At 43.9% G+C, this 120,229-nt stretch overlaps 2 protein-coding genes across 3 annotated transcripts; one reads left to right on the top strand and one right to left on the bottom strand.

Moving 5' to 3' along the window:
* Positions 1-15,287: 15,287 nt before the first annotated feature.
* Positions 15,288-58,777, bottom strand: LOC132394449 (H-2 class II histocompatibility antigen, A-R alpha chain-like). The gene is made up of 5 exons (XM_059970621.1): positions 58,609-58,777; positions 44,775-45,023; positions 43,096-43,377; positions 34,688-34,835; positions 15,288-15,433 (listed from the first exon to the last, which is right to left on the bottom strand). The coding sequence occupies exons 1-4, from the start codon at positions 58,673-58,675 to the stop codon at positions 34,690-34,692; spliced, it is 744 nt and encodes a 247-aa protein (XP_059826604.1). The 5' UTR covers positions 58,676-58,777; the 3' UTR covers positions 15,288-15,433; positions 34,688-34,689.
* A 26,212-nt stretch (positions 58,778-84,989) lies between these two features.
* LOC132394448 (uncharacterized) lies at positions 84,990-112,237 on the top strand. Of its 2 annotated transcripts, XM_059970620.1 has the most exons (4): positions 84,991-85,107; positions 92,269-92,395; positions 99,940-100,067; positions 101,647-112,236. In XM_059970620.1, exon 4 carries the CDS (start codon positions 110,037-110,039, stop codon positions 110,994-110,996), a length of 960 nt encoding a protein of 319 aa, XP_059826603.1. In that variant the 5' UTR covers positions 84,991-85,107; positions 92,269-92,395; positions 99,940-100,067; positions 101,647-110,036; the 3' UTR covers positions 110,997-112,236. The 2 variants fall into 2 exon arrangements, with proteins under 2 accessions (XP_059826602.1, XP_059826603.1); XM_059970619.1 differs by lacking the exon at positions 99,940-100,067 and having other exon boundaries at positions 84,990-85,107; positions 106,643-112,237.
* The last annotated feature ends 7,992 nt before the right edge of the window (positions 112,238-120,229 follow it).

Here is a 120,229-nt window from a genome sequence, read left to right as displayed (position 1 = left end):
AATATTTTGATAACAACTTTACTTTGAACTTTTTAACTTTCAGTAAGAACATGATTGTAAAGAGACAATGCCAATTCTAACAGTAGTAAGATTAGTATGAGTAAACTGATGATCATACCCAAATGTAGTTCAGTGTTGTTAGTTGTCAAGCAGTTGCTCATAGAGTTGCAACCCTGTTCAAGTATTTCAAGGGGGGAAAAAATTCAAGAGGATCTTGATAAATGGATGATGTTACCAATAACATTAGTAGGTAGAGTCAATGCTGTAAAAATGAATATATTCCCTAGATTACAATATTTATTCCAAATGCTACCAATACAATTACCACAGAAGTTTTTTTCAAGAGTTAAATAAATGTGTGAGGAAATTCCTTTGGAAAGGCAAGATGTCAAGAATATCGTTGGAAAAGCTGACATGGAAATTTGACCTACGAGGGTTACAATTACCAAATTTTAAGAATTATTACAAAACAAATCAATTTACATTTATTGCATCTTTTTTTGATGAAGATAAACTGGCATGGATTACAATAGAATTAGATAAAATAGGAGAAAATATACCAGAAGATTTTATATATAAATGGGAATCTAAATGGATACGGGAAAAGAAAGAATCTCCTATATTAAAACATTTGATTGATTTATGGAATAAGATAAATGTTGATCATGAGATAAAGAAATCTTTATTAGCAAAGAGACCTTTAATTCAAAATAAACTTATTCCTTTTACAATTGATAATCAACTTTTATATAACTGGTTTCAAAAAGGGATTAGATATATAGGAGACTGTTTTGAAGGTATATTAATGTTATTTGATCAATTAAAGAATAAATACAAAACATCAAATAACACTCTTTTTTGTTATTTCCAAAATTATTTATTTTCAATTAAGGGCTTATTTAAGAGATAAACTGGGTCAAACAATGATATTGCCAAAACCTAATGAAATAGAAACTTTAATTCATTAAGGAAAAATTTAAGAAAATATTTCTTGTGTGTATAGTTTGATTCAAAAACAGGCAATTAAACAAGGAATTCATAAGTCAAGACAAAAATGGGAAACTGATTTGATGAAATTGATGAAACAAGTTGGTCAAAACTATGTCTTGACAGTATAACAAATAGAACAAATGTCCGACTAAGATTAGTACAATATAATTTTTTACATCAATTATATATTACACCACAAAAAATAAACAGATTAAACCCAAATTTATCTGATCAATTTTTTTGATGTAGTCAAGAAATTGGTGCTTTTTTACACTCTACTTGGTCTAGTTTTAAAATTCAACCTGTTTGGACAAATTTAAGAGTTTTACTGGAACAAATTATTGGAACACAACTTCCACACAACCCAATATTATTCTTACTAGGTGATATTGAAGGAATAAAACCAAAACCCAAATTGAACAAATTCAGAAAGAATTCATAAAAATTGCATTGACAGTAGCCAAAAAGGTTACTTGGAAGTAAGTATAGATCGTTGGAAGAATTAAATTTTCAGCTGCATTCCACTTGAAAAAATTACTTATAATTTAAGAAATAAATATGATATATTTCTGAAAATTTGGCGCCCTTATTTACAAAAGATAGGACTAAATATATAGGTGATCCGAAGATAAAATTATTGGTCACCTGGGGAAAGAAATAAATATATATATTAAAGCTATTTTGAACTGCATGGAGCATGTGGGGATCTTCTGATATCCAGGCACTCTTACTTTCTTTTTTTTCTTTTTTTCCCTCTTTTTCATATATATAGGGATATGTTAGGGGGGAGGGGTTAAGGGGAGGGGGGAGGGCTGATATTATATTATTTCTTTCTATTCTGTAACCTATTTGAAAATTCAATAAAAAATGTTTAAAAAAAGTATTTCAAGGGGCTACTCCTCAGCTTTTCAGAGTAATACCACATAGAAACAGGGCCTACGGCTCAGCTCATCCAAACTGACAAAGATACCTTCCTGAGCTAGTCTTGTTTGTGCGTATTTGGTCCACACCCCATTGAAAGGAGATCTTGCCTGACAAGTCTAGTACGCAGCCGTCGATCCCAGGAGATTGTGGGCTTGTGCCTCTGGTGGACCGTGTCCTCTCCAGGGTGCAATCCTGGGTAGGAAGTTTTTAAGAACCAGCTGTTGCCCATGCAGTGGGCTCCCCCTCTCCATGTCACTGATGTAGTCTAAGGGAGGGGCAAGTGCAAATACAGCTTGGCACCGTGTCATCGCAGAGGTTGCCAGAGTTAAGTTGTAAACAACATCAAACTGCCTTAGGGAGCCTGGCTCTGGATTTCTTCCTCGGGGCTTACTCCTGTAGCCTTTCCCATGGGTGGGTATGGCCACAAGGCAGAGGAGGTTTAAAATCAGAGTATTCCTTCTGACATGCTTTCAGGAAGGGCAATGAAGAGGTTCTGCTGGAAAACTGGAGCAACACACTGAAAATCTGGGGTGGCATGGTAGTGTAATGGTGAGCACAACACTTTACAGTACCAGCAACCCAGGTTCAGTTTCCACCACTACCTATACGGAATTAGTATGTTCTACCCATGACTGCATGCGTTTCCTCCAGATGCTCAAGTTTCTTCCTAAATTTCAAAGATGTACCAGTTGGTAGGTTAATTGGCTATTGTAAATCGGCCCATCATTAGACAAGGATTAACTCAGAAGATTTGCAGGACGGCATGGCTTGAAGGGCTGGAAGGGGCTATTCTATGCTGTATCTCAATAAATACATGGGGGAACAGCTTGATAGTTCAGGCAGAATCTGTGGAGGGAAATAAACAATTGACAATTCAGGCTGAGATCCTTAGTCAGGAAAAGCAAGGGAGTGCACAGAAGACAGAAATGAGAGGGAAGAGTACTAGCTGGCAGGTATTAGGCAAGTCCAGATGAGGGGCAAGATGGCAAGGTGGTGGGGTGGAGTCAGGGGAGAAAGGGGTAAGAAACTTGGAGCTGATAGGTGAAAGAGTAGTAGGTCTGAAGAAGAAAGAATCTGATAGGAGAGGACAGTGGAATAAAGGGAAGGGTGAGCGGAACCAGAGAGAGGTGATGGACAGGTCATGAGGGCAGGGGACTGGAAAGGAAAGGGTTGCCACAGACAAGTTAAAGGAGGAATAGAAAACTGAGGGGAGTGATTACTGTACATTAGAAAAACCAATATTAATGCTATAGGATTGAGACTTCCATAGAGTTTTAATCTATCTAGTCCATATCACACTAACCATAATACTATTTTCCCTAATCCCGTAAGCCTGCACCTGGACCATAGCTCTCCATACTCCTCCCATCCATGCACTTTTTGAAACTTCTCTTAAATGTTTCAATCAAACCTGCATTCACTACTTCCACTGGCGGCTCATTGCACATTCACACCACCCTCTGAGTGAAGAAGTTCCCCTTCAGAACCCCGTAACCTATAACCTCTAGTTATAGTTACACTAAACCTCAGTGAGGGGAAAGCTGCTTGTATTTGCCTTACAAATACCCTTCATTTTTGTATAACTTGGTATTCATCTATCAAATCTCTCATGCATCTACATTCCATGGAATAAAGTCCTAACTTATTCAACCATTCCTTGTAGCATAGCTCCATAAGTCACGGAAACATCTATCTAAATTTTCTCTGAGGTCTTTGAATATTACTGATATATTTCATGTAGGTGCGCAATACTCCAAATTTGGCCTCACCAATGTCTTATACAACTTCAACATGACATCCCATTTTCTGTACTCATATTCTGATGTATGAAGGCCAATATGCCAAAGGTACTCTTCACAAACTTATCCACCTATGATGCCACTTTCAAGGAATTATAAATCTGTGCTCCCAGATCCCTCTGACCTACCATACTCCTCAGTGTCCTACTATTAATTGTGTAAGTCTACTCTGATCTGTCCTCCCAAGGTGCAATACTTCACATTTGTCTGCACTAAATTCCATCTGTCATTTTCCGAGCTGGTCCTGATCCCACTGTACGCTTTGACAGCCTTCCTCACTTTCCACTATGCCCACAATCTTGGTGTCATCCTCAAACTTTTCTTCCAGTTTACCATATTATCATCCAGATCACTTTTGAAGGCCTTTCACTTACCAAGCATCCATTTGCCTGAAAGCAACCTCTCCCATTTCACACTTGCATGTACTTTCTGATGCCATCAGAACAGGGCTTTCTCCTATTTAGAATCCCAACCCCAGGACCAGACCTATCTTTCTCCATAATTATCTAGAAACTAATGGCATTAATATCACAGGATGTAAAGTATTTCTCTACACAAACTTCTGTTACCTGTCCTGTCTCTTTCCCTAATAGCAGATCCAGTATTGCACTCACTTTAACTGGGTGTATTGATTAAGCAAAGTTTCTCAAACACATCCAGCCCTTTTACCGTATGGGAGTCCCAGTCAATATATGGAAAGTTAAAATCACCTATTTCACAACCTTAGTTTTCATGCAACTGTCCGCTATCTCTCCACAAATTTGTTCCTCTAAATTGACTGTCAGATAAATCTATTAACATGGTCATCCATTTCTTATTCCTCAGTTCCAGCCATACAGCCTCAGTAGATGAGCCTACCTATCTGGCCTGATTGAGTTCAGCTGTGACATTTTCCTTGACTACTAATTGCTACCTCTCCCCTTTTAGTATCACACTCTCTGTTATATCTAACTCAACTAAATCCTCTCTCTCTTTCTTTTTGTACTCGCCTCGTTTATTGGTTTTTTTGTAACCAAGTCTCTGTAATAGCTAAGATGTCAAAATTCCATGTGCTGATCCATGCTTTAAACTCATCTGCCTCTCCTACAATACCCCTCCATTGAAATAGATGCCACTCAGAACATTATTTCTCACCCCCCCCACCCCGCCATGCTAAACCGTTCAATTCCTGTCTTTTACATAGGCTCAACAACATATTTTTCTGCAACCACTTCACTATCTGTGCTAGCACTCTGGTTCCCAACACTCCTGCAACTCTACTTCATTTTCATTACTGCTCACCTCTTTTTCCACCTCTCCATCTCTTCTGAATCACAGAGACCTGACTGCAGAGCCTTACCTCTGCTAGGTTGTACACCCTCCCCCAACAATATCCAGAGCAGTTTACTTGTTACTGAAAGAATAGCCATATATTGGAAGTTATCCCCTTTCCTTCTCCCAAGAGTCACCCAGTTACCCATGTCCTACACCTTAGGTGTAACTAAGCATCCATCAAAGGGACCCCCATTACCCAGGCCATATTTTCTTCTCACTGCTGCCAAAAGGAAGAGGGTACAGGAGCCCCAGAACTCACCCCATCACTGAACTTAATTCACTTTCATCTTCATCTTATGTTTGCAATGCTTGTTTATTTACATATTATTGTTTTTCTTTATCTCCGTCTCTTTCTTTTTGTATTTGCAGAGTTTATTGTTTTTTTTTAACATTGATTGCTGTCTGTCCTGTTGGGTGTGATCTTTCATTGATTCTATTGTGTTTCTTGTATTTACTGTGATTGCTGGCAAGAAAATTAATCTCAGAATTGTATATTGTATTTTGATTATAAACTTGAGCTTTGAGCTTCTCAGTTAACCCCACAGCTTCTTGAATGATCTGCAGTTCATCCTGCTCCAGTTCCAGTTCTCTTACACAGTCTTTGAGAAGCTGAATCTTGTAGGTTAAGTTGAATGAGAAACCGGAGGTACCAAGACAGAATATGCGGTGTTGCTCCTCCAACCTGCATCTGGCCTCAGCATGGCAGTGGACAGACAGACATACTTTATTGATCCCGAGGGGAAATTGGGTTTCGTTACAGCTGCACCAAACAAGAATAGTGAAGAAATATAGCAATATCAAACCATAGATAATTAAATAATAATATAAGTTAATCATTCCAAGTGGAAATAAGTCCAGGACCAGCCTATTGGCTCAGGGTGTCTGACACTCCGAGGGAGGAGTTGTAAAGTTTGATGGCCACAGGTAGGAATGACTTCCTATGACGCTCAGTGTTACTTCTCGGTGGAATGAGTCTCTGACTGAATGTACTCCTGTGCCTAACCAGTACATTATGGAGTGGATGGGAGTCATTGTCCAAGATGGCATACAACTTGGACAGCATCCTCTTTTCAGACACCACCGTCAGAGAGTCCAGTTCCACCCCCACAACATCACTGGCCTTACGAATGAGTTTGTTGATTCTGTTGGTGTCTGCTACCCTCAGCCTGCTGCCCCAGCACACAACAGCAAACATGATAGCACTGGCCACCACAGCCTCGTAGAACAGTAGACAAGGTGATGAATATATATGCCATTTTTCGAGTGGGAAGCAGAATTGAAAATAGTAGCTATCAGGAGATACTGCCTGTTGCTGCAGATGGAGCAAAGGTTTTTGATAAAGCAGTCCCTCAATCTATGTTGGGCTTTACTAATGTAGAGGAGGCTGCACTAGAGCACCAGATGCAGGAAATGATCCTGATAGCCTCACTGGCAAACTTTTGGCAGATGGAATACCAGGTGAGTGTTGCCTCACCTAGAAGGGTCTTGAATGGTGGTGAGGGAGGAGGAATAGTAGCAGGTGTAGTACATAGCACAGTTGCAGGGATAAATACCTGAAGGGAGATTGGTGGGAGGGCTGAGTGGAGAGGGAATCACAGAGAGGGTATGGGAGGTGAAGATGTGCCTGAAGGTTTCAACGGGATTAACACTGGTTTCTCCAACTTCCAGTAACCGCTTAGAAAAGCTTTCAATTCCCCCCTTTTCTTTCTCCACTTTCATGTGACACTGCTTCTCTTCCTCTCTCCTGCCCTCAAGATCTGCCCATCAGCTGCCTCCCCTTTCAGATTCCTTTTTCTTCAGCCCTTTGCCTCTTCCACCTATCACCTCCCATCATTCCCCTTTAACCCCTTTTAACCCCTTGTGCCTCCCCCCCCCCCATCTGGACTCACCTACTTCCTGCTAACTTATTCTGTTCTCCTTTCCCCAACATTTTATTCTGGCTTCTCCATCCTTCCTTTCCAGTATGAACTGTCAATGAGTTTATTTCTCCCCATAGGTGCTGACTGCCTGCTAAATTCATTCAGCTTCTTGTGGAGAGTTGTTGGATGTTACATATTTGCATTTTTAGAAGGTCTTTGACAAAGTGCTACGCTCAAGGCTGCTGAAGAAGAGCCCATGGTGTTAGAGACAAGGTGTTAGTGCATGGATAGAAGACTGGCTGATTAGCAAGGAGCAGAGAGAGGAAATAAAAGGGTTCCTTACAGAATGGTGTTCCACAAGGGTCAGTTTTGGGACTATCACTTTTATTCATTAATAATGTTTATAAAGGAACTGATGACATTGTGACCAAGTTTGCAGATAATACAAAGATAAGTGAAGAGGCAGATAGCATTACAGAGGCAGAAAATTGGACAGGTTGGGAGAGTTGGCAAACTCTTGGCAGATGGAATGCAGGGTAGGGAAGTGTGGGGTTGTACACATTGGTAGGAAAGCTAAAGGTGTATTTTTAATTGGGAGAGCATTCAGAAAACAGAGGTGCAGAGGGACTTGGGAGTCCTAGTTCAGGATTCCATCAAGGTTAATTTGCAGGTTGATTCAATAGTAAGGAAGGCAAATACAATGTTAGCATACATTTTGAGTGGACAAGAATATGAAAACAAGGATGTACTGCTAAGGTTTATAAAGCATCCATCGGGCCTCATTTGGAATACTGTGATATTTTGGGCCCCATATCTAAAGAAAGTTGTTCTGGCCCTGGAGAGGGTCCGGGGAAGTTTGCAAGAATGATCCCAGGAATGAAAAACTTTGCATGTGAGAAATGATGTCTCTGAGCTTGTGCTGAATGATGTTCAGAAGAATAGTGATGATGGGGGTGGGGGGAAGGAAACTCATTGAAATCTACCAGATACTGAAAGACCTGGAGGGATTGGCCATAGAGAGTTATTAGGACAGCCTAGGATTTGAGGGCACTGCCTCAGAATAAAGGAATGTACTCTCAGAACTGAGATGATGAAGAAATTATTCATCCAGACTGCTGTGAATCTGTGTAATTTCCTCCCATGGAGACTTGAGGTATCCATGGCAGAGATTGATAGTTACTTGTTGGTAAAGGGGTTCATATTTACAGAGAGAATGTAGGAGAATGGGTATGAAAGAAAAAAAAATCAGCTATGATAGAACAGGCTCAATGAGACAAATGGCCTAATCCTGCCCCTATGTCTTATGGTTTTATGTTACAAATCTGTCCTATCCTTGTACGTGTCCAAATGTTAAGTGGTCTTTATAATTTTGTTCTTTTTTCCTTTTAATGTAACGATAATGGGACAAATGAGTGGCTTGCCTCTCTTTATAACAGTCACCTATATGGAGATAGCATTTATGTATTAGATATCTTTCATGACAATCCAATAATTTTCACAGTCACCTTTACTAATTGTTGTTGCTTCCAAATTCCAGAACATTAAATGTATTTAGTAAATTCCACAGCTGTTGTGATTGGATTTGAACTCAAGTCTCTGGATTGCTGGCCAAGATTTCTTGATGATAATTTAACCATTGAGTCACTTTCTTCCATCCCACTGACATACTATGTAACTTCTGTCACACCATTATGTCTTGGTTGGCATTTGATTGGATAGAGTTCTGACTGATTGTTGTTTAGAAAGGATAGCTGGTTTCACCTGAGCAATGATTCTGATTTTCAAAGATTTGGATAAAAATGCAAGCTTAGTGGAATCTGTCATGTTGACTTGCATATCTTATTACCTAGCCTGACTACAGTTCAGTTGTTATGAAGAAATTCCCATCACTTTGATTACTTTAGATGCTGCCTTCTGAAATATTGACTAACCATAGTGTGTACATGCTGGAGATGTAGAACCAATGCAGCCTGTGCAAAATCATTCCAATCCAGGAAAAGCATCCAGGAAGGGCAAAAAACATCAGGACCACAGCTCTAATGGGCAGCCACATTGTTCCATTGCCTGACACCAGACTGCAGAAACAGATGCACCATTCCATGTTCAGTCATGTTAAGATATTAGTTGGTGGATGCAGGAAATAGTTCAAATACATTCTCATAGAATCCACCAACTTACAGAAATTTGACCCCAGTTGCTTCAAAGCAAAGAAAGAGCATTCAGATGAAATGGAGGTCCTTAATTCTCTTCACCAGGAGAGAAATGGTGTCCAGTATTAACAACAATAGAAATACACTGTCTCCCTGACTATTAGACACTTGTTCTGGGAAGTATCTTCTACCCCATCTGTGGCAAAATCTGTGGGTCCTCTATTCAACTCATCAGGCACCTGAGAGCTGATAGAGTTGGTACAGAACTAGGTCATCCTCAATCCCAAAGGACTGAGAAGAAAGAGAAGGCTTCAGCCATTCCCTTGATATATGTATACAGTATAGATTCAGAAGAACAATTGTGTCTGTTTCAGTTCTAGTTCAAACCCATCCACCCAATCTTCGGACACCCAATCGTGGGATGGTGCAGAAGGATGGGGGAGTGTGTGTTGGTTGGGGAATTTCCTGATTTGTTTGCACCTAGGCCTGGACAAAGGAGCCGTTCACAAGACCAGGAACTGGGTATCGACAGTTCTTCTAAACTGGCTTTGAAGCTTATCTGCTTTGAAATTTTAAATTTGCATAAATTCAAATTTCAATGAAAAAATAGGACATAACAGTGTTGAAGACACAGCACCATATGAAGGTTTTTCAGTTAAGATCAGCTTTTGTTGCCCAGGGGACTCTTATACTGTGCCTCAGAGTGCTTCATCAAGGTCAGTGAATCTTGAATAGTTGGGTATGCCCTTTGTCTAGCCAGTTGTACACCATCTGCACAGTGTTAACTAGTCTGGTCCTGCACGAGCTAAACATAGATATTAACTTCTATCCTCTGTCAGCTATAGGCTCTTTATGGTTTCAAATCCCCATGACCTGTGGAGGGTGTGTGAGTGCAAGGAGGTCATCTTGGCAGTGTCCTTTGCCGGGATCAATCGCCCAAAGTGTTTGACTCTTAGTTGGTGAGTAGCAGGTGAACTTTCTGCTGGAGGAGATGAGACCATTTACATGGAGTACCATACATCTCCTCTATCTGGGAGTCTCCCTGAGCCCTTCGGGGGAGAACTGACTGGTGAACTGGCAGGACCTGGAGGCAAAGGTCATGGCCCAATGGAGTCACTGGTCAGGCCTCCTTAGAGTGCTTTCCTGTTGAGGTAGGGTGCAGTTGTAAACCAAATGGTGGCCTTTATGTTGTGGTATTGGATGGTCACCTTAACTTCACTCCCTGTTTTTTCCAGTAAAATCCAGAGGAAGTGAATGGACTTCTGGGGTGACAGGAAACGACGATGGTCCTGCATCTCCAGAGTGGGAGAGGGTAGATAGTGAACTGTTGTGTGAACATACAGGATTAGTGGCTCTTGACCTCAGACCCCTCGAGATTCATGTTCACCGAGAATCCTCTAAAGTTGCATGTACTGGAGTCGTACTTTCTCCAGAGGTCTGGAGACTTAGCCACACGCAGAAGGTATCAACCATGGTGATCAGTAGAACTTCTAATGGTACCTACTAAAAGTCTGGAACATGGTTGCTTCCAACTACAACACCTACTCTAGCAAAGGGTGATGTCCTTGCTGAGGGAACTGTCCTATCTCACTGGGTGTTGGTGCAAATCAAGTCCTTGGAAGATTCTGGCTGGCCTCACTTCTGCTCAGGCAGAGTTGTTCATTGTACCTAGGCCCCAGAATCTTATCTGGAAGCTGGTACCATATAACTTGAGCTATATCTCATCGACACCTACAATATCATGCAAAAATTCAGGTAGGAGGTACCTGTATGAATTACTGCTCCACACCCTCTAATTCCTAGCCCTAGTTCACTGTCCCAACACGCCATGGTGGTTGATTTTTCGACTTGGTAGTGAGAGGTGTCCCAAGTGGAGCATAGGAGAATGAGGGGTGGTATACAAAATTTTGAGGGTTATAGATGGGGTAAATGTTAGCAGGCTTTTCCCACTGAGGTTCATTAAGATTAGAAATAGAGGTCATAGGTTAAGGTTTAAGGGGGACATGTCATAAATTTATTTAGCTCCATCTTGGGTACAACCTTCCGTAGTATCCAAGACATCTTCACATAGCAGTGCCTCAGAAAGGCAACATCCATTATTCAGGTCGCCATCACCCAGGGCATGCCCACTTCTCATTGTTACATCAGGTAGGAGGTACAGAAGCCTGAATGCACACACTCAGCAATTCAGGAACAGCTTCTACACCTCTTGCAGACGATTCATAAATTGATATTGAACCCATGAATACTACATCACTTTATACAATATAAGTTATTTGTTTTTACACTATTTTTATTCTATCCAATATACATACAGTAATTGATTTACTTAATTATTTTTTTATTTTTTATTTCTATATTATCATGTTTTGCATTGAACTGCTGCTGCTAAGTTAACAAATTTCATGACACATGCCGGTGATAATAAACCTGATTCTGATTCTGATTATTGTGGAACTTCATTCAGATGCTGGTGTGAGTGTGGAACAAGTTACAAATGGAAATGTTGGATGCCGGTTAGATTATACCATTTAAGAGAAGTCTGGATAAATACATGAATGGGTGGGGTATGATCCGGTTACAGGTTGATGGGACTAAGAAGAGTAGATGTTTGGCATAGATTAGGAGGGCTGAAGGGCCTGTTTCTGTGCCATAGTGTCCTATGACAGTATGACTGAGTGAGAGGACTTCTGAGCCAATAAAAAGATGCTGGTTCTTTGCATCAATGATCTGACAGATGGACAGTGGCTGGTGTGACTACATATACAGTTGACGGCTCTCAGAAGGCCTTTGATGTGGTGTGGCACATGAGGCTGCTTAACAAGATAAGAGCCTGTGGTATCACAGGAAAGAATCTAGCATGGGTAGAAGATTGGCTGACTATCAGGAGGCAAAGAGTAAGAATAAATGGGCTCTTTTCTAGTTTGTTGCTGGTAACTAGTGGTATTCCTCAAAGGTCAGTGTTGGGACCACTTCTTTTCACATTATATGATTTGGATGATGGTGTACTAACCAAGTTTGTAGATGTTACAAAGATAGGTGGAAGGGCAGGTAGTTTTGAAAAAGCTGGGAGTCTGCAGAAGGATTTAAACAGATTAGGTGAATGGGCAAGGAAGTGGCAGATGGAATATAATGTAGGGAAATGTACAGTAGAAGGAATAAAAATGTAGGCTATTTCATAAATGGGGAGAAAACTTTAAAATTCAGAGGTGCAAAGGGACGGGAGTCTTTGTGCAGGATTCTTTAAAGGTTAACTTTCAGGTTAAGTTGGTGGTGAGGAAGGCAAATGCAACGTTAGCATTTATTTCAAGAGGGCTAGAATATAAATGCAACAATGTACTGCTGATGCTACTTCAGGCAATGGTCAGACAGCACTTGGAGTGTTATGAGCTGTTTTAGACCCCTTATCTTAGAAAAGATGTGCAGCATCCAGAGGATGTTTATAGGAATTATTCTGGGAATGAAAGGGTTAATGTATTAGGAGCATTTGATAGGTCTGAGCCTGTACTCACTGGAGTTTAGAAGAATGGGGGCAGTGGGGAGGGAGTCTCATTGAAAACTATCAAATATTAAAAGGTTTACACAGATTGGACGTTGAGAGGTTGTTTCCTGTACTGGGGCACTCGAAGACCAGAGGACACAGCCTCACAGTACAAGGATATCCCTTTAAAATGGAGATGAGGAGGAATTTCTTTAGCCAGAGGATGATGAATCAGTGAAATTCATTGCCACAGAAGGCTATGGAAGCCAAGTTATTGGATATATTTACAGCAGAGGTTGATAGGTCTTGATTAGTCAGGACTTCAAAGATGGGCAGGAGAATGGCATTGAGAAGGATAAGTCAGTCATGAAGGAATGCCAGAACAAACTTGATGGGCTGAATGGTCTAATTCTGCTCCTGTGTCTTATGGTCTTATGGTATCTTTGCTTCAGAACCTTGTAGAAATTCCTGTATACGCCAAGCACCCTCCTAGGTGGGACATATTGATGATGTACTCTGGAGGGGCGGCTGCCTTCATGATCTGCAGGGGTTGCCTGGTGTCTATCTGTTGTTGAGTGCAGTTGAGACTCTGTCGGTCGACTCATGGCAAACCTATGGATAGTGCAGTTGTCCATAGGGTTTTTGTAGCATATTGGGGCCAGCTAAAAGCATGGGACATGGTTGCCTCAGCTGGGACCAGGCTGACAGAATGACCAACCTCATCGGGTATTGGTTTGGATTAGATGCGTGCAGCGATTCCACTCAGTCGGAATTACTTGTCAGACTCAGGCCCCAAAATCTTATTTGAGAGCTGGTACTACACAACTTGAGCCATATCTTGTCAACACCCACAATGCCATTCCAAGGTGCAGTTAGGAAATACCCATAGGGGTTACCACTTTTCTTTGCCCACTTCACCCCCCCCCCCCCTTCACTGTCCATACATACCATGGCTTTCAGTATTTTCACCTGGGAGTGAATGAGTTCCCAGAGGATATTCTGGTGTCCTTCCCTTGTACATTGGAGTCCTGAGATGGAGCTCTGTAATAATTTTATAAGCCTGTACTCAGAGTGGCAAGGCTGCAACCCTATTTGCCTAACTTCATGTGTGCTCCTCGCCTTCTCGTTGCATTCAGCCCCACCTTCTTTATATTTGTCATCCAGTCGGGAATGGGCAGAACGAGAGGAGGATGTCCTGGTAAACTTGTTCGTGCGGATGGCCAAATTAGCTATCTGTGGGTCCTGGAGGCATGTAGTGAAGGGGATGGCCCGAGCTGACTAGAAATTTTCCAGGAAGTACGCTCGCTCCCAGGTATAGCTGAAGAAAGAACACATCGTATCCACAGCTACCATGGAGGTGTTCCGGAACAGTTGGGCACTGAAAAGGTATAAATGGTACCATAGATGATGGGAATATTTTAATTTGGTGTTAGTTATTATTATTATAGTTTATAGTGTTTCTGTTGTAGTGTTGACACACTGGCAATACACTTTTTTTTAGTACGGAAACGTTGATAAGAGGATGGGGATTGTGACTGCCAGGAAAATGGAACGAGGTCAGTTTATGAGGACAGGAGTGTTGGGGATCTGAGCTGGTCAGATTAAACCCCGGGTGGTGATCAGTGTGAGGAACTGCCTGGCCATACACCCTGCACCCACTGTTCGGGGGCTACGCCAAGCTATCTACACCCCTGCCTCCACATTGCATTCCCAACGTTGTTTTGCCGAGAGGGGTTTACCTCCCCTGGTGTAATTGTTTCGGACAACAGGAAAACAGTTTACCTGGTATAAACTCTCTCATTGTGATTTCGGTGTGAGTTAGGACCTGCTCAGTCACAGCCCCTGGAACTGACGTGAATTGAAAGGTCGTGATATGCGAGTTAAAGCTTCAACTTCCGACTGCGAACATCGTGTCTGCGGTGAACTACATATACCTGTCTGGACACGCCCCCTGCTGACTGCTCCTGTGGCCCCTCCCACTGACCGTGGCTCCTCCCACAGACCCTGGTATAAAGGCAATTGAGGCCTGAGCCCAGCCCTCAGTCTCCAGGATGTAGTATGGTGGTCAAGTACTGCTTGTTCTTTCTTCCAGTCAATAAAAGCCGATATCTCGCCTCACGTCTCAGAGAGTTATTGATGGTGCATCAGTGTCCACTGGTGGGCGGGGAGTGACTGAACACACTTCCGTTTCTAGACAGGAGATGCATTAGACCATAAGTCCATAAGGTATAGGAGCAGAATTAGGCCATCTGGTCCATTGAGTCTGCTCTGTCATTTCAATACGATTTTTCTCAGCCCCAATCTCCTACCTTCTCCCCGTATTGCTTCATGCCCGAACTTGTGCCTTAAATATACATAATGACTTGGTCTCCACAGCTGCCTGTAGCAAAGAATTCCACAGATTCCAAACAAGGGAAAAACAGCAGGTGCTAGAAATCCAAGCAACACACACATTTCGAAGGAACTCAGCAAGCCAGGCAGCATCTATGGAAAAGGATCTTTTATGGGATCCCTCTATGGCTGAGACCCTTCATCAGGTTCCACAGACTCACCGCTCTCCAGCTAAAGATATTCCTCCTCACCTCCGTTCTAAAAGGATGCCCCTCTATTCTGAGGATTACCCACCACGCATATCCCCACATTCTCTGTCTGACTCTGGAGCACCCTGCAACACTGGAGCCATCAACCGGGACCCTGCTTGGGGATTGCTTACCCATCTCTGACCCGGGATTAACCAATCTGGTACAACAAACAGACAAACGGAGACCGGTTACTGAAGTCGAAGGTTTATTGCTGCAGGAATGGCTTCAGTTGGGCGTTATCCATCGGATTCGTGGATCGCATGCTAGTCTCATAAGTGGGCCGAGATGAACCGGTAGATGGAGGCAGTCTCTGGGCGGGCCCTGGACTGTTGATCTGGAGGAAGAAAGATAAGATTAATGAGGACATATCTCACAGGGGATGATTTACATCAGAAGCCTATATACATACTGATATCAAGAGGATGCTGTTCGTCCTCAAGATCATACAAGAACCTGGCAACTCATTGCAAGCCGCTCTCAGCAGATCTATTCATTATCATAATGTCAGAAAACATAGAGGGGGCTTGACACAAACACAGAACGGGGAGAACTGAGTATTGTATGCAATTCTGGTCACTGCATTACAGAAGGACGTGAAGGTGTAGTAGAGGGTGTAGAAGAGATTTACAAACAGGTTGGCTGGATTAGAGATTATTAATCATAACAAGAGATTGAATGATCCTGTCAACACACACAAAATGATAGAGGAACTCAGCAGGTTAGATAGCACCAATGGAAAAGAGTACAGTCGACAGTTTTGGGCTGAGACACTTCAGCAAGCCCAGAGAAAAAACAGATGAGGAATCAGAGTTAAAAGTTGGGGGGAGGGGAGGGTGAGACATAAGGTGATAGGTGAAACTAGGTGGGGGACGGGTAAATTAAAGAGCTGGGAAGTTGATTGCTGGAAGAGATAAAGGGCAGGAGATGGGAGAGGAGAGGAGAGAAGGCCATGGAAGAAAGAAAAGGGGGAGGAGCAATAGAGGGAGGCAATGGGCAGGCAAGGAGATAGGTGAGAGAGGGAAAAGGGAATGGGAAATTGTGAAGGAGAGGGGAGGGTCATTACCAGAAGTTTGAGAAATTGATGTTCATGCCATCAGGTTGGAGACTATCCAGACAAGGTGTTGTTCCTCGAACCTGAGACAGTTGGATCATCACGACAGTAGAGGAAACTATGGATTAACATACAAAAATACAACTGCGGATGCTGTGGGTCAAAGAACATGTACACAACACTGGAAGAACTCAGCAGGTCAGGCAGCATCCGTGAGAAAAGAGTAGCCAACATTTCGGGCCGAGACCCTTCATCAGGAATCTGATGAACGGTCCTGATGAAGGGTCTCAGCCTGAAACGTTGGCTACTCTTTTCTCACGGATGCTGCCTGACCTGCTGAGTTCTTCCAGCATTGTGTACGTATTCTATGGATTAACATGTTGGAATGGGAATGGGAAACAGAATTAACATGGGCAGTCACTGGAAGATCCTGCCTTTTCTGGCGAATGGAGCATAGGTGCTCGGCAAAGTGGTCTCAAAATCTATGTTGGGTCTCACCGATATACAGGAGGCCACACCAGGAGTACTGTACACAATATATGACCCCAACAGACTCACAGGTGAAGTGTTGCCTCACCTGGAAGGACTGTTTAGGGCCCTGTCTGGTAAACCAACCATCATATCTTTGGGATATGGGAGGAAAACGTTGCATCTGGGGAAACCCACTTGGTCACAGGGAGAATGTGCAAGCTTCACACAGAAAGCACTTAAGGTCAGTAACGAACTCAAAGCTCTTGATCTGTGAGGCAATGACTCTATAGTTGTACCACTGTGTTACCCTCAATTTTTTTCTCCATAATACTGTGGAGGCGAAGGGAGAGGTTGATAGGAAGCTACAAGCCATGACAGCAATCATTGTCAGCCCAGTGGAAGTTGGTTTTAGGGGATTCACAGCCCATTCCTTAGCCAGAGCCTTCAGCAATTTGGGCATCGAGGGAGAGAGGAAGAGGAGAGCCATCTGCAGGACCACAGATGGGGCAGAGAGGGCCTCAAGATGGCTGTGGCTCAAAAGAGGGGAGCCATGGAGTCATAAGTAGCTAGCCATCTGGACACAAGCTGGGGTCTGATCAGCCCTGGCTGGGTACCTAGAGGACGGTGTGTGATGTTGAAAGACCCGAAACACCCGATGATTCCAGGAACATCACTGAAGATGCATCCAGAAGCATCAGTAGATGTAGGTACACAGCAGTAATAATATACTTGAAAGTCTCAGGCTTGCCCCCTGTCCTCGCGACCTTTGACTGTGCAGTTGGAGAATGCAGTGAAGGGGAAGGTAAAAGCCTAGTGCAGGTCTCCATAAATAAAGAGTAGATACTGCATGCCTTAGTTAGCCAGATGATGTTTATCCTAGACCACTATGAAAAACAGGGCCATAGATTTCTGGGGATCTGACTGAGAATTTTACATCTGTGCCAGTCACAAGTAAGAAACCAGATGATGACAGGATGGCACATATGTTCCACCTTTTCAAGGTCATCAAGGAAGAGCATGGTAACTGTTGACCTCTGAGCCTAACATCACTACTGGAGTAGTTACTGTAAAAATTTCTAAGAGACAGGATTAATGATCACTTGGAAAGACTGTGACTGCTCAGAGATGGCCAAAGGCAAATCATTCTGATTGCATTCATTGAGGATATAACAAAACGTATTGATCAGGACAGTGCAGTGACCATGGTGGATGCAGTGTATGGTACTTGACAAGGTCCCACATGGGACACTGGTCCAAAAGGCTAGGGCCCATGGAATCCAGAGCAAAGGGGCAAATTGGATCCAAACTTGACTTGGCAATAGGAGACTGAGGGTGATGGTACTGGGTTTTTGTGAATTATTGCCTCTTAGTGGGCCGTGTGCAGAGCTCATACAAGACTGCACAGCCAAACCCCTGAGCAATCTCATTGTCAGGTTTATCAATGACATGACAGTGATGAGGCTTATCACCAACAATGTTGAAATGCCTGCAGAGAGGAGGTGGAAGCTCTAAACCTGGTTCTAGGCAAAATAACTTTTTCCTCAATGCCAACAAGACAAAGGAGATGGTTATGGACTTCAGTGAAATCTGCACCACTCACACCCCTCTTCATATCAGTGGCACAGCGGTGGAAACTGCGAGCGATTTCAAACTCCTGGGAGTGCACATCTTGAACAACCTCTCACGGTGCAAGAACACTTCCTGCACAGTCAAGAAAATTCACAAATGCCTGTACTTTCAAAGGTGCTGAAGAGAGCATAACTATGCACATCAACACTCAAGACCTTCTAAAGATGCAAAGTTGAGAGCATGCTAACATGTTCCATTACCGTGTGATATGGAAACTGTACTGCAGCAGACAGGAAGGCTCTATAATGGGTATTTAAAACTGCCCAATGCATCATCGGCACCAGCCTCCCCGCCATCAAGGACACAACAGAAAATAGTCCTGGGAAAAGTCCAGAAATATCATGAAGGATCCCACCCACCCTAGTTATGGACTGTTTGTTCCTCTCCCATCAGAGAAGAGGCTAGCATTCACACTAGGAACACTAGACTGAAAAACAGTTCCTTCTCCCAAGGCATCAGGCAGATCAATACCTCCACCTACTAACCCATGCCACCACCATTACTACATCCACATCACTCCACTTCTTAGCCCCTCAGCACCCTTCACCCCTCCATGCAATGCCTACACTCCACACCTCAGACCTACATAGACACAGTGACTGTCCTACTTGGTTTTCATATACCCTGCTGCTACCTAGGAGATTTCCTCTTGCTAAAATTATGGGGAATGGTGAAGGAGAGGGGGTTGGGGAGCATTTCCAGAAGTTTGAGAAATTGATGTTCATCCAATCAGTTTGGAAGTTATCCAAATTGGATAAACTTTCTCCAGAGATAGAGGCAGAGAGATTGAGAAAGGGGAGGGAGTTGTCAGAAATGGGCCAGTTAAATTTGAGGGTGGAAGCTGGAGGAAAGCAGATGAAGTCAATGAGCTTGGCATGGGTGCAGTAAGCAGCACCAATGCAGTTGTTGATGTAGCAAAGGAAAAGTGGGGGATAGACCAGTGAGGCTTGGAACTTAGACTGTCCCACATAGCTAACAAACACACAGGCATTTCTGGGACCTATGCGAGTGTCCATGGCTACCCCTTTTGTTTGAAGGAAGTGGGAAGAGCCAAATTAGAAATTATTGAGAGTAAGGACAAGTTCTGCTAGGTGGAGGAGAGTGGTAGTGGAGGAGAACTGGTTAGGCCCGGAGTCCAGAAAAAAATAGAGAGCTGTGAGGCCATCCTGGTGGAGGATGGAGGTGTACAGGGACTGGGACATCCATTGTAAAAATAAGATGATGGGGGCCAGGGAACAAAATGTTTGAAAAGATCAAGAGCGTGTGAAGTGTCATGAATGTAGGTAAAAAGGACTAAACTAGGGGGATAAAACAGAGTCAAGATATGCTGTTATCAGTTCAGTGGGGCAGGTACAAGCTGAAGCAATGGGTCTACCTGGACAAGTGGGGTTGTGGATCTTGAGTAGGAAGTAGAAACAGAAAGTGTAGGGGTGTGGGAACTATGAGATTAGTGGCAGTGGATGGGAGATCCCCAGAGCTAATAAGGTTGGTGACGGTGTGGGAGACAATTGCCTGGTGCTCATTAGTGAGATCCTATTCGAGGGGTAAGTAAGAGGAGGTGTCTGTGAGTTGACGCTGAGCCTCAGTGAGATAGAGGTCAGACGCCAGCACCTCCCTTGTCTGTGGGTGTGATGGTGTTGTTAGGATTGGAGCAGAAGAAGTGGGAGTACAGTGCTCAGAAGGAGTGAGGTTGGAAATGGAGAAAGGAGATGCAGGTCTAGATGGTTAATGTCCCATCAGCAGTTGGCAATGAAAAGGTCCAGAGCAGGCAGAAGACCAGGGTGAGGTGCCCAGGAAGAGGAGGATGGTTGAAGAGGGGAGAAGGGGGTCATATCGGTGCGGGGTGGAGAGTCCTTGCTTGAAGACGGAGGTGAGGGAGGAAAAGCTAAGCATCATGGTGGGCACAAAACTCACTGAAGTGTGGGAGCAGGGGAACAAAGGTGAGGCCCTTACTGAGGACAGAACATTCTGCCTCAGAGAGGGGAAGGTCAGAGGGAATGGTGAAACACAGCATGGATGAGAGCTAGGATCAGAGGGGGGAAGGGGTTTGTGGTAAACCATGTATATCTGTCTGAACACACCGCTCTGCTGACTGTTCCTGTGGCTTCTCCCACAGATCCCTGGATAAAAGTGATTGTGTCACTGCTCCTCCCACAGTCCAGGGTGGTCATCCGGCATGGACGTGGATCCATTTTACTGTTAATAAAAGCCTTTCAGTACTTACTCTACTTCCAGTCTTTTGGAGTTATTGATAGTGCATCAATTTTATTAGCAGTATTTTTAAAGCATGGAACTAGTTTTGAGTCCTGACAAATTGGACATCGACCCGCGAACACCTGAGGCTGGAAACACTTTCAAACTCTGGCTAGCCTGCTTCGAATCATACCTGGAGGAGATTGAAGTGACTAAATCTGCTGCGCAGTGTAGAGTTCTCCTCTCCAGGGTCAGTCCACGGTCTACTCGATGATTAGAGACTGGCTGAGTTACGACGGCGCGGTGAGCACCCTCAGAAGACAATACCTGCGGCTGGTAAACACCGTCTTTGCATGACATCACTTAGCGACGCGGCAGTAATGGCCCGGAAAGTCGAGCGCTGAGTTTGTCTGGGCCCTACAGACACTCGTGCGGGCCTGCGATTGCCAGGGGCTGATGGCCAAACAACATGTCGCAGCTCCTAGTAAGAGACGCCTTCGTCACAGGGATCAGGTCAGTGTACGTGCTGGAACATGCCGATCTTACCTTACATTCCGCAATTGAGCTGGCCGATATGCTGGAGGCCACTCTGCACAACTCTGATGCTCTCCAGGCGCGCAATCTCCCGCCGGCCTCGTGGACGCCCCAGACCCCGCAACCCGCCGGCAAATCGACCATGGCTGCTGCTAGTCACAAGTCCGCGAAATGTTACTTCTGTGGACTCGAGAAGCACCCCCGGAAATGCTGCCCGGCCCAAGAAGCTACCTGCTCCAGCTGCAGAAAGAAGGGCCACTTTGCCAAGGCCTGTAAGTCCAAACTGCGAGCGGGATCGAGCAGCGCCGCGTGCAAGACATGGGGTTTGCCATCTTTCCTGCTGCCGCCGCGTGCGAGGCATGGGGGTGGCCATCTTGGTCGGCGCCACCTCGCACCACCTATGACCCACGGGTACTTACCGGGCACTCCACCGCGCAGGACCAAGACAGCGATTCAACTCTGGCCTCCATGACCCTCGACCAAAGCGCTCCACACCAGCTCGCAAGGTCAATGATGGACATCCTGGTGAAGGGGCACAGGACAAGCTGCCTGTTTGGCACGGGCAGCACAGAGAGTTTTATCCACCTGGTCACGGTGCAACATTGCGGACTAGTGACACGGCCGGTAAGCCATACAACAGACATCTGGGGGGTGGGGGGTAGTGTAGCGACACTAGTGGTGCAGGGCACAGAATATCGAGACTTTACATTACTGGTCATGCCTCAACTGTGTGCCCCTGTGCTATTGGGGCTCGACTTCCAGAGCCACCTGAAAAGCGTGACAATGGAGTATGACGGGCTCCTCCCACCAATCACTGTCAGAAATCCTTAGTTCTGTTGGAATTCGTCACATACCCCGCTACTGACCACACACACACAACGACCCACACATCCCACCCAACAATATGCCAACAGCCGCACTACGGACACCACTTGCGGACTCTCCACCCTCAAGGGCCCTCCCCCACTGCTATTCGCCAACCTGACCCCCGACTGTAAACCCGTGGCAACTAAAAGCAGGAGGTACAGTGCGGGGGACAGGGCCTTCATTAAGTCGGAGGTGCAGCGGCTGCTCAGGGAAGGGATCATTGGGGCAAGCACAAGTCCTTGGAGGGCCCAGGTGGTCGTTGTTCGGAACGGGGAGAAAAATAGGATGGTCGTGGACTCTAGCCAGACCATCAATAGGTTCACGCAGCTTGACGCGTACCCCCTACCCCACATTGCGGATATGGTCAACCAGATTGCTCAGTACAAGGTGTACTCAACCATAGAACTGAAATCCGCTTATCATCAGCTCCCCATCCGCACGGAGGACCGCCCCTACACCACCTTCGAGGCGGGCGGCAGGCTCTATCACTTCTTGCGCGTCCCCTTCGGTGTCACGAATGTTGTCTCTGTCTTCCAGAGGGAAATGGACCGGATGGTGAACCAGTGCTAACTGAAGGCCATGTTCCCATATCTGGATAACATCACCATCTGCGGTCACGACCGGCAGGATCATGACAACAACCTCCAAAGTTTTTTCCAAGCAGCCAAAGCTTTTAACCTTACCTATAACAGAGAAAAGTGTGTGTTTGGAACCACCCGACTTGCTATCCTTGGGTGTGTTATAGAGAACGGAGTCATTGGCCCTGTCCCTGACCGTATGCACTCCCTGTTGGAACTCCCTCTTCCCACCACCCTCAGAGCCCTCAGACGGTGCCTGGGCTTCTTTTCCTATTACGCCCAATGGGTCCCTCACTACACAGACAAGGCCCGTCCCCGGTCAAGTTCACCACATTTCCCCTCTCAACCAAGGCCCGCGTGGCCTTCAGCCGCATTAAAGGGGACATTGCCAAAGCAGCAATGCAGGTGGTGGACAAGACCATTCCCTTCCAAGTAGAGAGTGACGCCTCCGATTTCACGCTGGCTGCTACCCTCAATCAGGCAGGAAGGCCGGTAGCATTCTTCTCTCGTACCCTTCAAGGCCCTGAAATTCGGCACTCCGCGGTGGAGAAAGAAGCCCAGGCCATAGTGAAGCTATTAGGCACTGGAGGCACTATCTCACCGGCAAAAGGTTCACCTTGCTGACCGACCAGCGCTCAGCCACGTTCATGTTTAGCAACCAACAGCGAGGCAAAATCAAAAATGATAAAATTTTGAGGTGGAGAATCGAACTCTCCACCTACAACTATGACATCATGTACAGGCCTGGGAAGCTCAAAGAGCCCTCCGATGCCCTATCCCGGGGAACGTGTGCCAGCGCGCAGATCGACCAGCTATACGCCCTCCATGCAGATCTTTGCCACCTGGGGGTCACCTGGCTTTTCCATTTCGTGTGGCCTGGAACCTGCCGTACTCCCTTGAGGAGATCAGGACGATGACCAGTAGCGCTGTGCTGAGTGCAAACCGCACTTCTACCGTCCTGAAAAGGCACAACTTATCAAGGCCACCCGCCCCTTTGAGCGACTGAGTGTCGACTTTAAGGTCCCCCTTCACTCCACCTACCGCAATGTGTACTTTCTTAACATCATCGACGAGTACTCGCGGTTCCCCTTCGCCATCCCCTGCCCCGATACCACTGCCACATCAATCATAAAGGCCCTGCGCCAGTTCTTCACTCTGTTCGGATACCCATGCTATATCCACAGTGATAGAGGGTCCTCGTTTATGAGTGACAAGCTGCGCCAAAACCTGCTGGCTAGGGGTATTGCCACTAGTAGGACCACGAGCTATAATTCCCGGGGGAATGGACAGGTGGAGAGGGAGAATACCACGGTGTGGAAGGCCACACTCTTAGCTCTTAGGTCAAAGGGATTGCCGGTCTCTCGTTGGCAGGAGGTCCTCCCTGAGGCACTCCAATCCATCCGCCCTTGTTATGCACGTCCACCAATGCCACCCCTCATGAGCGACTCTTTTCTTTTCCCAGGAAGTCAACCACTAGAACCACCCCACCGACTTGGCTGACGTCCCCAGGGCCAGTGCTGCTCCGGAAACATGCGAGGAGCAATAAATACTCCCCGATGGTCGAGAGGGTTCCCCTACTTCATGCGAACCCCCAGTATGCCTATGTGGTCTTACCTGATGGGCAGGAGGACACGGTCTCCATCCGTGACCTGTCGCCCGCAGGAGCACCAGACCCCTACTCTGAACACTCCACGGTGACACCTTTATCCAGGGAGGAGCCACAGAAGCAGTCAGCAGAGGGGCGTGTCCAGACAGATATACATGGTTTACCACAGGGTTGGTGGTGTCTGAGGAGAAGGGAGGTTTGGGGTGTTCAGGGATGGTGGGGTGAGAGGAAGGTGGAGGCTGTGTAGACCCAGGAACTGGCAGTTGGACCTGTGAGACATGGGATTGTGGAGCGGCGGTGGGGGAGGATGACCTATTCCTGTACCTATTGTCAGTTTATATGCATATAATTAGTATATGTATATAAACTAATCTTATGCATATACAACCACACTCAATTTACTTGTGAATTTTGCTTTATAGGCTTACCTTTATATTTATTATGATTTCTATGCTTTTTCTGTTTTTATAATGCTGCATTGGATTCAGAGTAACAACCATTTTTTACATTCATGTACTGGGGATGACATTAGACGGCCTGTAACTCATACAAGTGTAAAGAACTGGTGCTGGGACCTCTGTTATTTGTGATGTTACATCTATCATTTGGATGGAAATGTAGATGGGTAGATTAAGTGATACCAAGGTTGGTGGAGTTGTGGACAGTGTAAAGGGTTATCAACAAATACAGTGAGTTATAGATCAGTTACAGATACGGGCAAAGAATTGACAGAGTTTAATTCAGTTAAGTGTGAAATGTTTCATATTGGGGACTTGGTTTATTCCTCTTGCTATTTCCCAACCCCCTTCTCAAAGGCTCCAATATAGTAATGGAAACACTGCACCAGGCCCAGCAGCACTTTTTTGTATAAACAAAATAAACTTTAATCAAAACAAAAAAACTATTTACAGGAATAAACCATTCAATTCCTTTTCATTCTTTACATACATGATCATTGCTTCCCATACTGTTACATTAAATTCATACATATTAACAGCACTGGGAGGGGGGTATTCAAACTACTACAATAATTGAGGGGCTTCCTCCACCTACTCTGCTCTCGCTCTCCAGTAAGAGAAGAACCCACCTTCCCCACGTAGCCCCTGCTCATCATATATTAACCTTCTCATTTTTGAGGTAATTCTTGCAAGTCTCCTCTTGAGCCTCTCCAATGATAACATATCTCCTTTTTAGATCCTAAACTGCAGTCTGACCAAAGCCTCAGCATTATATACACAACTTCATATTCTAGTTCTTTTGAAATGAATGCTACCAGTTAATTTCCTTTCCTTATTAGCGAATCAACCTGCAAGTTAACCTCTAAGAAATTCCTTTGCACCTTTGATTTGTGAATTTGATCCCTGCTGGTGTCTCTTTTCAATTGACTTTGTCCAGCTCCTCCCTTGTGCCCCTTTACTCCAGTGTAATACTGATATATCTGATTAAGGCCTCTCTCTCTCAAACTTCAGATCACTGCCTCCAAAGTGTTCCTTTACTTCAAATTCCCTAATGAAATCGGAAGGTGCCATCTCTCTGGCACTACATAGAACGCCTCCTTAGAACACCTGGAGAATAAAGACGCATATGTAAGGCTCCTTTTCATCAACTACAGCTCTGCCTTTAATACCATCATTCCAAATAAACTGATTCCTAAGCTCTGGACCCTGGGTCTTAGCACTCAGATCTGCAGCTGGATCTTCAACTTCCTCACAGACAGGACCCAGGCTGTAAAAATAGGGGACAAGCTCTCCTCTACAATCACTCTGAGCACCGGTGCCCCATAAGGCTGTGTACTCAGCCCCCTGCTGTACTCACTGTACACCCATGATTGTGTAGCCAAGTTTCCATCGAACTCAATATATAAGTTTGCTGATGACACCACAATTGTAGGCTGTATCTTGGGTAATGATGAGTCTGAGTACAGAGAGGAAATTAAGAACCTGGTGGCATGGTGCGAAGACAATAACCTATTCCTCAACGTCAGCAAGATGAAGGAATTGGTTTTGACTTCAGAAAGAGTAGAGGACCACATGACCCCATCTACATCGGTGGTGCGCAGGTGGAACAGGTCAAAAGCTTTAAGTTCCTTGGGGTGAATATCACAAATTACCTGACTTGGTCTAACCAAGCAGAGTCCACTGCCAAGAAGGCCCACCACCACCTGTACTTTCTGAGAAAGCTGAAGAAATTTGGCCTGTCCCCTAAAATCCTCACTAATTTTTATAGGTGCACCATAGAAAGCATTCTTCTAGGGTGCATCACAACCTGGTATGGAAGCTGTCCTGTCCAAGACTGGAAGAAGCTGCAGAAGATCGTGAACATAGCCCAGCACATCACACAAACCAATCTTCCATCATTGGACTCACTTTACACCGCACGCTGTTGGAGCAGTGTTGCCAGAATAATCAAGGACACGACTCACCTTCCCTCCGGGAGAAGGTTCAGGAGCTTGAAGACACAACTGGCCAGATTTGGGAACAGCTTCTTTCCAACTGCTGAACGGATCTTGACCCGGATCTGGGCCGTACCTTCCAAATATCCGGACCTGTCTCTCGGTTTTTTTTGCACTACCTTACTTTCCAGTTTCTATTTTCTATTTATGACTTATAATTTAAATTTTTATTATATTTACTATCGATTTGTACTCCAGGGAGCACGAAGCGCAGAATCAAATATCACTGTGATGATTGTATGCTCTAGTATCAATTGTTTTGTGACAATAAAGTCATAATAATAATAATAATAATAATAATAAAATCTGGTTCATTATACAACATCTAATCCAGAACTGCCTTTTCCCTTGTAAGCTCAACCACAGGCTGCTCTAAAAAGCCATCTCATAGCCATTCTATAAATCTACTCTCTTGGGAACCAGCAATAATCTGATTTTCTCAGTCTATCTGCATATTGAAATCCCTCAAGCCTTTTGTAACATTGCCCTTTATTACATGCCTTTTCTACATCTTTGCATTGCCAGGGTCCCATCCCCTTGAACAGCTCTTCTTGCTGGTCCCCCCACTCAGCAGTCCTCTGGAGCACAGTCTCCATCCACCATTGAATGTGAGAAGCGGCAAAGCTTCACCTGACGAAGGGTCTCGGCCCTAAATGTTGACAGCACTTTTCCCTATAGGTGCTGCCTGGCCTGCTGCGTTCCACTGGCATTTTGTGTGTGTGTTGCTTGAATTTCCAACATCTACAGATTTCTTTGTGAAAGCTTCACCTTGTCCACACCTTTGCCTTGTAGCAGTTGATAGCCAGTGGGAGATGTAGTGATTACTTGAAAACATACCAAAACTGAGAGACTGAATGAGGGAATCAACACTGTATGACATACTTCCAAATAACTGAGTTCCAAGTGGAAAAAAGTACATTTGATCCCTTATTAGAAAACTAGCAAAAATGAACGATCTAATATTGAGATTAAAAAACTACCAAAATTAGCATAGCGATAGCAAAATAAGCAAAGTTAGCAATCAACAAAATAAATCCATATCCTTCCAATTCTCTCTCTAATTTAAACTAAATACACAAAGTGTGAATATGTGACTATACTTATTTGCTTCCACCATGCCCCAACTGCATGCCAAATCGCCATAACCCATAATAAAACCACGCAACACAAAATACAATACAGACAGACAGAAAATAGATACATGGCTCCTACATCCCAGCTCCTATTTACTACACTATGATAATTACAACTATATGCTACAAAAATAGGAGACAAATTCTTCAAGGATAACATCTTAACTTTATGCAAATATCCTCTTTCTTCTTCAAGCCTAGTCGTGTAACTATCATAAAGGCCAGAGGTTACCAGCAGTTAGCCCTGTAAGAGTGATCTTCACCACCACTTTCTGTCAAGTCAAAGTCATGAAGTCGAATAACTTGAAGGTAATTTTCTAGAGCTGTATTTCATCAAACCTCTGCCTCCTGTGGAAGACAGATCTTGGTTATAGACCTGTCCCGACAGCTGGTGCACATATCATCTTCTGTCTGGAAAGACTTGAATGACTCTTCCCAAGATCCATAAGTTGCAAGACACTGTGTCATCAACTATAAGCACAATGTCTCTTGGGAAGAAATTGTGCTTTATACCTGAACACTTTTGATGTTCCTGGAACTGTGTTAAGTACTCTTGACCCACTGTTTCCAAAACCAGTTTGACACCTATTGACATGCTTCCATCTACGATAAGTTCCTTTTGGAACTCTCCTGGTGGTAAGTCTGGTGAGGTCTTCAGAAGCAACACATGGTTGAGTGTTAATGCTTCCAAATCATTGGGATCAGAGGATTCCTTAGTAATCGGATGACCATTGATTATAGCCTCGGCTTCATAAAGAACTGTGCAGAAACCCTCTTTGAAAAGATTCCATACTTGCATGGTGGAATTGAGGACCTTTTGCATAGACCTGACCAACTTCTCCCATGTTCCTCCATGATGTAATTCAGCTGGAAGTTTAAAAATCCACTTAATTACTTTCTGTAAAAGGACAACACTGATATGTGAATGGTTCCACTTCTCAATGGCTTCTTTCAATTTACATTCAGCACCAACAAAGTTTGTTCCATTATCACAGCACAGTTCATAAGCCTGTCCTTGTCTTGCATTGAAGTGCATGAACAAAGTAGTCTGTGTCTAAAAAAGATGCCATTTCAATGTGAACGCCTCGTATAGCTAGACAGGTAAATATGACCCCATACCTCTTCCCTGTACTTCTGCTCTTCACCTCAAAATTTCCAAAGTAGTCCACACCTACACATGTAAATAGAGGACTGTCAGGAGAGAGTCCGTCCAGAGGTAGATCTGCCATCTGCTGGCATCCTGGAGCACATCCATCAACAGACAACAAACTTAAACAGGATTCTTTTTATAGCTGTACTAGTGCCAGGAACAATGTATCTTTGGTGCAACCTGGACAAAATGTGGTTATGACCAGCATGTCCCACCTCTTGATGTACATGCCTCAGAATGATGTCTGAGACGTAAAGATCCTTTGCCATTATAACAACATGTTCAGACTCTTCAGTCATGGCTATCCTACTAAGCTGTCAACCAAGGTGCCACCTTTAAGTACTGGATTAAGCTTGAAAATATGGCTGTTCATTTTTGCTCTTTCTCCTCTTTGCCGACTTGAGAATTCATCAGCAAATCTCTTCCTTTGGCAAATCCAAATGATCACTATTTCAGCTTTTCTGAGCTCCTCCATTAAGAGACAATCTCGGCCAATCTGACCATTGGCCTTCTCAATCTTTCTCTCCAAAGAATATCATTGTTATACTCATCCAAGTCAAACTGAGCAAAAGCAATGTTCAATTGCTTCCTCTTCCAACTAAAAACAAGAGCAAGTTCTTAAATTCAAAATTTAGGCCACTGTCTTCCTCAAATGGGCCCTAGATGAGAAGTGATATGTTATTGGGTCCACCTCCTCTCCAATCTGAACAGTGTTGATTGTAACAGTACTCTTGACTTCCGGATCATGTTGTAGGAGTTCTCCAGAACAATTGGGATTTCAAGCAGAAGATGATATTGAGGCCCTGACACCCATGTTTTATTCTTCAGAAATGCTTTCACCTTCAACCCACTAGAGACCACATCAACTGAGTTGCTTAGTTTTTACATACCTCCATTTACATGCCTGTGAAACCTTAAAAATTTCTGTTTTTAATGAAGATTCAATACTTGAAAGTTTCATTCTTGATATTCTTCAGTACACAAGTACTATCAGTCCAAAAACTGAGTCATGAAGCTGCATTTGCAACTCCCTCCTCCACAATGTGTCCATACAGCTTGCCATTGTAACAGCAGTGAGCTCCTTCTGGAGGATGAAAACTGACTTCAGTGGAGCCATCCTAGATTTTCCAATGAACAAGGCATTTTGCACCTAAGAGTGAACGTTGTGTAACAATAGGTAGGTCTCTACTCCATTGCCATCTTCACTTGTGTATGTAGAGTGAGGTAACTGCAGCAATAACTTCACTAAAATCTAGGGGCTTCATATATTTAACAACCTTGAAATCTTCCAACCATCAGAGTTCTTCCAGCCAGCTTGTCCACTTGTGAGCAACTGATCCCAGACAAGTTCTTTCTTTTGTAGATCTTACAGGATCTTCATAGCAGATAGCACCACCAGACTCAAGATTCCTAAAAGATCATAGATGGAACTAACTGTGGAGAGGATCTGCCTTCTAGTGAGTGGTCTATCTTGGATCATGATCTTAAACTTGAAAGTATCAGACTAAATTCATCATTGTACACCCAGTACTCTCTCCACTGAAGGTATATATTGATCCAAATCCAAATCCTTCATGTCTTTCACTCTTTTCTCTTCTGATATAACAGCTAGCACAGTATATCTGTTGCTTATCTACTTTGTGTGTTGGAAGCTACCTTTAGCACAAATGGATACCAGGTCATGATAGAGAAATCTCTTCCTAAAAGGACACTGACACAAGGCAGTCATCAACGTAGAAGCAATGCAAAACCTTACCCATTGTCTCACAGCTGAACTGTTCTGCATTGTCTTTTGTACATTTCCTAAGGGCAAAGTTGGCACAGCTCAGAGGTGAAGTCATTCCGAAGAGATGTACCAAAATTCTAAAGTACACCATATCTTGCCTGATGTCTCCATCCGGCCACCAAAGAAACCAGAGAAACCTCAGCAGAGCTGCATCTTCTGCTGGTGAAACACTGATCCAATATCTGTCATGATCACCACTGGTTACTTTCTGAATATGGCCATGACCTCAATCAGTGAGTTAGTAAGAATTTGTCCCTGTAAAATCTGAGCATTAAGTGGCATTCCCTGAAAAGTTATTCGACTGCTAAACACAACATGAAGTTTTCCTTTTCTGGGGTGGTAAACACCATGATGTAGAATATCCCAGACTTTAACATCACTGTATTCCAGATCCTCTGCTGAGACTCCTTTGGCATAATCTCTGGAGATTACATCCTTCATGAAATCTGTGTAGTCAGTGAGAAATGACAAATCCTTCCTAAACCTCTGAGATTTAGAGCACACTGTTCTGCAATCTTCTTCTTATTTGGCATGTTAATCTTTTTTCTGGTAGTGGCCATCCACCAGTTTTGCAACTTGCTCCATGAACTTGTGACCTTCTCTTGACAAACCAAGTTGTTCCTTCTAACTGCATTCAGTTAGAATGCCTTGAACTGCCATTGCCAAACCTCTTCCAAGTTCAAAACTGAGATCCTGTTAACTGTCAGCTTAGGCTGTCCACAGTCTTTCCCATCACCATCATCTCCATTCACAGTCCAACCCAACATTGTTCTAATTGCATTAGGTCCATTATTAACACTGTGAATCATTTGCAACAGCTCCAATGCTTTAGGCACATTTGTCCCTATCTGCAGCTCAATTTCTGAATCTCTCTCTGGCAAATGGAGATGTTTCAGGTGAGACTATCCCTGGAGATCCCTCCTACGTGGAGTTTCTCCTCTGTGGACATGTATAGTTTCCAGTTGTTCCAGATGTTAGGTAGCTCACAATAGTTTTCACCATCTAAGCCAGCCACTTCTAATCCTGAAACAATGTAGCTACTCATTACCTTCTCTTGACCCATGGTGTGTAAGAGAATGCATGTCCTTGTTCCTGTGTATGTTGAGCATGGTCATCAGGCCCACTGTAGAAAAAACTATTGTACTGCCTTGATCTAGGAAAGCATAAGTAACCATTGTCTCATTCCCCTTTTTAGACTTCACTTGTACTGGAATTATGGGAAGTTTACGATCATGATCGTCAGCCCCTGTAAAGCCATTAGATACCAGGGCACTACTCACTGTTGTGTCTGATTCTTTCACAGCTTGTTTGGGTTCTAAACCCTTTTCATCAGAGTGAATATGAAGTATTCTAGGATGCTTGCCACTGCATACCTTGTATGAACTATGCTTCCTGCAACCCTTGCTGATGTGTCCCGTACACAGGCAGACAAAGCACACTCCTGTTGAAGGGTCTCAGCCTGAAATGTTGACTGTACTCTTTTCCATAGATGCTACCTGGCCTGCTGAGTTCCTCCAGCACTCTATGTGTGTTGCAAATCAGACATCATTTTCCTTTATGAAGGCAATCTTCTCACAATGAACCTTTTTCTCCATGAGGGCAGAAATCCAATGCAGGTTCAACCTCACAAAACAGATGGCCTGCTTAGACTGATGAAACCATTTCCCTTCCATTAGTTCCAGGTTCAGTTTTAGATTTACTTCTCACAGTAGCCACAGTCATGGCAAAACTACTTCCTTTAGTCTTAAAACAAAATTGTGACTTTTTCTAGTTCACGCCTTTACTTACTGTAGGTGATGGAGCATCTGTATATTCTCACATACCAGGTCTGTTATTATCTTTACTTTCCTTTCAAAAAAATCAACAATGTCAGTGAAAGGAGCCTTATGGTTGTGCCTTTCTTGCAGTTTCCAGATCACTGTTCTCCATTTATCGCCAACATATAGGGCAATTTATTTATAACTGTCGACATTTTGGCAGGCATGTCCATCCAACTCATGCACTGCACTTCTTCCATAGCTTTGCAACAGCCTCTTAAGAAAAAGACTGTAGTCTTGAAGAGCCTTCATGTTTTCAGATTTGATAGGTACCAAAGAAAAAGCCTTTTGCATGTAGGCAGATGCAGTTTTGTTCATTACCAAATGTCCCTACAATAAAACCTTAGCCTTAACATATCCTTTCTTACGAGTGTCATGCTGGTAACTTCTGACAAGTTCTGTAGGGCAACCCCTAATATACTGGTCAAGGAAATAGAGGCAGTCACTTTGGCTGTCAGTCGTTCCTTCAACACTGGTTTCAAAAGACTTTATGAATGTTTGAACACAGTATGAATCAACAAAAGGTCACAGATAATCCTACCACAAGATGCTCCGGTTTCACCAACAGGTCTGAGGCAATCCTTCACTATCGAGTGGTGTTCATTTGGTATAACTATTATTTTTTGTTGACAAAATGAAGTAGTTACTTGAAAAACTAGCCAAAACCGCTGAGAGACTGAGTGAGGGATTCGACACTGTGTGATATGCTTCCAAATAATTGAGTTCCAAGTTGAAAAATGTATGTTTGATCCTTTATTACAAAACCAGCAAAGTATGATCTATATAGTGATAAAAAAAACTAACAAAACTAGCATAGTGATAGAGAAATAAGCAGAACAAACCAAATAAGTGAAGTTAGCTGTTGTTAACACTTCATTGTTATGTGCTTGCCTTGTTTGTACTGTTGCGATGTTCGCCTGGCTATCCTGTTTCGACCCCAGCTTGGAGTACCCACTGTTAAACATCTAGTTCTGTAAGTCCATTCTTGTAGTCACCCTGGACGAAGCTCCCTCCTGATCCTTGCTTCTGTCAGGTAAGCAGGCTGGACTGCCGTTGCCCGGTGGGGGGACTCTGACCCTTTCCTACCCCACTCTTCCGACGGGTGGTGCCCCGCAACCTGCCCAGGTGTTCCACTTCTTGCCCAGGCCCCCGTGTTCCTTCCTGGGAGGTGGCCCTGCCCAGGAGCTATGCGGCCTGCCTGGAGGACTCCGACACTTTCCTACCCCTTGCTCCCGACCAGTTGTGTCCCGCATCCTGCCCGGGTGCCCCGCGACCTGCCCAGGCCCCTGTGTTCCTGCCTGGGAGGCCGGGCCCTGCCCAGAAGTAATGCGGCCCACCCAGGGGGGCTATCCTCCCAGCATTCCTTGTCCCATAGACCCATCCTTTAGCCTAGCCAAGTTCCTGCCTTCGCCATGGACTTGCTGAACCCCAGGATCACCTTTGCATGCCACGGTCTCCCCATCTTGTTCTATCCTTTAGTTGTTCCTGTCCGACCCCTAGTACTTCAGTGCCTGCGTCCTGCATTTGGGTCCAGTCTCCACGTCACCTTGTGACATATTATTTTGGAGAAATCTGATTTTGGCTTTTATTTATCTTATGGCTAGGAGGGTGCTCTTGCTTAAATGGAAAGATGCGGTCCCGCCCACTCAGGTTCAATGGCTGCGTGATGTCATGTCATGTTTAAATTTAGAGAAGATTCGGTGTTCAATTCCCGAATCTAATCAAGACTTTCAAACATTGTGGGGACCTTTTATAAACTATTTTCAAAACCTCTGATTTGCCATTAAAGCACAGATGATGGCTAATAATATACTTTCTTTCTTTTTTCCTCTTTACTAATCAGCTTCGCTCTTGGAAGTGGGTTAGATTTTTTTCTATATAATATATTTACTATATTTCAATATTATGAATTAATCAATTCGTATGAATATAGAGTAAGGCGTTTCTATGTGTGATTCAGTATAGTGTATTTGATATATTTCTTTTTTCTTGAACTCTGTATTCTATGTAGAAAAATAATAAATTTATTTTAAAAAAGAAATTAGTCTACAAAAAATATCCATGTCACTGACTAATTCTCTCTCTAACTAAAACTAATGACACAAAGTGTAAATATGAGACTATATTCATATTCTTCCACAACGCCACAATCCACATAACAAATTTCCGTAACCCATAATAAAAATGCACAACACAAAATACAATGTAGACAGACAGAAAACAGATACATGACTTCTACAGGATGTTCTCTGACTGAGGATTTCTTCCAAGGGTAGGACCCCAGGCGGAGACTGGGAGCCCTCACTAGGCCCATCACTCACCCCTAGATGCCCTGCTGCTGAGCCTGCAGCCGCTGCCTCTCTTTGATCAATAGGATGATTCCAACCACAGCACTGATGATTCCCAGGGAGAGTCCCAGTGCGCAGATCACGGTTCCTGGGCCGGAAGCTTCCTCGGGTACCTCAGGTTCTAGGGAGAGACAAGAGAAGCATGAGAGCTCACAGTGAAACATACAGTGGACACACAGTGAGTGTTCATTCACCAAGCTTACCTTGCTGGAGGAAAGTCTGGCCCAACACTAACACCCCTCCCCAACACTGGCAAACCCCTGTCCACACACATCAGTGAGCCTGTGGTCTGCAGTCACAGTCTCTACCCAGGGCCCACAGACTGGGGTGACACAGGATATTGATAACCCAGGTTTGAGGCAGTGTGTATATGGTTGTAGAAAGGATGTTAAAGGGACAGAGGTCACACAGCTCCACTCCCTAGGATGTCAAAAGAGACAGAACTGGTTGTGCGAAAGACTCACAGATGCTAAATAGCAAACACTCAGCATTCCTTTTGTCTCAGCAATTGGAAAGTAGCTCTCTGCATGTCCCACACCCTTCCTCTTCAATCATCTGTATAGTTAGCTCAAAAATTTATTCAAACTGTTTCCAGCTTCAGATCCCATCCTGATACAGAACTCGTATAAGACCATAAGATATAGGAACAGAATGAATCCATTTGGCCCATCGAGTCAGCTCCACCATTTCATCATGGCTGATCCAATTTTTCTCTCAGCCCAACTCTCCAGCCTTCTCCCCGTATCCCTTCGTGCCCAGACCAATCAAGAAGTTATCAACTTCTGCTTTAAATATGCATAATGACTAGGCCTCCACAGCTGCCTGTGGCAAAGAATTCCACAGATTCACTATTCTCTGGCTAAAGAAATTCCTCCTCATCTCCATTCTAAATGGACACCCCTCTATTCTGAGGCTGTGTCTGCTTGTCTTAACTCTCCTACCAGAGGAAACATCCTCTTCACATCCTCTCTATCAAGGCATTTCACCATTTGATAGGTTTCAATGAGACCCCTTTTCATTGTTCTGAATTCTAGTGAATACAGGCCCAGAGCCATCAAACGCTCTTCATATGACAAGCCGTTCAATCCTTGAATCATTTTCGTGACCCTCCTTTGGACCTTCTCCAGTTTCAGCACATTGTTTCCAAGAGCTCAAAACTGTTCACAATACTCCATGTGAGACCTCACCAGTGCTTTATAAAGTCTCATCATTACATCCTTGGTTTTATATTCTAGTCCTCTTAAAATTGAATGCTAACATTGCATTTGCCTTCCTCACACAGACTCAACCTGCAAATTAACCTTCTGGGAATCTTGCACTAGGACTCCTAAATCCTTTAGCACCTCAGTTTTTTGTATTTTCTCTCCATTTAGAAAATAGTTAACCCTTCAACTTCTTCTATGAAAGTGCATGACCATACACTTCCCAACACTGTATTCCATCTGCCACTTCTTTGTCCATTCTCCTAATCTGTCTAAGTCCTTCTGTAGCCTCTCTACTTCCTGAAAACTACTTACCCTCTAACTATCTTCATATCACCTGCAAACTTTGCAACAAAGCCATCAGTTCCATCATCCAAATCATTGACATATCACATGAAAGGAATCGCTTCCAACACAGACCCCTGTGGAAAACCACTAGTCACCGGCAGCCAGCCAGAAAAAGCTCCCTTTATTCCCACTCTTTGCCTTCTGCCAATCAGCCATTGCTTTATCCATGCTCGAGTTTTTCCTGTAATACCATGAGTTCGTAGCTTATTAGTAGCCTCATTTGTGGCACCTTGTCAAAGGCCTTCTGCAAATCCAGATACAGAACATCAACCAATTCTCCTTTGTCTACCCCGCTTGTTATTTCTTCAAAGAATTCCAACAAATTCGTCAAGCAAGATTTTCCCTTGAAGAAACCATGTTGACTACAACATATTTTATCATGTGCCTCCAAGTACCAAGACCTCATCCTTAATAATTGACTCTAAGATCTTCCCAGCCACTGAGGTCAGATGAACTGGTCTATAGTTTCCTTTCTTCTGCCTCCTTTCCTTCTTGAAGAATAGGCTGACATTTGCAATTTTCCAGTTTTCCAGAACCATTCCAGAATCTAGTGATTCTAGAAAGATCATTACTAATGCCTCCACAATTTCTTCAGCTGCCTGTTTCGGAACTCTGGGGTATAGATCATCTGGTCCAGGTGACTTAACCACTTTCAGACCTTTCAGTTTCCTAAGAAACTTCTCTCTAGTTATGGCAACTTCACACACTTCATGCCCCCTGATGCCTGAAACTTCCAGCATAATGCTAGTGTCTTCCACAGTGAAGACTGATGCAAGATACTTTTATCCACCCTTTCATTGTTCCCCATTACTACCTCTCCAGCATCATTTTTCAGTGGTCTAATATCCATTCTTGCCTCTCTTTTATGCTTTATGTATCTGAAGAAACTTTTGGTATCCTCTTTAATATTATTGGCTAGCTTATTTTCCTATTCCATCTTTACCTTCTTAATGACTTTTAGTTGCCCTCCGATGATTGTTAAAAGCTTCCCAATCCTGTAACTTCCTTCCATTGCATGCCCTCTCATTGGCTTTTATGTTGGCTTCGACTTCTCTTGTTAGCTATGGTTGTGTCATATTTCTTTTAGACAACTATATATCCTGTGCCTTCTGAACTGCTTCCATGAATTCCAGATATTTCTACTTTGATGTCATCCCTGCCAGTGTCCTTTTCCAATTAATTCTGGCCAACTCCTCTCTCATGTCTTTGTACTTCCCTTTACTCTACTGTAATACTGCTACATCTGACTTTAGCTTCTCCTCAAATTTCAGAGTGAATTCGATCATATTATGATAATTTTTCCCAAGGGTTCTTTTACCTTAAGCTCTGTAATCAATTCTGGTTCGTTGCACAACACCCAAACCAGAATAACTGATCCTCTAGGGGGGCTCAACCACAAGATGCTCTAAAAATCCATCTCAGAGGCACTCTAGAAACTCCCACTCCTGAAATCCAGCACCAACCTGATTTTCCCAATTTACCTGCATATTGAAATCCACCATGGCTATTGTAACATTGCTCTTTTGGCATGCATTTTCTATCTGCCATTGTAATTCATAGGCCACATCCTTACTACTGTTTGGGGATCTGTATACAATTCCCCTTGCAGTTCATTAGGTCTATCCACAATGATTCAACACTTTCCAACCCTATGTCAGCTCTTTCTAATGATTTGGTTTCATTTTTTAGCAACAAAGCAACGCCGCCTCCTCTGCCTTCCAGCCTATCCTTTCGATACGTTAAGCTCCCAGCTATAATCTTTCAGCCATGATTCAGTGATGCCTACAACATAATACCTGCCAATCTGCAACTATGGTAAAACTTCATCTACCTTATTCTGTATATTGCCCACATTCAGATACAACATCTTCAGTCTTGTATTCACCTTTTCCAATTCTGTCTGCCTTTAATGTTGTAACTCATCCTGTTGACTGCAATTTTGCCCTATCAACAATCTCTCCTCAACACACATTGCCTCTGTTTGTAAACCTGCTACCTCATCTTCAGCACTATTATCCACCAACTTGATTATGGCACTTCTTGCATTGAAATATTAGGAGCTCAGGACACTTGTTGCACCATGCTCAACCTTTTTATCCCTGACTTTGTCTAAGGCCTTACTAACATCTGCCTTCACAAACTCTCCACTAACTTTTCCGGCACTCTGGTTCTCATTCCCCTGACCCATCATGCAACATTAACAAACCTTCCCACTAGGATATTAGTTCCCCTCCAGATCAGGAGCAAACTGTCCCTTTTGTACAGATTCTACCTTCCCTGGAAGAGAGCCCAATGATCCAAAAATCGTATGTCCTTCCTTCTACACTAACTGCTTAACCACGTATTAAACTGTATAATATTTCTAGTTCCAGACTCATTAGCACGTGGCATGGGAACACAACTTTGGAAGTCCTGCCCTTTAACTTACCACCTAACTCCCTGAAATCCCTATGCAGAATCTCTTCACTCATTCTATCCATGTCATTGGTACCTACATAGACGAGGATTTCTGGCTGTTCACCCTCCCACTTAAGAATGCTCAGGACTCAATCCAAAATATCCCGGACCCTAGAACCCCAGAGGTAACATACCATCCAGGAATCCCGTTCTCACCCACAGAACCTCCCATCTATTCCTGTAATGAATTCCCTATCACCACATCATGCCTCTTCTTTTCTGAGTCACTGAGACAGACTCAGTGCCAAAGACCTGAACACTGTGTCTTTCCTCTATTAGGTCATCTTCCCTGACAGTATTCAAAGTGATATTGCTGTTATTGAGGGGGATAGCCACAGGGATACTCTGCATTGGCGCCTTAACCCCTTTCCCCTTGCTGACTGTCTCTCAGTTTCCTGTGTCCTGCACCTTGGGTGTAACTACCTCTCTATATGTCCTATCTATCACCCCTTCAGTCCCCTGAATGATCAAGAGTTCATCCAGTTCCAGCTCCAACCCCTTAACACAGTTGTTAGAAGCTGCAGCTGGATGCAATTCTCACAGTTGTAGTTGTCAGGGACACAAGAGGTCTCCCTGCCTTCCCATATCCTGTATGAGGACAATCTCACTATCCTACCTGTCATCCCTACTGTCATAGCTGAGCAGATATAAAGAACAGAATGAAAACAAATTGAGCTTTTCTTTCCTTTGCTTTCTCTGAGTGAAACTCGAAGAGCTAAAGCCTTGAGATCACCACTCTGAGTATGCTCACTCAGACGACAGCCACTGTGCTTGTCCCTGCCTTCAATTTGCTCTTACTAATGAACCCCAAATGCTGATTAGCATCTGGTCAAAACTTTATTATGCTCTCATAAACCGCTCCTGCCTTTTATCCTCAGGCAGTGGACCCGATCAAAGTCCCCTCCTCTTCAAAGTACCTGTCCTCAGCCCTCTCTGCCCTCAGAAGGTACCTCTGACTTCACACTCTGTGTGGCTGAAGGCACTCAGTATCAGCACTGTGGTGTTAAACCATCTGCACCATCACCCAAGGCCACTGATACTATATTCCCAGACCAGGTGACTAAAATAAGGTTTTTATTTTATGTACAAGGGATTCTGCAGCTGCTGGAAATGCAGTCACATCTCCCCCTCCTTCCCTCCATTCAACCTCACTGTCCTTCCCACCCTTAGTCCACATTCCCCTCCCTCCCTGAGAGGGAATCTTGTTAAGAAGGTATATGGTGTCTTGACATTCATCAACCATGGGATTGCATTCAAGAACCGTGAGGTAATGTTTCAGCTATATAAGACCCCACTTGGAGTACTGTGTTCAGTTCTGGTCACCTCACTACTGGAAGGATGTGAATACTATAGAGACAGTGCAGAGGAGATTTACAAGGATGTTGCCTGGATTGGAGAGCATGATTTATGAGAATAGGTTGAGTGACCTTGGCCTTTTCTCCTCGGATCGAGAGAGGGTGAGAGGCATTGATCATGTGGATAGCCAGAGGCTTTTTTCCCAGGTCTGAAAAGGCTAACATGAGAAGGCATAGTTTTAAGGTGCCTGAAAGTACAAGGGAGATGTCAGAGGTAAGTTTTAAACACACAGAGTGGTGGGTGCGGAAAATAGAAGGCTATGCAGTAGGGTAATTGTAGGCAGTTTCTAGAGTAGGTTACATGGTCGGCACGACATTGTGGGCCGAAGGGCCTGTAATGTGCTGTAGATTTCTATGTTCTGTGTTCTCCCAAAGACGACGATAAATTGTCCTGTAAGCCCACCATCCCACTCTGCTCTGTGGGTCTTTCTCTGGTAGCAAGTTCCCATTTGCCCCACAGGCCGTGTGAAGACATCATTCTCTGACCTCCCTCTGATCTGATGCCTGTCCTAAATTGATGCCTCTGGACAGTTTGCAGATCCCAACCTCTGGTGCTGCAGGAGTGGCGTTTCCATATTCTCCCTGTGACTGTGTGGATTTCCCCATTGAGGCCCATTTTCTTCTCACATCCCTAAGACTGTTGTAGTATCTATGACTCTATGGCTGTGAGAGGGAATGAGATCAGAGTTACCAGATTTCCTCTGCTGGGAGCTGGCAGGGACCTGATAGACTGCTGGCCTCTTCCCATGTTGCAAAAGTTAGGTTCAGTAGGTCTTTACCTGCTCCTAAGGTTCCTAAGGTTGCCATAGCTGGGTGTGGTAGTGGGGATAAGCTCCCACTACCTATAAAGTGCTCCAAATGGTGTGCGTCCCTAACAGCCTCTGACAGCCAAATCCAACTCTAGGCCTTCATGTGTGGCATAGGTACTAGACCCAGCTGAACTGTTTTTACTGACAAGAAGCAAAGGCAGATCACTGGCGCCTCAAAACCAGTTGTTCCGGGCAGGTGGGGCTCATCAGCCTTGGACAACAGCCCACCTAGGAGAAGGAGAACTCTGATTTTAAACCTTTGCTGCCTTGCGGCCATACCCACTCACGGGATGGCTTCAGTAAACCTGGAGGAAGAAATCTGGAGCCAGCGTCCCTAATGTAGTTTGATGTTGTTGTTACGACTGTGCCCCAACTCTGAAGGGCTGAAGGGTACAAAGTAGCCCCCTCCTTTTTGAGAATCGCAAGATCGCTATTAATTCAGGTCAGGAGACCCAGGAAATGAGAGAGAGATGTTTGGAATGTGTCCTGGCCTCCGCGATACAAAGCTACAGATACCGGCCATTGTCTCTTGGAGACGGAATTGTGTATTGAGTACTGTACTATTCATTGAAGACCTCAGGGAATGATCAGAGGGGGCTGGTTGAGGGATTGCATCATCCCAACCTGATTGACATCTGAGACCCCGTGAGTAAGGATAAAAGAGGGTCTGGGGAACAACCCCTTTACACGCACCCGGAGAGATGCTGGAAGTCCCGTGACAGCGTTTAATAGTGACAGCTAGTGACAGCGTGTGTCCTTTCCCATTGCCTGGGATTGGCGGGACTGACCCGGAAGACAGCTTAGCTAAAAGGAAAAGGACACCAACGACATTTCGAAGGATCGACATCATAAAAAGGAAAAACTCTGGCAAGTTCCAAAATCCGTCTCTCTCTTGACTCCAACCAAAGGCTACAGCCTGAATGAACTAAAGTGACTTTTATATTTCCATCGGACAATACATTATCTCCTAGACAACGATAGAGCTTATTTCTTATTGATTATTATTATACCCGCACTTGGAGATTTAGTATTGACAACGTATCTTATCTGTATGTTTGTATTGATATTATTTTTGTGTATTTTTACTAATAAATACTGTTAAAAATAGGACCATTAGACTTCAACGGACCTCTCTATCTTTGCTGGTAAGTGACCCAGTTACGGGGTACGTAACATTGTTTACAACTTTACAGGTGCCAAGCTGTATCAGGGCTCGCCCTTCTCTTGGACTTCCTCGGTAACACGGAAAGGGAGAACCCGCTGCATGGGCAACAGCCGGTTCTTCAAATCTTCCCAACCAGGCTTGCATCCTAGAGAGGACACAGTCCACCAGAGGCACAAACCCACAATCTCCTGGGATCGATGGCTGCCTACTACTACCAGCTCCTAAACCTTATGATGTTACATTGGAGGAGCCAAACACAGTCTGGCTGACTATTATACCAAAAATTTCTTTCAGTCCATAAGGTGGCCCTAATCCTCCAATTACTTTAATTTTCCATCCCACTCCCACTCTGATTTCCTACACTGATCCACTGAAGCTTCAGCATAAATCTAAATCGCATTGCTGATATCATCACTCAGCAATTAATTCAGCTATTCCAGATAACCAGCGTTCCTCTTTATTCTGATGCAAGACCACTAACTGGCAAAGATAACTCAGTTCCTCTTCACAGGCCCTGCTTGAGTCTCAGATTTCAGTTCTCCATCTCACAGTTTGTACTTTGTTTCTTTCTTCTGCCCTCCTTCCTGCCCATCTATTCACACTTCATCAGATAGATTACCTATGATTCACCAGCATTCTTTCATTATAGGGTGTGATGAATATCGCCTGGATCAGGGGTGAATCAGGGGTGATCAGAGGCCTCCCCTGGTCACAGCACCCTGACCCATCTCCACAATTTAACATGTCTCTTTTCTCACTTCCCAAGTTCTGACAAAGGGTTTCTCTCCCACAGCTGCCACCTGACCTGCTGAATGTTTCCATTCCCTGATTTTTTTCAGATTTCCCACATCACAGAATTTATTTTCTTCTTCACTCAACACAGCACCCATCTGTACTCATCCCATGCCCCAAATAGCCCAGAGTACATGGTATTTACACATGATCACCTGCTTATGGCTGGAACAGAAAGCTAATAGATCAGGTGACCTTAGAACTACCCTGGAATCAGCTCCCACCTCCCGTTGGTAACCTGGTCCATACTAACCCCAGAAGACAACTCTTGGCTCCTTCATAGATTCGTGCTTCACGTGACAGGAGTACATGTCTCCAGGATTTGGCACAAAGCTCAGGTAGGAGAATCTCTGGAAAGAGGCGTCGCTCTTCAGGTAGTACTGTGTAACGTTGACTCCATCGGTCACAGGATTGTTGTTCCGATTCCACGTCATCTTGATGCTCGGAGGATAGAATCCGTCAGCCAGACAAATCAAAGTGTTGGGCTGACCCCACTCCACGGGTTCCTCGGGGTACATGGCAGTCTGAGGGGGAACTGTAGGCAGACAGGGTGAATACAGGTTAACCAAGGTGAAAGGGCACAGAAAATCATTATGTGTGGGGGTGGGAGTGTAGGATGGAGAGACGCGGACCAGACCACACCCAATGGGAAATCATTCGGGACGACAAAAATGTGTTTTCAGATTTCCAACCAACCATGGGGTGAAATAATGAAATGGCTTGTTTATATTGGCCACAGCATCCGGTCTCAGGTGTTCTCCAGCAGTAACTTCCATCAGTAGAATCTACACCATCATTCCCTCACACTTCCCCAGACCCTGTCACCCCCTCACACTCCCCCCAGCTCCTCACAGCCTATCACCCATTCACACTCCTCCAGCAACCTCGTCAACCTCAGGATTAATGGATCTCGATCTGAAATGTTGTTTGTCGATTTCCCCCCACAGATGCTGCCTGGCTCCATGTCCAAGGATTTACTTTCAGGGACTCTGCAGTTCAATTTCTGTGTGTTATTGTGCCAACACAAAGCCACCCTCAGGGTGGAGGGCAGCTACTTATATTCCATCTTGAGTAGCCTCCGACCTGATGACATGAATATCAATTTCTCCCTCCAGTAAACAGACTTCCTCCCTCCCCTCTTCCTCTGGTCCCCACTCTGACCTTTTCCCTCTTCTCACCTGCCTACTACTTCCCCTGGGTCCCCTCCTCCTTCCCTTTCTCCTGTGGTCCACTCTCCTCTCCTATCAGATTCCTTACTCTCCAGCCCTTGACCTTTCCCTCCCACCTGGCTTCACCTTTTAGCTTCCAGCTAGCATCCTTCCCCTCGCCCCATCTCTTTATTCTGGTATCTTCCCCCATTCTTCTCAGTCCTGATGAAGGGTCTTGGCCCATAACATTATCTATTAACTTTTTTCCATAGATGCTGCCTGAGCAGCTGAGTTCCTCCAGCATTTTGTGTTATTTGTTTATTTTTTATTGTTTGCACAATTTGTTCTTTTCTTGCACACTAGGTGTTGACATTCGCTGTAGTGTCGATTTTTTTAAATGGGCTCTATTGTGTTTCTTTATTTTGTGGCTGCTTGAAGGAGACGAATCTCAAGGATGTATATAGCCTATGTACTTTCATAATAAATGTACTTTGAACTTTGACCTGCTGAGTTCCTCCAGCAGATTATTTTTTTTCTCCAGAACCCAAGAGGTGTCAGCCCTGAGTGAGCAAACTCTTGAAGGGCTGAGACTAGCAGGGTGTTCCAGTGTTTTGCGGGATCGGAGAATGCGAGGGTTAAAGGAGAGGGGATGGATTGTGTGAAGGACCAGGCAGGAGTTGAAGTTGAGGAGGGATTGAAACAGCACTCAGCCCCAGGCTGGTCCCTGGACAGACCCGCATTACCCTGAGCTCAGTGGCACTCCCCCCAACCCCTACTCTCTCACCTTTAGGTTCTGGGCTCCCTTGCGACAGGTTCTTGCAAACATTTAAATTCTGTTTCACGATGGCCATAATAGCCGAGATCGTCTCCTCTCCTCCCTCCATCACATGGCCTGTGAAATAGGGGATCCGTGGCACCTCCTTCTTCAGGTTGAAGTCCATGTAGAAACGCTCATCACCATCATCCAAAACATCAAACTGTTGGTCAGGACTGCGGTCCTGGACAACAAAGACCAGGAGTTCCTTATGAAGGTCTGTGGAAGAAGAAACCGTGATCAGCTGAGAGCAACGAGAAGAGCTAAGTGGTGTTGGGGAATAGGGGGGGAGCCTGAGGACATGCCAGACAATGGGAGGGAGTGGAACCCAGGGGCCAGCAGGGAGGAGATGGAGAGAAGGGAGTCCAGGGTGAAGCTAGGATCAGTGTCAAAGCAGAATAAAGGCAGTGACCCAAAATTTATTGTGTGCTCAGGCACAGGTCAGCAAGGGAATGAACAGCACAAAGCCCAGACTGTAGAATCAAATACACCAAATGAGCAGGCATTAAATGGTAAATGATTTATTATTGTTGCTAAATGAACCAATATACTGAACCATAACCTTTGGAACTTGCCAAACCAGTGCAAAAGGGATAAACCCCAATTTAAACTCTGATCCCAACATCAGATCACCATGAACTGATCACTAGTTTGAACAGACCTGAAAAACTGTAACACTATCTCAGACAATATTTATTTTCCTCTCTCTCAACTTGCACTGGTGTAGTTATGCATGTTGCACAAGTTATGTATAATTTATGTTAATTTTAGTCTATGTTTGTCATGCCTATAACGTACTGTGCTGGAGCAAAATGCTAATTTTCATGGCATTTATCCCCTGGGTATGCCTGACAATAAATTTGATATTAAGCAGAATTAAACCTCTAACTCAAGATAAAATTGGCCAGCAATAAATAAGAGCGATAACAGCTAGGGGTGGCGGTAAGCACATGGATGTAAGAAAACTGGAGGGCTATAAGCTGTGCAGGATGGAAGGGTTAGATTGATCGTGGAGTAGGGTAAAAGGTCGGCACAATATAGTGGGCTGAAAGGCCTGTGCTAACTCCTGACATAACAAATCTCTTAACAGAAGTAACTCCAAATATTAAACCACAATGAATATGATTTAATACAAAAAATGAGATATTAAACAGACCCCAAAATTAAACAGAAAGCCAACTTATCAAACAATAACCCGATATGAAATGTCAAAAATCCACCAGCAGTAAATCACAGTATTATTTTGAGATAAACTCAAATATTAAACTATAGTCCAAAAAATAAACAACAGTAAAATCATTGCATTATTCAGCAATAAAGCTCAATATTAAACGGTGATAAAATCACACTGTCAAAAATTTTCACTGTTGACTGCTTTTCAAATGCTCATAGTGGGGTACTGGCAAGATCTTCAATGAGCATTAACTGGGCCTTGGGTAAACCTCAGTGGCTATGTCCTGACACCTTCTGTGCCCCAGTCAGGAATTTACTCAGATCCTGATGAGTTTAACTCAATCACTAATGAGTTAGTTCTTTAAAATCTGACAAGTGAAAACTTTGCCGCTGTACTAACCTGTATTCACAGGTTACAGTAATCTGGTTCATGTGATTAGTTACTTTAGATTGTGCACTTTCACAGGATTGTTTCACAATATAGGCAACAGTAAAGGAATCACAATTATTTTAATGTTTATTTGTGATGTTTCTGTTTTTTAATTTACTGTGTGAGAGTAATGGACTCTTCACTCAGAATGTTCATTGATAACTGAGGAGTTAAACGGTTCCAGAGTGCAGCGACTCTTTGAGGGTTGTCCCCTGCAGATTCCCTCATAATAGTCATTCTATTCTTTTAAATCTCAATTCCTAAGACTGTAAGATGTTTGTAAAATGTTCTCTTAAATCTCCTGAACCCAAATGGATCCAATCAGTGAGGCCGAAAATGGTCCCCAGTTACAGGAAATGCAGTCTCCAATGCTTGGATGGATGAGTGACCTACCAGACTTTTGAAGGTCTGACCCAGACATGAACGTTGATCAGTGTGCGTGGCCTACCTCACAATCCCATCCCGGACACAACTGAACGAAAGGCCTGATAATGTGGAACACCAGCACCGTGACCTGATATTAAAGACCAAATGTCCAGAGCACCCAACACTGTGAACTGATTCCTGGACTTCACCTGGTGTCTTTGACTATCTTCTGGAACAGTGATTCCACACTCCAGTTCCTGGGCTGACCAAAAGCAGTCATTCTCCCAGGAAATGTGGGAGAAGCGCTGGGCTGCAGTGAGCCTGAAACAACAGAGTTTCAAATGCCCCCACCCCAGTATAAACCTGGCACATGTCCTGGCAATAGTAAACAAACTAGATGAATTTAAAGCTACACTCATTTATTAAAAGGAACTCAGGGTCTGCTGTGTACTCTGTCTCACTGAAATGAGACTCACGCTGGCTTCACCTGACTGTGCCCTTCAACCTAAGAACTTCTCAATTCATCAGATGGACTAGACAGCATCCTCGGCCAAAGCAAGAGGTGGAGGACTTTGCTTCCTAATCAACTCATTTGCATGAGTTCCTGCTCACCTAATTTGCCATATCAAACAGTGAAGTGCTGTCTGTACTGCCTGCCACTGGAGTTCACTTCAGCTGTCTGTATCCCACCCTAGGTGTTTCTGAAGCCTGCACTCAATGAGTAATACTTCACGATCAACAGCCCTGAGGCGGGATACCCTGGGGTCCTCTTCATCATAACCAGGGGCTTTAAGAGTGTGTTACCAAAATACTAACAACACATCTCCTGTCCCACAAAGGTCCAAACATCCTTAACCATTGCTACACAACCATCGATGATGCCTACCAAACCAATCCACAACCTCCCCTCCCCTCCCCAACACACACTTAGGTAAGTCAGACTACCAAGCTGTGCTCCTACTGCTTGCATACAAACAGGAACTGAAACAGGAAGATCCAGTATGGAATGTTATACAGTGCCGGTCTGAGAAATGCTTCCATACTCAGTAGACTAGTCCATAATCAAAGTCTCAGCAGCCAATTAAGATGAATATATCTCCACTGTCACAGACTTTATCAGCCAATGTGCTGAGGACTGTGGTAAAACTTGGTGTTCCTGAACTGGAAATCATGGATGAACAAGGAGATCTACTCCCTACTATATCTAGGTCTGGGGTTTGCAAGTCAGGTAACCCTGCATGAAATCAAAGACTGGTCTTTGTAACCATAATAGAAATGCCAATAGATGCAGATCATGCTATAGGCCCTGCCGAACATCATTTCTTACAGGGCACCTTAGAACAGTCCCCAAAATGAAACTAGACAATATTGCTGACAATAATGCATCCATCCTCAACGTGCTTAACACATTCTGTGCACATTTTTAATCGAAAGGGATTGGAATGTCACCACCCACCCTGACAGACCAATGCACGAGCCTACAGTCGCTGTTGCAGGTGTGAGATCAGTTTTTGGGAGTATGAACTTGCAGAAAGCACTGGGCCTGGATAGTGTAGCCAGCCGCGTATTTCAATCCTCACAGATCAGCTGGTGGGGGTATTTGCAGACATTTTCAAGCTCTCTCTGCTTCAATCTGAGGTTCCCACCTGCTTTAAGAAGACCAGTATCATTCAGGTGTCAAAGAAGACTAAAGTAAAATGCCTTGATGAAGTAATTCAGGAGGCTGGTGACGGCACATGACAATTCTAGCCTCCCAAACAACCTTGACACACTGCAATTTACCTACTCTGCAGTAAGTAAACAGATCCATGACAGATACCACCTCCCTGGTTCTACACTCATCTGGGGCATCTGGACCATAAAGATACCAATGTTAGATTCTTTAGGAAGAGATACAGCTGATGTATCAGGCCAAGACAAAGGGTCTCGGCCTGAAACATCGACAGTGCTTCTCCCTGTAGATGCTGCCTGACCTGCTGCATTCCACCAGCATTTTGTGTGCGCTGTTTGAATTTCCAACATCTGCAGATTTCCTCGTGTTTGTGTTTTTAATATTAGATTCTTGTTTATTGACTACATTTCCACCTTCAATACTATAATTCTAAGCAAACTCATTTGCAAACTCCAGACTTGGGACTCAATGCCTGTCTTGTAACTGGGTCTTTGGCTTCCTGAACAAGAGACCACAGTCAGTAAAGATAGACAGCAACACTTCCAACACGATTATTCTAAACACTGGAGCCCCACAAGGCTGCGTCTCCAGCTCCCTTCTTTACTCCTTGTACACACACATCTCAAAGAGCAAATTTTATTCCAACTCCATCAATTCGTTTGCAGTTGATCTATTTTTATTTATTTATTTTATTTTAATTAGAGATACTGTGTGGAATAGGCCCTTCCAGTACTTCGAGCCGTGCTGCCCAGCAACCCACTGATTTAACCCTAGCCTAATAATAGGGCAATTTAAAATTACCTATTAACATATTAACCTACTACCTTAGACAGTGGGAGGAAACTGGAGCACCCAGAGGAAACCCCCATGTACATGGAAAGGAACATACAAATTTGCACAGAGAAGATGCAGGAATTGAACTGTGAACTCTGAAGCTCCAAGCTGTAACAATGTCGTGCTAACCACTACACTAGCGTAGTTCTCCTGTAGATACCATTGTAGTGGACCGCGTCTATAATAACGATGAGTTGGAGTACAGGAAGGAGACATAGAGCTTAGTATCGCGGTGTCATTACAACAACCTTTCCCTCAATGTCAACAAAAGAGCTAGCCATTGACTTCGTGGTGGACGGTGCCCATGCTCCTGTCCGTATCAATGGTGCTGAGGTGGAGACGGCCGAGAACTTCAAGTTCCCAGGTGTAATTTTCACCAACAGCTTGTCCTGGTCCAACCACATTGATGCTACAGCAAAGAAGGCAGATCAATGCGTCGATTTCTCAGAAGCCTAAGGAAATTTGGCACATCTATGATGACTTTTTCCTGTTTTTACAAATACACCATAGAGAGCATCCTTTCCAGATGCAACACAACTTGGTATGGAACTGCTCTGTCCAAGACCACAGGATATTGCAAAAAGTTTTGAACACTGTCAAACCTATCACACAACTCCATAAACTGTCTACAGTTCTTGTTGTCTTGGTCATGCAAACAGCTTGATCAAAGGCCAGGCTCAAGGATAGCTTCTACCACACTGTGGTAAGAGTATTGAATGGTTACTTGGTACAATGAAATTGCTGCTTAACCTCAGTATCTACCTCATTATGATCTTGCTTCTCACTGTCTGCCTCTGTGGAAGTTGCAGAAAGGAAAGGCTGAAGACATCTCCAGGCAAGGATGGTTAGTGTGCAGTCAGCCCAGGCTAGAAGGGTCTGAAGAGACTAGCTTCTCTTTGTACAGCAGGGAACCAGAGCCATTTACATAGAGGCAAGGTAAGGATGTAACAGAAAGGATACACAAATTAAGGGACAATAACTTTACTACCTAAAAAGTTTAATTCATTGTTAGCTTATAGTTTCTATTGATTTTAACACCTGTATTGTGAATAGTGATTGATCACGCAAGTAAGGAAATTGAACATAGCGAACCAAATGGTCAATATCCGTATATGCTAGTCAACTAAGTATAAAAATGACATTCCTCTGACCAGATTTCAGAACAGTGTGGATGACATGGGCTATGCTGTTCTCATTATATACAAGTAAATATAATAGAGGAATGAGTGCGAGTTTTCAGTCCTGCTGAAGGGTCTCGCCCGAAACGTCGACAGCATTCGTTTCCATAGATGCTGCCTGGCCTTCTGAGTTCCTCCAGCATTTTGTGTGTTGCTGCAAGTTTTCGAGTCCAGTTACACGGCTGCACTGCACTTTCTCTATACCTGTAACACTTTATTTTACATTCTGTTTTTACTTTTATTACTTTAATGTATTTATGCATGGCAGGATTTTTCAGGATAGCCCACGGACACCGCAATCAATCACCAATTACAAAGCTGGATGTTGTTCCCTGTGGGCTGGGAGTATCCACGTGACTGGCAGTCAGCCGAAGGGTTTCGGACCGAAACGTCGACTGTACTCTTTTCATTGATGCCGACTGGCCTGTTGACTTCCTGCAGCATTTTGTATTTGTTGCTCGATAATTTCCAGCATCTGCAGATTTTCTCCTGTTTGTGACTGGCAGTCGGTCACCGTGCGCCCTCTGGCGGCCGAGTCTGCGATCCCATGGTGAGCCTGGTGATTGACAGCGTCAGTGGTCGCGACAGAGTAAATAGTCGTTGCGGACATCAGTTGCTTTTCTCGACAGCTCTCTGACTGCCAGGGGTACCGGGCTAGCAAATTCCGGACGGACTGAGTATCCCGGGCCGGGAGATGGTGACGACCAGCTGGTGTATTCACAATGCAAACCAATTAAGCTCCGGCAATATTCACCTTTCAGATAAATCAACACTTTGACCCTTGACGTTGCTGGATGAAGGTTTCGGGGTCAGGGGTCAACGTAGTTCGAAACAGATAGGAATACCTGTCTTTCGACCCAACTCTTTCACCGGGCAAAGATGTCTGAGCTAGTCCCATTTGCTTGTATTTGGCTCATGTCTCTCTGGATTTTTTCTATCCAAGTGCCTTCCTAAATGTCATTTAAACATTGTACTTATTTTATAAATAAAGTTTATTTTGTTATAAAAATAAACATTGTAATTGTAACGGTGTCTCTCTTAGTGGAGAAGTTGCTCCTCAGGTCTCTTTTAAATCTTCCCCTCTCATGTAAAGTATATCCCCTCGAGTTTTAGACTCCCCTAACCTGGGGAAAAGACAGTAACCCTTAACATTATCTATTTCCCTCATGATTTTATATATTTCTTTAAGCGCATCCCTCAACATCGTACGCTCTGGGGGAGCAAGTCCCAGTCTCTCCTTAATGTCTTTCTGAATCTTTAACCATATAACAATCACAGCATGGAAACAGGCCATCTCGGCCCTCCTAGTCCTTGCCGAACTCTTAATCTCACCTAGTCCCACCTACCTGCACTCAGCCCATAACCCTCCACTCCTTTCCTGTCCATATACCTATCCAATTTTACCTTAAATGACACAACTGAATTGGCCTCTACTACTTCTAAAGGAAGCTCATTCCACACAGCTATCACTCTCTGAGTAAAGAAATACCCCCTCATGTTTCCCTTAAACTTTTGCCCCCTAACTCTCTAATCATGTCCTCTCGTTTGAATCTCCCCTACTCTCAATGGAAACAGCCTATTCACATCAACTCTATCTATCCCTCTCAAAATTTTAAATACCTCGATCAAATCCCCCCTCAACCTTCTACGCTCCAATGAATAGAGACCTAACTTGTTCAACCTTTCTCTGTAACTTAAGTGCTGAAACCCAGGTAACATCCTAGTAAATCATCTCTGCACTCTTTCTAACTTATTGATATCTTTCCTATGATTCGGTGACCAGAACTGTGCACAAGGCCTTACCAATGCCTTGTACAATTTTAACATTACATCCCAACTTCTGTACTCAATGCTTTGATTTATAAAGGCCAGCGTTCCAAAAGCCTTCTTCACCACCCTATCTACATGAGACTCCACCTTCAGGGAACTATGCACTGTTATTCCTAGATCTCTCTGTTCCACTGCATTCCTCAATGCCCTACCATTTACCCTGTATGTTCTATTTGGATTATTCCTGCCAAAATGTAGAACTTCACACTTCTCAGCATTAAACTCCATCTGCCAACGTTCAGCCCATTCTTCTAACCGGCAAAAAACTCGCTGCAAGCTTTGAAAACCCACCTCATTATCCACAACACCTCCTACCTTAGTATCATTGGCATACTTACTAATTCAATTTACCACCCCATCATCCAGTCCATCATTACTGCACTCTTTCCAGCATAATGACTTCCTTCCCTTTGCTGGGGGAACCAGAACTGTATGCAGTACTCAAAATGTGATCTAATCAATGTCTGCTATAATGATGTCCGATTCCTGTACTCAGTGCTTCAACTGATGAAGGCCAGTATGTGAAGCGTCTTCTTCATCACCCTGTCTACCTGTGCTATCAATTTCAGAGAACCATGTACCTGTACTCCCAGATCTTTCTGTCTGCAACAGTCCCTAGGGATCTGCCAACATCGTATAAGTTTTGCCATGGTTTAATTGACCAAAATAAATCACTTCATATTTGTCAAAGTTAAATTTCTTCAAAAACAAATTTCTTCACTGTCCACTAAAACCACCAATTTAGTTGTCAAATGCAGACTTACTGATCATGTTAACAGTCTTGTCAATGTGGATTTAGATTAAATTAGATAGATACTTTATTCATCCCCAGGGGGAAATTCAACATTTGGTGGGATCCGAAGCATCTTTCTGTGCTGCACAACTATAGCAAATATGATCCACTGTCATTAACCTTCAGGGCAGTGAAAATAATCAGGGACCAAGTGGTGACAGAGAAGGATTCAAGACTGGTGAGTAAGATCAAGATCAGAGAGTGAGGCTTCCCAGTGTGCGAGTGAGAGACACTGGGGGAGGGAAGAAGGGGAGAAGAAATCTTCCTGTCCTAATCCCAGTGCTGCACCATGTTGGGAGACTGAGGACTCTAACATTCACAATATCACCCTGTTAAATGCTGTCATTTCACATTCAAAGTTTAATGTAAATTTAATATCAATGTATATACATGTCACCATATACTACTTTGAGATTAATTTTCTTGCAGACATTCACAGCAGAACAAACAAATACAATAAAATCAATGAAAAACTACACACAAACAAAGACTGACAAGCAACCAACATGCAAAAGAAAACAAACTGTGCAAAGACAATAATAATAATAAATAAATAGATACAGTAAATCAACAATACTGAGGACATGAGTTTCAGAGTCCTTGAAAGTCCATAGGTTGTATTCAACGATCAGTTCAGAGTTGTGCTGAGTGAATTTATCCACGCTCATTCAGGAGCCTGATGGTTGAAAGATAATAACTGTTCCTGAACCTGATGGTGTGGGACCTAAGGCTCCTGTACCTCCTTCCTGATTGCAGCAATAGAAGAGAACATGGCTTGGATGATTGGGAATGCTGCTTTCCTGTGGCAGTGCTCATTGTAGATGTGCTCAATGATGGGGAGAACTTTTCCTGTGATGGACTGGACTGTATCCAACCAACAAATTTTGTAAGCTTTTCTGTTCTTGGGCATTGGTGTTCCCATACCAGGCCATGATGCAACCACTCTCCACTGTACATTTATAGAAGTTCATCAAAGTTATAGATAACATGCTGAATCTACAGAAACCAGCAGATTTACATTGAGATCTGAGGAAAAACTTTCATCTGACAGGGTCATTGAAATCTGGAACTTAGGGGGTGATGAAGGCAGAGACTCTCACAGCATTTGAAAAACATTGGTCTGAGTAGTGGATTCATTAAGGCAGAGAAGGCTCTGGACTAAGTGCTGATAAATGGAATGAATGTACATGGAAATGTGTTAGCCTGTATGGATGAGATTGTCTGAATGGCCTGCTTCTGTGAGGAATTATCCTATGACTGAAGCAAATTAAGTGCAAGTTCCCTGTTGGTAATTTTGGTCACTCTGCTATAGGAAAGATGTTACTAAACTAGAAAGAATGCAGAACAGATTTACAAGCATGTTGCCTGGACTTAGAGACCTGAGGTACAAGGAAAGGTTGCATTGACTAGGACTTTATTCCATGGAATGTAGGAGATTGAGAGGTGACCTGATAAGTCCATGAGGGGCACAGACAGTATGAAAGCATATAGTCTTTTTCACAGGGAAAGAGTGCTAAAAGCAAGACAGCAGAGGTTTAAGATTAGAGGTGACAATTTAAAAGGGACATTTGGGTTAGCTCCTCACACAAATGGTGGTGTATATTTGGGAAGAGGAATCTGCCTATAGTAGGAGTCTGCTGGGCCTACTCCGGCCTTACCATGTCTGTGGGCTTCTCCCTGCCTTCTCCATAACTAATGGATGAGGGTGAGGTAAGGTGAGGAAAGCTCCAAATCATACAGGACCAGCATGTTGGACATAGCACAGGTCTCAGTGAGGTCACCCTTCAACAGACCCACCTGACCCAGCTGATGAAGTGACCACCCTCTGACCTCAGGAGAGGAAACACAACTTCAACTCACCTCACAGCTTCACCCACAGACAGAAAATCTAAATCTAAATCTAACCTCTGACTCTGCTGTCAGTTTTGTTCATTATTTACAATCCCTCCACCACACCCAGGGCTGGTAAAGACACCAGATGTCAGGTTAACCAGGGAAAAAATGGATCAATTCCGGTGTAATATCCCACTGCTACCAGGACCTGTTCATACACCAGTGTCCCAGACCGAGACAGTACGTTTACACCGGCTGATACATCCAACTCCGTACCATCCATTTCCACCCGGCACAGAGAGAGGTAAAACACGGAAACAGGCCATTCGGCCCGCTGAGTCTATCAACCACCCACTGTTTCTAGATAAGTCAGAACGTTTTCTAACTCAAATTTCGTGACAGACCGGTGTTACAGCTATCTTAACGCAATGAGTGAACACACTGAGCCAATGGGTAGGTGAGGTGGATAGAGTGAGGATTAATGTCAACACTGGGCCTGCTTCGTGCCGCTCCTCTCAGTCTCACCCTCTCTCTTGTCTCTTTCTGGAAACGTATTTGTCACCTTTCACATTCTAAGCCTTAAGAGATAAGAGATTCAAAGAGGAAAGTTTGACAGCTTCTCTCTCTCCCTATCTCTCTCTTTCCGCTTTGCTCTCTCAGTCTGTGTGTGCGTGAGAGAGAGAGAGAGAGAGAGAGAGAGAGAGAGAGAGAGAGAGAGAGAGAGAGAGAGAGAGAGAGAGAGAGAGAGAGAGAGAGAGAGAGAGAGAGAGAGAGAGAGAGAGAGAGAGAGAGAGAGAGAGAGAGAGAGAGAGAGAGAGAGAGAGAGAGAGAGAGAGAGAGAGAGAGAGAGAGAGAGAGAGAGAGAGAAAGAGAGAGAGAGAGAGAGAGAGAGAGAGCGCATGTGGGTTACTTTATCCATTTCCGAGAAACAAGAGTTGCTCCAGGTCATGCCTTCTTCTCATTTCTACTATCAAGGAGGAAGTACAGGAGCCTGAAGACACACACTCAATGTTTTAAAAACAGCTTCTTCCCCTCCGCCGTCAGATTTCTGAATAAACAATGAACCCACGAACACCACCTCACGACTGTTTCCCCTCCATTGTTCCGCTCTTTTTTCGCACTACTTATTTAATTTATTGGGGAACAAAACACCATCAATCAGAATTGACTGGGTGCTCGTTAATGAGACTAGGCTGATTAATAGATCAGCAAGGACTAGTAGGGCCGAATGGCCTGTTTCTCTGCTGTAGTGCCCCATGACTCTATGTAAAATTAAAATCTCACATTAATAACCACTCGAGGAAGAGAGTTCTAATATTTCCACACTCTGGTGCGGAACTATTTCCCAACTTAATCCCGAAGGACTTGCTCTAATTCTGTGATTCTGGACTTCCCAACGCGAGGGATAATTCTCTCACACCTCAACAGATGAAGCTCTTTTCTCTCCTTCGAATCCCCTCCTCCCATCACGTTGATTCACGCACCCCTGGTCCTCCTCCCGAAATCCTCCCTTTGACCCCGAGCCTGGCTCCAGTTGCAATCCAGGCCGCGCCTTCACGACACTGACCTCCCTCCCTCCCTCTGATGCTGAGCGGTCACACCTCAGCAGAGCCTCGCCTTGCCAAGGGGCATCGGCCAGTCTGCGCGGGCATTGCCCGGCGTCTCTGAGGACTGCTAAAATCTGGAAACTTGTCCCTCCGGTCGGGAGACGTCTCCGCTGGAGGAGGGACGTCCCCACCCCCCGGCCCTGTCTCAACGGAGGTCGGTGTGACTCAGGTGTGGGGAGGGACTCGGGCTGGGCTCACCTCCGATCATTCGGCGTTATGAATGAGTTATGAATCCCACAGAATTTGAGCCATGCCTCATCGCCATTTCCAGTGCCATTCAGAGATGCGGTAGGAAATAACAGTATGGGTTGCTACCCCATACCCTCTAATTCCTAGCCCTTGTCACTGTCCCGACACGAATGCCGTCTGTTTTTTTTTCCATCTATGAGCGCAATGGAACACTCTTTACGAAGATGTCCTTCCCTTGTACGTGTGAACCTGGGTGGAGATGGGGGTTTCTGCCCTGTAGAAGTTCGTGAGTGCACACGGATCTCCCAGCCACTTGTCACTTCTATGGGCTGAAAGAGATTATGTACCGGATGTACATGGAGTACACGAGGCTGCAGCCCTATTCGCATATCTGGGGGTGGATGGGGAGAGGGGGAAGGGACTGGTCCTCGCCTTCTGGTTGCATTTTACCTCTACCCTCTTCATAGTTTGGCCATCCAGTACGGAGGTAGGCAAGGAGGGAGCGGGATATCCTGGGAGTGGAAAAAAGTAGCTATCCGTAGGACCAGGAAGCGGGCAGCGGAGGGTTCCACCAGGGGTGACTGCCTGGTGATGTTCCGGGGAAGGGGGTATCGGTGCCCGGGAAACCGTGGAGAAGGAACACGCGGTGTCCACGGGTGCAATGGAGATGTTAACGGTAAATGTCCTTGACAGGGATTGGCACGTTTTATTTTAGCTTGTGTTAGTCACTGTTATTGTCTCTATGTATGGTGTGGTATTGTAGAATGTGATTTGCAATAAATGTATTTTTGTAATTTTGCTCTTTTGTAGCCCCGCACCTGTACACGGCCGTGAAAAAAAAATACTGCCCCCGATAATTCCCTCTACGCTGTTCGGGGGGAAAATATCCTAAAAGAAACATATGAGACACCCCTCGCCTGTAAACCCCAGTGAGGAACTGTCTGAACTGTGTAATCCAGCTGCTGTTCTGGGAATACAGACCACACTCCCTCCCTCACTGGCCAGTGCGTCCCCCAACCCTTCCACCGCAGTGTCCAATCTCCTACTGGACTGAGACTCCAGTTTCGGGGCACAAACTTCAGCAGCCGTGTTCAGTACCTCCGAGTCTGTGTTGTCACCTTAATGGTCCCTGTACACGGACCTCGACCACTGCCTCAATCCTCCCACGTTGCTATTCCGTCCATCTGGCTCCGGCCTGGATATTAGTACGGGCTGAACCCATCACTCGGTTCGCCGCTCCCTTCATTGCTCTAACGCCGCCACACAGAGAACTCCCGCTCTGGGCCGTCATGGACCCCAGAACCCCATCGACAAGCTGTAATCAGTGCCCGGGGCAGTTAGACCTTCACACCTGTCCGGCCGAATTGCCATTATCCCGATTTTTCGTCTCCTGCCAGCACTCCCCTTCATCTCCGTGGACTAGCTCTGGTCAGCAGCAATTCTCTTCTTGAAGTTGATATAAAAACAGGCAGACCTGTCCCGTCCGCTGCTTTAGTCCCCTCTTCAGATATTCCTCCAGGTTTGTGAGCGGATCCACTCTTTAGAAACCCATACAGTTCCCCAACTAACACAATTTTCAACCTGCTGTCAATCTGATCAGTTTGCAGACCTCTCTCCGGGAAGGATCAAGGTCCAACGTCTCAAATTCTCTGATTTTGGGACATAAAGTATAAACTCGGTTCCCAATTTGTCAATAGAGACGAGCAGTGGGCTCAGGTTTATAGATAGACTGTCAGACTGCGTTCACTGTTAAAACAAATTAGAATCATCGCAGTATTGTAAGATTAAGAACATATATTTGGCCGATACAGACATAAATTCATACTCTATTATAATGCCAACTGATTTCAGGGAGTTCAAACAGTAAAATGCTTTAAACGTTACTATCAGATAACTCACACTCTCCAGCCTGTGCTCCACATGTGAAAGCCGTCGCCAACACAAAGAAATAAACCCCAGCTCCCATATCTCCCGGGTCTCGCAAACTCGACCGCTCCTCGTCCAGCACCAGTTCAGTTCAATCTGCCACCAGTTTTCGATTAAACCAAACTTCTGTCGTTCACTCGAGTGCAGTCTGTTATTGATATGCGCTTGAGGGTAGGTGAACCAATCAGACGCCGAACTTTTAATTCGTCATCTGTTTCCAGGTGGAATACAGACCCACTTGCTCTGAACGACACCAAACTGAATTTGCTTTAACTGAGGAAGAGATGCTCAGAGAAGAGGCGCTTTCTTCAAAAGAAACTTTTAGAAGAGGCTTTTGACCTGCGTTGAATTGAACAGTCTACGCAGATAATTTTACTTCACCCTCTCACCGCTGAGTTAAAGGAGAGGACGGATCCACTTTGTTTAGTGAGTTAGACAGCACCAATAAGAGAGAAAATGGGTTAATTTATCAGGTTTGAGGCTTTTCGTCAGGTCTGGTAAACCTTTACCCTTCCCTCTGCTCTACCTGACCGTCCCCTATCTTTGCTATTGAAAATTTTGACTATTGATTTTGGACTCTCTATCTCTCCACTGGGAAAGCAGAACAGTACAGCACAGGAAAAGGCCTTTTCACCTACCATGTCTGTACTGACCATGATGTCAATTTAAACTGAACCCATATGTCCACACATGTTTTGTATCCCTCCATTAGCTGACTAAATCCCTCTTAAGTATTGCTACAATTCACTCTGGGAAAAAAACTCTCTATCAACCCTCTCCGCAACCTATCTCTGTAAAACTGCTCTTCCTTTTCCTCATTTCCTTCGCCTCCACTGCATCTGTTCTCAGGATGTGGTTTTCCTTTCCAGAACACCTGAAATGCCTTTGTTCTTCAAAGAATGGGAATTCCATCCCTCCACTATTGATACTGCGCTCACCTGCATCTTGGCATTTCCTGAAAATCTGTGCTCACCCCATCTTTCCACCACCTTACCAGTGATAGAGTTCGCCTTGTTCTTACCTACCATCCCTTGAGCCACCACATCCAACACATCATCGTCCACAACCTCTGCCATCTCCAAAGGGATCCTATCACTGAACTAACCTTTATCTCTCCACCTGCTTCCTGCATTCTGCAGGGATCACTCCCTATGAGATTCCCTTTTCCATTCATCCCTCTTTCCCGGCACTGAACCCTGCAAGCGGACAAAGTGCTACACCTGCCCAATCACTTCCTCCCTCACTTCCATTGAAGGCCCTGAACAGTCCTTCCAGGTGAGGCAACACTTCACCTGTGAATCTGCGGGGGGACATCCGTTGTGTCTGGTGCTCCTGATCTGGCCTCCTCTACATTGGTGAGACATGTTATAAATTGGGGGACTGCTTCGTCAGGTGGAATTTCCCAGTGGCCAAACATTTTGATTCCAATTCTATTTCCCGTTCCAACATGTCGGTCAATGGCCTCCTCCTTTGCCAGGAGAGACCACCCTCAGGGTGGAGGAGCAACAACTTATATTCCTCCTATCTGATGGCATGAATATCGATCTCTCCTTCCAGTTAAAAAAGATTCTCTCCACCTCTCTTCCTCTATTCCCCACTCTGGTCTTTTACCTCTTCTCTCCTTCCTATCACTTCCCCCTGGGTCCCCTCCTCCTTCCCTTTCTCCTATGGTCCTCTCTCCTCTCCTATCAGATTCCTTCTTCTCCAGTCCTTCACCTTTTCCACCCACCAATCTTCACCCATCATCTTCCAGCTAGCCTCCTCTCCATCCTCCCACCTTTTTATTCTGACATCTTCCACCTTCCCTCTCAGTCCTGAAGAAGGGTCTTGGCCTGAAATGTCGACTGTTTATCATGCTACCTGACCTGCTGAATTCCCCCAGCATTTTGTGTGTGTGTTGCTTCCTGTCTAACCCCTCTACACCTCTCATGATTCTATAAACTTCTATCTGGTCTCCCCTCAGCCTCTGAGACTCCAGAGAAAACATTTCAAGTTTGTCCATTTTCCCTTTATAGCTATCTTGTTCAAATCCAGGCAACATCTTAATAAACACCTTCAGGCCCTATATCCTTCTCGTAATGTGGCAACCAGAACTGCACACAATTCTCCAAATGTGGCCTGACCGAAGTTCCATACAGCTGCAGCATGACAGCCTGACTTCCACACTCAATCAAGTTCAAGTTCAAGTTGCTTTTATTGTCATTTCAACCATAAACTGCTGGTACAGTACACAATAAAAACAAAACAATGTTCCTCCAGGACCCTGGTGCTACATGAAACAACACAAAACTACGATAGACTATGTGAGACAGCACAAGACTACACCAGACTACGTAAAACAACATAAAAACTGCACAAGACTACAGACCTGCACAGGACTACATAAAGTGCACAAAACAGTGCAGGGCAGTACAATAATTAATAAACAAGACAACAGGCACAGTAGAGGACATATTACAATGCCAGTCTAGACTCTGAGTATTGAGGAGTCTGATGGCTTGGGGGAAGAAACTGTTACACAGTCTGGTTGTGAGAGCCCGAATGCTTCGGTACCTTTTGCCAGATGGCAGGAGGGAGAAGAGTTTGTGAGAGGGGTGCGTGGGGTCCTTCATAATGCTGTTAGCTGTGCGGGTGCAGTGTGTGGTGTAAATATCTGTAATAGCGGGAAGAGAGACCCGGATGATCTTCTCAGCTGACCTCACTATCCGCTGAAGGGTCTTGCGATCTGAGACGGTGAAATTTCTGAACCAGGCAGTGATGCAGCTGCGCAGGATGCTCTTGATATATCCTCTGTAGAATGTTGTGAGGATGGGGGGTGGGAGATGGACTTTCCTCAGACTTCGCAGAAAGTAGAGATGCTGCTGGGCTTTCTTTGCTATGGATCTGGTGTTGAGGGACCAGGTGAGATTCTCTGCCAGGTGAACACCAAGAAATTTGGTGCTCTTAACGATCTCTACCGAGGAGCCGTCGATGTTCAGTGGAGAGTGGTCACTTTGTGATCTCCTGAAGTCAACAACCATCTCTTTTGTTTTTCAGAGACAGGTTGTTGGCTCTGCACCGGTCCGTTAGCCGCTGCATCTCCTCTCTGTAAGCTGACTCGTCGTTCTTGCTGATGAGACCCACCACGGTCGTGTCATCGGCGAACTTGATGATATGGTTCAAGCTGTGTGTTGCAGAACAGTCATGGGTCAGCAGAGTGAACAGCAGTGGACTGAGCACACAACCCTGGGGAGCCCCCCTGCTCAGTGTGATGGTATTGGAGATGCTGCTCCCGATCCAGACTGACTGAGATCTCCCAGTCAGGAAGTCTAGGATCCAGTTGCAGAGGGAGGTGTTCAGGCCCAATAGGCTCAGCTTTCCAATCAGTTTCTGAGGGATGATTGTATTGAATGCTGAACTGAAATCTACGAACAGCATTCAAACATATGTGTCTTTTTTGTCCGGGTGGGTGAGGGCCAGGTGGAAGGTGGTGGCAATGGTGTCATCTGTTGAGCCGTTGGGATGATATGCGAACTGCAGGGGGTCCAGTGAGGGGGGTAGCAGGGTCTTGATGTGCCTCATGATGAGCCTCTTGAAACACTTCATGATGATGGATATGAGTGCAACAGGACAGTAGTCGTTGAGGCCTAACTAATGTCCCAACTAATAAAAGCAAATTACGATTCTCACCTTCTTTATCACCCTATCACTTGTTCCACTTTCAGGGAGCTGTGGACTGCATCTCAGGACTGATATCAATGTTCCAAAGGTCCCGCCATTTACTATTAATGTCTTTTGCATTTCATCTCTCAAAATGCAACATCTTACATTTGCCTGGATTAAACACTATCTACATTTCCATCTGTATCATTTATATATATCAGAAACAACAGTGCCCCCTCCCCCCAGCACTGCTCTCTGCAAAACAGATGGACGTAGTTCATAGAATCATATGATTCAGAAACAGGCCTATTGGTCTAAATGATCCATGCCGGTAAAGATTCCCATCTAAGCCAGTCCCACTTGCCCACATTTGTCCCATACCTTTCTAAACCTTACTATCCATGTACCTGACCAAGTGTCTTTTAAATGTCTACACATCTGTTCTGTTATCTCCTGCTGTCTGTTGGAAGGTTTTAGTATTGCACTGGTTTCAGCGTTCTTGTTTCTGAGATTAACCATTTAGGTTGTTCTTTCTAGGTGCTGCTGTGACACTATCTCTGATTAATATTGCAAATGCCCCATCTTTTTTACATCACTCTCTAAAGCACCTAAACCCTGGAACTGCCAGCCCTACCCGTCTCTCAGCCATGTTTCTGTAATGGCCACAACATCGTAGTTCCAGATTCTAGATTAATCTGCCTTTCCTGTAATAATCCTTGCATTAAAATAAAAAATAAGACTTCAGACTGTAAACTCCACAGTGTTCATTAACTTGGCTCCTCCTCCCGTCCTTCCTATTAGACTTACCTAATCGAATTCCTCCCTTTCCCTCAATCCCTCTACTTGCTGACCTATTGTTTTGATCCTCATCTCCAGTCATACTAGTACAGTATAAACATTCCTGAGCAGTGTGAACAAATCTGTTTCAAAACTCGTTCTTCTCCAGTTTATCTGCCACCTATCCTTCTTGTAGAGGTCCCATCTGCCCTGACAGACACCAATGCTATGTATCTGAAATCCTCCCTCCTACAGCAGATCCTTAGCCAGGCATTAAAGCTTTCCTATTCCTACTGTATGTAACTTGCTAGTGGCACAAGGAATAATCTTGAGATTACAGCTGTACAGGTCCCTTTTTATCCAATTCAGCTAATTTCCTAAATTCACTTTGCAGAATGTCATAGACAAGAAGAGAGATGTGCCAAACTAATTAAAAATAGTAACTTTACTCCTTTCTTTTTACAATATTTTTATTCAGAAGAAAAAACAAGATTTGCAGAGTGCAATACAGATACATCTCAATGTAAATTGTGTACATTCATATATTGTAATAAAATTGATCAAAATGTTATAGCATAACACATAAAGGTATACCACTCAGTAATCAAAAATTTAAAGATAGGTCATACATCATACAAGAAATTTTTTATATAAAAAAAGTCAACCCCCTACTAACTACCAGAGAAAAATGCTGATGGATGATAATGGATAATTAGAAAATAAAACATATTCGCTTAAGAAGAGAAGATAGAAATATACATAAAAGTCTGTGCACTGATAAACTTTATAAATTAGAAAAGTAATTTAGGAAAGGTCCCCAGATATCATAAAAAGATTGTTTCGAATTTAAGACTGAGCAGCGGATCTTCTCTAAATTTAAATAAGACATAATATCACGTAGCCACTGAGGATGTGAAGGAGGGGTAGACTCCTTCCATTTAAGCAAGATTGCTCTCCTTGCTAAAAGAGAGGTAAACACTAAAACCTGTAGGTTAGGAGTATTTAAAGTTATATCTTCATTTACAATAATACCAAACAAGGCAGTAAGGGATTTGGGTCAAATTGGACCCTAAAAAGTTGTGAGAAGGTATGGAATACTTACCGCCAAAACTTTTCAATTTTAGGGCAAAACCAAATCATATGAATTAAAGAGGCATCAGCAGAATTGCATTTATTACAAAGTGGAGAAACGTTTGGATAAAAACTGGACAGCTTCTGTTTAGAAATGTACGCTCTATGAACCACTTTAAATTGTAGAAGAGAATGACGGGCACAGAAAGATGATTTATTAACCTGTTTAAGAATTTTATTCCATCTTTCATCAGAGATCTGACAATTTAGGTCATCCTCCCAAGCTTTTTTTATTTTATCTAATAAGCCTTGTCTAGAATCAATCAACAAGTTATAGATACAATAGAACCATTAACAAAAGATTTTAAATTTAAAAGATTGTCCAGTAAATTTTTATCAGGACCTATAGGAAAAGTAGTTAATTGGAAATGTAAGAAATCTCTAATTTGAAATCTCTGATTTACAGACACCTTCAAATTAGAGATTTCTTACTTAACTTGACTTGTAACTAAACTAATCCCTCTACCTTTGTTCAAGACAGGAAAAAGGGTAATTCTGGTAATTACAGGCCCTGAGCCTCATGTCAGAATTTGAGGCCTTGGTTGTTTGTGGAATATGTCAATAATCTGGATGAAAATGTACAGTAGATGGGTGGATAATGCCAAGATAAGTGGAGTTGCGAACAATGTAAAGCATATCAAAGAATACTGTGGGATACAGGCCGTTTACAGATATGGCCAGAGAAGTGGAAGATGGAGATCATCACAGGCAAGTGTGAGATGTTACACAATGGGAAGTCAAATGAAAGGAGATAGTATACAGTTAATTGGAGACCTCTTAATAGTATCAAAATACAGAGGGATCTTGGAGTCCAGCCATAATTCACTGAAAGTGGCCACACAAGTGGATAAGTAGTAAAGACAGTGTACAGAATGTTTTCCTTCATTGGTAAGATGTCCAGTATAAGAGCAAGAAAGTCATAATACAGCTACATAAAATTTCAAACAAACTGCACTTGGAGTATTGCATGTGTTTCTGGTCGTCCCATTGAAGGAAGGATGTGGAAACTGTGGAGAGGGTACAGAAGACATTTACTGGGATGCTGACTTGAATTAGAGTTATGAGCTATAAGGAAAGGTTGGACGACTTGAGCTGTCCTTCCTGGAATGTCGGATGCTAAGGGAGACTTGATAGAGGATTTTAAAATTATGCGGGGCATAGATAGGGTAGACATTCAGAACCTTTACCCCAGGGTAGAAATATAAATGCCAAAGGACATGCTTTTAAAGTTTTTGGGTTGAACTTTAAAAGTGATATGAGGGTCTAGTCTTTTACACAGAGGTAGGTACTTGGAGTAGGTTACCAGGGACAGTAATGGAAGCAGGCAGCTTGATGGAGTTTAAGAGGTTTTTGGACAGACATGTGAATATGAAGGGAATGGAGGAATATGGATGATACATAGGAAGAGGACATTGAGTATAATTTGTCATCCAGACCATTGTGGGCCAAAGGGCCTGTCCAGTGCTGTACCTATTTTCTGAGTTTTATATTCTATGTTCTATGTCATGTCCATATCCTCCCATTCTCTGTACATCCTTGTGCCTGTCTAGGACCCTCTAAATGCTTCTGTTCTATGACCTACCCTGGACAAAGCCATACTGATGGTCGTTAATTAGTCCATGGTTTTCTGAATGCTCATAAATCCTATTGCAAAAAATCCTCTCCAATAGCTTCATGACCACTTCCCTATCACTACTACTTATTTACCTGTCAGTCAACCCTGCTGTACAACAGAGCCAGTCATGGTGCCACTGATGCTGCTGCTGCTGATGTTTCCTCCTAGGAGGGAATAGGTGGGTCAATGAATAAAGTTAATAGAGAAACGGTCTCCCACCCTCACCGCCACACACTGCAGCTGGGAGTCTGGAGTCAGTGACTGAGGCTGTGCCCAAGTACCCCACACTCTGAACCTCCTCTGAGATGACCTCACAACCTTGCACCGCTGATCCTGAATCAATGGTCTCTAGTTCCAGATACTTTTGCAAGCCATCTCCTGATGAATCACCTCTGCACCCTCTTCAGCAATCACATCCTTCTAATGATGTAGGAGGGTGGGAAGTGTGGAAGAATGGGCAGAATAAAGGGAATATACATGATAAGGCGAGACTGGATCCAAGTGCATTAATGGGGCACTGGAGACAGATTGTACTTCTTTGCCAATGTTATCTGTTGTTAATAGCAACTAAATAGCCACCCATCCTGTGTTTGGTTTCTCCAGCATAGAGGAGACCAGACTGTGGTGCATCAGATTAGTACAAGTGAATCCCTACTTCACTTGGAAAGACTGTTTGGATCTCTGGATGGTGGGAAGGGATGAGTTGCATGGGAAAGTGAAGTAAGAGAGGGGTGTAGGTGTGGATGGAAGGGTGCAGCAGGGAGTCATGATGAGAACAGTCCCTTTGCAGTTCAAGAAGGGGAGAAGAAAGAGAGAAGTGTGTCTGGTGATGTAAAATGTGAAAATTGTAAAGGATGATGTGTCGAATGTGAGGCTGGTGTGGTGGAAGTGAGGACCAGGAAACTGCTATCTTTGTGCTGTGCAGAAGGAAAGGGATTGACAGCGGAGTGCAGGATGTGGATAACACTGTCACAACCATACCTCCATTGTGTAGGGTTAAATACTGAGAACCAGTGGACTGTAATAGCAAGCAAAGGCTCCTTCACTGCTTAGACTGGGGTGGTGGTTGTCCATCGTGTCCAACAATGGCAGGAAACCTGCGTGGGAAAGTTTTCAAAGTGGAAAAGCCATTGCACTGGGGCAGCACCACTCTCTTGACCTCTGAAGTCCAAGTCAAGTGGGACAAACTAGCGTCAGAGACTGAGGTCTTCCTGGATTGCAGTGGATGACTATGACACCTTCTGTCCTTTGTCGTGCCTATCTCTCTCCATGGAGCATTGGAATACCACCCTGCTGGATGCTGGATCTCACTGTAGATCTCATTTGCCCAGTCCACCAGAGCTGACTTCACATGCTGGGGAGGCATGTCCCTAACTCACTGGGGTTTGAAACCACTAGACACCCTCATCTGATTTAGTTCAGCTGTTGAAGTGGTATACCAGGGTGTGGCCGCTGTTGCATGTAAACAGCTAATTGAAGCTACAGGTGAGAGCTGAACGTCCAATGGGGACCAAAGGTGAGTGTGCTACCCCAGAATGGAAACAACAGGTCCCTACACCAGAAGTACTACCATTCTCTGGACATCCCATACAGCCCACTTAGAATGTAACAAGATTTAGAACAGAATTTAACTGGCCAATTAACGATGCACTCTATACTGGGAAGAAAACCCTTAAATAGTCCAATGAGATGAAAACTGTAAAGCATGTTCAGGCATGTTGAAATTGGTTGCTTAAAATTATCTGTTGATTTGTTCAACAGTAACTCCACCTCAATTGCCACCATCACCTAATGAGAGGAAGGATCTTGCAGGCGTCACAGCTGCTGGCTAAAATGGGTCAGTGCGAGTGTGAAATAACTAGATTCAATTAGTGTCGTTTATTGTCAAAAACACCAGAAAGCAATGAAATTCTTCGCTCGCACGAAGCTAAAAGTGTAAACAGTGATCATAATAAATACAACAATAAATACATCAATGAGCACAAAATAATAGGGTGGTGCATGGTTGCCCATGCTCCCCTGTCTTGTATAAAGCCCTTTTCCAAAGCCTCAGGAAGGACGAGAACATAAGAAATGTGACACTACCGGGCAGTGGAAGGACCCAAGTGAAAACTGCGCCACTGTTTTCTGCTCATATCTGTGGTCAGTTTGCAGAGTGATCAGCATCTGTGACCAGACTGAGTTGGCATCAGGGGCCAGGATTAACTGCACAAAGAGCAGGACGATGCTCTGCATCAACTGGCCCGACTGATCCAGTGTCCCCTTCACCATCAGGTCCGATTATGTGAAGTTGCTGGGGATCTAGTTTGGAAAGGATGAGTCATGCAACAAGAATTGGCTGGAGCAGGCTGGGAAGGTAAACAGAAATTGTGTCTCTAGGGAGGGAATCCCTGTCGGTAACTAGGAAGAACCTAGTTAGAGGTGCTCTCAGAGCTGCTGTACTTGGCACAGGTGTGGCCCATTCCCCACTCCTCCAGCTCTGAGTCACCTGAGCTGTCTTCAGGTTAATCTGGAGGTCCAAGATGGAGTGGGTCAGCTGAATCACAATGCACATGTCCCTGGACAATTGGGGCAAAATATGCCCAATGTCTCCCTCATCCTGATGGCCACCTCTGTGTGTGGCTGCATCAGGCTGTACATGGAACCTAAACACATGGGCACCAAGTACCACTACGTGCCAACGTTCTCCCTGTCCCCGGTGTTGCGAAGGAGGGATTTGGCCCAGTTGCTGCACAACATCCCAGTCAGCAGGATGGTGACGCACTACCTGTCCTCCATGGAAGGTTCTTCAAGACTAATACCTTTGACCACAAGGCCATCAAGCATAGAATATCCTGCAGGCACTGAAGGAGAAGAATCTATGGATGCTGTGGGGTGGTTTCCTGAGCAGACTGTCCAAATCAATTGTCAGAATGCCTCATCACCAGGCCTCACCTACAGGCACCAAGACCTCGCCTGGCTGGCGGTGAGAAGAGCCCTCCCAGTCAGATCCTTCCTGCATGCTCGGAGAATCATCTACATAATGCACTGACCACATGATGACTGCAGTGGGGAAGAGACAGTAACTACACACACAAAATGCTGGAGGAACTCAGCAGGCCAGGCAGCATCTGTGGAAAAGAATAAACAGTTGACATTTCAGACTGAGGCCCTTCCAGCATCTGCTTCTCATGCTTGTAGAGACAGTAGCTCACCTCTTCACACATTGTGGATTTGTGAAGAAATTATGGAGAAAGGTCCTGTGTCCACTTCATCCCCGGCAGCTGCGTAACAGAGGGTTCTCTGATCTACAGGCTGTTCCCAGGGATGCACACAGAGACCAACATCCGGTGCTGCTGGCAGATCATCCACTCCAGTGTATGATGATCCTCGGTCAGCCCTCTGATTCTGCATCTGGAAAATAGTCTCTGCCTTTATTTCATGTACATGACCATACACTTCCCTACACTCTATTCCATCTTCCACTCCTTTTCCCATTCTCTCCATCTGTCAGTCCTCCTGCAGACTCCCTGTTTCTTCAACACTATCAGCCCCTCCACTTATCCCCATATCATCTGCAAACTTGGCCACAAAGTCATCAATTTCATCATCCTTGCAAATCTTTGAGATATAACATGAAACAATTCCAAAACTGACCCCTGTGGAACACTACTAATCACCAGCAGTCAATCAGAAAAAGCCCCATTTATTCCCACTCTTTGCTTCCTGCCGATCCACCAATCTTCTATCTTTCCTGTAATACCAGGGGCTCTTCTCTTGTTAAGCAGTCTCATGTGTGACACTTTGCCAAAGGCCTTCTGAAAATCCAAATAAACTACATCGATTGATTATCCTTTGTCTATCCTGCCTGCTATTTCTTCAAAAAATTCCAACAGATTTTTCAGGCAAGATTTCCCCTTCAGAAAACCTTGCTGACTTTGGCCTGTTTTATCATGTTTCTCCAAGTACAACTCCAAGCCCTCAAGTTCCTCCTAGTCCATAATAATGGACTCCAACATATTCCCAACCTCTGAAGATAGGCTAACTGGTCTATAATTTTCTTCCTTCTGCCTCCATCCCTTCTTAAAGAGTGGAGTGACATTTGCAATGTTCCAGTTCTCTGGAATCATTCCAGAATCTAGTGATTCTTGAACTATCCTTACTAATGCCTCCACAATCTCTTCAGCTAACTCTTTCAGAACCCTGGTATGTAGTCCATCTTGTCCAGGTGACTTAACTATTTTCAGACCTTGCAGCTGCCCAAGCACCTTCTCGTTAGCAAAAGCAACGGCACTCACTTCTGCTCCAACACTCTCAAATTTCTGGCATTCTGTTGGTGTCTTCCACGGTGAAGACTGATGCAAAATACAATTCATCCCCAATTCCTTTGTCCCCCATTACTTCCTCTCCAATGTCATTATCCAGCACACTAATACCTACTCTTTCCTCTCTTTTACTCTTTATAAATCTGAAAAATTATATCCTCTTTTAATACTATTGGCTAGCTTACCTTTATAGTTCAACTTTTCTCATTATGGCATTTTTTTATTTGCCCTCTGTTGCTTTTTAAAAGCTCCTCAATCCCCTAACTTTCCATTAGTTCTTACTATATTATATGCCCTTTCTTTTGCTTTTATGCTGATATAGTCAGAGTCATAGAAAAGTACAACACAGAAACAGACTCTTTGGCCTATTTAGTCCATGACAAACTACTTTCAGACGGTGGTGTTTGAAAAGAGGATGCTGTCTAAGTTGCATGCCATCTTGGACAATGACTCCCATCCACTCAATAATGTACTGGTTAGGCACAGGAGTGCATTCAGCCAGAGACTCATTCCACTGAGATGCAACACTGAGCATCATAGGAAGTCATTCCTGCCTGTGGCCATCAAACTTTACAACTCCTCCCTTGGAGTGTCAGACACCCTGAGCCAATAGGCTGGTCCAGGTCTAATTTCCACTTGGTATAATTTACTTATTATTATTTAATTATTTATGGTTTTATATTGCTGTATTTTTACACTATTCTTGGTTGGTGCGACTGTAACGAAACCCAATTTCCCTCAGGATCAATAAAGTATGTCTGCCTGTCTATTTAAGCTCCCTAGACCCATTGACATGCACCGGAACCATAACCATCTATATTTCTGCCATCCATATACCTATTCAAGTTTCTCTTAAACATTGAAATTGAATCCACTTGCACCACTTTTGATGGCAGCTCATTCCACACTCTCATGGCACTCTGAGTGAGGACATTTTCGTCATGTTCCTCTTAAATTTTTGCACCTTTCATCCTTAAACCATGACTTCTTGTTGTAGTCCCACCCAACCTCAAGGCCTGCTTGCACTTATCGTATCTATACCCTCATAATTATATATACTTCAATTAAATCACTCCTCAACTTCTACTTTCCAAGGAATAAAGTCCTAATCTATTCAACCTTTGCTTATAGATCAGGTCACCCAGTTCCAATAACACCCTTGTAAATTTTCCCTGTACTGTGCTCCTTCAACTTCTTTTACATCTTTCCTGCAGGTAAGGCAGTGGATGTAGTGTACATGGATTTCAGTAAGGCATTTGCTAAGGTTTCCCATGCAAGACTTATTCAGAAGGTAAGGAGGCATGGGATCCAAGGGGACATTGCTTTGTGGATCCAGAATTGGCTTGCCCACAGAAGGCAAGGGTGGTTGTAGATGGTTCATATTCTGCATGGAGGATGGTGACCAGTGGTGTTTTGCATGGAGCTGTTCTGGGACCCCTCCTCTTTGTGATTTTTAGAAATGTCCTGGATGATGAAGTAGAAGTGTTGGTTAGTAAGTTTGCTGATGACTTAAAAATTGGGAGGTGGTCGAGGCCTGGGGGTTGTCAGAGTCCACAGCGGGACATTGATAGGATGCAGAACTAGGCTGAAAAGTGGCAGCTGGAGTTCAACCCAGATAAGGGTGAAGTGGTTCATTTTCATAGGTCAAATTTGATGACAGAATATAATATTAATGGTAAGACTCTTGGCCGTGTGGCCAAGAGATCACAGAGATCTTGGGTTCGTGTCCAAAGGACACTCAAAGCTGCTGCGCAGGTGGACAGAGTTGTTAAGAAGACATGTGGCATGATGGCCTTCATCAACTGTGGGATTGAGTTCAAGAGCCATGAGGTAATGTTACAGCTATATAAGACCACTTGGAGTACTGTGCTCAGTTTTGGTCACCTTACTACAGGAAGGATGTGGATACTGTAGAGAGAATACAGAGGAGATTTACAAGGATGTTGCCTGGATTGGAGAGCATGCCTTATGAGAATAGGTTGAGTGAACTTGGTGTTTTCTCCTTGGAGCAACAGAGGATAAGAGGTGTATAAGATGATGAGAGGCATTAACCATGTGGACAGCCAGAGGCTTTTTCCCAGGGCTGAAATGGCTAACATGAGGGGGCATAGTTTTAAGGTGCATGGAAATAGGTACAGAGGGGATATCAGGGGTATGTTTTCACAGAGAGAGTGGTGGGTGTGTGGAAAGCACTGCCGGTGCATTCCAGTAGAGGCAGATAAAATATGTGTTCACTCTGTATGACCTGCCCTGGTTGGTCCTATCGAAGCGTAATAGCTTGCACTCATCTGCATTAAAATTCCATCTGCCATTTCTCATCTCATTTTTCCCGTCTGGTCCAGATCCCACTCCAAGCTCTGATATTCTTCCTCGCTAACCACTACATCCCCAATCTTGGTATCATCTGTAAATTTGCTGACCCAGTTTTTTCTTTTTACAATATTTTTATTCAGAAGAAAAAAAACAAGATTTACAGAGTGCAACACATAGATACATCTCAACGTAAATTGTGTACTTTCATATAACAATAAAGTTGATCAAAATGTTATAGTATATCACATAAAGGTATACCACTCTGTAATCCAAAATTTAAAGATAGGTCATAAATCATAAAAGACATTTTTTATATATAGAAGTCGACCCCCTACCAACTACCAAAGAAAAAAGCTGATGGATGATAATGGATAATTAGGGGAAAAAAACATATTTGCATTAAGAAGGAAAGATAGAAATATACATAGAAGTCTGTGCACTGTTAAACAGATTTCTGATGAAAGATGGAATAAAATTCTTAAATGGGTTAATAAATCATCTTTCTGTGCCCGTCATTCTCTTCTACAATTTAAAGTGGTTCATAGAGCGTACATTTCTAAACAGAAGCTGTCCAGTTTTTATCCGAATGTTTCTCCACTTTGTAATAAATGCAACTCCGCTGATGCCTCTTTAATTCATATGTTTTGGTTTTACCCTAAAATTGAAAAGTTTTGCCGGGAAGTATTCCATACCTTCTCACAACTTTTTAGGGTCCAATTTGACCCAAATCCCCTTACTGCCTTGTTTGGTATTATTGCAAATGAAGATATAACTTTAAATACTCCTAACCTACAGGTTTTAGTTTTTACCTCTCTTTTAGCAAGGAGAGCAATCTTGCTTAAATGGAAGGAGTCTACCCCTCCTACTCATCTTCAAAGGCTATGTGATTATTATGTATTATTTAACTTTAGAAAAGATCCGCTGCTCAGTCTTAAATTCGAAACAATCTTTTTATGATATCTGGGGACCTTTACTAAATTATTTTTCCAATTTATAATGTTTAACAGTGCTGACCCAGTTAATCACATTGTCAATCAGATCATTGAGATCATTGATAAACAACAGACCCAGCACCAATCCCTGCGGCTCTCAACTAGTCACAGGCCTCCAGATCCTTTTGCTCTTAGCATATCTGTAGAATCCCTTAGGATTCTCCTTCACCTTGTCAGCTAGGAAACCCTCATGCCTTCTTTTAGCACCCTTCTTTTTTCTTGTGTGCTCTTGCATTTTGTACACTCCATAAGTATTCTTTTGGTCCTACCTGCCTATACCTGATATGCACCTCCTTCTTTTAATTAACCAGGGTCTCAATATCTCTTGAAAACCAAAGTTCCCTACACCTGATAAATTTACCTTTTATTCTGACAAGCATATACAAACTTTGTACTCTCAAAATTTCATTTTTGAAGGCCTTCCACTTACCCAGGGCACCTTTGTCAAAAGCAGCTTGCCCCAATCAAGACTCGCCAAATCCTTTCTGATACCATCAAAATCGGCCTTTCTCCAATTTAGAACTTGAACCCATGGACTAGATGGCTGTTGTCATGATATCATGTCACAAAGTTCTCTATCTCCTTCTTGTATTCTAACTCGTTATTTAAGATACAGCCCATAGTGGTGGTATCATTTGCAAACTAGTAGATGGAATTAGACCTGGATCTAGCCATGTAGTCACAAGTGTACAGGACATTAAGTAGTGGTCTGAGGACCTATACTGTATTTTTGGTGCACCAGTGTTGAGGATAATTACAAATTATCCTCAATTCTTTTTTGCAAATTTACTTTGAAACTAATCACTAGTTGCAAAGTGTTCCCCTATACAAATGTCTGTCACCAGCCATTTCTCATACCCTAGTAGCAGATCAAGTATTGCATTCTCTCTCAGTGGGACTTCAGTGTGCAGAATAAGGAATCTTTCTTGAACACATTTGACAAACTCTATGCCATCTAGTCCCAGTCAATATGTGCAAAGTTATAATCGCCTACTATCATAAACGTATGTTTCTTGCAACAGTCTATGATCTCTCTACAAATCTGTTCCTGTGAATTCCATGGACAGTTGGGTGATCTACAATATAGCCCCATTAACATGACAATACCTTTTAGTTTTTCAGTTCCACCCATAAGTCCTCACCAGATGAGTTCTCCAGTCTGTCCTGACTGGACATTTTCCCTGACTAGTAATGCCACCCCTCCCACTTTAATCCATTCTGCTCCCAGACAGCCTCAACCCACAGCAATTCACCTCCCACTAAAAGCGGTCTATGACAAATCCTTCTCCCTGGCTTCACACTCATCTTTGGAGCATCTGGACAATAAAGACACCAATACTTGCAGCTCTGTCTTCAATTCCAAGCAAACTCATCACCAAGCTCTCAGACTCGGGACTCAACTTTCCTTTGCAAATGGATCCTTAACTTCCACTTCCTTATCAACAGATGGCAATCAGTAAGGATAGGCAGCAACACCTCCACCACAATTATCCTCAACACTGGTGCCCCAAAAATACAGAATAGGTCCTCAGACCACTAATTCATGTCCTGTACACTCATGACTACATGGCTAGATCCACCTCTAATTCCATCTTCTAGTTTGCAAATGATACCACCACTATGGGCTGTATCTTAAATAATGATGAGTCAGAATACACAAGAAGGAGATAGAGAACCTTGTGACATGATGTCATGACAACAGCCATCAGCAAAACAAAAGGATTGGACACTGGCTTCAGAAAGGAGAAGGTGTACATGCTCCTCTTTACATCAATGGTGCTGAGTTCCAAAGAGCTTCAAGTTCCAAAGAGTGACCATCATCAAAAGCCCATGCTGGTTCAACCACCTAGCTGCAATGACCAAAAAAATGTGTTTGTGCCCTTATTGCCTCAAGAGGCTAAAGAAATCTGGCATGTCCTTTTGACCCTCACTAATGGATGAATGATAGGAAGCATCCTATCTAGATGCATTGTTGATTCCTTTGCCCAAAGCAACAAGAAACAGCAGAGAATTGTGGACACAGCTCAGTACATTACAGAAACCAGCCTCCCCATAATGAACTTTGTCTATTGATCTCGCTGTCTTGGTGGAGCAGCCAATATAATCAAAGGCTCACCACTCTGGATTCTCTCATCCCTCCCTCCTCCCCGCCTCCCCCCCTCCCCCCCCCCGCCACTCCCTTTCGACAGAATATACAAAAGCCTGAAGGCACATACCATCTGGCTTAAGAACAGCTTCTATCGCGCTGTTATAAAACTATTGAATGGTTTCCTTGCATGATAAGATGAGCTCTTGACATCACAATCTATTTTGCCATGGCCTTGCACCTTATTGTCTGCCTGCATTGCACTTTCTTTGTAACTGTAACACTTTATTCTCCATTCAGTTATTGGTTTCCCTTGTACTGCCTCAGTACATTGATGTGATGAAATGAACTGTAGGAATGGCATGCAGAACAAACTTTTTCTCTGCATGACAATAATAAACCAATTTACTAATTCAAGGCCACGGGCCAAGTGCTTGAAGATAGGTCCACTAGTCGGTAACAACATGTTGGATTGTTTGGACCGTTTCTTGCTGTGTAACTCTATGACAGGGAGTTGCCTGGATTCCAAAGGAAGCATTGAACTGTAAAGGGTTAACTTTTCCTGCTCAACTTGTGAGACGCCCTTGAACCTGACCAAGCACATTGTAATGGGAAGAGAAACACAAGCGATAACTAGAAAGTCCCCGCTGCAGCCTCAACAGTAACTTCACACCCTGATCCACCATCAGCCAATGAGAGGACAGAGCACCGAGTCATCACCAGTTGCTAGCTGAGATGGATCACTGTGGGTCAGAAATGTTTGGAGGTGTTCTGAGCTCTGCCGAACCACTGGACCACCAGCCCAGGGAGTGTCTCTGCATCCCCCTGCTCCCCCCACGAATCACATTGTCCCCTTACTCCAGGGAAGTTTGGAAACTCTTGGAGTCTGAGGAAGCATACTCAGCATTATTTTAGCAACAGCTTCGTCCCCCCTCACCATCAGATTTCTGATCAATCCATGAACCTATAAACACTACCTCACTATGTTGCTCTTTTTGTTCAATCTAGCTTTCTATATTGCACAGCACCACTGCTGCATAACAACAGATGTCTCGACATGTGTAGGTGATAATAAACCTGATTCTGATTCTGAACCCCTGCAGACACCAGAAGTCTGAACAAACAACAGCAAATTTTGGAAACTCTGCAGGTCAGGCAGCATCCTCTGATGAGGAGGGGATTGGTCAAAAGCTCAGGCCCGGGACATTTCCTCAGAAAGGCTGGGATTTCCATGCATAACATTGCCCTGCTTCAGTTACAGGGCCGGAGATAAGTGGGGTTGGTACTGAGTTGTTGCCTCAGAGTTTGGCCCTTTCTGTGACCCACTGAGTGTCCCCAGAAGACAGTGAGAGAGCCGCTGAATTGATCCCCTTCTTCCCTCTCTACCTGGTGTCTGCCGTACCCAGTTCCTGCAGTGCCCACTCACAGGAACAGGACCTTTGGTCCATCATATCTGCAATGGCCATTAAGTTGCACCCACTTACACAATAGTGGAGCTTAGGAGACAATGGTGCCTAACGGTGACTCCTTTGCTTACATCCTTGGAAACAGCTCTATTTCTATCTTTAATATCTCTATTCTTTTCCCTTTCAAGCTTCTTTTGAAGACTCTGACCTGGAGTTACACACTGACTTTGGTCCTTTGCAGGAAAAGAACCCGCTCTCGGGGTCTCACAACTGGCCATTATTTGATACATCAAGGACGCAGTCTAGTAGATTAGCTCACCTTCGGAGTTTCGGGATTTCGTCACTCTGGAGGAGGGCGAACTCAAGGTCGGTGCCTCTGCAAGAAATTGGTATGAAGTGGGAGACAAAAGATCTCTGGCTGTGAGCCCAGAGACCCGAGTTTTTTGGGCACAGAGCTTGGAAAGAGTGACACAACAGACTTTTAACATCATAAATCAGTGAGTTGTTTGTTATCTCTCCCCTCTCGCTGTGAAATGGAGGCACCTCTTTTTCCCTTATTAGGGAGAGAGAGCCTGGTGTATGCTGAATTACCGGGTGAACGAGTAGTCTTCAGGGTACTACAAGTCTGTGTCTTTATTGATGCTTTGCTGCACGCTTGAGTGCTCAGGGGGGCACCGATGTTATATTTTGCTGGTGGGGGAGGGATTATTGCTTTGCTGCTGCTTACACGTGGGAGGGGGGAGCTGGGGGTGCTTTGGGGTTCTAATATTTAGCTGTCATTCATTCTTTGGGGGCATTCCTCTGTTTTCATGGACGGTTGCAAAGAGGAAGAATTTCAGGATGCATATTGTATTCATTTTTCTGACATTAAATGTATCTTTGAAACCTTTGAGTTAACCAGCAGCTGATTAAACCTCTGACTGCACATCATTGTGATTTGGGAAGAAACCTGAGGCACCTAGCAGAAACACATGGTTACAGGGAGAAAGCGCAAACTCTACACAGATCAGGATTGAAACAGGGTTTGTGGAGCTGAGAGGCTGCCTCTCTACCAGTTGTGCCAGTGTGTTGCCCCAGTACACACTGCACCCATTGCTCACTGCCCCTATTTACCTGTGTGTACAGTGCATCCGTGTGCAGTACTCAATGCCCACTGTACCCAGTGATCATTACACCTGGTTCAGATTCTACTGTCCTTGCAGTGCAGATAAGCAAAGCTATGCAGTGAGTTAAACACCTTCTCAAAGATGGAAGCTTCCTTCAGGGTTTTTAATGAAATCTCACTTATAAAAAGATATTGCTGTTTCAAGGGGAAATGAAGTGCAAATGAAGATGGCTGTTTTTCCATCGTGTGCTTCAAGTTGAAATCCAAATTAACCCATACAGGAAAGGTATTTAAAAAAACAGCTTAACAGCTTAGGAAGAGATGTTCATACAAAATGAACTGTGCTTTAGTGTCCAGAAAACTCCCCTCCTGGCATCCTTAAGACAACAAACTTAACTACTGAAAGAAAATTCAAGGAAAAGAAGGAGTCTCAGAAGCTGACCTTAAAAACAGTCTTATTACACATCCTTTAACCATTCTCACTTTGAAAATGTCAACCTTGATGACATACTTGTTGTGGTAATGTCAAATGAGCAAAGAGGTGGAATGACGATTTGCTGAGTTAACTCTGAAGTGTGTTTTGCCTTGCTCAGGATGAATCCAGCCTCACTATATTCAGCAATGTCTGTGATGCTCAGGTATGCAAGAGCCATAAGAGCTTTAGTTGATGCATCACAGAAGATGCAGACTTCTTTCTTTTGAACAACAGGTTGCAGAATTGTTGTGTAGGTTCTTGGAATCTTCAAACCTTTAAGATCCAGAAGGAAAGAACACCACAGCTTACCTTTCTCTTCAGGGAGTGGGACATCCCACCCACACGTGTCAAAAATCAACTCTCTTGACATGAAGCATCCCTGATACTGACTGGAGCAGCAAATGCAAAAGCAATGTTCCCTCTGATTTGTAATGATCAGTGTGCACAAAAATCTTGTGCACAGTGACAACAACATATGCACACTGAATAATTTCTTTAATAAAAATAGTATAAATAAGCCAGTTCTAAAATCTACTAACAAATCATCGCAAACTCCACGTTGTCAACACCATCAGCATCAGAAACTGGAAAAGGAAATCTGATTGTGTATCAGATTTGTTAAAATATACTTAACATGCCAACGAGGTAGAGGTGACAACATTTTGTGCGCTGGAAGCAAAAGATATGTGTGTCTGCACACGTGCACACCTCAGAGGGAACATTGTGCAAACGGGCTGTTGATTGTTGATAGCATGCTGCAATGCGTAAAGGGTCTTTCAGTATCAGTGACCTAGAAAGTAAACGGGTCAGTAACAAGGTCCCAACCAAGTCCCAGACTATGTTGTAGAGCAAAGAGGTCCTATCCAAGATCATGATCATGGGTGGAGTTAAGATGGTGCCAAATGGCTGCATCTTCAAGCTCATCCGCGAAACAGCTTAAATTCCTCTCTTTAATGTTTCTTTTTTTTCCTTTTCAAGGTGGTTGGGGTTCTATCAAGATCCAAACTGCATTTTTTTGTACAGCTCCCATTCTTGGAGCTCGCTGGGTGACTGTTTTCCGACATTCTCCAGGCGCGTCTTGGAAAATGGTGCCTCTGGGATTCGGCACTTTGGCTGTTGCTGACTGAGGCATTGCAGGAGATGAAACATCTGGATTTTGCTGTGGCGTTTGTTTGGATGGAGGTATCTGTATTTGAATAATCTCTCTCTCTCTTTCTGTGTTGTTCATTCTTTTGAGGTTCTTCTGGTTTTTGTGGATGTCTGCGAAGACAAGTATTTCAGGTTGTACAGACTCTGTTAGTAACCATTTGACCCATTTGATTCCGTGTATCTTTGGCCACATCTGCAGAAGGGAAACATTGCCTGACCGCAGCACTGTTGGATGCGATCTCCTGCTGTCTGAGATTGGACTGCACTACAGGTTTTACACTGCTTTCAGCATGCTGACTGCTTCTGCTGCACCAGAAACTGATTTAAGATCATCAACATAGAAATACCTCTCTATATACCTGATGCACCATCAATAACTCACTCTGAGACGAAAGGCGAGATATCGGCTTTTATTGACTGGAAGAAGGAACAAGCAGTGAGTGACCATCATACTACATCCTGGAGACTGAGAGGCCGGGCTCAGACCTCCATCACCTTTACACAGGGGTCTGTGGGAGGAGCCGCAGGAGCAGTCAGCAGGGGGCGTGTCCAGACAGGTATATGTAGTTCACCACAATACCTCCATACTTCAGACCTGAATTCCTTCTCCCCTTAAGGTGAGATTACCATAGCTAGCAAGGGACAGTTATCAAATTGATGAACTCTCACGTGATACCAACTTGTTCAAAGTCAAAGTCCAAGTACATTTATTGTCAAAGATTGCAAAAATTATACAACCTTGAGATTTGTCTGCTTACAGGCAGCTATAAAGGAAGAAATCCAAAAGAACCCCATAAGAAAAATAGAAAGACCAACACCAATACACAATGAAAGATTAAAAACACAACTCATGCAAGCAATAGAGGCAACAACACCATTCTGATCCAGACTGAGTCCATAGACCTGATTCCCCGGAGCAGCCTGAGTAGGCCCAAGCCTCAGTCTCAGTTCATCATGTTGTAGGGCAAATCATCGCAAGACTCGCAGACACAAGACTCAGCTTCTGGAGCAGTTCACAACTTCAGAGCCCCAGAGGGAGAAGTAAACATTATGGGATAGCTACCAAAATCAACCTGACCATTGCCTCCAGTCCCAGCATCCTCGCTTTCCAGTCCATCTGGGCCAGCATTTAAATCAGCCAAACACTGGAAGGTGCCACGCACTGGGACCCGAGTCCCACGCTCAGGACTTGCACTGCACCACCCAGCCTGAGGCCATTCTCGACCTTTACAAATCGGCTCGGAACTTAGATCGATCTAGCCTTGCTCCTGGTTTAGGCGGACAGGCACTGAAACTCCTCCGCCTCGACTCCTCTCCAAATTGCTTGCTCCAACTCTATCTCCAACAGTGACACGATCACTGTCTGTGACCCTGTCTTGGACACATTATGCTTTGACTTTGCAACCCACCAGCACGAGACAGCTTTGCCTCTGCTCGCCTTTTTGTTGTTTGTGGTAATAGTTTACCTCATAAAAAGTGTTATTAATGATGTTTTCGTCGTATTTCTTGCCTTTGGAGCTACCATTAAGCTGTTACACAACTTCAGTAGCACCATCATAAACCAGAAGTTGGTTGGCTTGATGATCCTGTCTCACTAGGAAGCTGTGGAACATCTGTCCGATGTCTGCCATCACTACCACAGACTCAGTTCTGAAATGCCCGAGGACCCCAGACGGACTGTTATTGGGGTCTGGACCCCACAAGAACACATTGTCCGGTGATATGCCTTTGAACTGCACATTTGAATCAAAGAAGATTCATATTTGTGCAGGTTTCTGGGGTTGGTAAACACCAACGTTTGGCAAATGCTAGTTTTGTTTGGTGGGATCTGGTGGAGGAGCTTGTTTAGCATGATGGTTCCTGAAGAGTCTGCAGAATGATCTTTCATTTCTGATTTCTTTTGCAATATGTGACTGAGTTATATGAGTCAACTCAGAGCCTGCTCTCTGTTGTTTGGTAAGAGTTGTCATAGAGTGTGGAAAGGAAGGGCAGTTGAATTGAATTGACTTTATTACTTACATTCTTCATATACATGAGGTGTAAAAATCTTTACATTACGTCTCTGTTCAAATGTGCAATGTGCATTTATAGTCATTTATAATAAATATTCTGTACAACAGGATAGTCAATATAACATAGAAATACAGTTGTGTCAGCATGAATTAAGCAGTCTGGTGGAAGAAGCCACAGGCCATCACAAGTTTGATGCATCGTTGTTAAACTCTTCTGTTCACGATTCAAAGAAAGACTTAATCTTTGATGGAAGATGCCAGCTTGTAATCATCTTCAGAGTGACAGAATTCCAGCTTGTCTAAATCCGGTTGAGCAGAGGGAAGTGTGTCAGGTGCTTGGTTTGTTTGCCTATAATCTTCCTCTTTACATAAATTCTACACTCACGGGGTCTGAAATGACCTGGGCACCCATTCTCCAGGACATCAATCTAAATGTGCTGACTGTGGGCTGATGGGCACCATCGAGGCAGACTTCAAAGTTCAAAGTAAATTTAATATCAAAGTACATAGTCGACACCATTTACAACCCTGAGATTCATTTTCTTGCAAGCATACTCAGTATATCCGCAGAAGAATCAATGAAAGACCACACCAGACAGTATGAACAGCAACCATTGTGCAAAAGAGGAAAAGCTGTGCAAACACAAAAGAAAAATAGTAATAATAACTACTTACAACTGAGACCACTCAGCAGTTAAGAGAAGAAAGACACGCATGAAATGGTCATTAGAAGTAAACACATTAATAATCTGTGTATATTACTGAGTCATGGACCCTGAGACTGACATTACAGCGTACAGGGAAACCTTCGTCAACAGTCACACAGTAATATCTGTGTAAATCTTCAGAAAGGCACAGTAATAAACACCAGTAGGACAATGTACAAAAATCCCTAACAATTGACAAATGAGTGTGCTTGGCTATGCCCATTCCTCAGGTTTTACCAGCTCAAGCTGAGAAAAATAAAATAACAATAATTTCTTCCTTTTACAGGGTTGTACTTTCATTTAAGTTTAGAGGTGTGTACTTATCAGATTTGCTTATGCTTGCAATGAATCCAGCTTTTGTTGATGAAAGTTGTCCCTAAAAGCTTTATCTGACTGTTGTGTAAATGTTTTTATGTCTGTTATTCCTCTTCCTCCTGCTGTCCTAGGTAATGTTAATCTAAGTGTGTTTGAGTGTACATAGTGTTTTCTAAAATTTGTCATTTTTGTTCTTATTTTTATTTGTCACAGGACGCTGACCGTCAGGTACCAGTCAGGCCCATCCTGGCCATGGAGAGCACATTTGATGTCCTCAGGTCCGGGTGTTTCCCTGCTGCCAGTCAGGAGCAGGGAAGGAAGGACAGTGAAGCAGGTATACTTCCTGACATCCCCCTTCATCAGAAGTCCCATCACAGCCAGTTTATGTGTGTAAGGCAGACTCACAGCTGGGAGAGTGGGCAGCTCCTCATAATGTTCCCTAGAGCTACCAACTTAAATTCAAATTTCAAAGTTCAAAGTCAAAGTATCTTTATGATCAAAGTATATATAAATTATATAACCTTAAGGTTTGTCTACTTACAAGCAGCCACAAAACAAGGAACCCGAAAGAACCCAATTTAAGAAAACACTCAATGCACAGAGAGAGAGAAAAAGTAATAAATCATGCACAAGCAAGCATTAGTACTCTGATCAAAACTGAGTCTGTAAACCCATAGCCTCAGTGCCAGTTCATCACAGAGCATCACACATCAGAAGGAGCTCATGACTACACTGTGTAGATGAAGCAGAGCACAAATCCTCCCATTGCTCCTTCTCAGAAGTCCTTGGAAGTGAAACCACATTGCTCAGCTCAGCACTGGAGGCGGAGAGGAGGAAGAACTCAGGGAGAAGTGAAACTTGCCTCGTGATTTAACTGGAAAGTAGAAACTAGTCTAGAACAACAAATTGAATGATCTGAAAGCTTTGACATTGGACTGGGAGATGCAGAACAGTGATTGTACACACTCCTGCATTAGGACACCCTGTCCCTGAAATGGACACATTAACCCCTAGGTCACACAATCCACGGAATGCAATCCCTGTGAAAGGCAGCAACCTTGGCCAGGATGTGTGTCATCCCTGGCCTACTGGTGTCAGTGAGACAGTCTGCTCTTGAGGCTTGAGCTCATAAGACGTCTGGTCCCAGTGTAGGAAGCAAAGAGCCTCACCAGCATATCCAAGATCAGCAGGTATGTATTTATGGTCAAGGAACTAGAGCTTTAGAGGGAATCATGGTAGCCCTTTTTTTTAAACCAAAAAGTGACTGGAATCCTATTGAAATCTGTAACGCACTTCCTAATTGTTTGGTAGTGGGCTGAGGTGGAAGCAGAGAATTTCACAAAATCTATGAAGAATATAGGTAAGCACTTGAATTAGAGGGAATTAGAGGGCAATGGACCAAGTGCTGGTAATGGGATGGTACTTGATGGTCACGGAACCTTCTGCACAGGGAAAAAAATTCCTAAAAACTATCTAATCTATTCTTCATAATTTACATATACCTCTTTCTGGTTCCAACCCCATCCCAGCCCTTTCTGTTCCAAGCAAAGCAACCCCAGTTAATCCAAACCATCTACATAATGGAGACATACTGGTGAATTGTCTCTGCACTCTCTCCAGAGCAATCACACCCTTCCTATTATGTAACAACCAGAACTGTACACAGTATTTCCACTGTGAGCACTCCAATGTTAATAAATTTATATACCATAACTTCCATGATCTTATACTCTATGCCCCAGGCAAAGAAAACCACCATCCTATACAGCCCCCATCCACATTGACTACATTGACTGGATCTGCATCAATAATAATTACATTGTAAAACTCTGGGATATCTTCTGTTCAGCACAGCTGTGCAACCAGATCCTGAACTCCGGTGCTGTCTGTGTGGATTTTACATGCTCTCCTTGTTGGCCCCTGGGGTTGCCCCGGGTGCTCTGGTTTCCTCCCACATCCCAATGACGTGCAGGTCAGTAGGTTAATGGCCACTGCAAATTGCCTTTGTGGTGTGGGTGAATGTTAGAATTCAGAGGGAATCGCTGGGAATGTGGAGAGAATAAAATGGGGTGAGTATAAATGGGTGGTCAGTGGTTGGTACAGACTCAGTGGGCTTAAGGGTCTGTAGGACTTCTGACTGTCTAGGATTAGGTTTGGTCCAAACTGACATTTCCCTCCCTGCCTGCTCCAGGGACCGGGGCTCATTAAATAAATGTATAATTAATGAATGATTATATCTGCCCTAATGTGATGAGGTGAATTCCCTGGTGAAGGGGTGCCTGGAAGGGAAACTTGTGATAACACGGTGCACTGGCTGTCAGCCTGCTGCTCTCCGCAGATTCCCCTCCACTGGAGTCTGGGTTCGGTCAGAGGCAGAGTGTTATTGCACACACTGTGTCCCATTTCCAGCGGAGATGGTGAATGTCAGCTCTCAGAGTCAGGGGTAAGTGATCTGTGAAACAGAGGAGTTACACCTGCAGACTCAGCCTATAATAGATTCTGAAAGCAACTGGTCTGGATGTGACAGCTTTGCTTGCTGGGATAGGGTCCTGATCATAATATGGTCAATCTGCTCCAAACAAGATCAAGTTCTGTAAATGGGGATTGTGAACAGAGCCAGCAAACTTTCTGCGTACTATGTATATGTGAGACCTGTGTTTTCTTGTCTCAGTGTACTCCCTGCGTATGAGGGGACTGTGTTTTCTGTCCATGACTGTGTATGTGTGGGTTCTGTGTTACTGTCTGACTGCATGGGAGGAGGTGTAGCAGCATCTGCTATCCATTTTAAACCGACATACATCCCCCACCCTCCCACCTTCCCTCTCACTAGCTCTCACCTATCACCTACCAGCTCCTCTCTCCACCTTATTGTTACCATCATTGCCCTTTTCTCACTGTTATCATCAGGTAGGTGGTGCAGAAACCTGAGGACTCACACTCAAGAACAGCTTCTTCCCCTCTGCTATCTGATTCCATCAACACTATCTTACTCTTTTTAATATATATTATTCTGTTTTTGCACGATTTTTAATCTATTCAATATCATATACTATTATTTATTTATTTATTTATTTATTTATTTCTACTTTTTTTTCTTCTATATTATGTATTGTATTGAACTGCCGCTGCTAAGTTAACAAATCTCACGACACATGCCGGTGATAATAAACCTGATTCTGATTCCTCCACTTTTTTATTCTTGCTTCTTACTTCTTCCTACCTTTTCCGGTCCTGATGAAGGGTCCCAGCCCTTCCATATATTCTACCTGATTTACTGAGATAATCCAGCTTTCTGTGTGATCCTGGAAGGAAATTCTGGGGCCGGTCTCGATCTATGGGGTACCCCGGTTCCAGGCGCCCTCTAGAGGAGACAGGGCCAGCTGCACGTTAACACTTCGCCAGTGAGCGGTGCTCACAACGCAGCTCTGGCCAATGGTAACATGAATCTATGCTTCGTCATTGGTTGCCATGTAGAAATGGCAGAAAAAAAATCAGTGGAGGGCTGAGGGTGGACCCAAGGATTTTGAAACACACTGGAATTGAAATTCCTTCATTGTTACGGAAAAAAGTTATTTGCTGTGTGCAGGGAGAAATTTAAAAGAGACTTGAGGGGCAACCTCATCTCACAGAGGATAATACGAACCTGGAATGAGCTACCGGAGGAAGTGCTGAGGCACTTTAAATGACATTTGGACAGGTACAGGAACAGGAAAGGTTGAGACGGATATGGGCCAAACGTGGGAAAATGGCAGTAGTTTAGATTAACATATTGGATGGAATGGGCCAAAGAGCCTATTTCCGTGCTGTACAACTATATGAAAAAATGAAAGGGGAAGGGGTGGCTGGAAAATCTCAACTACAATCAGGAAAACTGCAATTTCTCAAACCTCAGTCATTAACTTGAGGAATCAAGCCAATGAAACAGCAGGGCTGCAGTTTGTCACCTGTTGCTGGGTAGATTTGCTTTTGAAGTTGCAGGCTCCCCTGGGTGATTGGACTTGGCTAAATAGAGGAGATGAAGGAGGGCAGAGGAGACGGATAAATTACCATGTTGGAACTGTGATAACAGAGCAGGTGCTGGAAATCTGGAATAAAAGAGAATGCTGGAAATATCCAGGTCAAGCAGTGGCAGTGGGGAGATTCAGGAACAGTTATAACACCTCGAACATCAGGCCTTGAACCAGAGGGTTCACTCGTGCCATCACTGAATTGTTCCCACGAGCGATGGCCTCACTTTCAAGGACTCTTCATCTTGATATTTATCGATATTTATTAATTTATTATTATTTCCTTTATTTCTCTTTGTATTGACAGTTTGTTGCCTTCAGCACATCAGTTGTTTGTCTGTCCTGTTGGATGCAGCCTTTCATTGATTTCATTGTGTTTCTTGTATTACCGAGAGTGCCAGCAAGAAGGTGAATCTCAGAGTTGTATTTGATGATAAATATCTTCTTTGATACTTTCAACTTTTAACTTTGAGAGTTAACCTGAACATTAGACAGTAGGTAATATTGCATCACAACCAGCCAGTCCCAGCACAAACTGAATGGCTGGTTATCTGAAATTGTTGCGGGCAATGTTAAGGATTTTTCTCCACATTTCCAGTCAGCATGGATTGCCTTGGCAGATCTGGGACAAGGGCTTCTACATCCTAAGTCCCAGCTCCCGAGGATGCTGACTGGATGTCTGCCCATCCCGTACTCTCTGCCCCTCGTTCCCAGCTCTGGTTCAGTCATTGTATTGGTGTCGCTGAAGTCACTTTGTTCTCCTGGTGCACCCCTCCCACCAACTCTCCCCTGGTTACCCTGGACATCGGTGAGACCACACAGGGAGTGCTATGCACTACTGGTCTACTTGGTTTAGGAAGCTGCAGCAGTTTGAGGAAAGTTTCTCTGACAAGTACCTGGGACGGGCAAATGTCTGATGTACAAGGTCCAACAGAAAGGGCTTGTGCTCACTGGGATTTGAAGGAGTGGATTGTGGTGGTGGGGGGGGGGGGGGGTTACTCGACTGAAACATCCTGAAGGGTCTGACTGTGGGGAGGATGTTTTCTTTTGTGGGAGAATCAAGAAACAAAGGACAGTGTTCACAAGTAAAGAGTCACCCCTTTAAGGCAGGGGGACACAAGGTAATTTCTCTGGAACCAAAATTGTTGGAACTCACTCCCTTAAAGAGACATAGAACCAAAGCTTTAGGTAATATAACTGACCCACAGCCCTATCACCAGCTCCTGGGACCACAGCTGAGTGATTAAGGTGCTTACTATAGACAAGAGGAAATCTGCAGATGCTGGAAATCCAAACAACACACACAAAATGCTGGGGGAACTCACCAGGCCCAGATGCTGCCAGGCTTGCTGAGTTCCTCCAGCATTTTGAGGGTGCTTACTACACCCACTTTAGACAGAGCCAATAACAGGGCTCTGAAATGGAGCAACTCTGCACACATCACGATCCCATGAACAGCCACTGGGGACTGTCCTGCTCTCCCTGATACTGGCTGCAGGATGCTTTTCTGTTGAGACCCCCAGACTCACACTCACAGGAATACAACACACCTGTCTCTCCCTTTGGACCTGTGTTGTGGAGCCAGACCAGGCCATGGTACAGGGAGCCACAGTCTGGTAACGGGTAGAGAGCTGCTCATTATCCTCACTTATCCCCACCAGACAGACAGACAGACAGACAGGCACACACACACTGGGATCCAGGGAGAGCTGGCCAATTGGATTGACAACTGAAATGGTGCTGTGGAGGAGAGAGTGATGGTGGAAAGTTGTTTCTCAGCTTGAAGGCCCGTGACCAATGGTGTTCCCCAGGAGTCGGTGCTGGGACCACTATTAATTGTCATCTATATCAATGATGTACATGGTTTGAATGACACTGAAGTAGGTGGTGTCATTGACAGTCAGGAAGTTTATCAGGAATTACAGGGGAATCACAATTAGCTGGGTAAATGGCAAATATATTGTAATTCAGATTAGTGTGAGATATTGCATTATGGAAAGTCAGATGAGGGTAGGGCTTTCACAGTGAAAGTAGATACCTGGGCAGTGTTGTAGAACAAAGGAACCCAGGAGTTTCATGGTTCCCTGAAAGTGGACTCACAGGCAGACAGAGTGGTGAAGGCAGCACAGGGGCTGGTGTTGTGCTGAGGCTGTACCAGACATTGGTGACACTGCATTGTGTTCAGGTTTAGCCACCCTCGATACAAAAGATGCCAGTAAACTGGAAAGAGTTCCAGAGGCCCAAACAGCAGCGGGAGCAGAGCACTTTGACGAGGTCACTCGCAGGTCAGCGAAGCTTGTGTAAAAGGAGAGCTTCACGGGCGTTCGGACATTCCAGAGGCCCAATCAGCGGAGCAGAGCACTGCAAATTAAGTTAAGGTACAGAAGGGAAGAGCGGGGAGGCCATTATCGGGTGGCCATTGTTGAGAAAAGGCCAGCGGTGAGAGTAGGAGAGTCAGGCTCTGAGTCAAGAGACTTCGACGAGAAGAAGCTGAGGCCAAAGACACAGGTTAGAAGAGTTAGTTTTTCCTTTCGTTATTGCAGATTTGGTCTTGGTTGTCCATTGTACGGTGCAGGCAGGATAGCAGATGTGGCAGTGGAATGCTCCTCCTGTAGGATGTGGGAATTCATGGAACCTGATGGTGTCCCTGATGACTACATCTGCAGGAAGTGCAACCAACTCCAGCTACTGAAAGACCTCATTAAGGAGCTGGAGCTGGAGTTGGATGAACTAAGGATCATCCGGGTGGCAGAGCAATTGACAGATATGACTTCTGAGCAGCTAGTGACACCCAGTGTGCAGAATTCAGGGAGTAGATGGCTGAACGCTGAGAGAGGTTAAGGGAAAAAGAATGCAGCGCAGGGGCCCCCTATGGCCATACCCCTTTGGATGCTGCTGTAGGGGGTGACCTATCTGGGCAAGGCAGTAGCAGCCAGGCCAATAGCACTGTGGTCGGCTCTGAGCCTCAGAAGGGTCGAGTGAAGTTAAGAGGAGCAATAGTCACAGGGGACTCGATAGTTAGGGTCAGGTAGGAGATCCTGTGGCAGGAAAAGAGACACCTCAAGTATAGCGGATCAAGAAACACCCAGTTGAATCGTAGACCCCCCCCCCCCAATAGAAACAGAGGCATTAAGGAGCAGATAAGAAGGCAGATTCTGGAACAATGAAATAATAATGGGGTTGTTGTGATGGGTGATTTTAACTTTCCTAATATTGACCGGTTATACTTGATCTGCTATTGGGAAATGAACCTGATCAGATGCCAGATCTTTTCAGGAGAGCATTCTGAAGGTACTGATCACAACTCTATCTCCTTTACCATAGTGCAAGAGAGGGATAGGAGCAGGAAATTTGGGAAAACATTTAATTGAGGCAGGGGGGAATATAACACCGTCAGGCAGGAACTTGGACACATCAGTTGGGAGCAGATGTTCTCAGGGAAATGCACAGCAGAAATGTGGCAAATGTTCAGGGAACATTTTCATGGCATTCTGCATTCCATTGAGTCAGGGGAAGGATGGTAGGGTAAAAGAACCATGGTGCACAAAAGATGTAGAAAATCTAGTTAGGAAGAAAAGAATAACTTACAAAAGGTTTAAAATCTTAGGTACTGTTGGAGCTCTGGATATTACAAGTGTGCCAAGGAGGAGCTCAAGAAAGGAATTATGAGAACTCGAAGGGGCCATGAGAAGGCCTGGGTGAGCAGGATTAAGGAAAACCCCAAGGCATGAGACAGGTATGTGAGGAGCAAGAGGATGAGCCGTATGAGTATAGGACCAATCACATGTGACAGTGATTGTGGAGTATGGAGTCAGAGGAAGTAGCGGAGGTACTTAATGAATACTTTGCTTCAGTATTCACCAGTGAAAAGGACCTTGGCAATTGTGGGGATGACTTTCAGCAAAATGAAATGCTTGAATATATAGACATTAAGAAAGAGGATGTGCTGGAACTTTTGAAAGGTATTAAGTTAAATGTCACCGGGACCAGATGGGATGTACCACAAGCTACTGTGGACACGAGGGAGGAGATTGCTGAGCCTCTGGTGATTATCGCTGCATCAGCGATAGGGACAGGAGAAGTACCAGAGGATTAGAGGGTTGCAAATGTTGTTACTTTGTTCAAAATATGGAGTAGAGATAACCCAGGAAATTAAAGACTAGTGAGTCTTATGTCAGTGATGGGCAAGTTGTTGGAGAAGATCCTGAGAGGCAGGATTTATGAACATTTGGATCTGATTAGGGATAGTCAGTATGGCTTTGCCAAGGGCAGGTCATGCCTTATGAGCCTGATTGAATTTCTTGAGGAAGTAACAAAACACATTGATGAAGGTAGAGCAGTGGCTCATTCAGAATGTAAGGAGACATGGGGTCCAAGGAGACATTGCTTTGTGGATGCAGAATTGGCTTGCCCACAGGAGGCAAAGGGTGGTTGTGGATGGTTCGTGTTCTGCATGGTGGTCGGTGAACAATGATGGCAGGGATCTGTTCTGGGATCTCTTTGTGATTTTTATAATTGACCTGGATGAAGATGTAGAAGGGTGGGTTAGTAAGTTTGCTGATGACACAAAAGTTGGGGGTTTTTTGAATTGTCAGAAGTTACAGTGGGACATCAATAGGATGCAGAACTGCGCTGAGAAGTGATAGATGGACTTCAACCCAGATAAGTGTGAAATGGCTCATTTTGGTCAGTCAAATAGAATATAATAACAGTGGTAAGACTCTTGTCAGTGTGGAGGATCAGCGAGACCTTGGGGTCCATGTCCATAGGACATTCAAAGCCGCTGCACAAGTTGACAGTGTTGTTAGGAATGCGTATGGTGTGTTGGCATCCATCAATCGTAGGATTGAGTTCAAGAGCCGTGAGGTAACATTAAGGCTAAATAAGACCTTATTTAGACCCCATTTCAGTTCAGGTCACCTGACTACAGGAAGGATGTGGATACTATAGAGAGAGTGAAGAGGAGATTTCTTGCCTGGACTGGAGGGTGTGCCTTATGAGAATAGGTTGAGTGAACTTGGTATTTTCTCCTTGGAGCGACAGAGGATGCGAGGTGACTGAGAAGCATTGATTGTGTTGATAGCCAAAGGCTTTTCCCAGGGCTGAAATGGCTAACACGAGTGGGCATAGTTTTAAGGTGCTTGGAAGTTGGGATATCAGAGGTAAGTTTTCACACAGAGAGTGGTGGGTGCGTGGAATACACTGCCGGTGACGGTGATGGAGGCAGATACAACAGGGTCTATTAAGAGACTCTTACATAGGTACATGGAGCTTAGAAAATAGAGGGCTATGCGATAGGGATATTCTCGGCAGTTTCTAGAGTATGTTACATGGTCAGCACAACATTGTGGACCGAAGGGCCTATAATATGCTGTAGATTTCTCTGTTCTGTGTTCTATAAATGCAGAGAAGATTTACAAGGATGTCACCAAGACTGAAGAGACTGAGTTACAGAGAGATAAATAAGGAGTGATCTTATAACATCATCAGCATCATTATGTGGTGTGTAGTATGACGTAGGTGATCGTTGTTTGTGACCGTGATTGTTGTTGACAAATTTTTTTATGGAAGTGGTTTTCCATTCTCTTCTTTACAAGATGGGCGATCCCAGCCATTAGCAATCCTCTTCAGTGATTGTCAGCCTGGCATCAGTGATCACGTAACCAGGACTGGTGATATGCAGCAACTGCCCATACAACCGCCCACTTCCTTCCATGGCTTCAGGTGAGCCTGACTGGGGTGGGGACGGGGTGGGTGGTGCTAAGCAGCTGCTACACCTGGCCCAAGAGTGACTGCAGGTGAGCAGAGGGAAGGAGTGCCTAACACCTCATCTGATAGGGACATACCTCCATCCCACCACTCATAATATAGAGATGTATAAAATCAAAGGGGACATATACTATATAGGGCAAATGTATGAATGTATACAGTCATTTTACCATTGTTGGGGTATCAAGAATTAGAGGGCATAGGTTTAGAGTGAGAGGGGAAAGTTTGAATACGAACCTGAAGAGCGACTTTTTTTACACTAAGGATGGTTCTGTTTGAACAATTTAGTTGTTTGTTTATCTATTATTTGTTTTTTATTTTAACTTAAAGTGATTTTTATGTCTTGCACTGTAACTGCTGCCACAAAACAAGAAATTTCATGACATATGTCACTGATAATAAACCTGATTTTGATATATCTGATTCAGTTGCCAGAGGAAGTGGTTGAGGTACATTAAGCACGTTCAAAAGGTACTTGGACAGAGACAAGGACAGGAAAGGTTTAGAGGGGGACAGGCAAATGGGAGGGAGGAAGTGGTAGAGATGTGTATGTTTTCAATGTTTAAAGATATTTGGAGAGAGACATGGACAGGGAAGGTTTAGAGGAACATGGGACAATGCAGGCAACTGGGAGTCATTTGGTTGGCATGAATAAGTTGGGCCAAAGGGCATTTTTCTGTGCTGTCTAACCTACGCAAACAAAAAATCTGCGGGAGAAACTCAGCAGGTTAAGCAGCATCTGTGGAGGGAAATGGACAGTCAATCTTTCGGGTCGAGAACTTTCATTGCATCTCAAAATGTTGACTATTCCTTTCACTCCACAAATGCTGCCTGGCTGGCTAGATTTCCTCCAGCATCTTTTATTTTGGTCCAGATTCCAGTATCTGTAGCCTCTTGTGTTTCTGTGTAACTATCAGTGTCCTGGGCAGTGAAAGGTGCAGATAAACCTGCCCGGGGGGGACCTGCTGGAGGTGTGGCCATGCCTGGAAACTCACTGTTCAGCTCTCCTGGCATCACACTGATCCCTGTCTCATCAGCAGCTTCAGGCAATGTGATTGTATCTGGGGTGGGGCCGCCAAACCTAAGACTTTGCTGGAAAGTCCCTGTCCCGTCGGGTTGGAATAGTTTGGGCCAGGGCTAAACTCACGGGTCAATGGCAAGTTTTGTTTGAAGTTCAGAGATAAAAGGAGTTGTTTATTGTTTGAGAAGAAGCATGATATTTGTCATCAGAGTCATTCTGAGAATCGTCAGACTGTGTAAAACCATTCTGTCAGTTCTGTATCACAATACTGAACGTCCCCTGGTCAGCACTTAAACAGAATCAGAGGGATACTACTGACAAACTCAGTACAGACTGTGACCATCCTCACAAAATGTGGTTAAACTATAAACATGATAAACTCGGCAATGCTGGAAATCCAAAGCAACACACACAAAATGGTGGAGGAAATAAGCAGGTCAGGCAAAATCTATGGAAATGAATAAACAGTCAGTGTGTTGTGCCAACACCCTTCTTCAGGAAGGTGGGAAGATCTCCAGCTACTCACTTTCCCCTCGATGCACCTTTTGTTCTGATGTCTTCCTGCTTCCTCCTCAGTCCTGAGAAAGTGCCTCAGCCCAAAGTGTTGATCGTTTATTCATTTCCATAGTTACTGCCGGACCCGCTGAGCTCCTCCAGCGTTTTGTGTGTGTTGCTGTGGTTAAACTATATTCCAGGTACACGAGTCACAGGGACAACATCAAGCTATTGGTAATTGGAAATAAATCATGTGTATTTAAAGTAAGGCATAGAAAGACAAATGTGTTTAAAACACAGTTATTGGGACAAGAGCCCTTCCACAGCCAATCAGACAGAATAGTCACCATCGCTGGACAGACAGTGCTGGTGAAGGATTAGTCCTGAGTCTCTGCATGGGAGGGAGCAATGGGAGGGACAGCTCGCAATCCCAGCTCTCACACATGAAATTCCCTGCCTCCAGGCATAGAGAGGGCCAGATTGTCACATAGTGTCTACAAAGTAAAGCTGCAGAAGTATTAGAGAGGCTGAATATCCCTCCTCTGCTCCTATTTTTTTGTCTTCTGACAGTGCAGAGCAAGGCCTCCATCGCCACCGAACTGCCATCGATCACTTGATGTAAATTACCCTCATCACTGTCCTGCCTGCCCCCTCTACCCTCCAGTTAATGATAAAACACATGGGCCTTCACACTGTAACCGGAACATAGAACTGTAGACCTAATGTGTGTAGATAAGGGTACAATTGGCAGCATGGATTTAATGGGCTGAATGGCCTTTTTCTGTGTTGTCCAGCTCTAAGAAAGAGTGTCAGTAACCAGGACAGGAAAGAGGGTGGGTAATCACATATGTCTGTGTGTGTCATATCTGATATGTGTGTGTTTGTGTGCATGTGTACACACAGGACATGAAAGGGAGGTCAGTAGCCTGGTGTGTTTGCATACAAGACAGGAGAGTGTGGGGGGGGGGGGGGGTCAGTAACCAGGTGTGTGTGTGTACACAGGACAGGAGACAGAAGTCTGTAATTCAGGTGTTTACAGGGACAATGGGGCAATGGTGCTGGAGAATTGGTCAGTGTCCAGCTGGGAGTGGACATGTCCCTCCTTGGCCAAATTGAGTGTGTTGTGCAGACTCTGGGTGTGGTACGCAGTACGGGGACATTCTGATGAAATACTGCACTTAGCTCTGTCCCAAGTAACCAGACCTGTCTCTCCCCTACCACTCACCCACAACATAAAATTTATTCTAACTTTTCTCTGTTCTGGTGTAAGCTTGTTGACCCTCAGCCATGGACTCCGCGTCTCTCCACAGCTGCTGCCCGACAGCCGAGTGCTTCCTCCTTTTATTTCCTCCGGGACTGTCTCAGTACACGGAGAGTGAGGGTTGGGGAGGAGAGGTTCAGTCATTGCAGCTCTTGGATTGCTCGCAGTATTGACAAGGTTAAAGTTATTGTGTCCCTGTAATCTGTCAAAGGGATGTGGGCTGTGAGCGTCCCAGGACTGAAACCAGAGCCGCGGCGATACAGACGCGGCCCAAACCATTGATGGAAACATCAGCTAATGCCGATCCCATCCGGCCCAATCACAGTGTAGCGGTGTTAGGCGTCACCAGTCTCCGGGTAAACCTGTCTACCTTGTCCTTTCCCTGTGGGTCTTGTGCCCGGGTGTGTTGTCACCCACTGGTGAGTGACAGCACCCAACCCACAGTGCAGCGTGGGTAGGGAGGCAGGGGTGAAAATCCCGGGGCAACCTCACAGAACATGGGTAAACTATTGAACGACAATCAGAGGTGCCACCGACGGGCATTTCTGTGTTTGCCACTTAATATCCCAAACCTGAATATTATGCTTGTCTTATTTTTGGGGTACAGACTTCATTACATGAAGACAACAAATCTTACAATTGGTACAACACAGAGGAGGCTATTTAGTCCATGATGCATCACAGTGAATAATTGCATTGGACTGGCTTTACATTCAGTGACCACATTAATTGATAGCTTCCATACCTAATAAAGTGGCCAGTGGGTGTATGTTCATGGTCTTTTGCTGCTGTAGCTCATCCACTTCAAGGTTCGATGTGTTGTGCATTCAGAAATGCTTTTTATACATCACTGTTGTACCACGTAGTTATTTGAGTTACTATCACCTTCTTGTCACCTTGAATCAGTCTGGCCATTCTCCTCTGACCTCTCTCATTATCAAGGCATTTTTGCCCACAAAGCTGCCATTCACTGTTTTTTTTCCACACCATTCTTTGTAAACTCTAGAGATTGTTGTGTGTGAAACTCCCAGGACATCAGTGGTTTCTGAGATATGCAAACTACCCCATCTGGCACCAACACTCATTCCATGCCCAAAGTCATTTAGATTGCATTTCTTCCCCAATCTGATGTTGGGGCTGAACAACTGAACCTTTGGAGCATGTCTGCATCATTTCCTGCATTGAGTTTCCACTTCTGATTGGCTGATTAGGTATCTGTATTAATGAGCAGGTGCACAGGTATACTGAAAAAAGTGGCCACTGTATTTGTGAAATGGGTTGTTCATGTCAATGACCAACATACAGTAATTGAAGGGTGTGTTGGGGGCAGTCTACAAATGGTACCATGTTTCCAGCACCACAATAGATAACCCATAACTCAGTAACCCTAACCCATGGATCTTGAGGGATCCAACGCAATCATTGTAGAACGTATGAACTCCTCACAGACTGCAATGGGAGTTGAATCCTAATCGTTCAGTTGTCACTGTGGTAAACGGCTACACTACCATGTCACGCTCTTTTCACATTTATCACATTTCTCCCACAACCACCCTCTCTCGTATTTTACTCTGAAAACTTTTTTCTCTCATTTATGCTGATCATCACATCCTTTGAGTGTTTTGCCATTTTCCTACATTGAGGGTGATTCTGGGTCACTTGTAACCCATCAGCTTGGCAGGCTGTCATTGTGTTACAAACAGATCTGTAAACTTCAGAGAATCCAATCAGTAGTAAGATCTGCTGATGATGGAAATGTGTAAAAAAAAATTTGGAAATGCTGCAAACAGTCAGCAAATCACAAACACAAAAAAGAGTGCTGGATATCTTGAGCAACACACACAAAGTGTTGGAGGAGCTCAGCAAGTCAGGCAGCATCTTTGGAGGGAAATAAATAGTCGACATTTCATGCTGAGATTCTTCATCGGGACGGGAAAGGAAGGGGGCAGAAGTCAGAATAAGGAAGTGGGGAAGGGTAAGGAGTGAAAGACAGGAACTGAAAAGTTAAGTATTGCTGATAAAGCAGTTGTATCAGAGCATAGATTAACACGTGGAATGATGATATTGTGAGATTAGTGAGAAGGGGAAGGGGGTCTGCCCAGGAGAAGGGGGACTGGCAGATCAACGTTCTGGCATTCTGTTGTTTTAGACATGCTAGAGAGGGTGGTATTAAAGGGGGAGATGTGACAATACAGGACAGGGAAAATGACACAGCCATGCTCAGACAGAACATTTACTGAAGATATATAGGTAGAATCGAAAATAAGAAAGTGATGACCACATTAATAGGATGGTATTGAAAACCATCCAATTGTCAGTGGGATTTGGAAGATAAAATTTGGAAAGGGATTACTGACAGATGCAAGAAAAATAAGGTTGTGATTGTGGATTATTTTAACTTTACATGTATTGACTGGTAATCTCATGCTGTAAAAGGGCTGGATGCAATAGAGTTTGTCAAATCTGTTCAGAAAAGATTCCTTAATCAATATAAGGAGGTCCCACCTAAAGAGAGTAATCCAGGATCTCCTATCAGGGTATGAATCAGGGCAGGTGACAGAACTATGTGGAGGGAAACTCTTTGAATTCCATTAGTTTCAATATAATTATGGAGAAAGATAGGATTGGTCCTCGGATTGATAATTGGGAAAAGGTCTATTTTGATGGTATCAGAAAGGATGTGGCAGATGTCATTTGAGATAGGTTATTTGCTTGCGAAGGGTGCTTGGTAAGTGGGATGCCTTCAAAAATGAATTATTGAGAGTACAGAATTTCTGTCTTCATGTTAGAACAAAAGGCGAGTCAACAGGCTTAGGATGCCTTGGTTTTCAATTGGTATTGAGGCCCGAGGTAAGAAGAGGAGGTACAGAGTGAGCAAACACAGCAAGAAACAAATAAGTTACTCACGGAGTATAAGAAATGCAAGAGAACACTCACAGGGGAAATCGGGCAGGGGGGAGGGGGGCTAAAAACGGCATGAGGTTGCTCTGGAAGAAAAGGTGAAGGAGAATCCCAAGGGCTTCTACAGATATATTCTGAGCAAAAAGATTCCAAGGGAGAAAATTAGTACACATGATCATCACTGTGGTCATCTATGCATGGAGCTGGAAGAGATGACAGAGAGCTTAAATGAATTATTTGTATTTGTATTTACTCAGCAGATGGACACAGAGTCTATCAAACAAGCAAAAGATGTAGAGAGGTCGTGGGCTGTATCAGGATTACAGAGGAAGAAGTGCTTGTTGTCTCGAAGAAAATTAGCGAGGATAAATCCCCAGGAGCTGACAAGGTGTCCATTTAAGGAATTAAAAAGTCCTTAACCACTGGTGAGGTGCTGAAGGACTGCAGAATAGGTAATTCGATGGCAGCAGCAAGAAGAAGGCATGACCTGTGGTGGAGTCCCTTATAGTGCATGCTGCTTTCTTGCAACATCACTTCGTGTGCATGTGCTCAGTGGTGGGGAGGGCTTTATCTGTGATAGACTGGGCAGTATCCACTACTTTTTGGAGGATTTTCCACTCAAGGGCATTGGTGTTTCCATACCACACCAGTCAATATATTCTCCAGTACACAATATATAGAAGTTTGTCAGTGTTTTTGGATACATAACCAGCTCCTTGGACTTGCTGAGTGTTTGGTGGTGAGGCTAAATGGCTTGTTTCTGATCTTTACCTCTCTTTGAATCTATGATAGTATACGGACGTTAGTAATGCTGCCATTTCCTTTCATACAAACTGTTATGAAAGAAATATTTAAATGATAGTACAAATTAAATTTTATTCCACTTTTATACATTATCTTTCCATAATTTTCAGAAATACAAAGTGTATCTGCTGTTGAGTGAACCTTCAGGGCTCTAATTACTTGAGAAAATATTCTCATTTTTCATACCCATCTCTTCCATTTCCTCTTCCCTTCCTTACAAAATAAGTAAAACAAGTAACAACCCGGAAACTTCATCTCTCTAGCATTACATTCTTCATTAGAAATTATATCTTTTCTTTGTTAGATTTTCATGCTCTTACATCACATAAAGTTCATCAATCCTATGATATATTCTTAAATTCTAAATCAGAAATTAATTCTACTCAAACCAAATTCTAACAAACACATACAGTATGTTGCAAAATGACTGCAGTGTATTATTTTGTAGTAAGGGCTGGTTTTACTAAAATCAGTAAGAATCTGCTGATAACCCTCGAGAGGTCATGTCTACACTGTACACATTTGCTCTTTCCAGCAAACATCAGATTGATGCCCATGGCCTTTACCCTAATCAGAGCAAAATGGACACTTCTGTTAATACAAAAGCACCAACTAACACGGCAGAACACATGTCATCATGGATTTGTTGAATTGTTATGGCTGATTCTTTCTCAACCTTATTACAGCCGCTTTGATTTCTTCCAAGCTGAAGCTCATGGAATCGGTTTCCATGGTGTAAAGATGCAGTTAAATAACGTAAGCCTGATTACTCGGATAGGACTCCAGTATACATAAAGTAGACAGGTGGCATTTTCTGATTATGATTAACATCTATTTAAATGGCTGGTAGTGTTTCCCATGTAACTATAATTGGACAGGACAGAAATATGATGATTCTATTTTTGAATTCCCTGAGGTATCTCTTTACTTCTCACAAATTGCTTGTGTCACAAGAAAGCTTGTGTCTGGCTATGGTCCTTGGATTTCTGCACACAACCTTAAACTTTTTTTTTCCAGAAAGGAAATGGCTGCCTCCATATTCTGACTCTTCCAAGACTGGTGTAGCTGGGTGGCCTGTTCAAGAAGGCCTGGACAAACTGAGTTCTTGGTCCATTCCTTCCTCCCAAACATTGGTTCAATTATTGGTAAGCCAGAACACACATCACATGGTGACTGAGGGGCTCCTGCTGAGGTTTTAAAACTACTGTACCTGGCAGGTCTTGGTCAAGGCTAATTTCTCCTCCATTATTTCAAAACAAAAAACTGAGATCTTAAAGTGAGCAGCATAAAGTTTTTGACTCGAACATTACAAGTAGTGGACTGTGTTTGTGTTTATGTGGATTACCACTTACATTCACATGTTCCAATACTTTTCTTCAGATTCAAGACAAAGATGTGAAGACTTTGTTCCTGTGTGTCAGATCAGTAACAGAATATGTTCTACAATGACTGTCTAGTCTCACATGCATCCATTGCTCCTGACAAAAGGCTTAATGCAGCAGCAAATTTTATGATACATCTAATTTAATGGTCATACCAGACCTCTAAATGAAGTGTATCTGACTATTAGTTGACAAGATGTTCTATGTGGACAGATAATCCTCTTGTTCTGAGATTGGATAATTTACTAACGTCTTTCAGTTGGTAATCAGAATCAGAATCAAAATTATATTCAATATCACTGGCATACATCGTGAAATTTGTTGTTTTGCAGCAACATTACATTGCAATACATAACAATAAAAAACTGTAATTACAATAATAAATAAATATTTTTTAAATAAATTAAATAAGTAGTTCAAAAAGAGAGCAAAAAAGAACAAAAATAGAGAGATAGTGTACATGGCTTCATTGTCCATTCAGAAATCTGTTGGTGGAGGGGAAGAAGCTGTTCCCCTGTCCCTGTACCTCCTCCCTGATGGTGGCAATGAGAAGAGGGCTTGCCCTGGGTGATGGATGCTGCATTTTTGAGGCATCTTCTTTTGAAGATGTCCTCAATGTTGTGGGGAGCTAGTTCCCATGATTGTGCTGGCTGTGTTTGCAATTTCCTGCGGCTTTTTCCAATCCTGTGCAGTGGCCCCTCCAGACCAGACAGTGATGCAAGCAGTCAAAGTGCTGTCCATAGTACATCTGTGGAAATATGTGAGATTCATTGGTGACATACCAAATTTCCTCAAACGCCAAATGAAATACTGTATCACCACTGATTGATCTGTATTGGTAATTGATCTTTGTCGATGAGTAGTTATAACCTGTCTACTCTCGTTAAGGAAGTTTAATATCAGGGAGAGGGGTATAGTGCATTGAGTTATGAAGTATATTTCATTTAGCTGCCTTCAGTTGCCATTGTACTGACATCAGCAAGGGGAATCAGGAGGACAAAAGCAAGTATAACTGCTCATTCATGAATTCACTCTATCTCATTTAGATAACCAGTGCACCAATCGTGAGTTGGGATCTCCGAGAGAGCAGGTGGTGCACAGGTTCGGGAGCGAAGTTTAAAAGGGGAAAGCTTCACAGGAACTCGGCTACAAACAGTAGGGAAGGTTCATGGGAACACAGTTATAAATGGCAGGGAAGGTTCAGGCATAAAAGGGAGACACTGCCCAGTGGAGCGGTCATCAACAGAGTGGTCTGAGGCAGAGTAGTAGGGCTTTGGCTCATTCGGGCTTCGGCAAGGTAAGTGGATAAGTGGACTTCATTTTTTCCTTGTATTTTTTCCAGAAAATCAGAGAGCATGTCTGTCGTGTTAGTACATGGCTCTGGGTGTCAGATGTGGGAATCCTGGGAATCTTCCAATCTCCCAGATGGACACATCTGCACCAGGTGCACCGAGATGCAGCTTCTGACAGACCATGGTAGGGATCGGGAGCTGACGTTTGGTGACCTACAGTTTATTAGGGTAAGTGAGCAGGATATAGATAGAAGCTACAAGGTTCCCGAGGCTGCAGGAGTTAGATAAGGGGGTGACTGTCAGGGAAGGGATGGGAAGAGCTCAGATAGTAGGGAGCACCCCTGTGACCACCCCCCTCAGTAATCTTTATGCTGTTGAGGGCGGTGACCTGACAGAGGATGACCACGGCATTCGGGTCTCTGGTACTGAGCCTGGTTCCGTAGTGCAGAGGGGAGAGAAGATGAGGAATGCAATAGTCATAGGGGATTTCATAGTGAGGGGAACAGACTGGAGGTTCCATCAGCCTGATAGAGATACCTGCTTGGTGTGTTGCCTCCCAGGTGCCAGGGTACGAGATGTATCGGATCGGGTGCAGAGTATTCTGAAAGGAGAGGGTGAACAGCCAGGAGTCTTGATACACATTGGTACTGATGACATAGGTAGAAAAAGGGAGGAGGTTCTGAAGGAAGGAGAATTCAGGGAGCTGGGTAGGAAGCTAAAAAGCAGGACCTCCATGGTAGTAATCTCAGGATTACTGCCTGTGCCATGTGCTAATGAGGGCAGGAACAGTATGATCAGGTATATTAATGCATGGCTGAGAAACTAGTGTAAAGGGCAGGGCTTCGGGTTCCTGGATCATTGGGGCCTCTTCTGGGGGAGGTACAACCTGTACAAAAATGTTAGGTTACACCTGAACCCAAAGGGGTCCAATATCCAAGCAGGCAGGTTCAATAGATCTGCTCAAGTGGGTTTGAACTAATTTGGCAGGGGGATGGGAACCGGAGTGATAGGGTTGAAGGGGAAAACAGAAATAAATCAAAGATGGCATGTAACAGAGATGATAGAAAGGACAGGCAGGAGATGAGGCGTAACCACAGCCAGTGGGGTTAGTTACCGGGCAACAGAGGCGTGGTGCAGTTAAAACAGAAAGCAACAAATACTGCACTGAAAGTGTTATATTTGAATGCACGCAGCATAAGAAATAAAATGGACAATCTTGAAATTCAGCTACAGATTGGCAAGTATGATGTTGTGGCCATCTCTGAAACTTGGCTAAATGATGGCTTCCAATAGGAGCTGAACATCCAAGGATATGTGGTGTATCGGAAAGATAGGTTAGGAGGCAGAGGGCGTGGTGTGACCTTGTATATAAGAAATAATATTAGATCATTAGAAAGGGATGACATAGGATCGGAAGGTGTACAGTCTCTATGGGTTGAGTTAAGAAATAGCAAGTGTAAAAGGACCCTAATGGCAGTTGTATACAGGTGTCCAAACAGCAGTCAGGGTGTGGATTACAAACTACAGCAGGAGATAGAAAAGGCATGTCAGAAAGGCAATGTCATAATAATCATTGGGGATTTTAACATGAAAGTGGATTGGGAAAATCAGGTCAGTACTAGACCTCAAGAAGCCGGCTGGTGACATTGTGGCATCAGCGCTGGACTTCGGATCGAGGTTCGAATCCAGACGGCTCCCCGGCAGGTTTTCCATCCATGCTGGGTTGAACGATGAGCTAGACACATGACCTCGTAAAAATAAGAAAACCTGCTAAAAAAAAAAAAACGCCGTCATGATGGCAACCCGATGACTCCACGCAGAGTTAAGGGCTTTCTTCTTCACTGGACCTCAAGAGAGAGAATTTGTAGAATGTCTAAGGGATGGCTTTTTAGAACAGCTTGTAATTGAGCCTACTGAGGGATCGGCTGTGCTGGATTGGGTGTTGTGCAATGATCCAGAGGCTAAGGAACCCTTAGGGAACAGTGATCACAATATGATCAAATTCATTTTGAAATTTGAGAAGGAGAAACTAAATTCCAATGTGTCAGTATTTCAGTGGAATAAAGGCAATTACAATGGCATGAGAGGAGAACTGACCAAGGTTGACTGGAAAGGGACACTGGCAGGGAGGACAACAGAGCAGAAATAGTGGGAGTTTCTGTGAAAAATGAGGGAAGTGCATGACAAAAGATATTCCAAATAAGAAGAAATTTTTGACTGGAAGAAGGACACTACCGTGGCTGACAATCGAAGTCAGAGCCAAAAGCAAAAGAGAGGGCATACAAGGAAGCCAGAGCTAGTGGGAAGATGGAAGATTGGGAAGTTTTTAAAAACTTTCAGAAGGAAAATAAGAAGGTCATTAGGAAGGAAAAGATGAATTATGAAAGGAAGCTGGTGACTAATATCAAAAAAGATACTAGAAGTTTTTTTTAAGTATATAAAGGGTAAAAGAGAGTTGAAGGTAAATCTAGGACCAATAGAAAATGATGCTGGAGATATTGTGATGAGAGATTCAAAGATGGCAGAGAAACTGAATGCATATTTTGCATCAGTCTTCACAGTTGAAGACATCTGCAGTATATCGGACATTCAAGAGCTTCAGTGAAGTGAAGTATTTGCAGTGAAAATTACAACTGAGAAGGTGCTCAGGAAGCTTAATGGTCTGAGGTTGGATAAATCTCCTGGACCTGATGGAATGCACCAATGGGTTCTGAAGGAAGTAGCTGGAGAGATTGCAGAGACATTAAAGATGATCTTTCAAGAATCGATTGATTCTGGCATTGTCCCAGATGTCTGGAAAATTGCAAATGTTACTCTGCTATTTAAGAAGGGTGTGAGGCAGCAAAGTGGAAACTACAGACCTGTTAGCCTGACATCAGTGGTTGGGAAGTTATTGGAATCGATTGTTAGGGATGAGATTGCGGAATACCGAGGGGCACATGAAAAGATAGACCAAAGCCAGCATTTTTTAACTGAAAGAAAATTCCTGCCTTACTAACCGACTGCAATTTTTTGAGCAAATGACAAGCAGAGTAGACAAAGGAGATGCAGTAGATGTGGTGTACTTGGATTCTCAGAAGGCCTTTGACAAGGTACCTCACATGAGGCTGCTTAGCAAGATAGGAGCCCATTGAATTACAGGGGTGTTACTAGCATGGGTGGAGCATTGGCTGATTGGCAGAAAACAGAGAGTGGGAGTAAAGAGATCCCATTCTGGTCTGCTGCCTGCCGGTTGTCAGTAGAGTTCCACAGGGTTGGTGTTGGGACTGCTGCTTTTTACGATGTACTTTAATGATTTGGACTGTGAGATTAATGGATTTGTGACTAAATTTGCCGATGATACAAAGATAGGAGGAGTGGGTAGTGTTGAGGAAACAGAGAGCCTGCAGAGAGACTTCGATAGTATCAGATAATAGACAAATAAGTGGCAAGTGAGATACAATGTTGCAAAGTGTATGGTCATGCACTTTGGTTGAAGAAATAAACGAGCAGACTATTATTTAGATGGGGAGAGAATTCAAAATGCAGACATGCAAAGGGATTTGGGAGTCCTTGAGCAAGATACCTTAAAGGTTAATCATCAGGTTGAGTCAGTGGTGAAGAAGGCGAATGCAATGTTGGCATTCATTTCTAGAGGTATAGAGTATACATGCAGGGATGTGGTGTTGTGGCTCTATAAGGCACTTGTGAGACCACACCTGGAGTACTGTGTGCAGTTTTGGGCTCCTTATTTTAGAAAGGATATACTGACATTGGAGAGGATTCAGAGAAGATTCATGAGAATGATTCCAGGAATGAAAGGGTTACCATATCAGGAACATCTGGCAGCTCTTGGGCTGTACTCCCTGGTATTCAGGAGAATGAGGGGGGATCTCATAGAAACATTCCAAATGTTAAAAGGCCTGAACAAATTAGATATGGCAAAGTTATTTCCCATGGTAGGGGAATCTAGGACAAGAGGGCACGTCTTCAAGATTGAAGGTCGTCCATTTAGGACAGAGATTTGGAGAAATTACTTTAGTCAGAATGTGGTAGGACTGTGGAATTTCTTGCAATGAGTGGCTGTGGAGGCCAAGTCATTGGGTGCATTTAATGCAGAGATAGATAGGTTCTTGATTAGCCAGGGCTGAAAAAGGATATGGGGAGAAGGCAGGAGAGTGGAGATGACTGGAAGAATTTGATCTGCCCATGATTGAATGGCAGAACAGACTCGAAGGGTGAATGGCCTACTTCTGCTCCTATATCTTATGGTCTTATAGTCTTATTTATAATGAAGATTAGTACAATCATCAGTTCAACATCTTGTAACTTAGGGCATAATTTAGATTTTAGTTGAAAGATATAAACAAGACCTAAGAGGCAGGATTTTCTACAGAGGGAATATGGAACCAACTGCCAGAGGAAGATGTAAAGATGGGTACAATTATATTTAAAAGACACTTGCCGTAGGCACATGGAGGAGAATAGTTTGGAGATATGTGGATCATATGCAGACAAATTGAACTGGGCACATTACCTCACTGATTTCCCATGCAGATTTCCTCACAGACAGGCCCCAGTTAGTATGGATTGGCAACAACATCTCCTCCACAGTTCTGATCAGCACATTTACACCACAAGGCTGTGTGACCATTAAAGATAGGAGCAGAATTAGGTGATTTGGCCCATTGAGTCTACTCTGGAATTCCATCATTGTTAATTTATTCACCGTCTTGCCCCTCCCCGCTCTACTTGCTTTGTAACTGTGATTGTGTGGATAGCACAGCTCCAATGCCATGTTTATGTTTGCTGATGACAACACTGTCACTGGCTGTATCAAAGGTGGTGATGAATTGGCATAAAGTACAGGAGTGAGATTGAAAATCTGGTTGAGGGTTGCCACAACAACAACATCTCATTTATCATCAGCAAAGTGAAGGAGCTGATTATTGACTTTAGGAGGAGGAAGCTGGAGGTTCATGAGCCAGTCCTCTTTAGGGGATCGGAGGTGAAGGGGATTTGCAACTTTAAATTCCTTGGTGTTAAAATGTCAGAGATCTATCTTAGGGCCAGCACACGTGCCATCACAAAACACAGTGGAGAGAATCCAGACTGGCTGCATTATGGCCTGATGTGGATAGGCTACAGAAAGAGGCGGATGCAGCCCATACGTCACCGGCAAAGCCCTCCCACCACTGACTACATTTACATGGAGCACTGTCAGAACAAAGCAGCATCCATCAAGGATCAAAGACCCCACCATCCAGGCCATTCCCTCTTTGTGCTGCTGTTCTCAGACAGGAGATTCAAGTGTCTTGGATGCAACACCATCAGGTTCAGGAACAGTTACTAACTTCCAACCTGAGGCTCACAAACCAGCAATATAACTCCCATCGCCACTACTCTAAACTGATTCTCTGACTTACATTCACTTTTAAATAGCCTTTATAACTCATGTTTTCATTTTTGTGTTATTTATTGCACTATTTCTCTTCTTTTGCTCTTTGGTTGCTTGTCAGTCTTTGTTTGATTATGGATAGTGTTACGAATGAGGAGCAACTCTGATGGGCAGAAGGGTACAGAGTCGCCAATGCCCGCCCCCACCCTTTTGAGAATTGCAAAATCGCTATTATTTCGGGTCTGACACCCAGGAAATGAGAGAGATACACAGCATGTCAGTAATGAGAGAGAAACAACGCAGAGATACACAAAGGTGGAATGTCTCCTATTGACAAAGAGAGAGATTACTGCTATTGTCTCCTGGAGAAGGAATTGTGTATTGAGTACTGTACTATTAATTGAAACCCCTCAGGGGGTAACCAGAGTGGTCTGGTTGAGGGATTGCATCATCCCAACCTGATTGACATCTGAGACCCCGTGAATGGGGATAAAAGTAGGGTCTGGGGAACACCCCTCAGACGCCCCAGCAGAGACGCTATGAGACCGGTGGGGGCTTGTGTGTGTGTCCACCCTTGCCTGGGTGATGAGTCCTCCATGGAACGGTCTAGCAAAAGGATGGAGGCGGATCAAGATTGCAAAAGGAAAGTCGGCAAGTTAATAGTTGTTATTCTCTCTCTCTTTCTCTCTCTCCAACAATTGCAACACCACGAACAACTACTGCAGCCTGCATGAACTGAACTGAACTTTATATTTCCATCGGACAATTCATTATTCCCTAGACAACAATAGAGCTTATTTCTTATTGATTATTATTATACCAGCACTTTTAGGTTTAGTATTGATGACGTATATTATCTGTATATTTGCATTGATATTATTTTTGTGTATTTTTACTAATAAATACTGTTAAAAATAGTATCATCAGACTTCAATGGATACTCTTATCTTTGCTGGTAAGACACCCAGTTACGGGGTTCGTAACAACTTCGGGGCTCATCCGGGATTTGATAACAAATTGGAGGGCCAATAAATCGGTCTTTTAAGTCCAGACTTGAATCTGGTTGTGCGGGTAACCAGATGGGAAACCAGCAAAGATGGACATAGACGGATTTACAAAAAACCCGACTCTGGAGGCGCTAGAGGATGCCACAAAGTTGGACTTGATAAATATTGCGAAAAGATTAAAACTCACAGAGGTGAAGTTGTCAATGGAAAAAGTGGGAGATACAGAGGGCCATAGCTCAGTACTATGTTAATAAGGAGGTGTTTTCAGCTGAGGTAGTGGAACCTACCCCTGAAAAGGTACCAGCTAGTGGGACGGTTCAGTTAGAGTTGGAAAAATTAAGGTTGGAACAGAAGAAAAGGGAGTATGAGCTCCAGCTAAAGGTGAAAAGGGAGTATGAGCTCCAGCTAAAGGAGGAAGCAGCTGAAAAGGAGAAGGAAAGAGCTGAAAACCAGAGGGAGCATGAACGTAGGTTAAAACAGCTGGAAACAGAGGAGAGGGAGCATGAAAGAGCTGAAAGGGAGAAGGAGAATGAGCTGGACATGGAGAAGTTAAGGCAAGAGAGAAGGGTCCAAGGGGCGGTCTGAGAGGAGAGGTTTAATGTTAGTAGGGAATTTAGGTTAGTACCTCCGTTCAAGGAGATGGATGCTAATAGTTATTTCTTGCATTTTGAAAAGGTGGCAGTGAATCAGAAGTGGCCCAAAGATCAATGGGTGATGTTGTTACAAAGTGTGTTAAAAGGGAAGGCACAACAGGCATATGCGGCATTGTCTGTGGAGGAGGAGGAGTATGAGAATTACGAGGAAGTAAAACAGGCCATTCTTTGGGCCTACGAATTGGTACCTGAGGCATATAGACAAAAGTTCAGAGATTTAAAGAAAGTGTGGAATCAGACGTATGCAGAGTTTGCCTATGAGAAGGGTGTGCTCTTGGATCGTTGGTGTGCGGCAGAAAGGGTGAAAGAGGATATTCGGCGTTTCAGGGAGTTAATTCTGATTGAGGAATTTAAAGGTTGTGTTTTGGATGATATCCGGATGTATTTGAATGAGAAGCCGAATAAGTCCATATCCAAATTTGCCAGGTTCGCAGATGAATATGCCCTAACTCACAAGACAAAGTTTTCCTCAAATAAGAGTTACCAGAAAGACCGTAGGAACGGTAGAGAAAGACCGCCGGCTGAGGCAGAAATTCAGCCGGGAGCTAGTGGTAAAAGTAAGGAGGAACGAAGGCAAGCTGGCAGGAGGGTTCCTGGCTTGACCTGTTTTAATTGTGGAAAGGTGGGTCATATTGCATCTAAGTGCTTTGCTCCGAGGAAGGAGACAGGAAAAGGGAAAGCAGCAGTCCCTACAGGATGTATTGTGTCAATCTGCAAATCGACAAGAAAGCCCCAGGTAGATAGAATACGAGAGGGGCGTGAGAAATTTATTTCAGAAGGGACCGTGTCTGTGAAAGAGGGAGAAACACCAGTTCCAGTGCGGATCTGGAGAGATACTGGAGCTGAGCAGTCATTGATTCTCGGTAAGGTACTAGATTTTGGTCCTGAGACTGGAGAGGTAGTTCTGAGAGGCAAAGGAAAAGGGGAAGAAGTTGTGCCTTTGCATGGGATCAATATAAATTGTGATCTGGTATCTGGACCAGTTGAAATAGGGGTGCGATCAGAATTTCCGAGAGCTGGCGTGGACGTTCTTCTTGGTAACGATTTAGCAGGTGGTGACGTTTGGTCAGCAATGAAGCTGACGAGCCAGCCTGTAAGTGTTGAGGAACTGCCCCTAGGTTCCAAGATCTATCCCGCATGCGCAACCACTCGCAGCATGTTGAGAAAGGCAGCTGAGAAAGAGACCTGTTTAAATCAGTCCAGATTTTACTTATAAATTGTGAACTGAGACGTTTTTACCGACCCTGTACCAAGAGGGGTTAGAGGGTGCTAAAACGGAGAATAGGGAGGTGAAAGAGAGTAAAAGAGAGGAGATAGACCTACCCTTAGCCAGGAGAAAATTTATAAAGGCACGGAGTAAAAATGAGAAACAGATAAGGCTGTTAGAAGGTCCAGGGTTGGCCATGGATGATCTGTCTGGCTTGACAGAACTGCTTGAAGAAGTTGAAAATTTTAAATGTGTTCCCGATAATGAAGTGAGGGCAGTCCTAGATGAAAAGGATGCCATTACCTTGAAGGAGTCTGCTGGGTTGGCAGATGAGGTTGTTTCAGCCCGCAGGGTTGAGTTTACTCCGGAAAGGAGTTGCCCAGAGAGTAACTGGGAGGATCAGGGGAACTTAGAATTTGAAAAGGGGACAGGTACTGAAAGCCTGGAAGAGGCAGATGTCCCGTTTGAGTGTATTCAAGATGTGGATGCACATGGTACTGAACCTAGTAATGAAACTCAGGAAAAGTCTGAAGTATCTGATTTGGTTGAAAAGGAACGCAGTCCTTTTGGGTCAGGTGGACTTGGTTCAGTGAAGAAAGGGTTAACCTTGGTACTAGTGGGAAGTGAGAATTCCCAATTGTTTGTGTTCGAAGATGTGTTAAAAGTTAGTGAGGAGATAAAAGGTGGTGATGTGGATATTATTATTGAAGGAGAAGAGAAAAGTGTAGTTCCTAAATTGAATGAAGAAAATTTAAAGTCTGGATTGGTGTCAGAAGCGGTAACCAGGCTGAAGGAACAATGGCTTGTTAACAATGTGCCTGTGAATCAATTACAGGCTGATTTGGAATGTAAAGGTGCCCCACTCGCTATTGTTATTCAAGGGTGTGCTGTGAAGAGGCAGAATTTGAAATGTTGTTTGGACAAAGAGGGATCCCTTGTAGATGTTAAGCTGAAAATTAATAGAATGAAGGGTCCTGAAGATAAAACTAATGACTTGCTTAAAAATAAAGAATTGTGTGAAAGTTCAGAAGATGGGCTAAGTTTGGAAAACATCGTTGATAAAATAACTCCTATGAAAGGAGTATGCAAAAGCCTATTCCACACTGGTGAGCAAGCTAACCACATGAGAGTTAAGTGGAAAAGGGGCGAAGATTGACGAAATGCCACTTTAAAAAACAGAATCTGGTTTTAAGGGATTTCGACAAAGCCTTTAAATAATAATGACAACACCATGGAAGATTGACTGTTAAGTTTAAAAGTAAAATAAAGATTAGTATTTGCTTAAACTTTTGTAATGTACTACAGAATAATCACACATGTATTGGTTCACATTTTGTACTATATACTTAAGATCACAACCCTTTAGTTTTGTTTTGCTGAAGAAAAGGAATAACAAAATAAGTGGTTATTGAATTGGAGTCTGATGCTACAGGAATTTATTAAGGTACAAGATATTAAGATATTAAAGGAAGTAACAATGTAATCGCTAACTGTTTAGATGCTAAATTGAATGTATAACTGTATAACTCTGTTGTGAAAAACTCTTTTGTATTGTGTTAGATTCTGAAATTCTGTAAGACTCTGTATTAGTTAATTTTTCCCTGTAGTAAAAATTCTTAGAAGGATGGGGATGTTACGAATGAGGAGCAACTCTGATGGGCAGAAGGGTACAGAATCGCCAATGCCCGCTCCCCCCCCCCTTTTTGAGAATCGCAAAATCGCTATTATTTCGGGTCTGACACCCAGGAAATGAGAGAGATACACAGCATGTCAGTAATGAGAGAGAAACAACGCAGAGATACACAAAGGTGGAATGTCTCCTATTGACAAAGAGAGAGATTACTGCTATTGTCTCCTGGAGAAGGAATTGTGTATTGAGTACTGTTCTATTTATTGAAACCCCTCAGGGGGCAACCAGAGTGGCCTAGTTGAGGGATTGCATCATTCCAACCTGATTGACATCTGAGACCCCGTGAGTGGGGATAAAAGTAGGCTCTGGGGAACACCCCTCAGATGCCCCAGCAGAGACGCTACGAGACTGGTGGGGGCTTGTGTGTGTGTCCACCCTTGCCTGGGTGACGAGTCCTCCATGGAACGGTCTAGCAAAAGGACGGAGGCGGATCAAGATTGCAAAAGGAAAGTCGGCAAGTTAATAGTTGTTATTCTCTCTCTCTTTCTCTCTCTCCAACAATTGCAACACCACGAACAACAACTACTGCAGCCTGCATGAACTGAACTGAACTTTATATTTCCATCGGACAATTCATTATCCCCTAGACAACAATAGAGCTTATTTCTTATTGATTATTATTATACCCGCACTTTTGGATTTAGTATTGATGATGTATATTATCTGTATATTTGCATTGATATTATTTTCATGTATTTTTACTAATAAATACTGTTAAAAATAGTATCATCAGACTTCAATGGATACTCTTATCTTTGCTGGTAAGACACCCAGTTACGGGGTTCGTAACAATAGCTTTTTTTCATAAGTTGTGTTGTACTTATTTTTTCAGTAAATTCCTGAAAGAAAATATATTTCAAGGTAGTATATGGTAACATATATGTCCTTTGATTTAAAAAAATACTTTGAATGTTGTCGGTTGTAGGTCTTGACACTAAATTCAACCATTTCAGTTAACCAGGTTTCATATTTTATATCAGAACTGGTCAATGCTGACATAAGGGAATCAATGTGAAACACTCTCTCAGTTTTCCCTCTCCACAGATGATGCCCGATGTGCTGGGCGTACTCAAAAGTGTCCACAATTATTTAAGATTTTCTGGGTCTCCACTATTTTATTCTCAGCTCTGGATCTCATGTTCACACAGACTCACTCGACTCCCTCTGACAACTCAGCCGTGACGAACAAACCTTCACTGTCCTTTCTAAACCAGAACCAACCCCACTGGTGTCATCCTGTCTTTCTTTGTCCCTGCCCGGTCACAGACACCCTCTCCCCTCTCCCCCACCCTCCACACCTTCTCCACAACATAATATTTATTCTAACTTTCCTCCCCTCTGATGTAAGGTCATTAATCTGAAATGTTGCTTCTGAGTACTTCCTATTTTTATTTCCTCTCAGCACACGGAGGGTGGGGTGGACTGTGTGGAGAGGCTCAGTCACTGCAGCTCGAGGGGTTGCTCACAGCACTGACTGGGTTTCAGTTATTGTGTCCCTGTGGTCTGCCAGGGGGATGTAGCTGTGACTGTCCCATGACTGAAACCAAAGGTGAGGCCAGAACAGTCACGGCCCACACAATCGGTGCAAACGTCACCCAGAGCCCAACTCACCCCGTCCAATCATAGTGCAGCGTTCAGGAGGATCACCAGTCTCTGGGTAAACTTCAAACTCGAGAAAGTCAGCAGAAGCTGAAAACCCAAAGCAACGCACGCAAAACGCTGGAGGATCACGTCATCACGGAAAAGAGTAAACAGACAACGTTTCAGGCCGAGACCCTTCTTCAGGGTAAACTTCACACCCTGCTCATCCCTTTTCCTACAGGACCTGTGCCTGGGCTCTATTTATGCCTCTCATTATCTTGTAAACCTCTATCAGATCTCGCCTCTTATACCGGTGTTCCAGAGAAAACAACCCAAGTTTATCCAGCCCGCAATGGTAGCTGCCCTCTAAGCCAGGCAGCATCCTGATAAACCTCTTCTGCACCCTCTCCAAAGCCTCAACATATTTCCTATGGTGGGACAACCAGAACTCTATGCAATACTCCAGATGTGGACTAACCAGAGTTTAATAATATGCAACATAACTTTAGAATTAAATGCCTGGACTAACAAAAGCAAGTATTCCATAAGCCTTCTTAACCATCTTATCGACCTGTGTAGCCTCTTTCAAAGAGATATGAACTTGGATCCCACGATCTCTCAGCTCAGCAACACTGTTAATGATCTTGCCCTTAACAGTGTAATGCTTCCTTGCATTTTCCCTACCAAGATGCAGCACCTCACATTTATCTGGGTTAAACTCCATCTGCCATTTCTCTGCCCATATCTGCAACTGATCTATATTGCACTGTATTCTTTACCAGTCTTCTGCACTATCCATAACTCCACCAATCTTGGTATCATCCACAAACTTACTAACCCAGCCATCTACATTGTCAAGCAAGTAATTTATAAGCATCACAAATAGCAGAGGTTCCAGCTCAGATTCCTGCAGAACACCACCAATTACAGACCTCCAGCTCAAATAAGTCCCTTCAACCACTACCCTCTGATTTCTGTGTGCAAGCCAATTCTGAATCAATACAGCCAATTCACTGTAGATCGCACATATCTTAATCTTCTGGATTAGTCTCCCATGAAGGACTTTGTCAAACGCCTTACTAAAGTCAATGTAGACAACATTCATTGCCCTACCATCATCAATCACGCTCGTCACCTTGTCAAAAACTCAGTCAAGTTGGTAAGACATGACCTGTCCCTCAGAAAGTCATACTAACTCACCCTAATTAGGTCATGGGTTTCCAAATGTTCATATATCCTACCCCTAAGAATTTTATCCGGAAATTTCCCTACAACTGACTTGAGACTTACTTGTCTATAGTTCCCAGGATATTTCCTTGTTTCCTTCTTAAATAGAGGTACCATATAAGCCAGTCCTCCAGGTCCTCACCTCTGCTTAGAGCAGACATGAAGATACTGATCAAGGCTCCATGTCAGTGGTGATGTAAGGTCATCAATGTGAAAGACTAACTCAGTTTTATCTCCCCACAGAAGCTGCCTGACTTGCTGGATTTATCTGTTTTTATCTCAGATTTCCAGCATCTGCAGTATTTTATTCTCAGCTTTGGATCTCACTGTTCCAGCAGACTCTCTCTCTCTTTCCTCTATTTATCACTTCCCTAGACAGCTCAGCTGTGATAAACCTACATTCACTGCTCTCTCTCTCTCTCTCTCTCTCTCTCTCTCTCTCTCTCTCTCTCTCTCTCTCTCTCTCTCTCTCTCTCAGCCAAATCCATCCCACTTGTGTCCCCCAGTGTTCCTGAGAGTCCCCTGGCCCACAGACACTCCTTTCTTTTCTCCCTTTCCTTCTTCTGCTCAATTTAACAGGGACACACACAAAATACTGGAGGCACTCAGCAGATCAGGTAGCATCTATGGAAATGAATAAACGGCGATGTTTCAGGCTGAGACCCTACTTCAGGGCTGGGAAAGAAGGGGAAAGACAGCAGAATAAAAAGGTGGGGAAGGCACAGAGGTGGTGATAGGTGAAGCCAGGTGGATGGGAAAAGTAAAGGGCTGGAGAGGAGAGTAGACCATGGGCAAAAGGGAAAAATGAGGGGCAGCAGGGGGAGGTGATAGGCAGATGAGGAGGAGGGGTAAGAGCCTAGAATGCAGAATAGAAGAAAGAAGAAGAGGAGGGAAAAAATTACTGGAGGTAGAAATTGATGTTCATTCCAGCAGATTGGAGGCTACTGAGACAGAATATGAGGTGTTGCTCCTCCACTCTGAGAGTGGTCTCATCGTGCCAAAAGCGGAAGCCATGCATGGACATGTCAGAACGGGAATGGAGATAGGAATTAAAATGATTGGGCACCAGGAAATTCTACTTTTGGCAGATGGCGTGGTCATGCTCAACAAAATGGTCCCCAATTTCCTTTGGGTCTCACCAGTGTAGAGGAGGCTGCATTGGAAGCACTGGCTGTAATAGACAACCCAATAGTTTTGCAGTTGAAGTGCTCTTGAACCAGTTACAAACCTTTAATTACTGCAATTTAGCACCACTGCAGCCACCTTGATCACTTTGCAATAAAATGGACCTTGCCTTTTTCTCTAGTTGTGTTCATTTTTGTAAAAGTTGTGTACATTTCTATTTAACAAGTTTTCCTTGTGAATGCAGATTATCTGATGCAAAGTGCCTGTAATGCTGCTGCTAGTAAGCTTTTCATTGCATCTGTTCATACACGTTCTGTATTTGTGCAGATGAAAATAATCTCAATTTTGACTTTGACCTATAGTATTTTCTGTTGTTATTCCTGCTTCCAGCTGCCCGGCAGGCTCTGACTTCAATTTTAGCCAATGAGGAGGCAGATCACCTCGCCTGCTGCCAAGGGTAAAGTACTCAATGACATTACAAACCATTTCAGTGTGAGGTGACAAGCCTCAGAACGGCTAACACATGGGAACATGTGCCTTGGAAACAGGAGGAGGCCACTCCACCCTTCAAGCCCAACACACGTCACCATGATTATGGTTGACCTTTAAAACTCAGAATCAGATTTATTATCAGAATCAGAATCAGGTTTAACATCACAGGCGTATTTCACAATACTTGTTGTTTTCCAGCTGTAGTACATTACAATACATAATAATAATAAAAACATTTAAATTATAAAAAGAAACATATACAGTATATCTAAATAAATCAGTGGAAAATGGGATCAAAAATCATGAGGTAGTGTTCATGGTCCATTGAGAAATCTGATGGCAGAGGGGAAGAAGCTGTTCCTGAATCACTGAGTGCGTACTTTTAGGCTCCTGTACCTCCTCCCTGATGGAAGCAAAAGAGGCAATGTCCTGGGTGATGGTAGTCCTTAATAGAAACATAAAAACCCTACAACACAATACAGGCCCTTCAGCCCACAAAGTAGTGCTGAACATGCCCTTATTGTAGAAATGATCTAGGGTTACCCATAGCCCTCTATTTTTCTATGCTCCATGTACCTATCCAGGAGTCTCATAAAAAAACCCTATCATTTCCGCTGCCGGCAGCCCATTCCATGCACTCACCACTCTCTGTGTAAAATACTTACCCCCGACATCTCCTCTGTACCTACTCCCAAGCACCCTAAAACTATGCACTCTTGTGCTTGCCACTTCAGCCCTGGGAAAAAGCCTCTGACTATCCACACGATCCATGCCTCTCATCATCTTGTACACCTCTATCAGGTCACTTCTCATCCTTCGTCGCTCCAAGGAGAAAAAGCCAAGTACACTCAACCCATTCTCATAAGGCATGCTCCCCAATCCAGGCAACATCCTTGTAAATCTCCTCTGCACCCTTTCTATGGTTCTCACATTCTTTCTGTAGTGAGGCGACCAGAACTGAGCACAGTACACCAAGTGGGGTCTGACCAGGGTCCTATATAGCTGCAACATTACCTCTGGGCTCCTAAAGTCAATCCCATGATTGCTGAAAGTGAATGCACCGTATGCCTTCATAACCACGGAGTCAACCTGCACCGCAGCTTTGAGTGTCCTAAGCACTTGGACCCCAAGATCCCTCTGATCCTCCACACTACCAAGAGTCTTAACATTGATGCTATATTCTGCCATCATATTTGACCTACAAAATGAACCACCTCACACTTATCTGTGTTGAACACCATCTGTCACTTCTCAGTTCAGTTTTGCATCCTATCAATGTCCCGCTATCACCTCTGACAGCCCTCCACACTATCCATTACACTTTTGTGTCATCAGCAAATTTACTAAGCCATCCCTTCTCTTCCTCATCCAGGTCATTTATAAAATTCATGAAGAGTAAGGGTCCCAAAACAGACCCCTGAGGCACACCACTGGTCACTGACCTTCATGTAGAATATGACCCATCTACAACCACTCTTTGCCTTACGAGGCCAAGCCAATTCTGGATCCACATAGAAAAGTCCCCTTGGATCCCATTCCTCCTTACTTTATCAAAAAGCTTTGCATGGGGTACTTTATCAAATGCCTTGCTGAATTCTATATACACTACATCTACTACCCTACCTTCATCAAAGTGTTCAGTCACATCCTCAAAAAATTCAATCAGGCTCATAACACACAACCTGCCTTTGACAAAGCCATGCTGACTATTCCTAATCATATTATGCCTCTCTAAATGTTCATAAATCCTGCCACTCAGGATATTTTCCATCAACTTACCAATCACTGAAGTAAGACTCACTTGTCTACAGTTTCCTGGACTATCTCTACTCCCTTTCTCAAATAAGGTGACAACATCCGCAACCCTAGAATTCTCAGAAATCTCTCCTGTCCCCATTGATGATGCAAGGATCATCGCCAGAGGCTCAGCAATCTCCTCCCTCACCTCCCACAGTAGCCTGGGGTACATCTCATCTGGTCCCGGCGACTTATCCAACATGATGCTTTCCAAAAACTCCAGCACATCCTCTTTCTTAATATCTATATGCTGAATCTTTTCAGTCCACTGAAAGTCATCCCTACAATCACCAAGATCCTTTTCCGTACTGAATACTGAAGCAAAGTATTCATTAAGCACCTCTGCTATCTCCTCCAGTTCAGTACATAGTTTTCCACTGTCACACTTGATTGGTCCTACTCTCTCACATCTTATCCTCGTGCTCTTCAAATACTTGTAGAATTGCTTTGGGGTTTTCCTTAACCCAGTCCGTCAAGGCTTTCTCATGGCCCCTTCTGGCTCTCCTAATTTCACTTAAGCTCCTTCCTGCTAACCTTATAATATGGATCAAGTCTAATGCCAAAAGATGAAGCTGGCTATGTTTATAACTTTCTTCAACTTTTTCCAGTCCTGTGCCGTAGCCCCTCCATACCAGACTGTGATGCAACCAGTTGGAAAGCTCTCCACTGTAAGTCTTTAATGACATACCAGGTCTCCTCAACCACTCAATGAAATATAGCCATTCTATTGCCTTTTTGAAACCGCATTTATAAGTTGGGCCCAGGATAGATCTTCAGAGATGTTGACAACCAGGAACCTAAAACTGTTCACTTTGTCCACTGCTGACCCCTCAATAAGGACTGCAGTGTGTTCCCTCAAATTCCCCTTCCTGAAGTTCACAATCAATTCCATGGATCTGCTGAGATTGAGTGCAAGGTTTTTGTTGCAACAACACTCAACCTCATGATCTATCTTACTCCTCAACACCTCCTCATCACATCTGAATTCCTGCCAACAATAGTTGTGTCTTCGGTAAGTGTATAAATGACACTTGAGCGATGCTTAGCCGCATAGTCGTCCACTGGGAGCAATGGACTAAGCACACATGCTGGAGTTCACCAGTGTTGATTGCCAACGAGGAGGTGATGCTATTTCTGATCTGCACTGACCATGGTCTCCCAGTGAGGAAGTCAAGCTGTGGATGGAGGTACAGAGGCCCAGATTTTGGAGCTAGTTGATTAAAACTGAGGGTAAAATTGTGTTGAACACTGAGCTGTAATCAATGAACAGCAGCCTGACCTATGGTCCAAGTGTTCCAAGGCTGAGTGGAGAGCCAGTGCTTAGGAAGGATTTGATTCTGTCCACGACCAACCTCACAGCACTTTATCAAAGCAGATGCAACTGCATTAGTCAATAAGTCAGCTCATCCTCCTCTTCTTGATCTCGTACAATTGTCACTCTTTTTGAACGGGTGGAAACCTCCAACTGCAGCAGTGAGAGATTGACGATGTCCTTGAACTCCAGTTGGTTGGCACAGGTTTACAGTATTTGACCTGGTATCCCAGCAGGGCCTGACAACTTACAAGGTTTCACCCCCCTGAAAGTTGTTCTGATCTTGGCCTCTGAAACAGTGATCACAGGGTCACCAGGTGCTGACTTACTGTATGCTGTGAAATCTGCTGTTTAAGAGGCAGTGGTATAATGCAATACATTAAAAAATACAGTCAGAAATACAATAAGGAATACAAAAAACAAACATGTAAGGCAAAAAGAGAGCAAGATAGTGATTGAGTGTTCATTGTATCACGGAGACTTCTGAGTTCTGATGGCAGAGGGGAAGAAGCTGTTTCTAAAATGACAACTGTGAACCTTCAGATAATGGTAATGAGAAGAGGGCATGCACTGGGTGATGAGGCTAACTCAATATGGCTGCTGCCTTCTGAAGATGTCCTTAATATTGGGGAGGATGATGGACCCCATGGTCCCCATGATGGACCTGGCTGAGTCGACACACTCTGCAGCTTTTTCGATCCTGTGCATTGGTGCCTCCATACCCGAAGGTGATGGAATCAGTCAGAATACTCTGCACAGTACATCTGTAGAAATTTGCTACAGTCTTTAGTGATATAACAAATCTCCTCACATTCCTAATGAGGTATAGGCACTGACATGCTTTCTTCATGATTGCATCGATATGATGGGCCCAGGATAGATATTCTAAGATGTTGACACTCAGGAGTTTGAAGCTGCTCAGCCTTTCCACTGCTGACCCCTTCGATGAGGACCGGTGTGTGTTCCCCTGATTTCTCCTTCCTGAAGTCCACAATCAATTCCCTGGTCTTGCTGACATTGAGTGCCAGGTTGTTGTTGCAACATCACTCAACCAGCTGATCTACTTCATTCCTGTACGCACCCTTGTCACATCTGAGATTCTGCCAACAATACATGCCATCAGTGAATGTATAGATGGCATTTGAGCCTAATACCTTTGTGCCAT

Source organism: Hypanus sabinus, chromosome 5, assembly GCF_030144855.1.
Source record: "Hypanus sabinus isolate sHypSab1 chromosome 5, sHypSab1.hap1, whole genome shotgun sequence".
NCBI classification, from domain to species: Eukaryota; Metazoa; Chordata; class Chondrichthyes; order Myliobatiformes; family Dasyatidae; genus Hypanus; species Hypanus sabinus.
This window is presented reverse-complemented; position numbering and strand designations above follow the sequence as displayed.

Excerpts from the sequence above, each read along its gene's own strand:
- LOC132394448 (XM_059970619.1), top strand. The coding sequence starts at position 108,620 with ATGGATGCTAATAGTTATTTCTTGCATTTTGAAAAGGTGGCAGTGAAT.
- LOC132394449 (XM_059970621.1), bottom strand. The coding sequence starts at position 58,675 with ATGGGAGCTGGGGTTTATTTCTTTGTGTTGGCGACGGCTTTCACATGT. Across the intron at positions 43,378-44,774 it reads AGGGAGCCCAGAACCTAAAG|TTCCCCCTCAGACTGCCATG; the intron begins GTGAGAGAGTAG and ends GTCTGCCTACAG. Across the intron at positions 34,836-43,095 it reads GCCAAGAGTTGTCTTCTGGG|AACCTGAGGTACCCGAGGAA; the intron begins GTTAGTATGGAC and ends GTCTCTCCCTAG.